The following is a 133046-nucleotide window of genomic DNA, read 5'->3' as shown; positions in this document are numbered from 1 at the left end:
AAGGGAAGCTTTCCACTATCATTATCTTCAAACCCTGTAAGTTTAATGTAAATCTATGGACATTTTGAAAAAGTACCCAAATCCTTTAACTGTTGTAGTCTAGAAGTATATAGCAAGATTTCAAATTTCCCACACTGCTATACAATCTTTGGTTTGAATATATCTTTGAATATATTTTTGGGTTTCCTATTTTGGCATTTTGCCTGCCATAACAAAGTAGTAGACATAATTGTTTAATTGGTTTTACTAAAAAAAGCATGATTAATTTAGAAGAAGAAATATCAGAACTTGTTTTGGTTATGAAACAAAGTTTCTCTTTTGGGGATTTCAGGGTTTTACATTTTTTTATTTATTTTGAGTTACAAAGGTTTTTCAATGACATTGGTGAAATAATGGAAATCTTAAATCAAATACAATTTAAGTTTATTTCTTTAGTAAACCTTCTGGCAATGTGTGTCGACTTAAAAAATAAATAAATAAATTAATCAAATAAATCGGTATAAAATATAATCTATAATGTGCATCGTTTAACTATAAAAAACTAAGAAGCTTTAAAGCATCAATAACTTATCCAAGTTTAATCAATGTCCATTATCTCTGTTAACATTGATGTATACTGTAGAGCTGTATGCATGATCACACCGTTGAAATAGAGGCTTAAATTTGAATACTTAGAGTCCAAGATCAAATGGTGTGCGTTTTGGTGACCCCAAACAGAAACATGTTTGAGCTTTGGTCATTGGTTAAGCGTTTTCGCGTCCAACCAAACAATAATTGAATTATATTTAGTTTTTTGTCTTACCCCTTCACCGATGTTTGGTAGCACTGTATACTCAGTACTTCCAGAACTCTGTAAGGAAAAATCACGTGCATATTACTCGGGTGGGATTCGAACCCGGGATTCTTGAGCAGTTCTAACCGACTTATTGGATCGGTGTGGCTGGGTTTCAGGATGATGGACTCGAAAAACGACCGGAAAATGTCAATGAAATTCTTTTAAAAGTGAAACACGCTGGAGCATAACAATTCAATGCTGTTGAAACTAGAAAGGCTAAGTTTCATTACTTGAAAACAAAATGAATGCTGTATATTTTAAGAACATGAATTTTCAAGAGATGTACCTACGCCATGAACTATTTCTTGTTACCGAATCGTTTTTTGCGCAGCTCTCAGAAATTGTTTCAGTCGGTGAATTTTACTTCAGAAACTTGTTTTCGGTCATGGACTCCAAAACACACCCCTGGTCAACTCTGATAGAAAATAATCAGTATTGGGTTGTTGTTATTACTCAAGCTAGATTTGAGCTCTTGGGAAACTTTTTAAAAGCTGTATTTAAACTGGTGTTTTGGGGAATTTAATTCACTTTTAATCATTTTTGGTCAGTGATTTGTGCAATACACAGAGATGTCAAGTAAAAGCTGAGACTAGGTTTCTACTTGTTGAGGTAAACAAGATTATTGAAGAATGTCTTTTTTTGGAAATCAAAAACATTAAAAAACAAAAATTACAAACTGTAAACCCATTTGGGTTCATTCTTCCGGTTAAAGTTTATCAAATGTTTTTTACGCTCTACAAATGGACCAGGCAGATTAAAAAAGGAACAATTGTTCAACCTCAAAATAAGGTGAAAGATTCTAATGGATTTAAAAGTGAAGTCAGCTCAAGTAAAATAAAATGTTAAACATTCCCATTCAGTGCAATATGAATGGGCAGAAACTTAACATTGTTATATTACATGAATAATTGTGCAAGCAAAAACATTGATATGGGCCCTTGTCACACCAGGGCCAAATTTTTTTCCTCGGGCACAAAGGTAGCTAAGCACATCAAGATTTTGCTCAGCAGAATAAGACTATCAACCAAAAATATATGTCGCATGTACCATCTGTGGCTGTATCCTGCTTATTTGTTGCCGAGCAGAAATGTTTGAGTGACATTTTCTGCTTATATGCAAAAAACTATGAACGGGCCGTGTGTTCAGAAATTGGGATACTATGTTAACATAATACATTGGAAAGTTTAATATCTGGACATGACCTTTGACCTCTTTGTGTGAATGGACGTAGGTCAAAACTTGTGGCCAATTACGGCCGCTATGGTACAAGCCTCTTTAGGTCGCTTTGGTCTCTAAAGGGTTAAAGGTACGTTACAGAATTGGTAAAACAAAACCGTGAAGATCACAGATTTACATAAAACTTACACCCTTAGTTGAAAACATCCCTTGAAATATTTCTGTCTGGAACGTTGTATTTGATGAGAAATAAATAATCTAATTTCGCGTTTGGAGTTTATCGCTCATTGAGCGTTTTATTCATTTTTGTTTTGGCATTAATGCAATGCAAAATTTGTAATTGGTTTTAATATTCTCTCGTGACCCAAATGGCCGATTGATCTCAAACTTCTACAGGTTTGTCAGTTAATGTGTATGGTGGATCACATAATGTGCTTACACTGACAGCAACCTTTTTACGAGCAAAAACAATTCTGTAATGTTCCTCTAAGAACCATCTCAGTATCACCAAGAAAACAATGTGAAGATTGCTTTGAACTGGTTGCATGGAAAGTGTGACAATGTGACATGGCCCTATGAGTGACAATCATAGAGTTATATATAAGAACTAGAGGGCGCACTGGCCTATATGCGCGCATGCGGCCATTTTCTAAGTTGACAAAACAGCATCTCACAGCGTGTGTTTGTGCGGCCATTTTGTAAGTTGACAAAACAGCATCGCGTAGCGTTAAACTCCAACGTGTACTTTTTCAACGCGCGTGCAAAATGGCGCGGGTGTCTCCTTGCGGTCCCGTCACGTTTGTGCAAGCAGCATCACCAGTGCGCCCTATAGTCCTTATACATAACTCTATGGTGACAATGCTGTATTTGATGTCTAAATAAAGTAGAAATGCTATTGCTGAGAAACTTATCTACTATTTGTTGATCATTTTATTTTCATGTAAATGATTGAGCTACTATTATATTGTAAGACACCCTCAGGTCGATATTTGCAAACGTAGGACATCCACAGTCGACTGACTTTTCAGGATGATGGTGCGCTTTCTAAGACCGTCAGGAACAAATCGGTAGGAATTGAAACTTTGCATGGTGGAAGCATAATTAGGTGAGGTTTGCGGCAGCCCCATGTGTAAACAAATCAGTCTCTGATACTGATTGTTTACAACCATTACTACCATGATGTTGAGACAGTCGGCATCAATCACCATTTCCCCCAAATAGTTAATGACCCGACTTTGCTGGGGTCAAAATGCCAGACCATTAACTATTTTTTTAATTTATACCATTATAGGTCCTAGTGGTCAGTAAACAGTTTGCAATAGCTAATTCTATTTTCCCAAAAAGATCAGGACACAAAATTTTAAAAGTTCCAATTTGGTGCAACATGGTCGCAACGGCGAGCATCAATCACAGCCTACCCGTGTGTGGTTGCGATATCATGTCTCATAATGGCCCCCAAATTTCTCAGTTGTCAATGGTTGTAGTGACCCGAGTGTCAATCTTTTCAGACGATTCCATCACATCTCAAGCAAATCACAATTTGACTGAAGGAATCCAGGATTGATCATAGAGGATGTATCAAGACCTTGTCTGAATTAGCGGCTATGACTTGATTGTCATGGTAACATGCATTGAAGCATAGGAGGCCCATAGCAACAGCCATAGACTCCAATAAATACAGCCTCAAGTATAAAAACATACATATGTACACATGTACAGATAGCCACGGAAAGAATTCAAAATGAGAACTTTGTAGAAACTTTTATTTAAACTGTAAATTCTGAAAAATACCTTAGAAACAATTACGAGTTTACTTTAGGAACAATTTACATTGAATATAATTTTTTTTTTACCCATACATGGATGTGTAACACTGCATACTTTAGCAAATCGCTCTGATTGCAATCGAACCCATGACCTTTGCATTGCCAGTGGCTAGAGGCAGTTAGCAGCGGGTCTGCTGCTTACACATAAGATCAAAGTGCTTCTAGCCACTGGGCTAGCTCAGTGGTCTAGTGGTAAGACACTGCTCGAGCAATGCAAAAGTCTAAGTTCGAATCCCACCAGAGTGATTTGCCTGTGTTTTTTTTTTACAGAGCTCGGAAAGTTCTGAGTAATCAGTACATATATACAGTGCTTAAAGACACTGGACACTATTGGTAATTGTCAAAGACCAGTTATTCTCACTTGCTGTATCTCAACATATGCATAAAATAACAAACTTGTGAAAATTTTTAGCTTGATTGGTCATCAAAGTTGCGAGATAACAATGAAAGAAAAAAACACCCTTGTCACACGAAGTTGTGTGCTTTCAGATGCTTGGTCCGAGACCTCAATACCTTATTCTGACGTCTAAAAATCAAATTCGTGGAAAAATACTTCTTACTCAAAAACTACGTCACTTCAGAGGGAGCCGTTTCTCACACTGTTTTATACTACCAACCTCCCCCATTACTCGTTACCAAGTGAGGTTTTATGCGAATAATTATTTTGAGTAATTACCAACAGTGTCCACTTACTTTAAAACAAATTATATTCTTTATCCTTGACGTTAAAATGATCATATATATTAAATGTACATGGAGGTAGAATGAAGAAGTCAATGTATTTTTAATGCAAAAAGAAACAAATACAGCCCTGAGTAACTCCAGAACATATGGATATTTGCAAAACTCGTGTTTTGTGTTCATCTATTGTCTACATTATCATAACACAACATATTATAGTACTAGCTTTATAAAACAAATGTTAACAGTTCATTAATAATTAATCTTTGGCTTTTTCACAGAAAAACAGCTGCAAATGTTTGTTGTCTCACTTAACATAATTATCACAAACAGCATTGGCAAATGCTACACAAATAAAAAAGGAATGTATTTGGCAGAATGAGGTAGGAATACAAAATAAATCTGGAAAGTGCAGAGTATAAAAAAATAACAAAATGTAAATTGGTTAACAACGTAGGATATTTTAAGCAAGTATGTGCGGTTTAGTTAACATAATAAATAATGAAAATAGACAATTACATGTAACGAAGAAACTTTAAACTACATAACATATAAAAGATAAACTTACTTAAATGGCAGCAACTTGGCGGAACATCTTTAAAAACAGTTTCACATAATCTACTTACTAGACGTATAAGCTAAACTACAAAGTAACCCAGCCATCATCTTTTTGGCCAAGATGACGCAAAGGAGCTCAAGAGAGTTGCTTAAAAAGGTACGATCGATGATGTTTTTTATGGTAATCTGACTCTTGGATTGTCATCATTTGTGATGCGATCAAGCAAAATTTGTCATTTGTCGACCTGGGTCAATTCAAACAAAATTATACACTTGAAAATATCATAATCTGTGCTTTACTGGTAATACTGGTTAAAACCCCCCATGTTGAGCTGATACCACCTTTGGTTTAAAAGTTGTGAAAGTAGAAACACCAACAAATGCGAGAGAATGAAACTGAGAAAATGGGGTTAAAGTCGAGCTGTTTATCAATGCTCATTTTGATGTTAGTTATCAGGAAGGAAGTTGCCAATATAAAATAAGATAATATTTTCATTGACTTTTAAATTTACAGAAATATTTGTTTTTGGAAATGACACTCCTGTTATTCTGTTCTAGCTTATTTCTCCATACTGATATCTGCGACTCATTTGCATGATCGCATCACATTTACTGGATGTATACTATGTATACACATTGAACTTGGAAACACTCTCTCCCACCCCCACCCCCCCCCCCTCTATCTCTCTCTCTCTCTCTATTTACTGGTATCTGAATGCGAGCCATCTCAACTCTTCCTCTCTTTCCCACGCCCTCCGCATCTTACGTCTCTCTTCCAAACCATACAAGGGTTGCTGATTCTGAACCTGCATTCCCCAATCCCCCCCTCCCTCATGCCAATCTTGTCTACACCCTCCCCCACCCCCGTAGGGATTGTATCGCCCTGCTTGTCTATTCTGATTAGATCGAACCGGACCATTGTAGGTTTGACTGGGATGTTGTGGGCCATTATTGCAAGACACTACTGTTTGGATCGGCATGGGTATGGAAGGACTCTTAATCATAGGAGAAGCCACTTTGTCAAAATCGATAAATTGAGGCGAGTCACCGCTGCTATTGCGTCTTGTTCGCGGTCCGTGAGCAGGAGCGCTGAGACTGATATCTTTATGAAAGTCACCCCGTGATTGGTCGGTTGGTCTGTCTGCTGGTACCTTCCACGCTTCTATTCTTCTCGGAACACACAGACCCCAGGCCTCAGTGATGTGACTTAGAATCATATTTGAAATGTGACGATGGGCGTGGTGGTTCCAATGGACACCGTCTGCGACTCTGCGATGAAGCTGATGGCGAAAGTAGAAGTGGAGATCTAAGACGTCAAAACCGTAAGCATTGGCCAGTTCCTTGGCGTAGAAGTTTCCTTCCATGACGTCTAAGCGAAGTGTCTCCGAGAGGAAATTGAGCTCTGGAAGGAGAAATCCACCACGGATTTTATTAGCAACTGGGAGCGCTGTATTCCAGATGAAGAGACACTCTGGAGGTAGGACGCTCTGCATCTTACAAAACGTCTTCTCAAGACTGGTCTTGTAGGAATTCATGCCATGGGATCCGTAGCGTGAGATATCCCATAAGCATGAATTCATCAGGACAACGTCGGGCTGAGGATCATTCTCGAAGTCGGCCAAGATCGTCTCCATGTATTTGTTATATGCCCTCGTGACAAAATAATACCTTGAAAGTAAATAAAAGTTCACAAAAAAGATTTACACAACTTCTCATCACAAACTTCCACAACTGATAGTTTTTATTTTGCTAAAACTACAATAGTTTGGATTAGGTTTGTATTTTTTGGCCAATTGTTTTTTGGTGGTGATTTTACAAGGGGCAAAGCAACTCACTTTGTAACCACAAGGAAAAGATGCTTTATTAAATACCATATTGATTGATTACTGATTAACAGCCTTGAACCAATTCCAAAGAAACTTAAGTATCTCATTGACCAGGCAAAGATTCAAAATGATGGTTTTTGTCTGTGACTTGCGTGTAGCTGTCTTCTTTTGAGACACATTGAATTCATATTTTACATTAATGTTGCATTTACTTTTTTACCAACAAAGTTAACCAGTAACATTGAAGCTGCTAAGCAAGTCACAGAGATAATTTGCACAACTACAATCACCGTCAAACTGTCTGGGCCACCCATCACCCATGCCTAACGTTATATAAAACCATTCCCTGTCCACTTCCCATTGACAATAAACATCGTCTCCCCCACCCCCAGTCCCCTCGCTCAATGTTGACTGTAACACAGAAGAAGACCGCCAATCGGAACCAACATTGAAAGGGGGCAGGGGGGCCCAACGAGATATGGCCGGGGCTATAGATGTTTCCAGAAGTCTTTTAAACTACCATTACCTGATGATGTGATAGTCCGTTTTGTACTGGCGGACTTCTCTATAGTTGATACCATTGTTCATTTCCTCTTTACGTCCTCCTTCAATCAGGATGTCGTCTTTGAAACTCATCTCTCCCTAAACCAATCAAAAACAGCCAGGTTAGTCAGATGGATCAAACATAGCAACAACTATTTCATCAGATGATCTGATGAAGTAGTTGCTACGAAAACTCATGTTCATTTTTTTGTCATTAGCTAGTATTTAGTGCTTATGAGAGAAATAAACCACGGAAGTGGTGCTCATGCAAAATTTTCCCATAGACTTTTATATTTTCCAAGGGAAGTGCCCTTTGCACAATGAAAACGGCCCTGCCCTATATGAAAGATGACGTTCTAGGCTTGTACCAGTCAATAAATTTGTTTTCTCCTACAACAAAAGCCTGAAGCAACACTTGGGAAAATCTGATAATCTCTTAGACTAATCTCACTTAATCCTCTTATCAATTGCTTATCTGCAGTCAACTTGTCCTGATTCTTGAGTGACCAATTGAGATTTTATGATGGATCATCAGGCCTGTATGCTTTGTTTTAGAAAAGGCCAGGACAAGGCATTTTCTCCTTTGTAAGGCCAAATAAATAAAAATACCAGTTGATTGTCCCCGCTCGCATCCTTTTTTGGGGCCGCATTTTTTTTTTGTTACTATGTATTATTTTTATATTTTTGTAAAAAAGCAAAAACTTGTAACCTTCTGTTTCAAAAACAATATTAGTGAATGTCTACCAGCAAATCTTTTTAGTGTTATCCGACCCTGTTTAAGTGTTAGTGTTAACACAGGTCCTCATGCAACTAATAAAGGCATAAAATAAGTTTTCGGTTGATTCAAACTGAAGAATTGGTGGCCTGTTTGATTTGAAATACTAAGCGGCCATCTTGAACAAAAATAGCAAATAGTAAATAATAAGGCCCTCATCCTCCTCTTTTTTGAAAAATCCGGACGATCAAGGGCACCAAGTCAATGACCAAGGGGAATGTAGGCAATCGCCTTGGTTGCCTACTGTGAAGTATCAGGCCTGGACCATTGGAACTCCACACTAACACACAGCTTTTCCTTGAACACATTTCTCTGCAATTGAAGATTTTAAATGAATTGTCATTACCTTTCTCTTGAGGTTGTTTTCTGTCAGGTAGACGTTTGTTTGCAACAAAGAAACTAAGTCTTTGTAAATGCCTCGCTGAACTGAACAAGAGAGGGAAAAAAACATATTTATAAAATCACCGAATGATGAGCTACTGGTAAGGATAAAAAACATTGTATAGTTTCAGTCTGAAAACTTACTGATTGTGAAGCTCGTTCAGAAAGCTCTATCTGAAAACCAGCTCATTTTGGTTGTTAAAACCATGGAGTGTATTGCTCCATGTTAAAACCAAATAATTATAAGAACATTCGGTTTACATGCTGAAAATTGTGCATGTTTTTTCACTACGAATTCCATGCAGAATATGGACTAAGTTAAGTATGGGTGAACCTCTTGCATTCAAATATAAACCAACATTTAACTTTTAAATATGGATAAAATACATCTGTTTCCTGACCTGACACCACTTTTGCATTCGTTATGAAATAAATTAGTATAGATACTAATTCACCGTTTCTTTGGAATAGTCTTCCTGTGCATATTCGCCAAGCTAATTCTTTACAATATTTTAAGTCCCTGTCGAAAACTCATTTGTTTAAAGCTGCTTTTTTTGTAATTTGCTTATTTGTATCTTGCATCTTTCTCTAATTATTGTTTATTTTATTGTTTATGCACTTAGAGGCTTTTGCATTAGGCGCTTTACAAATGTCTTATTATTATTATTATTATTAAATGAGATTCCTTTTGGTTGCCTTGGTGTGCTATACTTGGTAAAAATGAACTAAAAAGTGATGGCAGGATACAGCAATCTGTCCCTATAGGCTGTTTCAGACACATTGTGCACTTACTTGAATCCCCAATGATGACAACAAACTTGTTCCATAGTAGTTTAGTGATATCCTCATTAAGAAAGATCGCCATTGTTGATACGTACTGACACTAAACTCTACTGGACCTGAGATTCTTGGAATACACTCCCATCCAATCTGTACTGTTTATGTCCACTGTGTGCACAGAGACAAGAGGTCAATAAAGGTCAGCCATAATCACACACAAGGATGGTAAACTCTGTAACATTAAAAAAAAAAAAAAAATTCGGACTGGGACTTTTATGATAACTTTCATTACACAACTGGATGTCTTCTTGAGTGTTTTGAAGAGTTAATATCCACACTTTCAACCACAAATCTGGACTGTTTATGCGCACTATGTTTAGAAACAAGACAACATGGAGGTCAACAAAAGGTCAACAACTACTACTAACTAGGCCCTATCAAGAGGATCGTATTAAACTTTGCAACATTTAAAAAACCCAAAGAAATGTTAGGTTTGAAGTTTTCCATCATAATTTCGGACTGGGCACAACAGTGTTTTCTTTTAGTGTTTTGACGAGTTTATTCAACCACAGTAAATGACAACGTACGTTCAACTTTCCAATATCACTGTCATTATTTTGTGAAAGCGCTGCTGGCACTCTCATCACACCTAGCCTAGTCAAACTGTCCGAAAGAGAAGGGGAAAAAAGACGTGAAAGACAACAAGTTCACTGACAAGTCGAATAGTTTTTTCGTTCTATGATTTGAAAGCTCCTCAGTTTACATTATTTATAATGGACAATTTGAAGGTTACAAACTCTTTTATTCAATACTCACGATGTGGTGTGATGACACAGAGCTGAAAAGTAAAAGAAAGTCTTCAAGCCTCTGGTAAATTTCTTCAGCTGCACTCGGCCTGACTGCTGCACTGCTGTCACAGTGTGTAGCATGCTTCGTCGTGTGCAGCATGTGTATCATATCTGTCTGCAGAGGCTGCGTAGACTTGGTTCCAAGTCTGTGAACCGCAGTCTCAGACTTGAAATCAAGTCTACAGGCTAGGCTGCGCCGACTTGTTGCATCTTTTTTTTCTCACTACACGTGGGGGTGGGGTGGATGGGGCGGGGCGGGGCGGGGCAAGTTGATTGTCGAATAAAGGACGTGGTGCTGCCTCCGGCTTAAAAGGGCTAACTTTATTGTTTATCTTTAATCAAATCGTTTGTATATTTTGTATATAAGCACTGTGTAGGCCCTAATCAGGGGGGGGGGGGGGGGGGCAGGGGGGACATGTCCCCCCCCCCCACCTTTTGGAGGGTGGGGGACACAATATCAAATGTCCCCCCCCCCCACCTTTTTGACCACCTTTATCATGAAGCCCAAGTTTTGCACTGTGTAAGACGAAACCTGGTGTCCCTATATGGGCATTAATCCTGTTGGCAAAGGATGACACAATTTTTTGAAGGGTGGGGGACACTATATAAAAAATGTCCCCCTCAAAATTGGCCCAAGATTGCATCACAGAGCATCTAAAATGCAAAATTTCCCCGGGCCCTTAATCGGGCCCGCACCTCACGACGTACAGGCTTCCCACACGCATGGTCCATCGTTGACAGATTTGCACCTCCCCCTGAAAGAGTGGAAGGAACGTGAACCCCCACCCCATTTTCGAAGGGTGGGGGACACAGTATCAACTGTTCCCCGTGTCTTTTGACCACCTTTATCATGAAACTCATGTTTTGCACTCTGGAACTGTGGAGCACTGGAACACAATATTCCCACAGCTCATTGTTCTGTTTCGTTTGCCATTTGGCCGCTAAATGGCCTATAAAGATTGCACCATCTAAAAATACAAAAATTTTCCCGGGCCCTTAAGCGGGCCCGGACCCATGCCGTAAAGGTTTCATATTTGCGTGCTCACTCTTATTTGGCAGATTTGCCCCCAAAAATTTGTGTCATAGATCAACACCTGAACATGCTGTTAACCAAAAAGATTCTACTGCTGCTCACATTTTACAGATGTTCTGTCCATTCTGTAAGCCTCTTATTGGCCTAAAGATTGCACCACAGAGCATCTAGAATGCACAATTTTCCCGGGCCCTTAAGCGGGCCTGGACCCATGCCGTAAAGGTTTCACACTCGCGTGCTCACTCTCTCACAGATTTACCCCCTAAAACAAGGTTCATAGATCCGCACTTGAAGATGCTGTTAACTCAAAAGGTTCTACTGCTGCTCACATTTTACAGATGTTCTGTTCCATTCTGTATGCCACTTATTGGCCTAAGATTGCACCACAGAGCATCTAGAATGCAAAGATTTCCCGAGCCCTTAAGCGGGCCCGGACCCAAGGCCATAGAAGGCTTCGCGTTCCGCTTTGTAGCAGGCTCCATCTTTAATACCCACCAGGGATGAACTGCCGTCTGAGCATTAAATATTTCATAAAGCTGTTAGGCATGCAGAAAACACCTCTTGACAAATTTATTTGCTATGTTATTTTGGGTGGAAACCTGTTTCTGTTAAGCAATACTTTTCTGTGCTGAGCAAGTTGTTTTGCTTTTATGCTTTATTTAACTGGGCCCATATTCATATCATACATGTGGGCAATTCCACACTAATGGACCAAAGGGATAACTTTGTAAGACAGGCATCTTTTTTTGTTAACCACAATCCTCATCTGCTTCTGAATGTACACAGACCAAAATACATAACAAACTTAATTTTGTGACTATCCAACATTCCCTTTCCATGTCGCACGTTTTTGCCCATTAGTGTGGATATAATTGCCCATGTACATGTAACAAATAATGTCATAGTCCAAAGCGTTAAATCTAACAGCAATGTTTCTCTTGGAGAAGGTTTTGATGACAATGTGATCGAAATTTGAGATGTGATGAATTTTCAACAAGGTTTGATAATAAGTACTGAGCCTGACTTTTTAATGTTGAATTACCTCACATGCTTAAAGGGACATGTTGCATTTGGGTTTGGTGTTTTGTGCTATAGGAAGTTCTTGCTATGGAAAGAATAGGCCTACATGGTTGGAAAGATTTTTCGATTTTTGAAAAAAAATGACCCACACATAAATATACCTTAAAATTGTTTGGTTTTCTTGTTATACCTTTCTTGAGCTAACAGTACAGTCTGCCATTTTGTTGAAGATTATTCTGGACTCCTCAAATTAGCAGACATTTTAGTTCACAAAGTAAATGGAAAACTTTGCAGTTTTGAGGCAAATAGTGTGAATGATAATTTTAAAACATGTTTCCCAATTAGATTTATGTCCACAAACACTTCACAGTCCAAAGAGCCAAATATAAAAGCAATGTGTTTCTTAAAGGTTTTAATAAATAATATTATTGTTGAAAATTGAGATGTGATGAATTTTTACAAAGACAAATTTTGATTTGTGTACTGAGCCTGACCTTCTAATTGAATTGGGTACATTATACAGTTGTTGCAAGGTGTGATGGGTCCTGGCGTTTTGTACACCCGAGGGGGGAAATGGAATCCGAGGCGAAGCCAATCAAGTAAAGCAATACTTATAATGAGAAATATTTCATAAAAATTAAGAACCATAAAAATATGTTTGGGCTATCATTATATTTAAAAAAGAGGTATGATAAGATACAAGTAAAATTCCCCTATAATAAATAGTAGAAATTTTCTTACACAAACTGCAAAGGAAAGTTCATTTTCTAACATTTTGTTTCAGTTCACCTGAATTATGCTTTAGAAAGATGTCTTTTTTAAACGGTGATTATTATTAACTTCTGAGATAATGTCAAAAAATCATTCTCATTGTTATTTTAGTTTTGCACTTAGAAACTCATTATTAAGCTTTCCACCAAGTATCCACTATAGAAACAGTTAGTCTACGATTTGTTGTAAAATACTACATCTGTAATTCAGTAATTGCTATTTAGCCTATTAATATTATTTGTTAAAAAAACCAAAACAGATTAAGTATTTGTTTGGTGTTAAAATTTAAATTGAGCGACGTTAATAAAATCATTTACCAAAAATTTGAACTTTGTGCATGGAGTTTATTATTATTGATGACTTTTTTCCTCAAGCAGACTTTAACTTATATTCTTTCCAATACAATAATTAAGCCATTACCGAAAGAATATTTAATTTCCACAAAGTATCCACCATAGAAACAGTTAATTATTTTCTGGGGGCGACTTCGTAAGGGGGCGACATTGGCCGGGGGCGACATTGTCAGTAGGCTCTACTTTATATTCTTTCCAATACAATATTAATTGAATACACATTGTACTACCGCAAGAATCCTTACTTATTTTCTGGGGAGACTTTGCCAGGGGGCGACATTGTTTGGGGCGACATTGTCAGGGGCAACTTTGTAACGACCCGTGCGATGAGCCGGTTAGGGGGAGACTTTTCAGGGGGCGGTGGCGAGCTTGCTGGGTGGCGAGATGATGACCAGCATTCCTGAAGGTATACCTGCAGTCTACACAGTATCAAATCCATGACAAACCATAATACACCATTTTTTATTTGCTTTTGAATTAATTGTGGCCATGGATTTGATGAAGTTTTAATCAATAATGATGAATAAATACAATGTCAAAGATTTTATTTATGATGTGCTTATTCATAGAGCTGAGTCAGCAGAAAATAATATTGCTTCAAAATTTACTGCTTAGCAAAACTGAACAGGGTCAGTACTTGTCACAAATTGTACACGTCTTTGGCATACAATTTTAGCTGGTAACCTTGTCTAGTAAGCTTATTTGTTTGTGCTTGGCTACTTTTTGTGCTTATCAGCTGCTTCAAGAAATTGGGCCGGGGTCAAACCAACAGAAGCAAAGAGGCACCGCAGTCTACCCGCAGTACATTAATAAGTCTCCTTTGTGATTTATCTGGGCGAGTTGGCGTGATTTTTCATGCGTGACCTCGGTTTGAATACTAATTAGTCCAAAGGGCTTCTGAAATTCAGTCTTTTTCGGCCTTATCTGAAAAGTATTGACATAAATAATGTAGAAGTACACTGAAATGGAAAGCATATCTGTCGTGTTGTATGAACAAATATCTTGTTGCGTTTGAGTTGAACCGCTTGTTTTTATACATGACGACAGATATGCTCTTCGTTTCAATTTACTGGTACATTTAAATATTTTGGTTGAGACTTTTCAGAAAAGGCTGAAAATGACCGAATTCCACAAGCCCTTTTGACTAATTAGTATACACATGATAGAGGTCACGCATGAAAAAAACGATGCATATCCCTGCAGATAAATAACAAAGGAGATTAGTGTACTCCTGCGGGTAGACTGTACTGACCGACAAGACTTAATTCTTCGACGACCGACTTACTTGTTTGTCTCCCTCAACGTTCATTTACAAATAGCAATTTCGCGCCAATTCAAAGAGGCTGACCAAGCACTGAAGTAAAGGATTTATCGCTAGCGGTGGAGACGGAACTTTAACTCGTTGTAATTGATGAAAACAAGGTTTATACGGAAACGTTTCCATATCATACATGTATGTGGTAACCCTTCTTCTCAGGTAAGAAAACAATTCAGTGGTTTTGGAGTTAGTTAACGCTAGATAAATTGGTGGCGACATGCGGAAAATTATCATGAGGGTAAAATTTAATAAGTGCTGGCACAAGTTGTGGCAGTTGCACTGGCACTATACACAAAAGTTTCCGTATGGTGCCACCACTTTTTCATTCGATATGAAATATGCCGCAATGGAATGTGAATCTGTTGAAATAAATGGCTTGTTGCAGGTAAGATTTTTAGTTATGAAGCTTTGAAAATTTTCCGCCCCAGAAACGGGCCTTAATAATTAGGACTCTGTATTTGTGTACAGAGGAAGAGTCCTAATTAGGGCTATGGTGCCCTGTGCTTTTGTTGTGGTGCCCTCACTCTTCAAGGTTCCAATACAAAAGTACATTTTCCCCATAGAAGTGACCCTTACCAGACCAGGGCCCAATTTCATAGAGAGAGCTGCTTAAGCAGAAAATATTGCTGAACAATTTTTCTGCTAAGGGGCTAAGCAGAAATGAGCAGGAAACCAGTCACAATTTGTTCGTGTGACATGGTATTTTAGCTGGTAACCAGAGTCCAGTTAGCATAATAATTTGTGCTTAAAGACCATACAAAATACCCCCCTTCAGCCATCTACATTTAAAAGATCTGTATTTTAGTACCTTACCTTATTCCTAGATTTTTACACTCATCTTGTATTTGAGAAAAAAACAAAATTCGCAACATAAGGGCTTCCCCAAACACGAGCACCTTTCACCGATGGTGGCAGCAAACATATTGCCAAAAATAGTGACGTGTCTGGACGTGTGGTTTCTTCGGGTTTATTCGCTGCCGCCTGCACACGACCCGCTAGTGCACAGCAATGTTCTGGTTGCCAAGCAATGCCCCTTCATGTACTTAGTTCATCTCTCCATCTTTTGTTTTGTCTTGCTCTTTTTCGTAAAGGATTCCAAAGTACAGTGAACGGCAAAAGAGCGCCTTCCAGATGCGCAAGGAGGAAGGGGGGTCGGCCTTCATGGCCTCATTCCAAGAGAAACAACTGCTACTTGAGGAGAGGAAAAAAAACAGTAAGTAGAGACCTGCATCATACTGCCATCATATCGGTCATGTTCAATGTATCCAATAACAGTATTGAATGCTAATACTCATTGGTGACCCGCTCTAACGAAATGAGGATTGTCTAGTGAATTTCACATTTGCATATTTCATAATATTCCAAACAAGCAAATCTTAATATTTTAAATGAAATAAAAATCAAGATCATACGACCTTCCTGTCTGAACCAATGTGGAATTTTCGACGCCCTTGACGCTTAATTTTACGACCCGTTTTGGAAAACACAAACTCCATAAAAATTAATTTGAAAAAACGCGACGTCTCACACACTCATTAAAATAATATTAATATTTTTGTTTACGATAATGAAAACATCAATTTTTAACCCCCCGTAGTCAGGCAAACAAAATTACCAAAATGAACAAACAACTCAACGAGAAGTTAGATTATAATGTGTAGACAATTTCACCAATAAGTTTGACAATGTTTACCTGAAATTTTAGAGCAATTTGCGTTGATATTTCCAACTTGAAATGCGAGTTTTGTTCCGTCAAGTCAAAACATTGTAAAGACAGCTGTCACTCAGCGCATAGCATCAACCCCCACGGGTATACTCGGCTTGAAGACCCGGGAACATTCGCAATTTCCCCGTGCATGTTTCTCATGATTTTAGCGAAATTTCTTACCCAGCATGAAGTTTAACTGAAAGATTATTCCTTTAACATTCAGAATTATTTTGGTTTGGAACAATTCAACCTTGAAAAACCACAAAACAATGATGGAAATTAGACACTGTTTTCCCAACGTTCGATAAACATTCCACTGTTCCATACGTCGTACGTGTAGCAAAGTTTGTGCATGGTACCCGCGCAGTGTTCGTGTGTACATTGTCGTATTACCAGCGCTGCAACTAGCTATGGCAACAAGACCGGGTCGGGTGATCGGACTCTCACGCTGCATGGATAAACAACGCCTCGGTCTGTGAGCCATACTAAATCTCGCGACGCGGATTTATGAATGAGAGATGTCATCGCTGATAAAACAGGGTTTGCCTTTGGTGACCTTTGAACCCCTTTCAGTGTTGACACATGTTTTTGGTGGCTATATTTAGACACCTCTAATCTTTGGCTTTCCAATGGTACTCTTGGTGGCGCTATGCAAGTTGTGTGAAAAGTTTTGCGACGCTCGCCAAATTTGGTGTTTTCAATGAATGTTCGCTGTCTGTCCCGTGGGATTTGGAACATTTTTGGATAATTACGTCAAGAACATGGCTCAGAAATCGTCTGTTTTTACATCTTTAGTAATATTTTGACGAAAAGGTAAGACCATAGTAAGTTTAATCAAGATTTAGGCAACCTAAAAGTGTAGTAATAAAAAAATTAAAAAATTCAATAATTTTCATTAATTGTTTGTTATGATTATGTTCGGTGTCAAATTACACGAAATGAAACTTTACTAGACATTCCTCATTCCGTCAGAGCGGGTCACAAAGGAACCAGACCATACATCTTCCAGCCTTGGTTTGGTTACATTGATTTCCATGGAAGAAAATCAAGATGGCCACACCATAATAAAAGTCTGTTGTATCTTACAATTTCATTATTGGCCTGTGGAGATCCATTTCAATTTAAAACTGTGTGGAAATATTTGAGGTTTCTTATAAGTCTGTTCAATGAGAGGCGTCCTTGGGTCTCATATTTCAAACATAGCGCTCCAGGCATGCAACTCTTCCGCCGGTCCGCGGTTTACGCATTTTAGCGCTTTGCATCCTTTGGAAAAGGCGCTTTATAAATTCGGTTATTATTATTAATTATTATTATTATTATTAATTATTATTAATTATTATTATTTATTACAGCTGTTGCTGTTGCTGTTGCTGTTGCTGTTGTAGTATCAGTTGTGGCATCAGTTGTGGCATCAGTTGTGGCATCAGTTGTGGCATCAGTTGTGGCATCAGTTGTGGCATCAGTTGTGGCATCAGTTGTGGCATCAGTTGTGGCATCAGTTGTGGCATCAGTTGTGGCATCAGTTGTGGCATCAGTTGTGGCATCAGTTGTGGCATCAGTTGTGGCATCAGTTGTGGCATCAGTTGTGGCATCAGTTGTGGCATCAGTTGTGGCATCAGTTGTGGCATCAGTTGTGGCATCAGTTGTGGCAGCAGTTGTAGCAGCAGTTGTAGCAGCAGTTGTAGCATCAGTTGTAGCATCAGTTGTAGCATCAGTTGTAGCATCAGTTGTAGCATCAGTTGTAGCATCAGTTGTAGCATCAGTTGTAGCATCAGTTGTAGCATCAGTTGTAGCATCAGTTGTAGCATCAGTTGTAGCATCAGTTGTAGCATCAGTTGTAGCATCAGTTGTAGCATCAGTTGTAGCATCAGTTGTAGCATCAGTTGTAGCATCAGTTGTAGCATCAGTTGTAGCATCAGTTGTAGCATCAGTTGTAGCATCAGTTGTAGCATCAGTTGTAGCATCAGTTGTAGCATCAGTTGTAGCATCAGTTGTAGCATCAGTTGTAGCATCAGTTGTAGCACCAGTTGTAGCATCAGTTGTAGCATCAGTTGTAGCATCAGTTGTAGCATCAGTTGTAGCATCAGTTGTAGCATCAGTTGTAGCATCAGTTGTAGCATCAGTTGTAGCATCAGTTGTAGCATCAGTTGTAGCATCAGTTGTAGCATCAGTTGTAGTATCAGTTGTAGCATCAGTTGTAGCATCAGTTGTAGTATCAGTTGTAGCATCAGTTGTAGCATCAGTTGTAGCATCAGTTGTAGCATCAGTTGTAGCATCAGTTGTAGCATCAGTTGTAGCATCAGTTGTAGCATCAGTTGTAGCATCAGTTGTAGCATCAGTTGTAGCATCAGTTGTAGCATCAGTTGTAGTATCAGTTGTAGTATCAGTTGTAGTATCAGTTGTAGCATCAGTTGTAGCATCAGTTGTAGCATCAGTTGTAGCATCAGTTGTAGCATCAGTTGTAGTATCAGTTGTAGTATCAGTTGTAGTATCAGTTGTAGTATCAGTTGTAGTATCAGTTGTAGCATCAGTTGTAGCATCAGTTGTATCAGTTGTATCATCAGTTGCATCAGTTGTAGCATCAGTTGTAGCATCAGTTGTAGCATCAGTTTAGCATCAGTTGTAGCATCAGTTGTAGCATCAGTTGTAGCATCAGTTGTAGCATCAGTTGTAGCATCAGTTGTAGCATCAGTTGTAGCATCAGTTGTAGGATCAGTTGTAGCATCAGTTGTAGCATCAGTTGTAGGATCAGTTGTAGCATCAGTTGTAGCATCAGTTGTAGCATCAGTTGTAGCATCAGTTGTAGTATCAGTTGTAGTATCAGTTGTAGTATCAGTTGTAGTATCAGTTGTAGTATCAGTTGTAGTATCAGTTGTAGTACCAGTTGTAGTACCAGTTGTAGTATCAGTTGTAGCACCAGTTGTAGTACCAGTTGTAGTACCAATTGTAGCATCAGTTGTAGCATCAGTTGTAGCATCAGTTGTAGCATCAGTTGTAGCATCAGTTGTAGCATCAGTTGTAGCATCAGTTGTAGTATCAGTTGTAGCATCAGTTGTAGCATCAGTTGTAGCATCAGTTGTAGCATCAGTTGTAGTATCAGTTGTAGCATCAGTTGTAGTATCAGTTGTAGTATCAGTTGTAGCATCAGTTGTAGCATCAGTTGTAGCATCAGTTGTAGCATCAGTTGTAGTATCAGTTGTAGTATCAGTTGTAGTATCAGTTGTAGTATCAGTTGTAGTATCAGTTGTAGTATCAGTTGTAGCATCAGTTGTAGCATCAGTTGTAGCATCAGTTGTAGCATCAGTTGTAGCATCAGTTGTAGCATCAGTTGTAGCATCAGTTGTAGCATCAGTTGTAGTATCAGTTGTAGCATCAGTTGTAGCATCAGTTGTAGCATCAGTTGTAGCATCAGTTGTAGCATCAGTTGTAGCATCAGTTGTAGGATCAGTTGTAGGATCAGTTGTAGCATCAGTTTGTAGCATCAGTTGTAGCATCAGGTGTAGCATCAGTTGTAGCATCAGTTGTAGCATCAGTTGTAGTCACGTTGTAGCATCCAGTTTGTAGCATCAGTTGTAGCACCAGGTGTAGCACCAGTTGTAGCAACGTTGTAGCACTCAGTTGTAGCACCAGGTTGTAGCACCAGTTGTAGCATCAGTTGTAGCATCAGTTGTAGCCTCAGTTGTAGCATCAGTTGTAGCATCAGTTGTAGCATCAGTTGTAGATCAGTTGTAGCATCAGTTGTAGCATCAGTTGTAGCATCAGTTTGTAGCATCAGTTGTTAGCATCAGTTGTAGCATCAGTTGTAGCATCAGTTTGTAGCATCAGTTGTAGCATCAGTTGTAGCATCAGTTGTAGCATCAGTTGTAGCATCAGGTTGTAGCATCAGTTGTAGCATCCAGTTGTAGCATCAGTTGTAGCATCAGTTGTAGCATCAGTTGTAGCACCAGTTGTAGCACCAGTTGTAGCACCAGTTGTAGCATCAGTTGTAGCATCAGTTGTAGCATCAGTTGTAGCATCAGTTGTAGCATCAGTTGTAGCATCAGTTGTAGCATCAGTTGTAGCATCAGTTGTAGCATCAGTTGTAGCATCAGTTGTAGCATCAGTTGTAGCATCAGTTGTAGCATCAGTTGTAGCATCAGTTGTAGCATCAGTTGTAGCATCAGTTGTAGCATCAGTTGTAGCATCAGTTGTAGCATCAGTTGTAGCATCAGTTGTAGCATCAGTTGTAGCATCAGTTGTAGCATCAGTTGTAGCATCAGTTGTAGCATCAGTTGTAGCATCAGTTGTAGCATCAGTTGTAGCATCAGTTGTAGCATCAGTTGTAGCATCAGTTGTAGCATCAGTTGTAGCATCAGTTGTAGCATCAGTTGTAGCATCAGTTGTAGCATCAGTTGTAGCATCAGTTGTAGCATCAGTTGTAGCATCAGTTGTAGCATCAGTTGTAGCATCAGTTGTAGCATCAGTTGTAGCATCAGTTGTAGCATCAGTTGTAGCATCAGTTGTAGCATCAGTTGTAGCATCAGTTGTAGCATCAGTTGTAGCATCAGTTGTAGCATCAGTTGTAGCATCAGTTGTAGCATCAGTTGTAGCATCAGTTGTAGCATCAGTTGTAGCATCAGTTGTAGCATCAGTTGTAGCATCAGTTGTAGCATCAGTTGTAGCATCAGTTGTAGCATCAGTTGTAGCACCAGTTGTAGCATCAGTTGTAGCATCCAGTTGTAGCATCAGTTGTAGCATCAGTTGTAGCATCAGTTGTAGCATCAGTTGTAGCATCAGTTGTAGCATCAGTTGTAGCATCAGTTGTAGCATCAGTTGTAGCATCCAGTTGTAGTATCAGTTGTAGCATCAGTTGTAGCATCAGTTGTAGCATCAGTTGTAGCATCAGTTGTAGCATCAGTTGTAGCATCAGTTGTAGCATCAGTTGTAGCATCAGTTGTAGATCAGTTGTAGCATCAGTTGTAGCATCAGTTGTAGCATCAGTTGTAGCATCAGTTGTAGCATCAGTTGTAGCATCAGTTGTAGCATCAGTTGTAGCATCAGTTGTAGCATCAGTTGTAGCATCAGTTGTAGCATCAGTTGTAGTATCAGTTGTAGCATCAGTTGTAGCATCAGTTGTAGCTATCAGTTGTAGTATCAGTTGTAGTATCAGTTGTAGCATCAGTTGTAGCATCAGTTGTAGCATCAGTTGTAGCATCAGTTGTAGCATCAGTTGTAGCATCAGTTGTAGCATCAGTTGTAGCATCAGTTGTAGTATCAGTTGTAGCATCAGTTGTAGCATCAGTTGTAGCATCAGTTGTAGCATCAGTTGTAGTATCAGTTGTAGCATCAGTTGTAGCATCAGTTGTAGCATCAGTTGTAGCATCAGTTGTAGCATCAGTTGTAGTACAGTTGTAGTATCAGTTGTAGTATCAGTTGTAGCATCAGTTGTAGCATCAGTTGTAGCATCAGTTGTAGCATCAGTTGTAGCATCAGTTGTAGCATCAGTTGTAGCATCAGTTGTAGCATCAGTTGTAGCATCAGTTGTAGCATCAGTTGTAGCATCAGTTGTAGCATCAGTTGTAGCATCAGTTGTAGCATCAGTTGTAGCATCAGTTGTAGCATCAGTTGTAGCATCAGTTGTAGCATCAGTTGTAGCATCAGTTGTAGCATCAGTTGTAGTATCAGTTGTAGCATCAGTTGTAGCATCAGTTGTAGCATCAGTTGTAGCATCAGTTGTAGCATCAGTTGTAGCATCAGTTGTAGCATCAGTTGTAGCATCAGTTGTAGCATCAGTTGTAGCATCAGTTGTAGCATCAGTTGTAGCATCAGTTGTAGCATCAGTTGTAGCATCAGTTGTAGCATCAGTTGTAGTATCAGTTGTAGTATCAGTTGTAGCATCAGTTGTAGCATCAGTTGTAGCATCAGTTGTAGCATCAGTTGTAGCATCAGTTGTAGCATCAGTTGTAGCATCAGTTGTAGTATCAGTTGTAGCATCAGTTGTAGTATCAGTTGTAGTATCAGTTGTAGTATCAGTTGTAGCATCAGTTGTAGCATCAGTTGTAGTATCAGTTGTAGCATCAGTTGTAGCATCAGTTGTAGCATCAGTTGTAGCATCAGTTGTAGCATCAGTTGTAGCATCAGTTGTAGCATCAGTTGTAGCATCAGTTGTAGCATCAGTTGTAGTATCAGTTGTAGTATCAGTTGTAGTATCAGTTGTAGTATCAGTTGTAGTATCAGTTGTAGTATCAGTTGTAGTACCAGTTGTAGCATCAGTTGTAGTATCAGTTGTAGCATCAGTTGTAGCATCAGTTGTAGCATCAGTTGTAGCATCAGTTGTAGCATCAGTTGTAGCATCAGTTGTAGCATCAGTTGTAGTATCAGTTGTAGTATCAGTTGTAGTATCAGTTGTAGTATCAGTTGTAGTATCAGTTGTAGCATCAGTTGTAGCATCAGTTGTAGCATCAGTTGTAGCATCAGTTGTAGCATCAGTTGTAGCATCAGTTGTAGCATCAGTTGTAGCATCAGTTGTAGCATCAGTTGTAGTATCAGTTGTAGTATCAGTTGTAGTATCAGTTGTAGTATCAGTTGTAGCATCAGTTGTAGCATCAGTTGTAGCATCAGTTGTAGCATCAGTTGTAGCATCAGTTGTAGTATCAGTTGTAGTATCAGTTGTAGTATCAGTTGTAGTATCAGTTGTAGCATCAGTTCTAGCATCAGTTCTAGCATCAGTTCTAGCATCAGTTCTAGCATCAGTTTTAGTACCAGTTGTACCATCAGTTGTAGCATCAGTTGTAGCATCAGTTGTAGCATCAGTTGTAGCATCAGTTGTAGCATCAGTTGTAGCATCAGTTGTAGCATCAGTTGTAGCATCAGTTGTAGCATCAGTTGTAGTATCAGTTGTAGCATCAGTTGTAGCATCAGTTGTAGCATCAGTTGTAGCATCAGTTGTAGCATCAGTTGTAGTATCAGTTGTAGCATCAGTTGTAGCATCAGTTGTAGCATCAGTTGTAGTATCAGTTGTAGCATCAGTTGTAGCATCAGTTGTAGCATCAGTTGTAGCATCAGTTGTAGCATCAGTTGTAGCATCAGTTGTAGTATCAGTTGTAGTATCAGTTGTAGTACCAGTGGTAGCACCAGTTGTAGCACCAGTTGTAGCACCAGTTGTAGCACCAGTTGTAGCACCAGTTGTAGTACCAGTTGTAGTATCAGTTGTAGTATCAGTTGTAGTATCAGTTGTAGCATCAGTTGTAGCATCAGTTGTAGCATCAGTTGTAGCATCAGTTGTAGCATCAGTTGTAGCATCAGTTGTAGCATCAGTTGTAGCATCAGTTGTAGTATCAGTTGTAGTATCAGTTGTAGTATCAGTTGTAGCATCAGTTGTAGCATCAGTTGTAGCATCAGTTGTAGCATCAGTTGTAGCATCAGTTGTAGCATCAGTTGTAGCATCAGTTGTAGCATCAGTTGTAGCATCAGTTGTAGCATCAGTTGTAGCATCAGTTGTAGCATCAGTTGTAGCATCAGTTGTAGCATCAGTTGTAGCATCAGTTGTAGCATCAGTTGTAGTATCAGAGGGTGCCTGAATACAAGCCACATCCCAGAGGGTGCCTGACTACAAGCCACATCCCAGAGGGTGCCTGCCTAGAGGACATCATCCCATGTGATTGAAGCGCACCAAACATAGGTAAATTTCCAAATTCTGATCATAATTAATCAAAAGGGCTTATGTACAGACCCACTTAGAGACATGCAGTGTTACACTTGTTGATTTGACTCTATTTGCATATATTTCAGGAGTCTGCAGTTCTGCTGGGGATGGGTGCTACCTGCTGCTGACAACATCCCAGAGGGTGCCTGGCTACGAGCTACATCCCAGAGGGTGCCTGACTACAAGCCACATCCCATAGGGTGCCTGACTACAAGCCACATCCCAGAGGGTGCCTGCCTAGAGGACATCATCCCATGTGATTGAAGCGCACCAAACATAGGTAAATTTCCAAATTCTGATCATAATTAATCAAAAGGGCTTATGTACAGACCCACTTAGAGACATGCAGTGTTACACTTGTTGATTTGACTCGATTTGTATATATTTCAGGAGTCTGCAGTTCTGCTGGAGATGTGGTGCTACCTGCTGCTGACACTATCCCAGAGGGTGCCTGGCTACGAGCTACATCCCAGAGGGTGCATGACTACGAGCCACACCCCAGAGGGTGCCTGACTACAAGCCACATCCCAGAGGGTGCCTGACTACAAGCCACATCCCAGAGGGTGCCTGACTACAAGCCACATCCCAGAGGGTGCCTGACTACAAGCCACATCCCAGAGGGTGCCTGACTACAAGCCACATCCCAGAGGGTGCCTGCCTAGAGGACATCATCCCATGTGATTGAAGCGCACCAAACATAGGTAAATTTCCAAATTCTGATCATAATTAATCAAAAGGGCTTATGTACAGACCCACTTAGAGACATGCAGTGTTACACTTGTTGATTTGACTCGATTTGTATATATTTCAGGAGTCTGCAGTTCTGCTGGGGATGGGTGCTACCTGCTGCTGACAACATCCCAGAGGGTGCCTGGCTACGAGCTACATCCCAGAGGGTGCCTGACTACAAGCCACATCCCATAGGGTGCCTGACTACAAGCCACATCCCAGAGGGTGCCTGCCTAGAGGACATCATCCCATGTGATTGAAGCGCACCAAACATAGGTAAATTTCCAAATTCTGATCATAATTAATCAAAAGGGCTTATGTACAGACCCACATAGAGACATGCAGTGTTACACTTGTTGATTTGACTCGATTGGTAAATATTTCAGGAGTCTGCAGTTCTGCTGGGGATGTGGTGCTACCTGCTGCTGACAACATCCTAGAGGGTGCCTGGCTACGAGCTACATCCCAGAGGGTGCCTGACAACGAGCCACATCCCAGAGAGTGCCTGACTACAAGCTACATCCCAGAGGGTGCTTGACTACAAGCCACATCCCAGAGGGTGCCTGACTACAAGCCACATCCCAGAGGGTGCCTGACTACAAGCCACATCCCAGAGAGTGCCTGACTACAAGCCACATCCCAGAGGGTGCCTGACTACAAGCCACATCCCAGAGGGTGCCTGACTACAAGCTACATCCCAGAGAGTGCCTGACTAGAGGATATCATCCCATGTGATTGAAGCGCACCAAACATAGATAAATTTTAAAATTCTGATCATAATTAATCAAAAGGGCTTATTTACAGACCCACATAGAGACATGCAGTGTTACACTTGTTGATTTGACTCGATTGGTATATATTTCAGGAGTCTGCAGTTCTGCTGGGGATGGGTGCTACCTGCTGCTGACAACATCCCAGAGGGTGCCTCACTACAAGCCACATCCCAGAGGGTGCCTCACTACAAGCCACATCCCATAGGGTGCCTGCCTAGAGGACTTCATCCCATGTGATTGTAGCGCACCAAACATAGGTAAATTTCCAAATTCTGATCATAATTAATCAAAAGGGCTTATGTACAGACCCACATAGAGACATGCAGTGTTACACTTGTTGATTTGACTCGATTGGTAAATATTTCAGGAGTCTGCAGTTCTGCTGGGGATGTGGTGCTACCTGCTGCTGACAACATCCTAGAGGGCTGCTGGCTACGAGCTACATCCCAGAGGGTGCCTGACAACGAGCCACATCCCAGAGGGTGCCTGACTACAAGCTACATCCCAGAGGGTGCTTGACTACAAGCCACATCCCAGAGGGTGCCTGACTACAAGCCACATCCCAGAGGGTGCCTGACTACAAGCCACATCCCAGAGGGTGCCTGACTACAAGCCACATCCAAGAGGGTGCCTGACTACAAGCCACATCCCAGAGGGTGCCTGACTACAAGCTACATCCCAGAGAGTGCCTGACTAGCGGATATCATCCCATGTTATTGAAGCGCACCAAACATAGATAAATTTCCAAATTCTGATCATAATTAATCAAAAGGGCTTATGTACAGACCCACTTAGAGACATGCAGTGTTACACTTGTTGATTTGACTCGATTGGTATATATTTCAGGAGTCTGCAGTTCTGCTGGGGATGGGTGCTACCTGCTGCTGACAACATCCCAGAGGGTGCCTGGCTACCAGCTACATCCCACAGGGTGCCTGACTACAAGCCACATCCCATAGGGTGCCTGACTACAAGCCACATCCCAGAGGGTGCCTGCCTAGAGGACATCATCCCATGTGATTGAAGCGCACCAAACATAGGTAAATTTCCAAATTCTGATCATAATTAATCAAAAGGGCTTATGTACAGACCCACATAGAGACATGCAGTGTTACACTTGTTGATTTGACTCGATTGGTAAATATTTCAGGAGTCTGCAGTTCTGCTGGGGATGTGGTGCTACCTGCTGCTGACAACATCCTAGAGGGTGCCTGACTACAAGCCACATCCCAGAGGGTGCCTGACAACGAGCCACATCCAAGAGGGTGCCTGACTACAAGCCACATCCCAGAGGGTGCCTGACTACAAGCTACATCCCAGAGAGTGCCTGACTAGAGGATATCATCCCATGTGATTGAAGCGCACCAAACATAGATAAATTTCCAAATTCTGATCATAATTAATCAAAAGGGCTTATGTTCAGACCCACATAGATACATGCAGTGTTACACTTGTTGATTTGACTCGATTGGTATATATTTCAGGAGTCTGCAGTTCTGCTGGGGATGGGTGCTACCTGCTGCTGACAACATCCCAGAGGGTGCCTGGCTACGAGCTACATCCCAGAGGGTGCCTGCCTAGAGGACATCATCCCATGAGATTGAAGCGCACCAAACACGGGTAAATTTCAAAATTCTGATCATAATTAATCAATAGGGCTTATGTACAGACCCACATAGAGACATGCAGTGTTACACTTGTTGATTTGACTCGATTGGTATATATTTCAGGAGTCTGCAGTTCTGCTGGGGATGTGGTGCTACCTGCTGCTGACAACATCCTAGAGGGTGCCTGGCTACGAGCTACATACCAGAGGGTGCCTGACTACGAGCCACATCCCAGAGGTTGCCTGACTACGAGCCACATCCCAGAGGGTGCCTGACTACAAGCCACATCCCAGAGGGTGCCTGACTACAAGCCACATCCCAGAGGGTGCCTGACTACAAGCCACATCCCAGAGGGTGCCTGACTACAAGCCACATCCCAGAGGGTGCCTGACTACAAGCCACATCCCAGAGGGTGCCTGACTACAAGCCACATCCCAGAGGGTGCCTGCCTAGAGGACATCATCCCATGTGATTGAAGCGCACCAAACATAGGTAAATTTCCAAATTCTGATCATAATTAATCAAAAGGGCTTATGTACAGACCCACATAGAGACATGCAGTGTTACACTTGTTGATTTGACTCGATTGGTATAAATTTCAGGAGTCTGCAGTTCTGCTGGGGATGTGGTGCTACCTGCTCCTGGCAACATCCCAGAGGGTGCCTGGCTATGAGCTACATCCCAGAGGGTGCCTGACTACAAGCCACATCCCAGAGGGTGCCTGACTACAAGCCACATCGCAGAGGGTGCCTGACTACAAGCTACATCCCAGAGGGTGCCTGACTTCAAGCCACAACAAGATTTGTGAAGATTTCACATTTCGTTGGCCTGTTTAATTCATTCTTGGAAGTATATGTGCTTTTCGAATTGTTGTCAACGTACTTGAAATGAGGTACTTCATTACAAGTATGTAGACAGAATACATGTTAAACTTGTATCGAGGTACTATACAAGTTCATGTATTCACATACAAAAACTGTATGTTTGTAATGAGGTACTTCATTACAATCATGTAATTATAACATGCTTGCAATGAAGTACCTTATTGCAAGTATGTAAACGTTTCATGTGCGTAATGAAGTACCGCATTACAATCGTGAAACAAGTTAAGTTAATTTGTAATGCAGTTTGCTCATTACAAAATACGAAACAACATAAGTTTATTTGTAGTAAATTCATAACAAATAAAAAGAGAACAATATGTTTAAGGAGTGTGTTTAAGTGTTTATTAGACATTAAGTTTTGTATTGTTACTACTTAATTTGTCTTTCAATTATTTATTAGTCTAATTGTTTACATGGTATTTGTTCTGGGGTAGCTTACATGGTGGCCACCATGTTGTTTTGTTGGTAACTCTTAAAGCTTTTCTAGTAATGTGAAAGGTCATGACATTGTGTTGTGTGAATATGGAGGTTGTTTAAGAGTACTCATTACCGAGGTTATTTAATTACAAAGGTCATGACAATGTCATAGAGTCCTCATTAACGAGGTGATTTAATTACAAAGGTCATGACAATGTCATAGAGTACTCATTAACGAGGTGATGTAATTACAAAGGTCATGACAATGTCATAGAGTACTCATTAACGAGGTTATTTCAATTATAAAGGTCATGACAATGTCATAGAGTACTCATTAACGAGGTGATTTAATTACAAAGGTCTTGACATTGTCTTAGCTGTATAGAGTACTCATTAATAGGTTAATATAATTATAATTATAAAGGTCATGACATTGTCTTAGCTGTATAGAGTACTCATTAACAAGGTTTTATAATTACAAAGGTCATGACATTGTCTTAGCTGTATAGAGTACTCATTAACAAGGTTTTATCATTACAAAGGTCATGACATTGTCTTAGCTGTATAGAGTACTCATTAACAAGGTTTTATAATAACAAAGGTCATGTCATTGTCTTAGCTGTATAGAGTACTCATTAAAAGGTTTTATAATTACAAAGGTCATGACATTGTCTTAGCTGTATAGAGTACTCATTAACAAGGTTTTATAAATACAAGGCCATGACATTGTCTTAGCTGTAAAGAGTACTCATTAACAAGGTTTTATAATTACAAAGGTCATGACATTGTCTTAGCTGTAAAGAGTACTCATTAACAAGGTTTTATAATTACAAAGGTCATGACATTATCTTATCTGTATAGAGTACTCATTAACAAGGTTTTATAATTACAAAGGTCATGACATTGTCTTAGCTGTATAGAGTACTCATTAACAAGGTTTTATAATTACAAAGGTCATGACATTGTCTTAGCTGTATAGAGTACTCATTAAAAGGTTTTATAATTACAAAGGTCATGACATTGTCTTAGCTGTATAGAGTACTCATTAACAAGGTTTTATAATTACAAAGGTCATGACATTGTCTTAGCTGTATAGAGTACTCATTAACAAGGTTTTATAAATACAAGGCCATGACATTGTCTGAGCTGTAAAGAGTACTCATTAACAAGGTTTTATCATTACAAAGGTCATGACATTGTCTTAGCTGTAAAGAGTACTCATTAACAAGGTTTTATAATTACAAAGGTCATGACATTATCTTATCTGTATAGAGTACTCATTAACAAGGTTTTATAATTACAAAGGTCATGACATTGTCTTAGCTGTATAGAGTACTCATTAACAAGGTTTTATAATTACAAAGGTCATGACATTATCTTATCTGTATAGAGTACTCATTAACAAGGTTTTATAATTACAAAGGTCATGACATTGTGTTAGCTGTATAGAGTACTCATTAACAAGGTTTTATAATAACAAAGGTCATGACATTGTCTTAGCTGTATAGAGTACTCATTAACAAGGTTTTATTATTACAAAGGTCATGACATTGTCTTAGCTGTAAAGAGTACTCATTAACAAGGTTTTATTATTACAAAGGTCATGACATTGTCTTAGCTGTATAGAGTATTTTTCATTAACAAGGTTTTATAATTACAAAGGTCATGACATTGTCTTAGCTGTATAGAGTACTTATTAACAAGGTTTTATAATTACAAAGGTCATGACATTGTCTTAGCTGTATAGAGTACTCATTAAAAGGTTTTATAATTACAGAGGTCATGACATTGTCTTAGTTGTATAGAGTACTCATTAACAAGGTTTTATAATTACAAAGGTCATGACATTGTCTTAGCTGTATAGAGTACTCATTAACAAGGTTTTATAAATACAAGGCCATGACATTGTCTTAGCTGTAAAGAGTACTCATTAACAAGGTTTTATCATTACAAAGGTCATGACATTGTCTTAGCTGTAAAGAATACTCATTAACAAGGTTTTATAATTACAAAGGTCATGACATTAGCTTATCTGTATAGAGTACTCATGAACAAGGTTTTATAATATAATAATAACATAAAATAATATTAATAATAAATAATAATTAGAGGGGGTAACATTACAAAGAAGCAATTGTTGTAATGGTTACATACTCAGATGTATTACGATCCCTTTTGTGGGGTGGGAGATGACAACCTTCACGTGGTCCACCCTGTTGTTAACTAATTGTCATCAGCTGTATATACGTATGTATATATAGCTCTATGCATCTAACCAATCTACCCCATCAGGTAAGATGGAATTTGACTTGATGAACTTTCAAGAATGTTCATGATCAGTCCATGAACATGCCTTAAACTGTTCACAACATGTTCATTAGAGCAGTTCATGAACCAAGTTCAAGAACTGTTTATCTGTTCAATTGATGGACATTTGATAGGGGAACAAAAGGGAAGCGACGAGTTCTTTATTGGCCGTTTAAAACCAGCAGGGTCGTTGCCAGGTGATTAAGGCCCGAGCAGAAGGCAAGGGCCTATATCGCACGGCAACATACGTTTAAGAACAAGTCACTACTCTTTTATTCCCATTCATAAATGCCCTTTTGTTAAAAAGCGCGCTTAGAAATAGATATTCGCGCACGCTTAGAAATAGATTACGCCCTGTTACTAAAAGCTATGAATTGCGCGTTCGGCATGAGTATATTGGCGTACGTAGGCCTGACACGCGGAAGCCGGCCGGTTATAAACAGCTCCAGCTGGGCCCAATTTCATGGCTCTGCTTACCGTAAGCAAACAATCAGCGCTTACGGAAGCAGGGAATTCTGTGTATACGGCAAGCGTATTTCATGGGTTAGCGGCGAATTTTGGCTTTTGCGCGTGCCTACTCCACGTTTCTAGGCATTCTACGCTTAAAAGGCTAGCTCAGAAAGCCGGTTATAAACAGCTCCAGCAGGGCCCAATTTCATGGCACTGCTTACCGTGAGCAAAGAATCAGCCCTTGCGGAAGCAGGGAATTCTGTGTATACGGCAAGCGTATTTCATGGGTTAGCGGCGAATTTTGGCTTTTGTGCGTGCCTATACTGCACGTTTCTAGGCATTCTACGCTTGAAAGGCTAGCACAGAAAGCCGGTTATAAACAGCTCCAGCTGGGCCCAATTTCATGGCACTGCTTACCGTGAGCAAAGAATCAGCGCTTACGGAAGCAGTGAATTCTGTGTATAGGGCAAGCGTATTGGGAATAGTGTCATCAGTGGTCATTTCAAAAATTACCAAGTTAGGATACTCTGGATGAGCAAAAAGGAGTATTTAATTGTGTTTAGTAAAGTTCTTCCGTCCTGATTTGGGGTAATTTTGTTGGGCGATCTTGTTTATTGTTCCAATCCATTGTTTTTTTTGTCACATATAATGCGCGGTTGTTTGGGGTTTTTTGCGGGTTGATTTCAAGAAAGACCTGGGTTCTAGAATGCAATCATGTGTTAAACAAAGGCGCAGCTGTTTTTGCTGCTTTTAAAAATGTTTTTTGAATGAACATTTTGTTCACAAAACAGACGCCGGCACCGACCATTCCATACACATAATTGAAAAAAAATACTGTCTAACTAGTATGCTTCATCATGGATGTTGCAACTTTTTTGATGTTTACTTTTTGTTGGGGGTTTTTCTGGACGAAAGTGGGAAGATTTTGGGAACTTCGGTACGATGTATTATGTTTATGAATTATTATTAAAACTACAATAATAGGCAATGTTTATACATGATAAAATAACTCGAGCGATCGCACGTAACCCTCCCCCACAGTAGATTTGAAGGCAGTACATAAAAAGTTAATGATATTTTAACAGTCGGTTTTAAAGTGTTTTATAGTAAAAACACTATTTTTTTTTCTTCATAAAAAAAGTTCTTCTTACTTAGGAATACTTTTATGTCGAGTGCTTACAATAAACTGTGGACTAAAAAAAACCATGTTTGCAAACAGTGAAATAAAGTGAGCCTTTCCAGCTATTTTGCCGTGTCTGCCCAACGACCAATATTGATCATAAACTGCCGTTATGCTGGATCACTAGTAGGCCTATGGATTGGAGATATTACCAGCCTCTTCGTATGCAAAATTAATGTTGTCTCTGTGGGCTCTAACAGTGTAATTAACTTATATATATAATAAGGGCTAACGACAATGATTCTTTGTTTATTCGTTTTTAAGGGTTGTATTGTTTATTGTTACGTTTTAAATTCTGCAGTATAGAGGTAGAAATATTCAAACAAACAAACAATAAAATAACTGCATCAAATATTCCAACATATCCCGCTATAACAAACAATAAAATGTGTGAAACAACGAAACCTTGATGATGTTGTGCATAATTAAATAGTTTGTTTTTCTTTTCATCACATTTATTTACAGTTATTTAAAAGGTCTTAATGGAAGTAATACAGTCATTTTTGTTTTTGTAGAAGCAAGTGTATGGAAGGCTGACTTTTACGACGTTTGATTGCTTATTAATATTACATGCAGCCGATTTCACAAAACCATATAGGGTTAATCCATGATCTCGAGTAAGGACGAGTAACCCGTTGTGGCGGTTTCAACTTTCCGCCGTGTTCAGTTTCCCGAATGACCAAATAATACGGTAACATTACGTCATGCGACGCCTGGCATGCGCACAGCAAGCGAAAGTAGTCAATATTGTTAGTGCCGTATACTGAGTCCCGGAAAACTGAACACGGCGGAAGACTGAAACCGCCTCACCGTCCTTACATCGGATGGGTTCAGTGCGTCCTAACGTCTTCGGATAGGGGAACTGAACTCGTCCTAAAGATTAATCCTGAGTTAGGAAGAGTTTGGTGAGATCGACGGCTTTATTTTGGTGCAGCTAAAATCAGTGGTGTATGGAAATAAACCTATTTCATAAAGACACACATATCCTTGGCAGTTAATTGGTTAAACACGCGTCACGTGAACGTCATCCATTATTTTGCCATAACTGCCGCGGCAATCCAAACTTAATATTGGACATGTGCCCATCCAGTATTTATCATTTTTATTGGACAAAATAAATGTTTCCGACCGCTTGGCTAAATGTTGCAAAGTCTTGTCAATGCGGACATGGGTAAATGTTTGGTGTAAATCGGGTGTTCTTAGAGTGAGTGTGGGAGAGTTTCCGGGTTTTTGCTGCTTGGAGAAAAATTTGAATCTACATTGACTGTGCGCGATAAAACAATTTAATGCATTTCTTTCTCGTGCATTTTCCGCAAAACAACCACTCGGTGAACATGGACTATTCCATTTCAATCGTCGCCGAGTAAAATTGAATAGTCCAGATTTCACCTCTTGATTCTGTCTGTGACTATTAATTATGCTTTCAATATTTGTATAATATTATAATCAAGAGAAAAATAGTAACAAATTGCATGTAGATTGTTACGAAACGAAAATGAATTCCTTCCACCCGTTTAATATAAATATATATTACTATCAAAAATTATAAATTATTATAAATAAGGCCTGTATGAAGCCTATAAACATTTTATTAAGATTATTGCATTTTTTTTAAAAAGATATTTATGACAAGTTTTACAGACTCGATATGGGGCAGGGTGTATTAGGCTTCTCCTTGTGCGTTCATCGTGTGCTTGGAGTTTTTGGATTTCATATTCACATTACCTTCTGGAGACAGAAAATGGAAAACAAGGGTCTTCATAGGGGGAATTCTGAAGATTGGGTTACTCCACCGCAAGGAATTTTGTGTTGATGTCTATAATGGGCGGTCCCTTATGACAAAGACAGTAACAAAAGGTGTCTCCACAGGGATGCAAAATTAGCACTGCGAGGCCTAGGCTAGTGTGTGAACGTGGGGAACATTATGTGGGGGATACCACCCTCTCGCCCCATATCGGGTAGGTGTATTGTACAAATAATACTGGAGGTTAAAAAAATGTTTTTATTTGAACATTGTTTCTCTAGACTAAGGAGACCGGGAGTGGACCATTGCCAGTTACAAAGTACGGGGTATCTTCAGGCCCATCTCCTGGTACCCACATCTGAGTTTCTGGGTAATGTGGTTGATCCATCATGTCGGTATTGGTGTAAGACGAACGTGATCCTATTGGTGGATCGCTGTCGACGTCAGGAGCATACGTCACACGTATAGCAGGGGGTGCTTGCTGGGGCCTGTTCATGTTGACGTCCAATGGCAGTTCGTTTCCCAATAAATTCGAATGCTCTGTTTGTTGATGAGAGGAAGTTAACAAAAGTAAGATATTAATCAAATGTAATCACTTTTGGGATGTTCATAAGCATTGAGAAGAGACTAGCAACCATCTATTAATGGATTGCACATGACGTCATTGACCACCATCTTTGGGTGCGTTCGTTTAGCTTCCCTGGGTCGACCCCGGTCTGCTCCCGGTGCGTTCGAATAGCTTTGACGTCATTCCAGGGGCTCACCCGGGTCAGCCGCCAGTGCCCTGCTTGTGGGGTGGGTCAATTGGGGGTGACCTGAGGTGCATGCCGTCACCACGAGAGGGCGAGTGTGATCGTTCGATTAGCTCTTGTCAGGGGCTCACCCGAGTGAGCACCGCGGGGTAGACCCAGGGAAGCTAAACGAATGCACCCTATTAATGGATTGCACGAGACGTCACTGACCGCCATCTTTGATGTAAAACAATGGGAAAAGTGCATTGTGCCTATGCGCGCTGTGCTGCCTCATCAGTGCGCACGACGCCAATAGCCTTTCACGTGTGCACGTTTCATCAAAGATGGCGGCCAATTCAAATGAAGGGTAGTGCAGGTTGCAATTTCAAATATGTATTTCTGTCTACGGTTTTGTCTTCGGCCGACATTTACCTTTCATCTTAATGGAAGAAATGCTGACGTTCCGCTGATGGTTGGGCTTTGGTTTTGTCACTTCCGGTCTGTAAATTTAAGACACAAATCAAGATTTGAAAATTGTAGCATTCAAGATGGATGAGTCAGTGGTTGGTGATATTACTCAACATAATTGTTAGCATACAAACTTTCTTGGTAACGAGCAATGGAGAGCTGTTGATAGTGTAAAACATTGTGAGAAACGGCTCCCTCTGAAATAACGTGGTTTTGAGAAAGAAGTCATTTCTCACTCAAATAATAAAAGGACTTACAGCTAAAGCCTTATTATTCTGTAAGCACACAAAGTAAAGAATCACGGGTGGTTTTTCATTCTTGCACATTCGATGACCAATCGGAGCCCACATGTTCACAGGGTTGTTATTTTATGCAATATATGTTGGGATACACCATTATCGAATACAATCATGTCCAGTATGCTTAAAGGAAGTGGACACTATTGGTAATTTCTCAAAATAATTATTAGCATAAAACCTTTCTTGGTGACGATTAATGGGAAGAGGTTGATGGTATAAAACATTGTGAGAAACGGCTCCCTCTGAAGTGCCGTAGTTTCCGAGAAAGAAGTAATTTTCCACGAATTTGATTTCGAGACCTCAGATTTAGAACTTGAGGTCTCGAAACCAACCATCTAAACGCACGGGTACCGGACACTTCGGCACCTTGCAAACTCGGCACCAGCAAACTCGGCACTTCGCAAACTCGGCACCTCGCAAACTCGGCACCCACTCGGCACCAAGAATGTCGGCACCAAACAAACTCGGCACCGGCCTGTTTTGGTCCAACAAACTCGGCACCAAACAAACTCGGCACCGGCCTATTTTGGTCCACCAAACCAAACTCGGCACCAACAGCAAATACCAACCGAAGAGTAGTATTAACACCATACAAACTGGTTTGAATTTAGTTTAAATAATTAGTAGTTATGCTAGCTTATATGACCATAACCGCTTCCGAACTTTCGAAAGATCGGCATCGGAGATTTTTTTTTCCCCGGAAACTTTACGTCCGCACGTTCAGTTTTTTTATTTTGTTTTATGCAATCATGTTGGTATGGTGAACGTGCATCGCTATGTGTTGATGTAATGGGCTTTGAAAATGACTTTTTGATTTTGAAGAGAGTGTGATTTGGGAGCGTGTTTTGCCTACATGGCGGCCGTGGGGGGCTTTTGCCCCACCACACGGCGGCCTCAGCGACAGTTCAGCGTGCTCACCCGGTGTTTAGTGGAATCATGGAGGTAGAATTGCCCCACCACACGGCGGCCTCCGCGACAGTTCAGCGTGCTCACCCGGTGTTTAGTGGAATCATGGAGGTAGAATTGCCCCACCACACGGCGGCCTCCGCGACAGTTCAGCGTGCTCACCCGGTGTTTAGTGGAATCATGGAGGTAGAATTGCCCCACCACACGGCGGCCTCCGCGACAGTTCAGCGTGCTCACCCGGTGTTTAGTGGAATCATGGAGGTAGAACTACCTCCATGGTGGAATCGTGAAATGTCTCAGCAGCCTTAAAGTGGGTTACGATCATCTTGTAATAAAACACAGTGCACGGCAGTCTGTAACGGAAATTATTTACACGTACTTTGAATGAGTGTTTTACTAGATCAAAGTTTCGTGTAAATGTTCCGAAAAAATACTTGGACATCGAAATTACGTATTTTCGACTCAAAAACGTGAAAAATACATAATAATTATTAGGTACGACGTCGAACCCGTCGATACACACGACGAGGATCGGGATTTATTTCAATTTCCAACTAGGTGCCGAGTTTGTAACCGTGGCAGATTGAGCGTTTTCAACCAGGTGCCGAGTTTGTAGTTGTGCATGTGCTGAGTTTGTGGGTGCCGAGTTTGCAAGGTGCCGAGGTTGTGGGTGCCGAGTTTGAGAGGTGCCGAGTTTGCGGGCGCCGAGTTTGCAAGGTGCCGAAGTGTCCGGTATTCAAACGCACACACCTTCGTGTGACAAGGGTGTTTTTTTCTTTCATTTATATCTCGCAAGTTCGATGACCGATTGAGCTCAAATTTTAACAGGTTTGTTATTTGATGCATAATATGTTGAGATACACACCAACTGTGAAGGCTATTCTTTGACAATTACCAATAGTGTCCACTGCCTTTTATGTCCAGTGCCTTTATCATTATGATATCTACTCACGTTTTGTTGTTAAGATCCGTTTTATTGTTTTGTGTCAATGTCTCCTTGTCATCTTTCTTGGCTATCTGACCAAAATTAACTTGAGATTTCCTTTTCATCCGGCAATGAATAAAAATGGCGGCTGGTATGAGAACGATCAACCCAAAGACAACAACAAGTATGATTGTAGTTTTAAAATCTGATGACGCATCATTTGGCAACTTTGGATTTGGTGTTACTGTAGTTGAGGTGTGAATGTTTTTCGCCGGTCTTGTTGTTAGTTTAGGAGGCGGCTGAGGATGAACTGGGAGTGTAGTTTTCGCTTCGGTTTTAGAAGAAACTTCCGTTGAATTCGGAGCTATTGTTGTTTGTGAAGATGTTGTTGTGTTGTTGCTCTCTTCGGTTTTATTAGATACTTCTGTGGGAGCTATTGTTGTTTGTGAAGATGTTGTTGTGTTGCTCTCTTCGGTTGTGTAAGATACGTCTGTTGGAGCTATTGTTGTTTGTGAAGATGCTGTTGTCATGATAGAGGACTGTGATGTGGTGCTTAGCTCATCAGTTTGTTGCTTTTGAGGTAGAGTTTGACTGCTTGTCACTGGCGATGAGTCAATGCTCGAAAGGGTGCTGAGTTCTGTTTGTAACAATGTTGATTCCGTTTGTTGTAATGTACTTATTTGGCTAGTAATCCCTTCAGGTGTCGAGCCAGCAACAGTTGGCGTTCCTTCTACGGCTGTTGAAGTATAAACTGATGACTCAGTCGTAGGAGATGAAACAGTCGTCGAAATGTCCGCACACTCTGCACCGGTGAATGGAGCAATGCAGTCGCACTCGTGATGAGGAAGTCTGGTTGCAGACCCAACGATAGACCGACATGTTCCACCGTTCAGGCAGACTGGTTCGGGGTGATCATCGCAAGCTAATTCTGGTTGGCAGATAAAGATTACATAATGCTCAATAAAAACTCGTAATAATCAAAAAGCCAGTTATAATAATATGGCTGATCTAAACAGGTGCCCCCAGCTAAGCCAACATGTTTAAGCCCCCTCCTTCCCCAAGTCTCCGCCCGAACCCAGGCCTCTTCTATTCTACCTTCACGGTTCAACTTTTGTACAAACCATGGCCCAATTTAATAGAGCTGCAAGCACAAAATAGCAGCTAAGCACAAAATAAATTATGCTTATTACAGATTAATTTTTGCTAAGCAGAGTTTTTTAAGCAGTATTTTCTGAGTAATAATTATGACTGTGATTTTATTCACTCAGGGCTCATGAAAGTCTTAGTAATGGTATACAGTGCTTACACACATCGGTGTAAGGGTAAAACTAAAACTATAGGCCTACAGTTCTGCTTACGCTGCAGCTCAGGAAACACTGAGCCCAATTTCATAGAGCTGCTAAGCACAAACATCTTCTTAGCATGAAATGTCTTTCTTAATAAAAACAGGATTACCAACCAAATTTCCACGTGATTTTCAGGATAAGCAAACAACAGCTGAATACCAGTAACAAGAAATATGAAACACTGGAAATTTTGTTGGTAATCCTGTTTTTATCAAGGAAGAAATTTCATGCTAAGCAGTTTTTTGTGCTAAGCAGCACTATGAAATTGGCCCCTGGGCCGCAGACTCTTACCAAGGTTGCATGTAGCATTACTCTCATCCGACCCATCATTACAGTCTATGTAACCATCGCATACCGATTTCTCTACAATGCAACTATTCGGGTTGTAGCCACATTGCATCAGCGTTGAATTCCCAGTTGTCGGTTTTCTGCAGCTATCTGATGACAATAAATAAATAAATAAACAAATAAATAAATAAATAGATAAAAAATAAAATAAGCAAATAAATAAAACTCCTGACGATGACTACTCAAAACATAGAGACTATTAAGAACTCACTCTGCTGCGGTAGTGAAGTTACGATCCACTAAAAGCTAAAGTAGAAGCCCCGGCCGACTTCCTCCGCCCAGGTATAGTTATTAAAAGGATGGCAGTTCTTTTCAAAACTGAAAAGTCTACCGAATTCCGAAAATCTACTCGGCGGTAGTAGGTTTATATAAAGCAAGGCAAGTTCTTAAATAAAACATGATCTACCTGGCAAGCACGCATGGTGTTACCGCAAACCAAACAATTATTGAATACTCACCATACAGTGCCCCAAGTCTCATACAAATAATTAAATGAAAACAAAACCAAAATCTTGAATTCAACCCTGAACTTGGTTAAAAATTACTCACCTGATCTTGGCAGCCTTACTCCGGATGAAAAGTAAGCCAATAATATCACAGAAAATATCAAGAAATAATAATATGTAATTTGAAAGCAATATCTACGGTACTGGCAGTCAAAATGGTAGTTTTTCCGAATCATTTTGGAACAATTCGTACATCATTGCATTGGAAACACTGACCGTGAACTGTAAATGTCAGAACACTAAATGCACGTATTAATAAATACCACTGGCGGCAGAGCGTGTGAAATGATGACAGCATTAGAAGAAGAAAAAAACACTGTCCGTATTTTGCGCTTTTGTTTTACGAAGGTTGTGCAGGGGTTTCAGTTCGAAGAATATAATAGCTTTCTTTTGTTCGAATTCAATTAATTGATTTTCATATTAAATGTAAACACTGGACAGCCGTTGTAATGTTATTATTTTGGATTGAATTATATCGATTTGCTTGAGGTATTAACAAGGTCGTTCAATGTTTTTCCAGTGGATTATATTTAGCCCTATACTAGGCCTATAGGTGGATTCAAACTTCGATGTGTGGGTGGACGGAATGTTTGTACAACGTATAGACAACCCTAAATCCACTAACTGTTGCTCTGTACTCATTTTTAAAAAAAATTACATTTGCAAAAATGATGTCATTAATTTTACTTTTTAGTTGCTAGGTCTAATACAAACCTTTTCCCGACTTCACGCATCATTCATGACTTCAGGCACGCATTAGAATTTCATTCCACCCCCTTTTGTGCATGGTCAAAATAACAAAGTATTCAAAAACCATTATTTAAAAACCATACCAAAATGTATTATCAACGATTTATTCCCCCCCCCCTGCCCCCGCCCCCCTGAGCTAGCAGGTGTTTCATCTAATTGGACGTTGGTGGCGCCCTCCGAAAAAAAAAGTTACAGTAGTCCGGTTCCGGAAGATATGTTTCCACAACATGTAAATGGTTAGACCGTAGCCAGACTATTACCTCGGCAACATACGCGGCGTGCAATGTGCATTGAACAACATCAAAACAACACACATACAGAGAGCAATATCCATCGAACATTGAACATTATGCGCACATTGTTAAGAAAGTTGATGGGTGTTTATTTGGACAATCACAACAATTTATTCACTTTCGGTAAACAAAATCTTGTCTACAAGCTAACTATATGATGTGGAGATAAAAAGTATATAAGAGCTTTCTGACTCCGACCTGAGGCGAGCAGTTGTTTGGGATTGAATTGAACTTCGTTCTCGACTCGATCTTGGAACTTTTTTGAGTGTGACAACAAACTAAACTTACTCTTCTTTCTTGGGTGTGTCTTCTTGCTTGGTTATGCCGAAGTCAAGGCAGTGTGCCCCGTCAGCAAGTAATGATGGAATATGGGTAAGTTTGTGTTTTTGTTTCTTTAAAGTTTAAATAACTTCTCAAAATAAAAATTATTTTTATCAAAATAGGCCTAATAATAGGCTATTATTATTTTAAAAAGTACGACTGATTAAAAATATAAACAAATTGAATAGGCATAAATATTATTTGAAATATTGTTTCAAATAGCACAAGACTTGAGTTCTGTGTCAATATTGTCAACGTTAGTTGAGGTAACGTAATCCTCCCGGAGTCCTGTCGTCGTCGGCAGGAGGGTTACGTTATTGCAACTACGACATGTATTGTTATTTTTTTTTGTGAAATGGCCAAATAAATAATAACAATAATAATAATAATATCAGCTCAATTGTTGATCATAAACTATCAGACATAATTAGCATTTATAACTGAGGGTTTGTAATTCTTGTTTATATTTTATTTTTATTTTTTTTTTTAAAGGAGTATTTTCTCAATTTGTAAACTATTTAAATGGGGTGCTTTCATAACACGTATTACAAATATGTTTTTTCTTTTCAGTTCCGCACCAGAGGCTGGTCTGATCCTCCATTGATGAGAGACACAATGACTAGTACTGGAAATATGCTGAACACGACACTACGGGAGACACAACCCCAGCGCCCTAAACCCCCTCCAGAACAGTTCAATACAAAGATGGAGGTATGTTACAATACACTTTGGATGCAGTTTCAACGTCATCAGGGAGGTTTAGCCACACGTTCTGCGAGCAAAAACATGAACGTGAATGTCAGAAAATTTTGTTGTAAAAATCTCACGTTTTAAGCATACGTGAAAATACCATTTCCTTACGTCAGGTACGTGTGTGCAGACATCATACATGGGCATGAAATAAGCCCAAAGTGGTGACGTCACCTAGAAACGACACCATTTTCTGACGTTCAGGTTCACGTTTTTTGCTCGCGTAATGTGCAGCTAAACCTCCCTCCCTTTCACTAGAAATCTTCTCTCCTTTACCTTGCAATGAAACATGTAGTGTTGGTCATCAGAGGTGTGTCTGTGTGTCTTTTGGACAACCTGTTTTATCTGTAATTATTATAAGTGAATGATTTGCACAGACAGTTTTGAAATTTCCAGCAAATTTCAACTCCCTTATCAAATTCGTGCTAAAACCTTGCTTAACATTTTCAAGTATTCGTAGAACCACCACCAAACATGTTTTGCACAAACTACTTTTTATCACTGAATTCCACACCATTTTGATTGATGCCCTTGGTACTTGAGGCTTAACTTTAACACATGACCAATGTTCAACAAGAACAAACAAAAACATTTGAGGGGGTCAAAGTATCATTTCTGAATGACACTCCTGATAAAATTCCTGTCAATAAAATACAGTGACAGATGACATACTGTTTATATTGTAGGTTAAACGCAGTGGACACTATTGGTAATTACTCAAAATAATTATTAGCATAAAACCTTACTTGGTAACGAGTAATGGGGAGCTGTTGATAGTATAAAACATTGTGAGAAACAACTCCCTCTGGAGTAACATAGTTTTCAAGAAAGAAGTAATTTTCCACAAATTTGTTTTCCAAACCTCAGAATTAGATTTTGAGGTCTCAAAATCAAGCACTGAAAGCTCACAACTTCATGTGACAAGGGTGTTTTTTCTTCATTATTATCTTGCAACTTCGATGACCGATTGAGCTCAAATTTTCACAGGTTTGTTATTTTATGCATTTGTTGAAATACAGCAAGTGAGAAGACTGGTCTTTGACAATTACCAATAGTGTCCAGTGTCTTTCAAAACAGTGTTTATCAAAACAAATGTGATGCAAAAAAACACTTTTTCGCAGTTTGTTTTCTTCTGTTACATCTCTTGGTGTATTCACAACGTTTCAACCAAAGGTGGTATCAACTAGAAATGTTAACAGCATTCAATCAATGCTCTTTACAAATGTATAAAAAATATCAAATTTTATCTTTTGTTCCAGTGATGTGAGTGATATGAATAAATGATGTTATAATTCTTGTATTTTTTCAGATGACCTATGACATGGAAAACTCCTTCTCTGTGCACGACAATAGACATTCATTTCAAGATCATGGCGTTTACTTTGGACATGTAAGAACATAAAACAACCGTGCAGGGCACAATTTCATAAAGCTTGTACTGTAAGCACACAAAACTCAATCGCTAAACACAGAATAGTATTGCTTAGCAGATTCATGTTACCAGCCGAAACTATAATGCATTTTGGTGTTGTGGCTGGTGCGTGACTTAATTATTGCTTAGCAAAGAATTTGTCTAGCAGTATTTTCTGCTTAACAGCTTTATGAAATTGGACCCAGATAACTAAGAGGTGCTCAGTAAGAACTAATTTTGCACCCTATTTTTTATTTTATATGTTATATTTTTGCTTGGGGGGATAAAGAATATAATTTGTTTTGACCCTTACACTGATGTGTAGTTAAGCACTGCATACACTACCAGTTACTAAAACATAGAATTCAAATTGGCTCTAGCCATCGTGCTAGCTCGCTGGTCTAATGGTAAGACATCTGCTCTAGCAATGCAAAGGTTGTGGGTTTGAATCCCATCCAAGTGTTTTTTTTTTCTTCCCAAAACTTGGGAAAGTACTGAGTCAGTTCTTAATATACATCGGTGTGAGGGTAGAAGAAAACAAATTATATTTAGCTTCTTTGAATTAAATTTATCTTTTAACAACTGTTTTCTGTCCACCCTTTTAGAGTCTCGGAAAGCGTCTTTTCCATGGCGATGAAAGACAACATGAATCTAAAAACTTCTACACATGGGACTTGCCAAATCAGGATTTAAGCTCCACAAATTATGGAGATGCGTTCACTGGTAGACAATGCAGGGAACCACCCACAAGACGTCGGTTCCCTCGCCAGCATGCTGAGCCAAGAGAAGGAAAACAGAAACTGGATTCGACGACAACGGACTGGTTTCGATCCCCCGATGTGCCTTACAGGACGGAAACACAAACTCTAGTCTCGAGTAAGGAACCTCACTTGAAACCCAACCCGTGGAAGTATTCTTACAAAGCGTATTAAATTGATGAATAGAGTCTGGAACTTTGGGATGTTGGAGCACCATTTTGTGAGTGTCAAACAATGGTATTGTTGTTCTTAAACAAAAGGTATCGCGGGGGACATTCTGGTGGGAAATGGGGTTACTACTTTGTGTTTGATGGTCAAAGCACAATTCCTAGTGAACATTTAACGATAAGCAAAGGATTTCAATCTATGCTTAATCATAGTGTTAGCCAGAGGGGTGTCTGGGTGCTTTTTGGACACCCTGTTTTAAATTTGGACACGCTGTTTTATCATTTACATAAAAGTGTATTGTAAGCGACTAATTTGGCCACCCAGTTTTTACTTCCAGAAAACGTTGACACACATTTACCAAATCCTGGCCAAAACCTTGATGCCAGTGGTTAATTTGTAGTCTTGTCGTCTCAACTTGTTATAACAAAAACGTTAGTTTCTGTTCTGTTTTCCCTCTATGCAAGACTAGAAGTTGGATTTACCCAACAATCCAACTCGGGGTACAGATACTTGTACAAATATAAGTTCTTTTGAGCTTAAGTTAGTTTGGAACTTTAGTAAATCTGCAAATCAGCTTCCTTGTAACCAGTTACAGCCCAACGTTTGTTCTTCCGTAACAATTTGTATTCATTAACCTCACTGAAAAGGGCTTCCCTAATTGCATTTTATTTACAAAGGATTATTTATGTAGGGTTTATTTCTAATACAAATCTTTTCAATTAGTTTTCAATTCATTGTATGCTATCTATGATCAAGCATGAAGAATATTATTTCAAAACATAAAATATCTGTAAAAATATAGAACTGCTATGCAAACTAAACTGCGAATTTACAGACCTTTTCAGCAAAAACTATTTACTTTGCAGGTCACAATATAAGTTTTTTTTCCACAGATTCTTCCAAGAATTCAGATTTTTTCTATCTTTAATACAAATATTTAATAGAAACTAACATGAAGTCATAACTCAACAAACTATAGACATAAAAGGAACACATTCTTGCTCATGGCGTGGCTAGCACTTTTTATTTTCATAACTTATACTTTTGGTAGGTTAAAGAAAGTGAAACAACTTATTTCATTTGACGCACTAAGATTCATCTTAAGATGTGTTGTCAATATCACCATAGTGATGTGTCTTGTGACATCACACTTTGCTTAGCAATTAAACTTGATACACGGCTTAAGATCAATCTTAGCGTTTTGTGAAATTTCTGCTAAGTAGATTTCTTGGATACCAAGTATTATCTTCAATATGTCTTCCTTAGATCTCCAATGCAGTACATCATTGAATAATACGTGCAAGAACACGTCTTATTTCTTATGGAGAACACAATCGTTCATCCAAATGCATGATTTTTCTTAGTAGCTTTCTTATGTAGCTTTATTAAAGACACTGGACACTATTGGTAATTGTCTAAGACTAGTCTTCACAGTGGGTGTATCTCAACATATGCATATAATAACAAGCCTGTGAAAACTTGATCTCAATCGGTCGATGAAGTTGCGAGATATTAATGAAAGAAAAAAACACCCTTGCCGCACCATGGTCTAACGAAGTTGTGTGCTTTCAGATGCTTAATTTCAAGACCTCAAATGCTAAATCTGAGGTCTCAAAATCAAATTTGTGGAAAATTACTTCTGTCTCGAAATCACTTCAGAGGGAGCTGTTTCTCACAATGTTTTATACTATCAACCTCTCCCCATTACTCATAACCAAGAAAGGTTTTATGATAATAATTATTTTGAGTAATTACCAATAGTGTCCACTGCCTTTAAGATGTTGTATCCATGACTTTTGGTTTTTAATCCTCATCAGAGGCTGAACAAATTCAAACCCTTTTGTTTAAGAGTCTGCCTGCTTTCAGCATTTCTAAGAACGCATTATTTAATTGTAAATTATACTTCCATTCTTTGAAATATTTTATTTGTACATACAAAAATGATTTGAGTGAAATTTAATAAACAGTTGTATTTAAACAAAACACTGAGCTATATCTTTGTTTTTTCTTATGACCTGAAACAGACCTTGATCCCGGTGCGGCCATCTTAATTTTCCCCCATTCAAATCAATGTAACCGAATCAAGGCTGGAAGGAGAAATAGTCTATTTCTTTTCTGTTCAACGTATAGTAGCAATCATTACGGTTGTTGGATACGAGGAACACGACCAAGATGGAGGCATAATGGTAATGGCCTAAACATGTATTGGGCCCAATTATTTGGCTCTGCTTACCGTAAGCAAATAATCGATGCATACGGACGCAGAAAATTCCACACTTACGACAAACGTATTTCACGGGTTAGTGCATACCTCATGTTTACTAGGCATTCTTTGCTTGCACAGCTAGTGCAGAAATTCGATGCTTGCACAGTAAGTAGGGAATGGTGATTATAAGTGCAGTTTCTAATTCAGCAGTAATGGGAGACTTTGGGACGCTTGGTGGCAGCAGACTTACCAGGTAAAATCCATTGTTCTCGTAATGTGCGCAAGCTCAGAACTACGTAAACAATGGAAATGTACCTGGTAAGTCCGCTGCCACCTAGCACTTTCAAGTCTCCCATTGACTGATCAGTAGGTACTAGGGAAGAAGACTTTGCATGAATCGATGCATGTTTTTAGCAGGTCTTGGTGAAGTGGGTCAATCTTAAAGCTAAAGGTCTATTGTAATGTATAAGAGTAATATGTCATATTACTGGATCAAGCAGCAGACTTGTCACACAAGGGGGGGGGGGATTGAGCAGATTTTTGAAATGTCCTTCGCAACTTTTGAAAATGGCTCTATCAATTAATTTATTGTGAGCATGTTGTGTAGTTAGGCTATGCAGTTAGGAATCCATCAAACTCTGGAAACATTAAGGTACGGATTTGGTGGGTTTTAAGATTAATTAAATCAGGATATAGTTTTTAAATTGATACAATGGTTATCTGTGGAAAGGTTGTGAACACGTTTTCATCTATAGGGCCTACCTAAGGAACAAAATATCAGAGTCGAGCAAGATTAAATTTCAACACCATTCTCAACTTCCATTATACATCTAACGACATCTTATTTAAGAAATTAAACCATAAAAATACATAGAATACATTTATTGCAAATAATTAGCTTAAAATATTGGTTTTTAATTAACAAGTTAATATGTATGAAAATTAACAAGTTAATATGTATGAAAATTAAAAAGTATGTTAGGCCTGTGAAGCCGGGTTCATACTTCCTGCGAATACAAATGTGAAGCAAAGTTTTAACATGTGAATAAACGTAAACGTATCTATCTATCTACATTGCAGTGTTTTGCAGCAAATGTTTCACAGGAGCTAACTGTTCAGAATTATTTGTTGCGAAATTGTGACGTCAAAGTTTGTATCGCATTCACAGTAAGTATGAACCGAGCTTAATGCTTAATCAAAAGGGCAAGTAGTCTTTCACATAATTACGTTCAGGCATAAGTTCAGACACTATTGGTTGGCAAACAACATACGGGTATGACCAAGGCAGACGCACAAATATTTATGTATATCGCCACCATCCGCCCCATTTTGCCAACCAGAAGTATTAGTGCAAGTTAAATAGTTAAATGGGAAAAGGGCCTTTTAAGTTAAGTTGTCACAAGAAGGTCAAAACATTGAAGCCCAATTTGACAAACATCACCTGTACTCTAGGCAGAGGGATAGACAGTGCACAGTTCAAGTTTGAGGTGTTTGGATGCACAAAATAACTCGGCCAAAGCATGACAATGTGTTGTTGTTAGTCACTGGTTAGTGTTGACAGGAACGAAAAGCAATTAAGTGAACATGTTTCATTTGTAGAAATTAATTACAAATAAAATGCATAAAATCTGCATACAAACAATGTTGGACAATTTATGACTGTTCTGTTGAATAGTATTTCAGCAAAAGAAATGTTGACGGTTTTAATTTGAACATCAGAAACAAGGAACTAAAAATCAACACTTTTCTCAAATGGGGGTTTAACAAAGAAACTGTTATAAACAAACCACAAATTAGTCATGTAAATATATTCTAACATTAATCATTTCTTTCTAAGTCTTGAGCTGCCTTTATCTTGAAATGACACCCAGGCCACGGAGGCCATGGCCTTCCTTGCCCCTGGTCTTGGCCTTGGTGCCCCTTCCAAAGTTTCCCATAGACTTTTCAGATTTTGTAAACAAAATGAAAATGGCCTTGCCCTCTTCAAGATGAAATTCAATGCCTCATCTGATTATTGGGTTAGTGCTGAATTTTTACACAAAGCTGTTACAGAATAAATATAAATATCGTCTGCTCTTTAAGCTGCAATCTCTCACTATAACCAGTTTTTAATAGCCTTCTTCGAGTGAGGACTTGAAGAAGAAAAAAATTGTTTTCTTTTAATTTGTTTAGTATGTTAATTTTCCTATATACCTTGAACCCCAAGTATACATTATTTACTGATAGTTAGCCATCATGAAAAGGGTTTGGTAAAATATTTTACTTGTTCACAACGGTCCTGTAAATAGCAATAATTGAGTAAGTTTTCAAGTTAGGACTTTATTTCCTTCATGAAGGCTCCTTGTCAGGCAATCTGGATTTATTTGGATTGGCTTAGAATACAGAAGCATATCGTCTAACAATGGGAGACTTTCTGGGACGATAGAGGGCAGCAGACTTACCGGGTAAATCCATTGTTCTCAGAATTATGCGCATGTTCAGAACTACGTAAACAATGGAAATTTACCCGGTATGTCTGCTGCCGCCTAGCGTGGAAAGTCTCCTATTGTATGCCTTGCCACAAAACTTTTATCAAATGGTTTGTAAGAGCTTGACTGTCCATTTCACATGTTTAAAGGGAAGTTATACATGTTGGTGATCAATCTATGGGAATTTTGATTGTTCCGCATACAGCCAGCCCTCTCTATAAAGACGTTCTACTTAAAAGGGGACATTCTTAAGACCTGAATCTCATTTCTGCTTTGTGTTTCTTTGTTTTGCTGTCCTCTTATCACAACCTTCTTGTTACAAAGAGGTAATTTGACCAGTCCCAGCGACCTTGTTTTAACAAAAGTGGACTTCAATATGCCTCTTGACCACACTAAGATTGTTGATTTTAATCGCGCTAAACTAAAGGTGATTTCAGATTGGTGTCATACAGTTTATCGTTCTCAACTAAACAAAGTGACTTTGTAACCAGTTAGGATACTTTTCAACAGCTAGATATAGTTTCTGCAAAGTATATCGGCACTTTTCACCAGTCAGCAAATGCGCATGATGTAACATTTGTACAATATATTTACTATCAATTTGCAATGTCTTGTCTTCCTTCATAATACACAAACTAGTCCCACCAAATGAAACATTCCATTTCCATATTTTGAAAAGAAAAACACTGATTAATGAGCATTGCCAGCATACTAGGTAGGGTTCGAATCCCTCCTAAGTCAGCAGATATTCTATTTGTTACCAATATTTGAAAACACTGTATAGTGTGCAAAGCAGAGCAGTTCTTTTTGTTTTGAACATTTGTGCAGCAATATTGTGACATTTGATATTTGAGATACATCCCACGATAATAGCTCCTGGGCTCAAGTTTCTATTTAGACACAAAAATACTAGGCAGAAACAAAACTGTTTGCATAACCACATTACCAGCAAAGCCTTAGGGTGATGTCACACTAGGGGTGTATTTCACAAAACCCTTCTTTTTCTTTACTTAGGTATAAGCAATGCGTGGGGACAGGACTAGTCCTAAGTTAAGACCAGTTACTGGTCCTAACTCCAGATAAGACAAGTCTTATCTCTTCAGGAAATCGACCCCAGGCAATTTACAGGCAACCAGTTTAAGGCAATATCTTCAAATTTTGTTCTGGGGGGATCGTAAGACATTGTTTGCAACCTGTATCAGAGCATACTGATGGAAACGTCAAGTTGAAACCTACGGTTCTTTTCAGAACCACCCCAACTCAATAAGTGATTATCATTACATGGTGTTACCGCGAACCTTTCTATATCACTGTAACATGGTTGCCTCCAAGTTGCCTGTAAAAGTTGCCCAAGTGACAAGGCATGTGACTGGTTGGGTGTTTTGCTAAGTGGCGTTTATTTTTCCTAGTAGGTGGAATGTAAAGCGGGATTCAGGTTTGACGACAGCTCTTTGTTTGCATCTCATTCTTGCCTTTGATGTCTCACATAATAAATACCTTCTCTATCTGGTCCACGGTGAATTTGTCTCTTGTCTTTGGGCAGATGACAATGCCATTGTTTTCAATCGCCATGCTTTTTAGGGACTGTAAACAACAACAACAGTAATGTCTTGAGTCATTACTGATTGTAACAATAGTTGAAGGAAACAATTTGGTCAAAGGAATTTGGAAAGTAAGACAGTTATTATGAGTACAATTGTCATTATCTTGACCTAATATTTGTGTCAGTTTGGTGTTTCATGCTTTTTTCAAATTAATCTAGTGTTCTGTACTACAATATGTTATCATCTCTACTTTGATTATTCATAATTTTATTTTATTTATTTGGAAATACATGTATGCCATTTGATGGCGGGGTCTGGGAGGGCACATCGAGTTAAGTCCGAATATTTAAAATAAAATATAATGTTTGTGGTACTTACACATTCACCATACACATAGCCGTTCGGAAGCATCATGGGTGGATTGTGCTCATTCATTATGTTGCCTTGACAAGGAAGAAAACACAAAAACAAAATAAATATCTAGATGTTAGTTTCGCATCGGGAATAAGGAATATAGCGTGCTTTTAGGCCACATAAAAAAAAAATTGTTGATCCTCCCCACCCGACCATTCAAAACCCCCCCAAACCCCATTTTGGTTCTCTTCTTTTTTTTCCCCCATGTCTGGATATCTCTTTATACTTTAACCTGCCCAGATTTTTCAGCTGATATTTTTTTCAAAATGTACAGGTTTGAAAAGATGTTTAAAGAAGGTTTTTATTCATGTTGGCAAAGCAAGAACAATTCTTCAAATATTTACTTGGGCTACACTGTGCTTAGTTGTTTGAAAAGTTTACAGAAAATGTCATCTAGGAGTTAAATTTGTTTGACAAAACTATTGAAAACATCAAAAACACACAAACCCTCTGTTTTATAGTGATTGTGATGATTTCTTTATCATTGATTTCATATTTGGCATGTCAACAAAACTTTATACAAAATAATAAAAAAAATATTTAAAAAACCTCCATTCCTCCCCCATCCGCAAAAAAAAAGGACGATCAACAATTTTTTTTTTTATGTGGCCTTATCCTTACACCAATGTGTGTACACTCAGTATTTTTCCAAACTCTGTGAACAAAATCTTTGGCAAGTCTCTCATGTGGGTTTAAATGGGCGAGTCACTCGGGTGGGAATCCAAACCACGATCTTCGCATTGGTAGAGCAGTGTCTAACCACAATACCACTGAGCAAGCCCGGTGGCTGGAGGCAGTTCAAATCATATGTGTTAGCAGCGATAATAATAACCGTAATTATAAAGCGCCTTTTTTAAAAAGGATAAAAAGTGCCAAGTATTTACTGCAAGGTGAGTGGGACGGAGTTTGAGTTATGAGACCTAATCCTTAGCACCATGTAATGGTCCACAAGGTGATGTGGCGCGATATGCTGCCAATCCCGCCAGAAACACTGGGGCGAACCCCTTCTCTTTTAGGTGTCTTACACAACACGCGGGACCAAAGGTTGTACGACCCATGCAAAGGCGAAGCAATGGTTTATTAAGTGTCTTGGTTAGGGACACACGTGTCACGACTGGGGCTCGAACCCACACTCTGCTGATCAGAAACACCAGAGTATAAATTTGGTGTTTTTAACTGCTTGGCCACGACACTTCCACCTATATGTATATGTCTGAATTTCTACAGCAAGCTCCATTACCTGATATCGTGCAAACCAGTCTTGATTGAGCACAGTGTGCATAAGGAAGATTCTTTGCCAACTCATTCAAATTCTGACTACATACAGGACAGTCGGCGTTCTTGTTACTTTCACTATAGCATTGCCTGGAAGAAGGAAATCACTGTTAAGGAAATTAACTGACTGAAAATGTTTCCATATAGGTTTTCACGAGACATGATTTTGGTTAAATAAATCAAATATCGAACCCACAATCTGCTGCTGGCAACACCAGATTAGGGCTGATATTTCACGGAGGCAGTGAAGGCGATTGCCTCCATGTCCCCTAGCCATTGCCTTGGTGCCCTTGAAATGCTCCAGTAGAAATTTACAATTTCCTCATAGGGTGCCCTTTACAAAGGACAAAATGCCTTGGTGCCCTTGCCCTTTCAAAAACGAAGGATACAGGCCTGACAGTGGATGAAGTCTGATGGCCAGACAGTAGGAGGGTTGACGTTTTACCGTGTGGATGCATTCACTTTATGATATCATATTACATTTTCCTCATAGGGTGCCCTTTACAAAGGTCAAAATGCCTTGGTGCCTTTGCCCTTTCAAAAAACAAACATACAGGCCTGTCGGAGCTTGGGTCCATTGAACTAGACTGCTCGGCCATAAAGGCCTGTTGAACTTATGAGTTATAAGTTTGAAACAAAAGGATACGGTGTTTTCATAGCTGCTAGTCCTGCCTCTAGTGATACAGTTAGGACGGGTGTGTTATTTAGTTGATATAACTTGTAGTTCTCCTCTCGGAATTGATCAACAATCTGCTGCCAGCGATGACCGTCCAATAATTCCTTCAAGAAACAAAATGGATACTTTAAGATTTAGCTACGACCATCCAATAATTTTAGCCAAGTCCGCCCCACTCAGGCATCATTTGCATAAGGTTTATTGTGAATACTAAACTATTTGTGGGTGAACATATCATTAGTCTTTACAGGAATGAGTTATAGCTGACCAAAAACACTGAAACTGAGATCCAGATCTTAGGAGGAGCTTTTGGGAACAGTATCCGCAGTGATAGAGAAGTAGATCAAAGAGTATGACTTTTTTTTACTTTGAGAAAAATACAGCATCTTAATGACCAAGAGATTTGACCGAGAACATTGACTATTGTTATAGGACGTTTGTAATTTCCTACAGCATTCTTAAATTGTTCGGTATTTTTCTTAACTTGATTGAGTTGTTAACCTCTGTGAAGCGCCTCGGGACGCTTTTGGGGTTAAGGGCGCTATATAAAAGCAGTTTTATTATCATTATAAGAAAATCTGAATCCAGATAAAAGTCTGTAACTATCTCCTCCCTTGTCTTACCTTGTAATGTGAGACATCAGTATCAGCAGGAAACGCTAACAGACCCATGACCCTTTGAACCTCAGATAGCTGCTCTCCTTCTAGCGAGCTGAAGAACTTACGAGCATGGCGTACTGCTTCTAGACGCTTGTTTAGTAAGATCATCTCAATGAATTCTTGTGTTCGTAGGTTGAACTCTAGCGTGCTCTGTAATCAACACATGTGGCATTTTTGTTTTTAAAGACTGTGCTCATTTGAGTTGAGGTATTCTTTGGTTTAAGGTAGGATTATAGATTAGTTTATGTCATCGTTAGTTTATGTCAAGGCACTTTTGTTTTGAAAGACTTTGCTCATTTAGTTAAGGTATTCTTTGTTTAAAGGTAGGGTTATAGATTGGTTTTTGAGTCAGCGTAAATGCTGATTTTCTAGGCAATATAAAAAGAATGATACAATTAAAGTCACATGTGAAAGCTTCAGTTGGGTACAGTGTCTTCTTGCTGAGAAATAAATAAAAAAACTGTCTTATTATTTTCACAGTCCCTGGTTTTTCCCCTGATTTGGTTTCCCTCCGAAATCAAAAACTCAACATTTCTTCTTGTTTCCTATTCAACCTGTTGTTGACCCTAATTCTGCTTTTGGCTGGTCATACAACAAAAATTAGTAAATCATTTTGTTTTATTATCTTACCTTGATTTTCCTAAGTTTTGATTTGTTGTCATGACACCAATTGAGGCATGCTGAGGTTTCACGTCTTAATAAGGACTCCTCTACCTCTTTTGCTACTAGAAATAGCTCTATATTGGTGAGATCCTGAGGAAGAAAATTTAAAACACAATCATCAGGACTTAATTTTCTGTTGGTCAGAGGACTGTCCAGATATCTTATTATGCTTTATGTGAGATAAGGAATACCACCATAATCAGAGTCAAACCTCAGAAATAGCTCTATATTGGAAACGTGAAACACCCATCGAACACTGTTGGACTGAGGACTGCCCAGAAAACATGGGATTGGGTTTGCCACCATAATCGGAGTCCAACCTCCTTAGCTACTGGAAATAGCTCTATATTAGGAAGAAAATGTGAAACACAATCCCCAGGACTTAAAGGCAGTGGACACTATTGGTAATTACTCAAAATAATTATTAGCATAAAAACTTCCTTGGTAACGAGTAATGGGGAGCTGTTGATAGTATAAAACATTGTGAGAAACGGCTCCCCCTGAAGTAACGTGGTTTTCGAGAAAGAAGTAATTTCCACGAATTTGATTTCGATACCTCAGATTTAGAATTTGAGGTCTCGAAATCAAGAATCTGAAAGCACATAACTTCGTGTGACAAGGCGGGTTTTTTCTTTCATTATTATCTCGCAACTTCGACGACCAATTGAGCTCAAATTTTCACAGGTTTGTTATTTTATGCATATGTGGAGATACACCTGGTCTTTGACACATAAGTGAGAACACTGGTCTTTGACAATTACCAATGGTGTCCATGCCTTTAAAGTAACCCTGACCACCCGTAACCCATCAAACACCAACATCAAGTTTTATTTAATTCTTTTGGACTGAGGATTGCCCCAAAATCTGGGCAACACAGTGTATTCAGAATTCAAAACTTCAATATCCAATGTTTCTGTATACTAAGCGCACTTGTTAGTTTTTGGCAGGCCCGCCCACCACCGCCCAACGTGGCTACAACAACAGGGTCTGCAGGTCTCACCTCTATATTAGAATGCCTCGCACACTTGACTGCAGTTTCATAGTAACCCGCTCGTAGGAAATATTCCACCAGCATACGGTCGACTCGTTTCTTCTTCCACTGGGCCAGGGCGGCTCCTGTTGCTCCTTCATATTCCTTTAGATGTTCCAGACGACGTTTTACAACTCGAGCACTGTCCTCTTCTTGGGTTATTGCCTCATTTGCCTAAAATTACAAATTGTTTACATGTTCTATTCTCAGTGATTTTTATTATTATTGTGATTTTACCAACATGCAAGTTTCTCAAGTCCTGTGGGAAAAAAATCCACAGATATACTCAGGCCTGTATGCTTCGTTTTTGAAAGGGCAAGGGCACCAAGGTATTTTCTCCTTGGTAAAGGGCACCCTATGAAGAAATTGTAAATTTCTACTGGAGCATTTCAAGGGCACCAAGGCAATGACCAGGAGGCATGGAGGCCATCGTTGCCTCTGTGAAGTATCAGGCCTGTATACTACTCGAGTGGGATTTAACCCCACCACCCCAATGTCTTACCACTAGACCACCAGGGCTGTATGCTACATTTTTGAAAGGGCATGGGCACCAAGGCATTTGTCCTTTGTAAAGGGCACCCTATGAGGAAATTGTAAATTTCTACTGGAGCACCAAGGCAATGACTAAGGGCACCAAGGCAATGACCATGGGGCATGGAGGCAATTGCCTTTGTTGCCTCCGTGAAGCATCAGGTCTGGACCACTCTTAGTTGGTATGATAACAATTTGTGACATCAACCCACACAAATAACTAATCTTTAACAAAACTAAGGCCGTGTCCGAAACGACGACTTCGGCCACAGCTACGTCTAGATCAGCGCGTCTACCAGTGTTGAAGAATAGGCAGACGCGCGCGATCTAGCCGTAGCTGTAGCCGAAGTCGTCGTTTCGGACACGGCCTAAGATTGTACCTTTCTTTTTAGAGCACTCAATTTATCCACCATTGAATCAAGAATATTGACGACCGTCCCGACGGTAGTTGAAGAACTGTCCAGACATTTTTCCAACTCATTGTGTACCTAGAACAACAACAAATATAGATACATCTCTGAATTCACTGCCATTGGCTTTTAGCTCATTTTACCTAATTTTTGTGTCAATCAGGGAACATATTTTAATCACATTTTACTCTCTTAAAGACGTTGGACACTATTGGTAATTGTCCAAGACCAGTCTTCTCACTTGATGTATCTCAACATATGCATAAAATAACAAACCTGTGAAAATTTGAGCTCAATTGGTCATCGAAGTTGTCACACGAAGTTGTGTGCTTTCTGATGCTTGATTTTGAGACCTCAAATTCTATATCTTATGTCTCAAAATCAAATTTGTTGAAAATTACTTCTTTCTCGAAAACTAAGTTACTTCAGAGGGAGCCGTTTCTCACAATGTTTTATACTATCAACAGCTCCCCATTACTTGTTACCAAGTAAGGTTTTATGCTATTAAATAATTATTTTATTTGTTCAAATGAATTCACTTACGCATGCGACTTGCATTTAAGGTCAGTCAATAAGTTTGTCATTTCACTACCATTTACCCAAGGAAGGTAGCACTTAAAGACCAACTAATTACATAAAAAACTGCATTAGCTTTTGTAGAAACTTATGTCATTGACCCATCATGATTTGTTGATCATTTGCTTTATCCCACAGACACTTTTATTTTCAAACTGAATACACATACCTGCATAACATGGGAAACTTCTCTGTCAATGGTCTTCTGGCAATTCCGGAACTTTTTATTCAAAGTTTCGTACGGCACCTGAAACAAACACAAAAACAAAGAATTATGAACATCCAAGGTCTTAAAGTTCAGAACTGCCATAAATTTAAATTTATAAGAAAAGTGTTTGATTTTATTCGGTATTTAAAAAAATAGATAAAACATTTTATTTCTAAGCTGGTGCACTGGTACTCGTCGAAGGCCTGAAGCAATTTAGCGAGGTTGGGATGAACGTACTCCTAGATGATGTTCGTTCCGCTATCGTCTCTCATGGCGACAATACCAGAATGAACCTCAAAGTTCTAGGAGTGGGGTGAAAATTATCTGGGATGCACTAAGAAGCCCTTTGAAACATTTAAATACAAATCTCCCGTTTCCTCATCATTCATTGATTTCTAGTAGAGCTAGAGGTGCCCTCACATGAGTTTTAAACAAAAAATGCCTTATTTGGTGCATGCCCCAACTTCTTGCCCTAACTCATACAAAAACGAACTATAGCCATCGGGCCATGATAAATTGAAAACGAAAGAATGCTTAAAAAATAGTTTTTGTGTGAAAATGTCTGACTCTGAAGGAAGCAGGAAGGATAAAAAATATCAAATCTTTTGTTGATACTCATTGTATATATTAATTATTTATGTTATTTTAAAGTATTTTTTATGCGATTGGGTCATGCATGACCCCCCCCCCCCCTGCATACATACACACCCACATTCATCATGCCCCAAAAAATGTAAACAACAACAAAATAATGCAGCAGATTAAATCTCAAGTTTAATGACTTTCTATTGACGAGTTTACAAATTGATGACTCTACGATTTTGCTGCCTACTAAATACTAGGTTGGGGTTCTGAGTATGCGCGGCTACAAATTACATAGCAGCCGGCCTGTGTAATTGTAAAAGAGCATAGTCAGAGAATTGCTTGCTTGTCCAATTTGCGATCAGCTGTTTGCAACGACGAAGTGACATCCGAATTGATGTGCGTAGGCGACGAAATTGCGTCCACGTTTAGCCCGACTTCGTGTACAAATTAACACTGAGAAATATCGTATACATGGTCAATAACAACTCTTTTAATGATTTCACACAAGATATTCTTAAAAACTACAGTCGTTTTTGTATAAACCTGTGAAATACCTTCAGTGTTGCGTGTTCCAGTGCCTTCAAATCCGCCATTTTAGTTAATGTCTGTCTGGTCCACACTCTCGGCGACTCTCTCGAGATCTCGCTCGGCGGCCGGCCTGCTGCGTGCGCGCGCTGCTGCTATAGAGAGAGCGTTGTGTGTGGACACTTTTTAATCCGTTTGGACAGGTGCGGGTCAATTTTTTAAGATGAAAAGTGCCACAAAATAAATAACTCGTTCAAAGACAATCACTTTCCGATCAAAATAAAATACTGACAAAACAGTTTGAAAAGTTACGAAAACGCGCAAAAACACGTGGTAGCCCTGTCGGTCTTTTATGTGACCCCCAACTAAGCCCACCCTCATTTTATTATCAAGCTCTGGGGAGGCATATAAGATTTCTATCATGTTATAAAGACGTCTGAAATAAAATTTATTATTCAAATAATTAAACGGCCAATGGAAGGTCATGCAATGTTTGTTGTCTGGCCTGGGTGCAGATAGCCGGCTCCGAGCTCCGCCAACAAAATGGTTGATATTGGTTTTACCCGTCTAACACTTTCCGAGTTCTGTGGGGGTGTGGAGGATATCACATAATCTATAAAATTATTCGGGTGGGATAAGAACCAATGACCTTTGCCATTCTAGATCAGATGTCTTACCAACTAGACCACATTAATTTTGTTCCACCCCCACAGAACTCAGCGGAGAAGATAGGCTCTGCGCAGTATGCTAAGGGTAAAAACCCGATGCAAATAATTGTACGATTGCTTACTTTAATGAGTCTGTACGGACGTATTCTTATGGCAGAAGAATTGTCTATCGTCCCCAACTACTTGGCCGCTCTACTCTCTAAATGTAAATGAGTGAAAAACACCACTCTTTACATTTCGAGCTGTCCCTCATTTTTTATGGCTCTTCAAAAAGAGTGGTGGTTATTTCACTCTTTTAGAGGGGTTTCACTCCAGGACAGAGTGAAAAATCACTCAAAAAGATGCAAACTTCAATCTAAAAGAGTGGAAGACCACTCGCCGAAAAAGAGTTGTCCTTCATATGGCTCTTCAAAGAGTGCTTTTTCACTCTTTTACATTAAGAGATTATGCGCAGCCACCACTAAACATTTATCTTAGTGTAAAACTCAAATTGAAATGTCGGGTCCAATCGCAAAATTCTTTGGGACACCAACCTTTTTTCCCCTGTATCTTATCTTCCGTATAGATTCAAGTCGACATCCATCCATTTGCCCACCCATCTCAATGCTGCATTTATTATAGCCCATCATTTCACGTTTTTAACTTGCAAAAGTTTTCACCTTAGAAAAAGGCATCAATAATATTACATTAATTTCATTACTTGCCCATATTTTCGGAGTTATTTTGGTTCCAAATAAGGAACTCTGCACGCGAAAGGCGACATATAAATATTATTTTGAATTATGTTGGGTATGCTGGAATTATGTTCGGTTATGCAGGTTCAGTCCCGCTCTATTCAAATTTGGGTCTTTGTTCTAACCCAACATAGTCAGATTTCATTGTGGTTTATTACTTGGTATTAGAATGAGGTATACAAAAGCTGAAATTCCACCTTGACAAAGAGTACTCCAGAAACAGTCAGTAGATTCATCCGATGATCCAGTGCCTCGATCGAATAGAAGTAAACTTTGTTTCAGAAAATTGGTTCTTCGTATCTTTCTTTCTATTCTCTGCCGTGCGCGGCGCTTTTCACCTTGCCATTAAAATCCTTTGCGTGTCAGTTTATCTTTGGGCGGAGTGCCCAGACATTGGGAGTAGAATTCATAACAGAATATATTCCTCCAATGCTTCGAGAAGAAGTTAACTTTGTTTTAATTTTTGCAAAAATGAGTTAATCCTGAAAAATATATACTTATTCTCTGCCGTGTGCGGCGCTTTTTCCCTTGCCATTAAAATTCTTTGCGCGGCAGTTAGTCTTTGGGGCCAAGTGCCGACAATATGGGGGGTGGTAGAGTTAGAAATATGAAATTAATGCGGGATGCTGGCTGCGTTTAGTAGTGACTTGATAGTTTAATTCAAATACACCAATGCCATCCATCAATCACGGCCACGCCCCCTCTGACCGCCAAGTTCTAAACTGACTAGCGGGGCAAGCACGAGTTCAATTTAGCGGCGCACCACAAAGTAAACGGGAATATTTTGATATGCCTCGTTAAACACAAAATACGCGTAAATTATAGTTTAATGATCGAATTTGACAATTATACTGCGAAAACAAACAAGCAAACAAACAAACATAAAGCCAATTGCCCTATAAGGAGAAGCTGTTAATATGTTTGGCTTGCAAATAAAAATTATACCAACTCACAATGTGACATAAATGTGATAAAAGGGGAAATTAAAAATTATTTATAGCAAAACATCTGCTCTAATTTTTTTTTTTAAATAAACTCCTATTTAATAATCAGGTGTATTTCAGTAACCTTCTACCACCAACTTTTTAGCTCTCTGAATCTGATTGTGGATACTTTTATGATATGGCTGGGCAAATTCTATATCCTACCACCACTTCTTTATTCCTAATGAAATAAAAAAAGTATATAATTTTCTCAAAATGAGACTGTCCTTTCGGTAAAAATGGCTGAAAAAAATAATAATATATTTCCCAATAATGTCCCCTCGCGAACTCCGTAGTAAAGTGTAACCCCTCAACACGTACAGTGCATGCATAATACACACATCCCACCACAGCACCTTTTCCACACACTATGTGATTGGAATAAAAAATGAGTTAGTAGCAGTACCAGCGGATTTGTACGTGACGTTAATAATTCTATTCCACCGGCCTCCTGTTTTTCTTGCTTTTTCTTGGCCACCACTCTGTGGCTTTGACCCACTTGAATGCGTGGGACCGTGGAGGAATATTCATGACCGTGCCTCAGCGGAACGATAGTCAGTTTCGACCGTCGTCGTCCAGCAAATCGACGGAAGCAGAGAGGGAGTTCGGTGGTAGTTGTTGGCGAGGATTGTTGGTGTGGTATATAGAACCCATAACGTGGTGCTCTCTTGCTGCCTGTGTGTCCCCCCCGAAATAAACCCCACACCACACTCTGTGTGGCCGTTGGCGTTCGACAACGGTGTTTCTTTGTTCGGCTCCATTGATCAAGGTATGTTCTCCTATTTACAGTCCCCTCTCAGGCCGTTGTCTTTTGCCATTTTGTAGGTACTTAGTAAGCAAGGAAGCACAATTGGTTTATTGCTTTATGACCCCACCAAAAGTTAATGATAATTATGGTTGTTTGTGCAGAATGTTGAGTGATGTTGTGCGGTCGTAAACTTGAGGGTGGTGCTTTTGCGTTAAGTGCGTTAAACATGGCGAGAGTGATTGCGCTATGTAGAAACTTAAATTTGATTTTATTACCGTGACCTTGGGTGGATTTGGTGTATACTTATTAATATTCAAGCATTTTGAAATATTTCAATATAAATTGAGATAAAATACCAAATATTTACAGACTGTTTTAAGATGAAATAAAAGCAAAGACGTGAGTAAATCACGTCGTCATTGGTTTATTTATCGGCAGGATTTACACTTGTGACCCCAAATGTGAGTTGTGTTATTGAAATAAGTGCACATGTGATTTTATTTTCGTGGCAGACAGTCCAAGTTGTTGAAACCTTATCTGTTTTTATCAGCTGTAAAAAGACGAAATGTCTTGAGTTTTATTCTTACACGGTGACATGGGCATGATGGGAATAATAATGTCAAATTTATTATATAAAAATTGGGTAATCATTGGGTTACTTAATTCTACTGAAACTGTTTAAAATTATTTAAGTTACAAGTGAAAGCAGTTATTTTCATTCGTAACATGAAATAAATGTCAAATTTTTGAAAATAATTTTGTGTAATAATTGGGCTGCTTAATTCTATTTATATTGAGATGGTTAGGCCCATGTTTTGGCGGTGTAGGCGAGTGTTTTTTTATATTAAATATAATTATTAATTGATTTAATTGGAAAAATTCCCATATCTGACCACCACTTTTAAAGGGATTTTTCGGATCCAGCATGACTCTGATATTTTTTATAACAAGTGATCATCTTATTTTCTCTTTCCATCCCCAGTTTGGTTGTCTGAAAAAGTGGCTGTGGCTAGCTTCGGATGACCATAAAGCATAGGATGCACATTGCAACATTCTGAGAAACAGCTGTAGCCGCAGCCATAGCCGCAGACACCAATTTGGAAACTGCCTTTCATTGGTTGGAATGGAAACAAGACAAAATTGATTGCACATAAATCACATACCACTTGGTTATCCCTGGTCCGGTGTCCCCCCCCCCCCCCCAACTCGAAAAAAAAACCCAAGCACCACCCACAAAATAATTGAATGCAAACAAGTGAGACAGTAAACTTAAAATAACTAATGTTCCCAGTCATTACTGCGATTTTCATTTCCCCAGGATGTCAACAGTTTGTCGAGTTTGAGATTGATATTATTTTAACCAACCATTTATGAGTATTTTCCTGTATTCTTCTACAGTGAGACTACGTGTAAAGCATTTTGCACTCCATTAATTTTACTCATTTTAAATTGAGCCAAACAAAACCATTATTAACTTTGCCGTGAAATGTGAAATCAAGTTTTACTTTTAGAAGTGAGCTACCAGCCAGAATTAACAATGTTCACCTATTTTGTTGTTCATGATTTCAATGTTATGTTGTTTCAACACCAACAACTTGCTTCTTATTTGAAGTGTTACATATCTGATACTAAAGAGACTGCTTCTTGCCCTCCGGATCACTGTCTTTGAAATGCTCTGCTAGAAAATTTTATAATTACCAAGGAAAAAATGCCTTGGTGCCCTTTCCCTTTCTAAAACGAAGCATACAGGTCTAATATTGTTGAGAACATTGTTATTCTGGGAAAGAGAAACATGGAAATGTTTCATATTGGTTTATGCCTGTTTATGGAAATTTATGCCGGTCAGTCTTTTTTTCCTCCATGGTCAGTGTGACATAATTATATAGAGAAGAACTGAAATTCTCCCCAAACCAGTGGAATTGTTGTCGTGTTGGTTGAGCATCGATCATCCAGAGGCCAATCCACCGGTGGGATTTGTGATCATACATCAGACAAACTAGCCTCTTCATTCATTATCATCCATCGTTACTCACAATAAAACAGAGAAAGGCGGGGGGGGGGGGGAGAGTCCAAGAAATAATTGGCATTTTACAATGATTCAATATGTCAGTCATTCATTGAGCAGAGGGTCTTTTTCTGTACTGGTGGTAATATTAACGATGGGTGGAAGTTAGATACACACTACCATACATGCAAGGAGTCTCTACACACACACACACTGCAGTCTAATCAGTGGACTGGCCCAATCAATAAAACAACTTGTTTGTTGTAACTATGTAGTATGAATGAGCACATCTTATTTAAACAAATTTAAGGGGAGGTAGCTAGGATTAAAGTGAATTTAAAATAATTGAATCTGTAAAAACGTACCTTTCATGAGTTGTAATTTTGAAGTTTGAAAATAGACTAGACACGCAAATTTGAAAATCTCCCTGGTTGTAAAACTTGTTCCCAATTATGTTAAAATGTAATTTGAAATATCTCCCTGATTGCAAGACGCAAAATATTGGCAGCTCTGAAATTCTGAAAACAATCATAATGCACTCATTGCACAACAGGGTCTCCACCTAGCCCAAAGCGATTTCACAATCAAGTAAAATTACTTCAAAATGACTTCAAACACACTAATCAACGCACCAGGCTCACAGCAACACCTGTGATTCTACAATGTATTTAGAACCAGAAAGGTTTCATCTTAATTCTTGTGAAAGGGTGAGATTCTTAGGCCTTGAAAATAACGGGCTGGACATCTTAAAGAAAAACATGTTGCATCGTTGAATTTTTAAGCAGTGCACCAAAACATGTATGCAGGCCTGTTACTTCACAGAGGCAACAAAGACAATTGCTTTTATGCCCCCTGGTCTTTGCCTTGGTGCCCTAGAGATGCTCGAGGAGAAATTTACTATTTCCTCATAGAAAATAGAGAATATGCTTTGGTGCCCTTGCCCTTTCAAAAAGCATACAGGCCTGTAAATGTTTGTATACGTACAAAATTTAATGTCCTTATTTGGAAAATCTGTATGATTTTAATTCCCAAAACCTTCAAATCCCTTCCCCCTGTATGCCTCCTTCAGAGTTTGATTGGTCGGTGTATGCAGCCAAGCATACAAAGCTTGTCATTGGGATATCAAATCAGATTCTAGACTACCACAGTGGATAGCTGGCAGTGGATTTTGATAGACGGATTCTGGTAACTGTATGTATTGATGTAATGTACAGGCCTGGAATTGTCAGAGGCCTTGGCCTCCATTTCCCTCTTGGCCTTGGTGCCCCCTTCATAATGTCCCCTCCATAGACTTAAAGATTTTTTAATTGAAGTGCCCTTTGCGAAATGAAAACTACGGCCTTGCCCTCTTACAGGTGAAATTCTATATTGACGATATCCTGTCTGATTTCTGTAGATTTATGCTTGCTTTTTAATTAGTTTGTTTGCTCATAAAAAGCCTGATACCAGGCAAACCATTGGTGTATGGTTAATTCTTTTTAAAATTCACCCAAAGTATGTACACTGCTTTGTATGGGACATTGATATTCGACTGATTTAGGCGGCCTCTGCTCTCGAGAGCAAAGATTCCAAAATATGTAACTGATTTGATTTATGTCAGAGTTAGGACCTCGCTAGACATTTTACCCATTGGAACGAACTTCTTTTCTGTCATAAATTACTTGTCGATGGCACATTTAACAAATCGCCAGGAGTAGTTTGGAAACAAATTATAATCAAAAGGGAATCTTAAAAAAAAAAGGCAGTCTACGATGATTGAGGTTTGAATGGCTTGGGTTTTAGCCAGAGGTTACAGAGACTCGTGTGTACTGCACATACGCTGTTCATTCAGTAATCAGTACATGTGATTCTGATACTGTTTACGCTACCAACAGCCTATCAGTCCATACATGTACTCCTTTACTGCAGGGGAAAATCCCTCTGGATTAGGGATTTGGTTTTAATGAGCATTTTACGATGCTCTACTAAATGGATGTCAGACACCAAGGAAAGGAATAGTTTCTACCAGCATTACTCTGTGATTGAATGTGAAAATTTTACACATGTAGATATGACCGTGTAACAGATCGTATAAAACTGCTTGTAGCAACTCATTGATTTCAATCTGTGGCATTTAACAGAAGGATTACCTACTGGGGTAAAAAACTAAGAATTCCTCTCAGATTTTCCAAGATTTATCTTCCTGCGTAATGTACTGTCTTTGAAACAGTTCATCCGTATCTTCAAAGACAATCTTGAGTTGGCCTGGATTATTCTAGTGTGACTAAAAACAAAGTTAATAGAAAATATCTGTTAGAATTTTGTCGTATAGGCCTTAGAGAGGAAAATAGTTTGAATGGAAACGAACAAATGGATGCTGGCAGTTTAAATATTTCAACATGAGTTAAGCAGTTCTATAGAATTAGGCCCCGCTCATGATCTATAAGCAGTTCCTACTCTGGATATTTCTTTCCATGTGATATGAGCTTTTGCTAAGCAATTTCTTTTAAATGCTTAGCTGCGTTGTTTATTGGTTGATGGGTGTATGCTCTGTGCATGACTAGGCATCTGAAAGGATTATGAGTGGCTAAAATTGCATTTTCATGGAATCAGAGATATTGACATCTGAGCTGATTTTCTGCATCCGTTTGACGTCCGAGTTACTTGGTTCACATGTTATGCCATGTGTCCCATCATCTATAAATGGTAGCATTATACATGTGGTGTAAGCTTGACCAAGCATGAGTAATTCATATGCTACACAGGATGTGGATCAATCACATTCATTTGGCCATTTAGGGACCAGGACAATTGCATTGGAAATGAAGAAGGGAAAAAGGAGTCAACTGTTGGCTTGAAGCTTGGAACTGCTTTGTGTCTAAAGTCTGGTTTATACTTCCTGCGAATGCGAAGCAAATTTTGACATCACAAATTCTAAACGAATAATTTGCAACAGTTGGGTTGTGGACAACTACTGGGAAATTCGCTGCAAAACATTCGCTGTGAAAACGGCCAAGTTTACTTCGTCAAATTTACTTCGCTTCTAAATATTTGAAATATCAAGATTTAAATCTTCTTAAAGGCAGTGGACACTATTGGTAATTGTCAAGGACTAGCCTTCACAGTTGGTGTATCTCAACATATGCATAAAATAACAAACCTGTGAAAATTTGAGCTCAATCGGTCATCGAAGTTGCGAGATAATAATGAAAGAAAAAAACACCCTTGTCACACGAAGTTGTTTGCGTTTAGATGGTTGATTTTGAGACCTCAAATTCTAAACTTGAGGTCTTGAAATCAAATTCGTGGAAAATTACTTCTTTCTCAAAACTTTCTCACTTCAGAGGGAGCTGTTTCTCACAATGTTTAATACCATCAACCTCTCCCCATTACTCGTCAACAAGAAAGGTTTTATGCTAATAATTATTTTGAGTAATTACCAATAGTGTCCACTGCCTTTAAAGTGTGTAGCCTGTAATAGAATCCTTGTTAATCTGGTGATATTTTAACCATGTGATTGGACTTGCCATAAATGGTCATGAATTATAGCATGTTTAAGGTTTGACCATTCGGTGGTCCATGCTTTGACCCAGACCGTGTAGTCTTGAACCTATTCAACCCCCATGGAGTGTGATGCCTAGACTCAAGCAAGGGGTCTCTTATTTCCTCGGGAATACGTGGTTGTACAACACTCATGTACATATTAGGTTATTGGAATATTATTATAGAGAATTATTATCCCTCCCCCCCCAAAAAAAAAAGGGGGAAAGAAGAAAGAAAATCCTACCACATCCATTGGAAATATTTAGAAGATGAATTAAGAACAAATATGGGCTCCCTAAAAGGATAGGAACAGTCTTTTTAAAGCTTGGTTCATACTTCCTGCGAATGCGAGCCGAATACGAGTCGAGTGTGAGCCGATTACGAGCCGTATGCAAGCCGAGCTGAATGCAATGCAAATTTTGACGTCACAAATTTGCAATAAATAATTTGCAACAGTTGAAATGTGTTAAACTCTTGCAGCGAAAAACAGGGCTGTGACGTCAAAATTTGCATTCTCATTCGCAGGCGTATGAACCGGGCTTTAGCCAGTTAGCCAGAGGAGTGTCTTGGTGTCTTTTAGACACCCTGTTTTTTCTGTAATATACATGTAAAAACTGTAAGTGCGCAATTTGGACACCCAGTGACACCTTTTAACCTTGGATAGGAAAGAAGAAGAAGGAAAAAAGGAAAAAACAACCTTGTCAACAAAATTAAACCTTTTTCCTTGCAAGCTTGAGTAGACTTTGCAGAATTAGTTAAATTTGTGTTGCGGACTTGTTGGAGACGGTGTTTTCACTATGCATGTATTCAAAGGAGCTAGGTGAAGATGTTTACTAAGTGTGTTTGAGGAATTGCCAATCAGGTTTGATTAGTGGAAGGAGAAATTGGATTGTATTGATCAACCTTGGGTGTCCAAGAAGGAAATGAGAATGGAGTTAGCTGTTGTGATGTATGTGGACATCACTTAGCTGCCGTACATTTTGTTCTTATTAAGATACAGACAGCTTTGATTCTTGAAATTGACCTCAGCTCAGTATTCGTCAGATGAGAATAAGTGAATTTGAAATTAAAGGGGTTGGGAACTTTTTCAGATGATACAATCCTGATACTTCATGGAGGCAGCGAAGGCGTTTGCCTCAATGCTCCCTGGTCATTGCCTTGGTGTCCTCGAAATGTTCCAGTGCTGTAGAAATTTACAATTTCCTTTTAGGGTGCCCTTTACTGAGGAGGAAATGCCTTGATGCCCTTGCCCTTTCAAAAACGAAGCATGCAGGCCTGCTTTTTGTATGATACAAAACCCAATATCCACAGATTTACATTAAATTTACATTCTAAAGATAATGATGGTAGACATCTTCCCTTGAAATATTACTTGCTGAGGTGCTGAGTTTTTTTGAGAAATTGGCAAAACAATGTCACAAAATAATTATTGTCTCAGGAGACGAAAATTATTTTAGCATTTAATCTGAACATATTTATTACAATTACTGGTACAAATACAATACCAATAACTGGTAATAAAAAAATAATACCATATTTTAAGTGTACGCGACTCTCCTGAAAACATCACTCTGTGACTTTCACTTTTTTTCCTCTCAAAAACTTGACAACTAAAGTACCTGAAACTATAGATTATGTTACATACATCTTCATTCACACTGAGTAGGGATTCATGTCATTGCCAAAAACAAAAGGTATCAAACCCATTAAGAAGGAGATAACAGTAAGTGGCAACTTAGCCTAACGTCTGGCCTTGAAAATACCGGATGCTATCAGATGATGCCATTTAAGGAGCAGGCAAAGGAAATGATAATTATCCTGCCCAAAACAAACAAATTTTACACAGGAACTAGCCCTATAAATACTCCCAAAAAAAGATGGTGATTGGACTTGCTGGGACATTTGAAAAGGTCAGTTTTTCCCTGTTGTTGATAAATTGTTTATTTTTAAGTTGTATCGTGAAGTCTCTCTTAAATATATAATCCCTCTTGAAAATGCCAGTTGTTTATGAACAATGGCACCGTAAAAATTATAGTAATTTAACTCCACACATCTCTGAAATAAAATTGTCACTTCAAATGGATAGTGTGCCACTTGTGTTTAGTTTTTCCCCATGATGATTGAAAATAATAGAAGGACTACCTGCAACTCTACTTACCCTCAGAAGATTACACACTGTCTGTATTATTATTCTATGTATCTAACAGTATTGACCAAATCTTGCTTCAAGGTTAACTTTTTAGCCTGTAAACGCTGTGTATCAAATACATAGCATTGGTTCTTCCAGCTCCTCAACTCTTATGCACCTGTACTGTACATAGGTTTGTAAACATGCACATGTTGTGCTGGTTCATGTGGTAAGGTGCTGGGGCACTGTTTAGTGTTTAGGAATAATCCATCAACATGTGTTGACCTCAGGAGGTCATACCCATTGTCTTCTTATCTACTTTATGCTGTGCAGCAATCTGGAACGCTGATTCTCTAAAAAGGGACTGGTCGAATTTGTCACATGGGGCCTTTCTCAAACCTTGGCCAGGGCTCTCTGGCTCAGGCTTAGGCTCCGCGCGCTGCGTATGTAGCGTGGCCTTTAACCTGCATTTTGGAGCAGCGCTAATCGCAGGAACATCAGTACGAGGAGCCTGGAGCCGGATCCTAAGCTGAGGTTTGAGAAAGGCCCCCAGCCTCGATTTGAGTAGCATTGATTTGAGTGGGATTTGAGTACAACATGGCGGTTCATGTAGATGATTTAAACAGCAAACATGTAATAGAAGTTCGGTGGTACAATGATTTACATTCTACCTAGTAACTGACAAAGCTTAACAAATGCTTTCAAGGTGTTCACCATGCAGTAACTAGGCACCTCAACCTTTTCCAGAGTTGCTTAATTGTGTTTGTTTCCGAGTCCAGTGTTATAATTTAACAATTGATGTACAACCATTTACCGGTTTCTGAAGATAATTTAACAATGACAGAGTACATGTACTGCATTAAAGGGTTAAGGTACTTTTTGTACGACTCAAAACACAATGTCCACAGATTTACATTAAACTTACACTGTTCAAAGATAATGATGATACTATAAGTAGAAAGCTTCTCTTAAAACGTTACTTGCTGGGGCGTTAGGCCTGTATCGTTTGAGAAATGAGTAAACCACTGTCACAAAAAATAGTTTTTGTATCAGTAGACGAACATTATTTTAGCATGTGCAACGTAATAAGCAACTCTTCTTAAAACAATGATCTATGACTTTTGCTCTTTTTTTCTCAAAAACTTGACGACTAATAATGAAGCTGAAACTTATTGCATACATCTTCATTCACTGTAGGGATTCATTTCATGGCCAAAAACTTACAAAAGGTATCAAAATCTCATGGTCTGTTTAGCAAAGAGGAATGGATAGTCATGGCTCATGGGAGATGTTGGTGAACACTAAACATACTTTTACAATTGGTTTGTCGTTTATCAGACTTTATGTAAACCTCAAGGTTGCTGAAGAAAACATCTTCAAAATATAATATTGTAAATGTTGGCAGCTTCTTATGAGTTTAAAATATACTTGTAACAAATTTAAAGTGATAATTCTTTTTTTTTGGGGGGGGGGGTGGTTGAACAAAGAAAAATTGACTTGAGTGGGACTTGAGCTTCTGACTTCTGGATCAAAATGCCAGAGCTCAGCCAACTGAGCTATCTAGACCGCCGGGGTGCCAGATTTTCAAAGTTAAATGGATTTTTTGTGTGTTTTAAAATCACTTGTTTCTTACACGATACAGTCCTTCATGTATATTTTGAGGATGTTATTATGAACCATGTCCCAGATTGGGATTAAAATGTTCTAGTCATACTTTAGAACACTTACAATTTTTGCAGATGAAATGGTTTAAAGAAATAAAATAGTAAACCATGTTGAAGAAACGATGTCCGTTGTTTGTTTCGTTTCTCTGTGGCTGGTGTGGACCTACTACGTGTATGTACACTTGTCAACAAGAGGTGTGGATGTCATGGTGACTGCATGCCTACCATACCTAGGTGTAGCTATCTTGGAATATTATTATCAAGAAAGATTAAACACTGCAAGGCGTAGTTCATGTTCATGGAGGGTAGCAAGCAGATGCAGTGGGTTTTTTTTTTTCAACGTGTTCTTCAACTTGAGGACAAGTATTTAAGAAAAACCTCTTTATGTGCATTATTTTCACAGGAATGACATTGTGTATGGTTAGCCTAAATGCTAAAACCAAACATTGTTGGTTGTAATTTATCTTACTTGTGTATGCCTTTCAATAACCTAATTGCATCAATTCAAAGCTAAGACCATTGCTGTTTATAAAATGTTGATTGTTAGGACTGTTAACATCAATAATTTTACAAATCTGTCTTCTGTTAATTATGATGAAAAGGTTAATGCTTCTGCAAAAACAGTTCGCTGTATGGCTGGGTACATTTTAATGTCCTTAAAAAAATATAAAACAACTATTTTTTTTTTTTTTTTTTTTTATTTAATCCCAGGGATTGAAACAACTTTTTATACAATTTTCATAATCTGTAAACATGCTGGCTATGTTGGTTTCTTACCATGCAAAGTTTATTAATGAACATTCTCATTATTAATGTTTACTGTATTATGTGTTGGTCCTACTGATCACAGTTTGTACAACATTTCCCCCTTAATATAAACAATCTTAGTTTCTCTGATTTTTTTTTTCACTTTCATTGCCAGATTATTTTGTTTGGCTGCATTTATTCATGGAGACAATTCCTTGTGTACAACAAAACCTTGACATAATGTCACGGATTGAACTGGATTCCTATTACCACTGTACAAAGTACAGTGTTGAGACCGTGCTCAGACCTAGATAACAAGCGAACCACCACACACACAGTCTGCACTACTCAAATTCCACGGCACAGTACACGGTCTAACGGTACACTCCAGTGAACAGCCACACCCTGTTTGCTGGGGGTCCTTTAATATGCAGTGTGTGTGTGTGTGTGTGTACATGTCTTCCAGTGGAAGGCTAGTCACATGTGTCAGGTTGACAATTTTCTGTTGTATGGAGGGCTGGGGTCACAAGCAAGGGTAGCATACAGTGTGTCAATGATGTGGCTATATTTGCACAACCAAATCCTGTAAACAGGTATTTAAGCAGCATCATATGCAGAGTGTGATTATCACCGGTAACCCTTGGTTTTTTGGAGCTTGAATTAACCAGTATGACTGTTGGGATGACGCTGCAACAACTCAATTAAGCTGGTAATGGAAACCTTGCATGTGTACCAATAAATTCGCATGAGTTGCCTAACAATGTATCAGGACCAAGCATTGAAATGGAGCAGGAAATGTTACTTAATCAATTTATCTGTTCTTACAGAAAATAATTTAGTACCAGTCTAAAACAATATACCCAAATTGCATGTTACATTGGTCCGGTATCTGTTCTCTGTTTAGAAAATCTGTTAGCTTAGCAGAGTTGGTGATGTTTGCCCAAGTCCTGCCTGACAAATTTTTTTTAGTATGGATAATAAACAGCTGTGTCAAAGAACTGTTGAGGCAGGACGACACACAAGTATGACATGACAATGAACAAGTACAATGTCTGTTTAGACTTTGTGCAAAATTATGTATTTTACGATTTAGGCTGGCTGAGTTGGTGCCTACAGCTGTGGCTGTTGCTAAGGTTATTGCTATAGTGCTTCTATGCTTCAAGACCATGAGAATCAAGCCGTAGCCACATTGGAGCGGCTAATTTAGACACAGTGTTACTATGTATTTATCATACCAAGTATTTTATCAGGGTTTGAAAGGGTAAGGGCACCAAGGCATTTTCTCCTTTGTAAAGGGCACCCTATGACATGAGGAAATTGTACATTCTTACTGGGGCATTTCAAGGGCACCAAGGCAATATCAGGTCAGCTCTATAATTTCATGCCCATCTCGTGATTATTTTTTAGGAATGTTTTATTTTTAGTAAACTGATAGATGGAGGTGGATAACTGACCTTCATGTACATTTTATGTTAATGTATATAGTTGTTTTGTTTTCTTATCTCAAGTACTACTTGCATAATCTAGGAGATTAAATTTGCACCCCCCCCCCCCCAAAAAACAAAAAAAAAAACACACAGTTTACTGCACAATGTAGGTGTGTGTATTACAGCATTGAAAAACAGGAAAAGAGAGACAGAGAAAAAACAAGGTTCATAGCCAGGCCCAACAGTGTCGTGCATTGTATTAAGTGGCGTTGTCGTCAAATTATGATTTATTGTTAATTGCAGAAAGCTTTGCTTTTTATATTTCTCTGGTTTATGTCATTTTGATTATTAACATTTTTATGAAGGAAATCAAAATCACCTGTGTGGAGGTGTATGTTAATGTTGCTAAATTTATATTGGAACATTTTAAGGGGCACCAAGGTGTTGACCAGGGGCACCAAGGTATTGGCCAGGGGCACCAAGGTATTGGCCAGGGGCAATTGAGGCAGTGAGTTACATGTATCAGGCATGTATTATGTGGAGGACATAAATAATAATAATAATAATAATAATAATAAGACTTGTAATGCGCACATATCCACCCTGCTGGGTGTTCAAGGCGCAGACATGCCTTTAATTTAATTTTTGGGAGGGCAAGGCCAGGAGGGGGAAGTTACAATGTAGTTGAGCAGTATGGTAGAGTGTTGTTGGGGCAGTGTTGTTGGGGCAGTGTTGTTGGGGCAGTGTTGTTGGGGCAGTTCTGTTGGGGCAGTGTTGGTGGCCCAGTAATGTAGAGGCTGGACAGTGGGCCCAGATAGGGAAAATATGTAGCAGGGTTTGAGTACAACGTAGTAGGGAGGGTTGAGGTGATTAGACAGTGTTGGGCCATGAATGGTGTGGCTTGATAGTGGGTCCAGATAGGGCAAGAGTGTGGCATAGTTTGAGTACAATGTAGTAGGGTAGGTGATTGGGCAGTGGTGTTGGGGCAGTGTTGGTGGGGCAGGAATGGTGGGGCTGGTCAGTGAGTCCAGATAGGGCAATAGGGTTTGAGTACAATGTAGTAGGGTAGAGGTTATTGGGCAGTGTCGTTGGGGCAGTGTTGGTGGGGCAGTGTTGGTGGGGCAGTGTTGGTGGGGCAGGAATGGTGGGGCAGGAATGGTGGGGCTCAATAGTGGGTCCGGGACCAGTGTCAGGACAATGTACAATGTGCGTACAATGTACATGTGTATGTAGTTTGCTGGCAGAACTTTAAGCAGATCCACTCGATCATGATTTAGTTCGCACTTGGTAATCCAACAAGGGGGCGGAGGTTACTGTCAGCAAGTTTTACTTTGTCATTGTGTCTTGTGTAATCATTGTATCATTTTAAAATGTTTGTATTTTCCAATGTTTCTTAGTTCCTGTACCCTGTGGAACAATAGATGGAAAGAAATAATGACTATGTTTTCCAGCAGGATACCCCCACTTGACACAGTGGAATGTTATTATGATAACTTAACCAGTAATAAATATTGTGATCAAATTTAGTATAGAAAGGGTATGAAGGTGGAGGATATCTGGGCATTCCATAATAATATGTAAAGTCTCATGACTAGTTATTAATCTTAATCATAACATTCATAGAATGTTGTGTCAGGCCTGCCCCCGATTTCACGAAACTCATTGCAAGTAGCGACGCATCGTAGGGTTTACGATGCGTCGCAGACCTAAGACACGATTTCATACGCATCGCAACTTACGACGTGTAACCGGTCGCAACTTGCACTTGCGACGCGTCGCAGCGCTTCGTGAAATCGGGGGCTGGTCTTACAAATAACAATCATAGAATGTTGTGTCAGGCATGGAATTACAAATAACAATCATAGAATGTTGTGTCAGGCATGGAATTACAAAGAGGCCTCGGCCTTCCTTGCCCTTGGCTTGGCCTTGGTGCCCCTTCAAAAATTTCCCATACTTGAAGTTTTTCCAATGGAAGTGCCCTTTGCAAATTGAAACTGGCCTTGCCCTCTCAAATATCAAATTACAGGCAAGTTGCGTGTAGCATGAGGTTAAATAATACTTAAATACCAATTCCCAAACCTTCCACATTCCAAATCCAGATGTAAAAAGACAACAACTAACTCGATCCTGGGTGTATAAATTTCAGAAATGTCACTGCGAGGTGTGGTCTCCATAAATGTCAGTACTTTGGTTTTAGAAAGTGTTTTCACTCGAAGCCCCCCACCATCCCAGGCCTAGAACCCCAGTGGAAGTGGCCTATTTGCCAGGAAGGAAACCGGGGAAGTTGAAAACTCCCCACAGGAAATACTGACCTCTCTGCCCTAAGCACATCATGATAATTGGATGCCACTGGTACCCTTGCCTGTCATGTGCTGTTTTTAGAAGCATAGCTCATGGAAGGATTGGTAGTCCGGGTCCGCAAAGTTCATGTAATCTTGTCGCTGTGCTCTTTTTTGTAGCTTTTCGTGGAAAGTGGATACATCGGTCTGGTTCTGCTGGGCGTTTTGAATTGTGCGTGAATTTGACCAACAATCTGCAGACATTATATACAATCATTCACTTCAAAGGCACTGGACACCTTTGTTAATTGTCAAAGACCAGTATTCTCACTTGGTGTATCTCAACACATGCATAAAGTAAACATTTGAACTCAGTGGGTCATCGAAGTTGCAAGAGAATAACGACAGAAAAAACACCCTTTAGACTTCAGGTTGTTTAGGCCATAAAAGGCTACACTCTTTCATACTTTGAAAACTGTCAATTGTGTTACTATGGATGGACAGATTAACTGTACTCTAAAATTTGTTGGCCCATGAGGTATTACAATAATCCAGCAAATGCATGCCAACATTGATGTTAATCAACAACTTAATAGTGTACCTCCATGTTTTACTGTAACTGTACTCTTGTCTAAAATCTGTAGACTCATGAGGTATACAGAAACTACTAGGACATCCTTGCCCAACAATAAGTATCAGTTTGTGAGACTTTGAAAACGTTAGGTGGCAGCAGACTTACCAGGTGAATTTCCATTGTTTACGCATCTCTTAGTGTGCGCATTTTACCGAGAACAATGGATTTACTTTGTTAAGTTGGCTGCCACCTAGCGACCCAAAAAGCCCCCACTGAAATCTGTTGTAGACATGCAAGCTATACAGAATAATATAAGAACTGCTTGCCTAACAATATGTATACATTACTCTAGTAACCTCTTTCAGGTGAAAAAGGAGAACACCAATTTACAAATTCATAAGAACCAATTCTTCCAGAGGAACTGGTTCATTCATTCAAGGTATTCCATTATGCATTTTTATATTGAGAGTCCAACTTTAGCCATGGAAACTTCTGCGCTTCATTACCATCATTGTGAATGTGTTTAATCCAGTGTCAAATACATATTTGGGTCAGTGATTACCCATTCATTTGCTTGTTAGACGAGTCCTTTTCAGAAGCTAAGCACAATATTAGTGTTGACCACCTTTCTACGTTGGTGGTGTTCCAATTTGAACTGGATTCATGCATGGTTGTTATTGGAAGGAATACATTGTAGTTAGGGCTTTACATTCTGTCACGTGCCTCCAAGCTATGCACTCACCAAAGAGTCAAACATGTTTGGTCTTTTACACTTTTCGAAAGAAAACCATTTTAAAAATTAGGTCTAATATAAACTTTCACTGGAAAGTTTTTTCGTTCTCACACTCAACAGCCAAGTTGTTTGGTGGTAAAACCATTTTTTTGTTTTATTTATTTATTTTTATGTAACGAATGTTTACTGGTGATGTAACAAAGAGAAAATGCTACTAGAGATTTTGTTCACAAGTTAGCGTTGTAATCTTTATGTAAGGCCTTAAAGGGAAGGCACACAATTGGTAATTGTCAAAGACCAGTCTTCTCACTTGGTGTATCCAAACATGAGCATAAAATAACAAACCTGTGAAAATTGGGGCTCAATCAGTCATCAAAGTTACGAGAAAATGTCGAAACAAAAGACACCCTTGTTAGACGAATTTGTGTGTTTCAGATGGGTATAAAAGACTTCTAGCTAGAAGTCTTTTATTATTTTAGTGAGAAAATACCTCTTTCTCAAAAACTACGTTACTTCAGAGGGAGTTGTTTTCCACAATGTTTTATACTATCAACTGCTCTCCAATGCTCGTTACCAAGTCAGTTTTTTAAGTTAATATTTGTTTTGAGTAGTTACCAAACGTGTACCTTCCCTTTAAAGTACCTTGTGTACAACTGTTAAAAGATGAATAAAATCGTCTTGTCATTCAAAAAATGTGATCTCCTAGGATAGCACCCAAGTTATACGTAAGTTTGAAATTTTCAAAATGTATTTGCTCAAAATAGCCTGGATATATACACAAAACAACTTCAGTGTACTTAGGTAGTGTTCAATTGAATTATTGTGCTAAAATTGAATCTGACAAAAAAATATTTTTTGGGTATAAAGTCCAGAGATTTTTTAAGCAGTTAAAGTAAGTCTCAAATTCAACTTAATTTCCAAAGTATGATTCAAACTTGATTGTCTTCCCATTTTTTCGGACAAAATTTGAAAAAGATTCGGAAAAAAAAAGCCCTCAAATGAGGGGCAATATTACATTATTCATTGGTGATTATACCATGCAAACTCCCAAGGGAAAAGTGAATTCCCCCTTGGCCTGCAGAATTATTCCAACTACCACTACCCTGGGATACTCTCTCTACACCCTTAACATCAGATCATCCAGGAAGAATCCTAGCAACCCAGGCTAGCATAGTATCCACTCTCCCTTACTCTAATAAAATTTCTATAGATTTTTGTCCTTGGAGCCGGTGGCTTTGTAACAGTCTGGCCTGAAGTAAAGAGGCAAAAACGTGTGGCCATCAAAAGAGGATACATACCTTGTCCTCGCTGTACGAACCCATAAACAATTGAAAAATAGTGCTGTCACCTGAATGTGAAACAGTCACTGGAATACTATCTTTTTATAAGTTTTATATATCCATGGTTACTTGGTATCGTACTACCCCAGGTATCATTTTTCTAAAGCTATTTTGCCGTACTGCGATCTCCTTTTGAGTTTGAATCTTTAGCCCGCGGTGTGCCACAGTTTATAATGTTGATCTTGGAATAGGGTTCTGCAATGGCCATACTTGGTCGATGAAGTTTGATACACTGAAACAGACCAATGAACTCTCGTGGCTTGTTTGTGGGGCTGTGTCCCCCACTCGTATTATTTATCATTTTTGTTGCGATGGTATCATTTTTCCTAATTTAGTCTCCTTATTGATATTCATTGAGACCCTTTTTGGAGTCTCATTGGTAATCAATATTTATGAAAAGGATTGTATTTGGTAGGAGACTTGATATTTTAGGTGTGGTGTATCGAGTAGAGAGGACGCGGGGTGGTAGGGGGTAGGGGAAATTGTCTCTCAGGCACACCTTTTGTAGATGTTTTGTTGGGGAAAATTGCCACTTCCTGAACCTTAAGTTGAAATTAAATTTGAGGTAAAATACCCCAACGGTTAATAAATAAAATGGCTGTTTACTTAAAGATGTCTTGCTTGTTAACTATGTACATGTATTACGGACATACAGTGCACAGATAAAGGGTAAAATAATCTGCTAGAGGGTAATTTTTAATGACAAATTTTGATCCTGGAGACTTAATATCTGTTTTCTTTTCTGTCTTTTTCTTGTGTTTACAGGTAGGACTGTCCTCAAGTCATGCCGACAACATGCGGTTTTCCTAATTGCAAGTTTCGTTCGCGCTACAAAGGAACCGAGGACCCGCGCCATTTTTATCGCGTGCCCAAGCGGCCCACCGTCCTGCGGGAGCGGTGGCTCGAGGCGATTGGTCGAACTGAAGAAACTATAGTTGGTCAGGTATCGTATTGTGTCTGAGCATGCCCAGAGACCACTGCACTTTTGAGTGGTGTTTAGGGCTTTTGATTGGTCGATGTTGGCTCGATGGACTTTGGCTGAGTAGGCACGATGTCTTGATTTCGTTTTTGTTGTTGCCACTGTATTCTTGATCCACATTTTTTTGCCTCATTTTGTTTTGTATACGGCGGGGAGGGAAAAAGTCTTCATTTATCGATGTTGACCAAGTTGTGACGATGTACCCATTGAGTCTGTTGAATGGTTTGATTGGCATGGTTTTGTTTCGTTGGATATCGTGTATGCATGACCCCCCCCCCCCCACCCCCACATCCATTGTCATCCTAACAACCATCACTCATTTGCATAAACCTCGTTATAACCCCAGCAATTCCTTGTTCGGATTATTGGTTCCGCATTGTTCCTGTACTGCACTTTGTTTACAGATTAATTGGTTATTACTTATGTACTTTCTCTTTGAGATACACAATACTTTGTATCAGTCGACGGTATTTAAATCTAAAGAATGATAAGATCAAGTTTCCTTTTTTTTTTATTTTTTTTTTTTATATCATTCAATCGACTCTGTGGTCGGTATATACCGTGTTAATTTCCCTGTTGGTTAATTTTATTATACAAAGCGAAACAAAGGAAAGTTGTTTTTACAAATGAAGTGTTTTACCGGTACCATGATGTATTTAGGAGTAGCGTCGACATACATGTAGCAGCCTTTTATTGATAACATTAGGAACATGTTTGAGTCCTTGCTGTTCTCAAGATTCAAATCCTCACACTTGTTTCTCCAAATAATAGAAGCTTTAAAAGTTGTTTTGACATTGTTAAACATTTTGGGGTGTTATGATCTGTTTATATATGTGGGCCATTATTAGGGCTGGTTATGGTAAAAAAAAAAAACTCTGGAAAAAATAATCTGAAAGCCTGATATGAAATTAATACTTGAACCATTTTGTTTCTGTGTGATATTTCCGTCTGAAATATTGTCATATTGGAGAAAACTTTAACTGAAAACATAAAAAAGTGCACCAGTTGATCTTAATTATTACAACCAAAATTAAGGACAACGTGTTAAGGGTACCATGCTGAAAATGTGCATGGTTTTCACTATTCTCTCCCGACTCACACACAATGGATTAAGCCCAAGATTTCACAGGTTTTGTTATCTCATGTATTGGTTGCCACCAATTCTGTAAAATAATTTTTTTTAAAATAAAAAATGTATATTTGTAGAGGACTGATGCTGTTATCGAGAGGGGAGCAAGTCATTTTTTTCTGAACTTTTTCATATCTATGAAACAATGTGAGAAAACAACCTTGAACAATGGGCCATGTTCTAATACAAGTCAACAGATGGCTACGACATCCGACAAAGGAAAGTTGCGTTTCAGAAAAAGGAAACACTGCAATTAAAAAGACCTTTCTGATGTCACCACACTTTCGCACATGAAGGCTTTGGTTTAAAAGCACATTGACTTTATTGCCACTCTTCTCTGTCAGCAACACTTCAGTAAACAAAGGGTGTATAATTTTTTACTCTCAACATATTTCCTTCCACAACTTTATGAGGGAGGATTGAACCAACTGTTTGCCCAAATCGGTTTCCCGTATTGTTGAAACTTTTGCGCAACTTTATAGACCAAGCAAGGAAACAAGTAATAAACCGCTGTACATGTGTTGGAAAACAGGAAACGTTCTATGCTGGGTCCATTATTATAATAGAAAGAATTGAACATCAAAACAAAATGGAAGGGAAGTGTAAAAATTAGACAACATATTTTAGGATGAGCGGGGATGGAAATAGCGTGTGAACTGTAATATAAGCGTCTCTCGTATTTGAAGGTAAGTACACTGCATATTCACAGTGTACTCTGAGTACATACCATACCAGTACTGGTATGTATTAGATGCACATTCAATCCACACATACCAAAGCCTAATTTTGTCGTGAACATTGCTTGCTGCTTTACTCTATCAGTGCCAAGGTCGTACATGTATGATCTATTTTACGTAGTCTGAAAACGCCATTATCATACATACAATGTATATAGGAAAAATTGGTTACCAAACTCAGCATTTTGAGGTTTTCAAAATTCTCTACAACAAATAAGTCTTCCTACCCAAACAAAAATGTATCGTGTGGGTTTGTGTTGCATTGGTACATCCCAAAGTCAATACTTCTTGAGTGCTAATGCCCTCTTGTGATAACATGTATGGGTTTTAAGGTTCAAAATGCAAACAAAAAGCGGCACTGAACCAGTTAAAGGCACTGGACACTATTGGTAATTACTCAAGGTAATTTTTAGCTTAAAAACTTACTTGGTAACGAGCAACAGGGAGCTGTTGATAGTATACAATTTGTTAGAAGCGGCTCCCTTTGAAAGTAACATAGTTTTTGAGAAAGAGGTTATTTCTCACTCAAATATTAAAATACTTCAGGCATGAAACCTTTTATTATGCATGTGAACACACATTTGTGCAACAAGGGTCTCTTTCATTATTTGCAAAAAAATTACAAACTCATGTCTACACCTGCATCTTTGAAATGCATCTTTGAAATAATAAAATGTAGTAGGTTTACAAAGCTAGGAATTTTCAGCAACTTAAGGCACTTGATGTTTGCTGGGCAACAATGAATACCATGCCTTTGCGCTCTGTTTGCTAGCATTCACATCGCTTTACAATGAAACCAAAATGTTCATGAATGAGGAACCAACTTTCCAAAGACTATCCAATTGTCTTTTCATTCAGTGATGTTTCAATTTCATATCTGGTATCGTTCGTACCTGAAAGTTTAGCTTCAAGGTGTCACAGTGTTGTTCCCAGTGAACTTCAGATTTAAATTTAAACAATGAAGTTTAGTATACATGTAGTTAACTTTTATTTGGCTTAGTTTTGGGCTGGTGTTTAGATTTTTAAAAAAATTGTTCATTTTAATTTACTTTTTTTGTATTTTCCCTAAATTTGTTGGATTGGGTAGTCTTTCTGAATGTTTGATGTAATTGGCTCTCCTCATGTAACAAGTTTTGGCTGTTTGAGCGAAAATTACAAAACGTTGGCTATCTTTAACACCTACACCTGGCAAGTAGATACACACATGGTGTTACCACAAACCAAAAACATATTGATACCTCAAATCATACCATACATGTACTCTCATACATAATGTTAAGATCATGTATTTGATACACTTACCAGCAGCCTTCTTTCAAGTAACTCAATTTAGTGAGGCAATATTCTTAGGTTTTGACATGTACGCGTGTAACAGGTCTTGAATTACATTCTTGAAGGTGTACAGCAATTTTCCTCATGTCGAGGGGCACTTCTGTATGAGGAAAATTTAAATTTGCATATGAAGTATTGCAAAGGGCGCCACAGTAAAAGCACTAGACTTGTGGACAAGTCGTTAAATCGGTTCCACGCTCTGAGATAGAACTCTATGAGGAGTCGAAATCGGGGAGCCATCAGTTCGCGCGAGAGTAGTGATCTCGCGAGAGCACTATCTCAGCGCGTGGGGCCGATTTAACGACTTGTCCACAAGTCTACAAAAGCACGGGCACCATGGCAATTGCTGTGGGTGAAGTGGGTTATGTGGAGGGCAGGGCCCAATTTCCTAGATCTGCTTGGCTTAAGCATACAAAGTTGCTAAGCACAACGTGCTTACCAGAATAAGGTTACCAGCTAAAATACCATTTTACATTATACAAAATGTAACTGGTACCTTGCTTAGTCGTGCTTAGCAGAAACAATGTTAAGCAATATTTTTTGCACAAAATTTGGCCCTGTACTTCAACCATGAGAAACCAAACGAATGAACTATAAATGAATGAACCAAATGAATGTGGTAACATCTCATCATTCATGGTTAACAGGCAGAAAGCTTGTCATGTTGTCAGACCTAATTGGCAGGTCAGCCAGCAGGTGGCATATCATGTCTTCTAGGACCTTCTCTCTCATGTTTTATCTAGCAAGCATCAGCTTTGCAGTTGTTAATTACCCAGCTTGTTAAAGCTGCCCAAGCATGATATGATAATGACATGAACTTGAAAAGTTAAAGACACAGGTTGGCTCATTGGTTTCTTTCTGTACCTTTCATCTCTGTGGACCCCGGTTCGAATCCCGATCAGACCGGAGCCTTGCATGTGGAACAGGATTGGGTTTTCACAGTCCCTACTTGATTGCGTGTTTTTTTGCCCATTTCAGATTTTCCTCCCACATCTAAACGATTATTCTTGCTTTCTATGCATCCTGTTATTGGCGCGTATTGTGCTGTCGAGTGTGTGCGCAACAACAAAATAATTGTTTTTAAAGCACAAAGTGTATAGTGCTGAAAAATGTCTGCTAACCAAAAATGATCAGGATACCAGTCACAAATGCTAAATGGTATTTTGGCTGATAGCCTAGCCTAATTCTGGTAAGCATAACTTTGTTGTGCTAAGCTACTTTGTTGTGCCAAGTAGCTATCTGTGATTGGACCATGGTGTATTTTGGGCGTTAACATGGTGTTTGCTGTTGGTTTTTGCTGTATACAGTTAGTTCTGTACACAGTTGTGCCACCAAACACAACCAGTATAGTAGTGTGGTTCAAATGGTCGGTCAACTCACTGGTAAATGTTAAAAAGTGTAGGATTTAAGGATGGACCCTGTTACCCCTCATCTTGGCCTACTGTAGGTGCCCCTTCAAAAGTTTCTAATTGGCTTTAAGATTTTCCAATTGAAGTCCTTTTCGCAAAATTACAATGGCCTTGCCTTTACAAAGATGAAATTCCTGCCTGACACTTTTAAAGACAGTGGACACTATTGGTAATTGTCAAAAACCAGTCTTCTCACTTGCTGTATCTCAACAAATGCATTAAATATCAAACCTGTAAAAAATTTGGGCTCAATTGGTCGTCAAAGTTGCGAGATAATAATGAAAAAAAAAAAACCTTGTCACACGCAGTTGTGTGCTTTCAGATGCTTGATTTTGAGACCTCAAATTCTAAATCTGAGGTCTTGAAATCAAATTTGTGGAAAATTACTTCTTTCTCGAAAACTACGTTACTTCAGAGAGAGCCGTTTCTCACAAGGTTTTATACTAACAATCTCTCCCCATTACTCGTAACCAAGTAAGGTTTTATGCAAATAATTATTTTGAGTAATTACCAATAGTGTCGGACACTGCCTTTAAGTGTCAGGCTCTTAAAGGAGTTAATAGGTAGCAGTTGATGCTTTAAGAAGCTCAATACAGCTCTTGTAAAAGACACTGTACACCTTTGGTAATTGTCAAAGACCACTATTCTCACATGGTATATCTCAACATATGCATAAAATAACAAACCTGTGAAATTTGAGCTCAATTGGTCATCGAAGTTGCGAGATAATAATGGAAGAAAAAACAACATTGTCACACGAAGTTGTGTGTTTTCAAATGATTTCGGGACCTCAAAATCAAATTCTGAGGTCTTGAAATCAAATTCGTGGGAAATTACTTCTTTCTCGAAAACTACATTGCTTCGAAGGGAGCCGTTTCTCACAATGTTTTGTACTATCAACAGCTCTCCATTGCTTGTTACCAAGTAAGTTTTTATGCTAATAATTATTTTGAGTAATTACCAATGGTGTCCAGTGCCTTGAAGAAGCTCAATACAGCTCTTGTTAAAAGTTCATACTTTCCTGTTAATTAACAAAGTGCCCAGCATCTTCGGAAGTATTTCTGTTTCCATTTTCAAATTTAAGAAAATAAAATAAAATCTATTATCGGTTGAAACATGACACTAGCTGGTGATCTATTACTTAAGCAGGAAAACTTAAATACTTGATAGGATGTCTTCAGGAAAACGCTATAGGGAAAATTGAGCTTCACATGCAACATGGATGTGCAGATATATATAGTTGCAGAATTTGTCTCTAAAATTATTTAGCCTTTATTACACAGGAGACAACTATCAAATTGCACCAGACGGAAGCAAAAACAAAACAAAATCTCGTAAAAACATATTTATAAATTGAATGTGGGCGTCAACACCCAGAGAGTGCAGAGAGATGCACCTTGAAGGCCTTGCAAACTGGGGTCCAGTGGGTGGTAAGAGTCCTCAAAATGGGTACTCCACCCACGTTTTAATACAGCCTGTGGTAACGATCAATCCGCCCCAGACTAACCGTAGAGACCTCATTCCCTCGTCTCAAGTCTGAGTTCATCATGTCCTCTGCTGATCACAAGAATCCAGGTTTGAAACCAGTCCAGTCAATATTCCCAAAGTGGTCAATAACTGGTCAACAAACTACAACAGAAATAGGTCATGTTTAATATAGATTGGCTAACGTCCAAAACGTTCTCCTCAAATACTTCCCCACTGAACTTTCAAGATGTTTTTTTCCCCGCCAATTTCTCCTGGTACCACAGGGAATAAAGTTCAATGATCAGTCTGCACTTTTTCAGACTAAACTAGCTTTCATCTCATGTCCACTGTGTGAATAAGGTCCAAATTACTCTTTTTCTTTTTGCCCAGAACTCGAAGACAGTGCTTTAATACACACATCAGTATAAGGGTAAAAACACTCTTTGTCCCGGTGGAAATTTAACATCTATTTAAAGGTTGACGTACCCGCTGCTAAAGCATAGGATTTGAACTGCCTCTAGCTACCGAATAATCTTGAAGGCCAAGTTGGTAAGACACTGCTCTATAATTGCAAAGGTCTTGAGTTTGAATCCAACTCGAGAAATATGCTTAAGATTTGTTCACAGAAATTGAAAAAAACCCGAGTATACATACAGTGCTTACACACATATTAGTGTCAGGGTAAAACCAAAATAATACATACAGTTACAAGCAAGCTTTAGGCAATGGTTAAAATGTTTGAAAAGATTTCCTCAAAGAATCTCAATTTTAAACAGTTACAGTTTGGTCCATGTTCTTTTTCACCTGCTGAGCAGGCCTGATAGTTGTAAGGGCAAAGTAGTTTGTCATTGATATAGGAAACATTTCCCAGGGCACCAAGGCAATGCCCAAGGGCATGAGGCAATTTTCTCCGTTGCCTAACCATGCCTTACAAGATATTGTCCATTTTACTTTTTTCCCCTTCAATTATTTCACTTGAAACCCTTAATGATGTTAAGTCCAGTAAATGGGCTTAACTTCTTTACATCATACAAGCCACCCTCTAGCCAAATAGACAATGATTAGAAATACATCACTCTGTTTCCGAGAATCCTATTTCTATATGTAGAACAATGATTCAGGTTATTCAGATACCGGACTGGCATCAATCCAGAAATAAGTACTAATAATAAAGCTTTGGTAAATATTATCAGCTACACATAGATAGAAATAGAAAACAATTCCTATATAGCAAAGAGCCAACATTAATTTTCAAAAATATGAAAGCAAGAAAGGATATTTTCTTCCTTGCGAGTAAAAAAAAAGTTTAAAAAAACAACCATAAGCTAAAACTTCCTCGTATACTACAGGCATGTAAGGGCCTAAGACGAGAGCAAAAGAAAAATAATTTTCAGAGGTTTTTTTTCCCGCTGAAGAGTTGCAAGCCTGAGACGAGTTGTTTGGAAAAGGTTCCCAGTTTTTGATTTTTACCGGTCATTAAATTAATGTCATTCCGCTTAAAGGCAGTGGACACTAACTGGTAATTACTCAAATAATTATTAGCATACAACCTTACTTGGTAATGAGTTAACAGAGAGCTGTTGGTATTATAAAACATTGTGATGTAACATAGTTTTTGAGAAAGAAGTTTGTTTCCATGAATTTGATTTTGAGACCTCAGAACTAGAAGCATCTGAAAGCACACAACTTTGTGTGACAAGGATGTTTTTTCTTTCATTATTATCTCGCAACTTCGACGACCAATTGAGCTCAAATTTTCACAGGTTTGTTATTTTATTCATATGTTGAGATACACCAAGTGAGAAGACTGGTCTTTGACAATTACCAATAGTGTCCAGTGTATTTAAACCTTTTTCAAACATGTATTAAAAGCTCAAAACAAAAACATTTAATCAGTTGGTATAAATAATAATCTTCTTCAGAGAGAAGAATTCCCAGCCAAGTGACATATTTCTTGGAACTTAAGGAGTTCAAGAACCGTTACTAAATAGCATTGTTGGAAACCCCTTTTGATAAAAAAGTCCCCACACCAATGATACTGTGTGTTTTTTTTTGGTCGCTGGACAACTCTATAGAAAGTACATTTTTAATCAATATTTGCCAGGGGCCACGACTTTTCTCAAATTGACTCACCCTTTGTGCCAACACTGATAAAGAAGCAAATATCATCACAATGAAAAATTGATACCATAGTTCCTTAGCAAGACTCGACGGTTCTAGGGCTCACGGTAGAAGCTTGATTGTAAGAGTCCGATCATTCGATACTCAAAGCTGGGTCATGCCTCCAAAATAAAAGGCTCCGTTCGTTTTTATACGTCGCTGATAGACTGACAAATAAAAATGTCATTAAATTATCCACTGGGAAAGTTGTTTCAGTACTGAAATAGGAAAATTTACTGCAAAGTTTATTTTGACTGTCGGAAGTATTTTCAGTCTCCCCCCTCAGCACAAATATTGCTGTCACTAAAATTAGTCTTTTGTCTAAATAGAGTAGAAGTTTTGATACGTTTAGAAGAATCTTGTAGAACATAATCTACCCAGCAAGTAGATATTTACTCGTGGTGTTACCCACTCAAATAAATACATTGATACCTCAAACCCCATTAGAGAACCTTATAATTAAGATGTTGTTATAACATAAGGAAGCCATTTATATGTGAAGGTTTCACATGATGTCCAACTAGTTTCAATTTTACAGTAATTTATCTTTGGGCCCTACTAGGTATCTCAACGAGGTCTTTTAACTTTTGATTTGTGTTGATTAACATAATTGTGTGTGTTTAACATAATACTTTAACAGTGTGATTAACCATAGTAACTTAGGATTGACGTGTAGACTATAGACTGGAATTTTGAATCAGTGTCATGTCCAAGGAAAAGGTCCTGAACAGTTTTGTTTGAATAATCAAACAACAAATTTCATTGCTTTAAAAAGGCAGCCATTTTGTTGCTAACTACCCTAAGAAAAGGCCTTGAGCTTTTTTTTTGCAAAAACTCTTTTTTTGAAATTTTTGTTTTGAATAATCAGTTGAAAATTGTCATTGTTTCAAAAAGGCGGTCATTTTTGTTAACGACCTCATATTGGAATAAAACATTGGTCTTTGCGTGCTTGGTAGACGAACAGGTCTTGTAAGGCCCCTAATACAGGGGCCGATTTCACAAAGAGTTAGGACTCGTCTTATCTCGAGTTGGACGAGTAACTCGTCTTAACTTAGGATTAATCTTAAGGGCCGCATGCTACAGTGCAGGGTTCGGACTCGTCCTAAATCCTAAGATTAGTCTTAAGTTAGGAAGAGTTAGGACGGCAGGGCATTTAACTATTTATCTCATGGTATTGTGCAGGAAAAATGTATATTTATTTACAATTGAGAAGTTCGTTAATTTTTAACATTTATTTCTAAGAAAACCAAAAGGATGAGCCAGCATTTTGAACTATATTTATTCCGTTCTGAGTCAGAACTTCAATAGGTTAATTTGTTCTTGCCATGCCTGTTTGCTGTGTGATAATAATAATAATAATAATAATAATAATAATAATGTGTGATGATAACACGTGTGTAACCCTAACACCAACTAGCCATGTCACCATAATAGGGCCACGCCCTTTTCCCCTCCAATCCAGGCTCAGCCATACCATTGCCCATGTCTAACTAACCAAATCATTTTCATAGTGGTGTATATCCCACTGTCTAACGACGTTAACCTCTCACTCAATGGGTCATCAAATCCACTTGCTTCTTCCAAGATGGATAGTTGTCTTTTGTAGAGGCTGGGATCATCAACCAGGGCCTTGCGAGGAGGCCTCAAAGGAACCCAGGAAACATAGAAGTATAATTATTTATAGTCACTTGGTGATTGTGACTCAGTACATGAAGGCGAGGAAGCATGTCTGATTGGTCGACGGCCTTGACCGCTCGCTGGAATAAAAAAAAAGCCAGTCAGCCTCTTAATTTTTCTCAACATTGTTTGCTTGTACTGGTCCTAGCCAAGGATGCGATGTTGAGGATTGGTTATTAATATCGTGTATCCTTCTTTGGTGGATGATGACGCTGCTGTATTAAGGTTGGGAGGATCTGGTCTCTGATCTGTAAATTAGCCATTGTGTTGTTTCCTGCTGTCTGGAACCATGGGCTTGATGCATTTTTTCATTGGACTTTTTCCCCCCTTTTTTTCTTCTTCTTCATAATTCAAGGATTGGATGTTGACGCTAATTAGTGATCATGGTTGTTTTCTAGAATGGAAAATGGTTTCTATGGATTCAATGCTACTCATTATTTCTCATCGTCTTTTTTTATGTCTTCCAAGGATTTGGTGGATTAATGAGAAGTCTTGTGGTGATTATTTTAACGAATAGATGCCATACTGGTTTCCTGTTTCTTGTTGACTGAACCAACGTCCATGGTTGGCGTGAGGCCGTTACTGGTGGCAACAATTGTATGGGGTTGTATCAAAACCTTGGGTTGTGCTCCGTCACGGCTATGGGCTTCGTTTGATATTTAGAACACATTGTGCAAAAATTTACACTGCTCTAAAAATGATGGCGGAGCCCAACCCGGAGCTGGAGTCTTGGGCGATTCTCCTGGTTTCTTGCGTTTCAATCCAAAACAATTGATTTGTGTTGAGCTCAAGATGGTTCCTCTGTTTTTGTTGTGGTCTACTGAAGCATGTACCACACTTGTTCATCCATGGTTAGGCCTTTGTTGTGGTATATTGAAGCATGTTCCACACTTCTTCCTCCATGATTAGGCCTTTATTGTGGTCTATTGAAGGAAGTGGGCCGCTTTGGTCCTAAAGTTACTCTTGCAGATTAGTCAATGTTTCTTCATGACGGCCATGCTTAAATTACTCTCGCTCACAAGCAGAGAGTTTGGTAGACGAAAGTATTTTGGCTGATTGCGATTTAAATTTGCGCTCCTCGGTTCCAACTTTGGTATTGGTTTTTCTGTTAAATTTTTATTCATTATTTGTAGGTAGTGTGAGAATAGCTTTAAAAGATAATGACTTATTGTTATGCAAATTTAGTTTTACATGGCCTCATTAGTATTTTGCATATTGCAACCTTCTACAGCCAAGTAGATATGGTTGTGTACTGTTTATTTAACAGGCGAAGTGGTTGAACACATTTATCATTGAACCTTTTGAATTGTTACAAAACAAACTAGAGCGTCTGCCCAGAATTAATGGAATTTGGCAAGCAGCTGCCAATTGACTTCAAAATGTTAAGCAGCAAGTGTTAGAATACCCAACACTTCCTATAAGGCAGTGGACACTATTGGTAATTACTCAAAATAATTGTTAGCGTAAGACCTCACTAGGTAACGAGTAATGGGGAGAGGTTGGTAGTATAAAACATTGTGAGAAATGGCTCCCTCTGAAGTGACATACTTTTCAAGAAAGAAGTAATTTTCCAGGAAATTGATTTCAAGATCTCAGATTTAGAATTTGAGGTCTCGAAATCAACCATCTAAAAGCACACAACTTCGTGTGACAAGGGTGTTTTTATCTTTCATTATTATCTCCCAACTTCGATGACCGATTGAGCTCAGATTTTCACAGGTTTATTATTTTATGTTAATGTTGAGATACACAAAGTGAGAAGACTGGTTTTTGACGATTACCAATAGTGTCCAGTGTCTTTAATGTGTTAATGAGTCTGGTGGTCGGAACTACTGTGTAGAGATTGCGCAGAGACCAGGCGAAACCTCAGCTACATGGTACGTGAAAAATCAACGGCTTGCTAAGATTAAAACCCAGTGGGCGACATCATGCATTCTTGAAAAAATTATGACCCACTTTTTTAAGACCACACAAGAAAAAATATTCACAATGTTTCTGTACTCACTTGAAAGAATCTTCGTTTTTTTTAATTTCTGTGTAAACAATTTTGTATAAAGACTTGTTTTTGAAGTTTATATATTAATCACAAATTTCAGGTTGAAAAAAGATGCTTTTTCTAACATGGGTGTACGTACATGTCCTCTTATGATTAAAATCAAAACATGTACTGTACATGATTCAAAAAGAAAAAGAAAATCCAGCTCTAGACATGACACCCTGTATGAGACGAGAAACAGTGGATTATTTTCTTATGGCCTAGGTTTTTTTTGCCCACCAGTGGTCTGATGAACAGGCTGGGACCAGACCCTGAAATATCTTCACCATTGACGACGTTAACTCAACCGTGACAGATTTACCAGTATACATGTATGACATCGAAGATAACTCCGTAATAATATGCCAATCGCAATATAATCATTTTTAAGTTTGATATTTTTTAAAGTGATCACACTGGTGTTACTTAACCAGTGGGTAATGTCTTCCATGATTTCATATTTGGTTCTTTTTAATGTACTTCAATTTTGAGTAATATGTCTGGAAAGTACTGAGTATACAGTGCTTAACACACATTGGTGTATGGGTGGTTCAATTTGTAAAAAAAAAAAGAAAAAAAAAAACAGCACAAAAAAGCAATGATTAAAAACAAAAAAAGTAGATATTTCGGAAGAATCTCTTTTATTAGTGTTTTATGAAATGTATGGACAATAGCTGACGTTACTTACATTTTACCAAACCATAGACCAAACTATCTAATCTATTTTTTTGATAACTTGAAGAAAAGATCAAACAAATCTTCCCAGAAGCTGAATTTTTGGAAAACAATTCTGAAATTGATTATATAATATATGGAAAACTCTTACGAAGGATTTTGTGATACACCACATTGTTTGTGACCAAGCCAAATGATGTATTTTATAATTTCAATCAATCATTCCTACTTTATTCATTTTGTTGTTCTTTTCCTTTCATTTTGATGTTTTTTTTGCTTGATTGTTTTCATTATTTCCCCTCGTGTCCTTGCATGTGTTTTGGTTTTGTAGGGCCTTCACTTGCTCCATAGCCGAGCAGAGAGAAGTGAGAACGCCACGCCCAACTGGTATTCAGCTACGCCCACAAACACAGACACGCCCTCCTCAAACACACCCATCTAGGCGTTGGCCGCACATTGCATCCACTGTTACACGCACTCTGTTCCACCTCAGGTACAGAACCATTTTTTTGATTAATTTTGACATCATTTCATTGTTTTTAGTTTATTTGTAGTAAACCTGTGCTTTTTATGCTGTTGTTATTTGTGTTCTTATATGACCTTTGACCTGCCTTATGTAGACGCTGTGTTGAATTTGTTGTGTGTTGTGAGAATCAAGAGGTTGTGACTGATATAAACAAATGAGTAAATACAAACAAATAAATAATTAGGTTGAACTTAAACTGCAGGCTGTTGACTTGACATATTTCCTCTGATTTAGAAAAAATAAATTAAAACAATCTTAAATCCTGTGAAATCCTTCTCCTTGATATAATAAGATTGGAACTATCCGAACACCAGCACTTAGTATCAATCTAGATGTCAAATTTAAAAGGTTGAGTATGTCAATGTCTGGTAAAGAGTTCATATGAATGTAGAAAAGTCTTGTGTTAAATACGGAAGAAATTAAAGCTGATTGATGTCTACATTTACTCACATATCGCGGTCTTTACCTCAAGTCAATTATTTCATCAAAGCCATCAAATTGTCTCAAGACATTAACATGGAATAAATGTCCTAAATCCCCCACCTAGAAATTGGAGGTTAAAACGCTTTAGAAATGTCAGACTTTGCTATTCAAAGTTTGAAGAATTGAATCGTTGTTGATTATGCTAAACACATGATTGGTTGTGGGTTATATTTTATCGAGAAACCACCCACATTTACTTGAAGAGAAGTCCTTGGGGAGTGTACCTAAATTCAACAGCCAAAATGCTTTGGAATGATGATGGTATCTGGGTGAATCATCGAGTAGTCGAAGCATCGGACAGTTCACCCTATCTGTTTATTCGGATGTTACCATCAATAAAGATGCCCGGTATCATGTTTGACGGTGACCACCCTCCCCATCTGCAGTCAGCCGGTGCGTCGTGTTATTTCTCCCCAGGTCATCTTTGCTTCTCTCTCCCATCTCCTTTTACAAAGAAATAAAATTAGCGATGCGCAACAAGATCTAGCTTGGTGCTCTCCTATGACAGGAACCTAGGCCAGTGATGGCCGCCGCATTATCTTTGCTTCGGGGCCCTCATATAAAGTTCATAATTTATGGCTCACATATTGCAAACAGAATTGCTACAGTACCCATTTCTTTCCCCCTTTGCAAATCGCTTCGTGGGGAAAATATCTGTTTTCAAATTTTGGTTGCTAATTTTTTTATTATTAAAGGGGGTTAGGCGTAAACGAACTTATGCGGATGATTTTAGTGTTAGATTGGCGTGAAGCGCTGGATATGACATGGAATGGTCTGAAGGCACAATTTTACAACAATATGCTGAGAGATATTTGATGACAGTTGTTATAAAATACCGAGGGACTCATTGTTAACCCTTGGGCACCGCAGAGAATTTGTATTACTTGGTGCCGTATTCCTATATTGCAATACTACATTTTGTAACAAGTTGAGCTGGTTGCCTGAAACCAATAATGTATTGTGTTCCATACGATATGTAAGCTTTGTGTAATGTTTTACCAACATTTTGTGCAGTGTCTGTTTTTTTTTGCGTTGTTTTTGTCCGTCCTGCGTAGTCATGGACGGATATATTCTCCAATCCGCTCTCGTCTTGATTCTTAAATGATACATTTCAGTGGTTTGTTGAAATTTCTATTCAAATCTGATTTTGCATTTCGGAAGGCAATGTAGCTCCTGATAAATTAGTTTCTTTTAGAAACGGATTTCGTAAAGTGAATTTTCTTTTCTTGTTCGTTGTTTGGTATTAAGAATACTTGTGGACCAATAAATCAATCTAGTATAATCAAATGTAAATACAACAAAGATTTTTGGAAATGTGAAATCGTTCAAGTGGATTATATGGCGCAAGATGGTTAGAACACTATACTGGATATAAGGTTATTCTGCCCCAGGCCTGGTAATTCTTGGAGGCAACAGAGGTAATTGCCTCCATGCCCCCTGATCATTACCTAGATGCCCTTGGAATGCTCCTGTAGAAATTTACACTTTAATCATAGGGTGCCCTTCATCAAGGAGAAACTGCCTTGTACCCTTGCCCTACTCAAAAAATGAAGCGTACAAGCCTGCTGTCCACTAGAATGATTTTGTTGTGTAAAAGTGTGTTACATCTCCGATTTTCTTATACATAAGTTCTGCTTTTGAATACCAAGAATACATTTTCAAATCGAGCTGTCAACCTTTATTCTAGACTGGGCCTCTGTCTTTATCTGCAAGGATAAAGACAGGTCCCTGGCGCTAGATCCAGTAATTCCATTGGATACAATGACCATTTGATAAACGTGCAGTGACATGAGCTAGCTGCCCAAACAGTACACTGCTGTCAAGTCCACAATAGAATTTGACTGCGTATCTCTATGTAAAATGAATGAGGTCAAAGGTGAATCTACACGCCGGTTTGGATGCCGGTCTCTGGCGTTTTCACAAGCCTCGAAGTGTGACCTTTTATTCTAGCATTTTGAACTGATGATGATGTTTTAGAATACCACTCAAAGCGGCCTGAGGGGGACAATAACGTGAAAAGGGGAAAATATTCATTTGTCAAATATGGCAATAGAAGTGTGTATAGTACATGTATGCATTCAGCATGGGTTATGCATTATGGTGTTTGGTATACAGCTCAACACATTGTTACCATCAAATAGGCTGATATTGGAATGACTGGAGACCTAGTCACGGACCCAATTAATTTACACATTCAAGCAGTGTTTTGTGCCTGGAGACCAAGCTATTGAATCGGGGGGTTCGTTACGTATGCTGCGCACCTACAAATCGTTATTAGTGGTTCAGTGTTGTTTGGAATAACACTGATTGTACATTTGCATTTACCACTGCTGTGCAACAAACCGATTCTATACTAAATCTACGAGGCTTTAGTCAAGGTTTTTTTCTGGTTTCAATGTCCCAAATATAAATCAAAATGAATGACAACCAGTTTTAAATTTTTGTTCATGTTCATTTAGAAATATATTTACCACTGCTGTGTAACAAACCACTTCTGTACTAAATCTACTAGGCCTAAAGCCCGGTTCATACTTCCTGCGAATGCGAATGCGACGTGAGTTTGACGTGAATTTGACGCCACAACCCTCCTTTCGCAGCGATATTCGCAAGTGAGTCGAGCAGAGTTCAACTGCTGCGAATTATTTGTGCGAATTTGTGACATCATATTCGCTTCGCATTCGCAGGAAGTATGAACCGGGCTTTAGTGAAGTTTTTCTTCTTCTGGTTTCTATGTCCCAAATATAAATCAAAATGAATGACAGCAAATTTTAAGTTTTTGTTCATGTTCATTAAAAAATATATTTTGTCTATATCATTTATGATTGCTAAATGATTGCGTTATATGAACCTGTATACATGTGCCTCTTTTGGCTGAGAGATGGCCCGGAACAAATGCACAGTACAGATTGGCATTTCATCAAATTAGAAAGGGACAAATGAAAACAAATTGTTTGTTAGTTTCACATCATTTCATTTGTGGTTTTACAAGCATTTGATAGGAGTGGTACAACATTTTTGTCCATGTTTTGTCCATAAGTAAGAATTGTTTGAAATGTTCGCTGAAACAGTTTCAAATTTTTCTCCAATAATAATAATAATACAAAGTTCTTATAAAGCACACATATCCTAGACACTAGATCAAGGCGCAGAACAAATAAAGATGAAACAATAAACAAATAAATGAGCTCTGAACAGTTCAGTCTTTAAAGCCACTGGACACTTTCTGAACAGAACAAAAATTGAAAGTTCACAGATTTACAAATAACAGGGTTTACAGAAGGTAATGGTGAAAGACTTCCCTTGAAATATTATTTCATGAAATGCTTTACTTTTTGAGAAAACATTAAAACAATTTTCAATTCTCGATATCAAGAATAACAGATTTATTTTAAACACATGTCATGACACGGCGTAACGTGCGGAAACAAGGGTGGGTTTTCCGGTTATTTTCTCACGACTCCGATGACCGATTGAGCCTAAATTTTCACAGGTTTGTTATTTTATATATAAGTTGTGATACACAAAGTGTGGGCCTTTGGACAATACTGTTTACCGATGTTGTGCGATTGTTTTTAACAGTTTTTTTAAATTCATCATTGAGTCAGACTGGCGGTCTTCTGGAAAGAGTTTGTTCCATGTGGGGACGCCAGTGCGCAGGTGGAGAGACTCTGATGCTAAATGTGATCAGAGAATGTTTACAATTTCCGAGATAAAGACATTCCATTTTGACTCACAATATCTCTTTCTTGCAACTCATGAGAACCATCTTAAAGGAACCTGTTGCCTTGGATCGGTCGAGTTGGTCTTTGAAAGGCGTTTGTAACCATTTTTAATAAAATGCATATGGGTAGAAAGATGTTGTAAAAGTAGAATACAATGATCCACACAAACACGCCTCGAAATTGCACGGTTTTCCTTTTACCTCGTCGACTACCACGGGCGGCCATTTATGGGAGTCAAATTTTTGACTCCCGTATAAGTTTGACTCCCATAAATGGCCGACCGTGTTAGTTCGCAAAGTAAAAGGAAAACCACGCAATTTCGAGGCAAATTTGTGTGGATCATTGTATTCTACTTTTAAAACATCTTTCCAACCATATGCATTTTATAACAAACGGTTATAAACGCTTTTTATAGACCAACTCGTCCGATCCAAGGCAACGTGTTCCTTTAATAAATAATAGCAATAAAGACTTTTAATGGACACATATCCACCCTGCTGGTTGTTCAATGCGCAGTAAAACCATAAAACAAAACGAAAGAAAACAGACACACAAAAATGACTCCTTGAAAAAGCTTTGACATAATAAAAGTTTTGAGAAGAGATTTGAATCTTGTCTTATTTATGTTTTTTTGTGTTCACAATATGCTAAATATCTTGTTGCGTTGCGTGACAAGAAAATGAAAATAAATGAAGACAGGATTTCCTCATCATGGTGTGTGCCAGAAATTATTCTGACTGATTGTCCAAACCACCAGTAGACATTCCAGTTTGTATAGACCATGTCACATTTCTTATTCAAATCAAACTTGTCTGTTATTTATGCTTCAAAGGTTTGATCATAGAATAATAAAACTAATGACCATAAACAAAATACTTGAATAGAATAACTGCAGCTGTTGAAAGTATTTAACTATTTTGAGAAAGGCTTCCCTTTCCACGTTAACTATTTTGAGAAAGGCTTCCCTTTCCACGAAGTAGTGGTTAAGATATTTTCACTCCAAAACATTTGAATCAGAGAAATGATTTATGCGTATGAATCATTTCTCATATTGCAAGAGTCCTGCTGTGGATTTCACAAAGAGTTTAAGACTAGTCTTATTTCAAGGTTAACTCGTCCTAACTTACATGTAGGATTTAAGCCTTAAGTTATAATAACTCGTTAAGAGTCCTGCTGTGGATTTCACAAAGAGTTAAGACTAGTCTTATCTCAAGTTAGGACTAGCCATACGTTTTAATATCTCCTAGGACTAGTCCTAACTCTTTGTGAAATCGACCCCTGTTATAGGGCTACATGTATCTCTGAGAAATCGACCTCAGTCTCTTCTGAAGAAAAACACTGAGAATTGATTCAATGGAGCAGTCTTCCTGTTCACCCTGGAGTTCATTATTCTCTGAACCATGGTGAACATGGCGTCATGTTCACTGCTTTATAACCCCAGTGGTCAACAACATGTACATGTTCAGTGTACATGTAGTTTGATTCTTGGCTTTAAAAGGGAAGGTACACTATTGGTAATTGTCAAAGACCAGTGTTCTCACTTGGTATCTCCCATTATATGCATAAAATAACAAACCTGTGTAAATTTGAGCTCAATTGATCATCGGAGTCGGGAGAAAATGATGAAAGAAAAACACCCTTGTTGGACGAATTTGTGTGCTTTCAGATAGGAATAAAAGACTTCTAGCTAGAAGTCTTTTATTATTTTAGTGAGAAATTAACTCTATTTCAAAATCTATGCTACTTCAGAGGGAGCCGTTTCTCACAATGTTTTATACTATCAACAGCTCTCCAATGCTCGTTTCCAAGGCAGTTTTTAAGTGAATATTTGTTTTGAGTAATAACCAAACGTGTACCTTCCCTTTAAAAGGTATAGACTTCACACATGCAGGAATGATTCCAAACCAATCACAGTCAACCAATGTTACACCCCTTGGAAAAAAAGCCAAGAGCCAATCCGTGGAAATTTAGAACATACTCTCCCCAACGATACAGCCTTCGACTGTTACTAAAAATACTCCTTTCCTGATTTTGTTAGAAGCAACAACATAGCGTGCGGGGGAGGATTGGGGTTTAGAAGGAACTGAAGTGAATATCAGTGATAAATGAGACTCGTTTACTAGAAGGAAAAGGACGAGTTATTCGAGCTGACAGTACAGGGAAAGTAGAAACAGAGGCAATGTACTCCCCGAATGAAATGGCGATGGTCAAATGCTACCTCAGAATCCACTCCCTGAATGAAATGGCGATGGTCAAATGCTACCTCAGAATCCACTCCCTGAATGAAATGGCGATGGTCAAATGCTACCTCAGAATCCACTCCCCGAATGAAATGGCGATGGTCAAATGCTACCTCAGAATCCACTCCCTGAATGAAATGGCGATGGTCAAATGCTACCTCAGAATCCACTCCCTGAATGAAATGGCGATGGTCAAATGCTACCTCAGAATCCACTCCCTGAATGAAATGGCGATGGTCAAATGCTACCTCAGAATCCACTCCCTGAATGAAATGGCGATGGTCAAATGCTACCTCAGAATCCACTCCCTGAATGAAATGGCGATGGTCAAATGCTACCTCAGAATCCACTCCCTGAATGAAATGGCGATGGTCAAATGCTACCTCAGAATCCACTCCCTGAATGAAATGGCGATGGTCAAATGCTACCTCAGAATCCACTCCCTGAATGAAATGGCGATGATCAAATGCTACCTCAGAATCCACTCCCTGAATGAAATGGCGATGGTCAAATGCTACCTCAGAATCCACTCCCTGAATGAAATGGCGATGGTCAAATGCTACCTCAGAATCCACTCCCTGAATGAAATGGCGATGGTCAAATGCTACCTCAGAATCCACTCCCTGAATGAAATGGCGATGGTCAAATGCTACCTCAGAATCCACTCCCTGAATGAAATGGCGATGGTCAAATGCTACCTCAGAATCCACTCCCTGAATGAAATGGCGATGGTCAAATGCTACCTCAGAATCCACTCCCTGAATGAAATGGCGATGGTCAAATGCTACCTCAGAATCCACTCCCCGAATGAAATGGAGATGGTCAAATGCTACCTCAGAATCCACTCCCTGAATGAAATGGCGATGGTCAAATGCTACCTCAGAATCCACTCCCTGAATGAAATGGCGATGGTCAAATGCTACCTCAGAATCCACTCCCTGAATGAAATGGCGATGGTCAAATGCTACCTCAGAATCCACTCCCTGAATGAAATGGCGATGATCAAATGCTACCTCAGAATCCACTCCCTGAATGAAATGGCGATGGTCAAATGCTACCTCAGAATCCACTCCCTGAATGAAATGGCGATGGTCAAATGCTACCTCAGAATCCACTCCCTGAATGAAATGGCGATGATCAAATGCTATCTCAGAATCCACTCCCTGAATGAAATGGCGATGGTCAAATGCTACCTCAGAATCCACTCCCTGAATGAAATGGCGATGATCAAATGCTACCTCAGAATCCACTCCCTGAATGAAATGGCGATGATCAAATGCTACCTCAGAATCCATAGGATCACTACTTTCAGAGATTCAGATACACATTTGTTTCTTTTTATTATATTTTATAGCTGGTTTATTAAAATTGAATTTGTAGCCAATGGCCAAATTGTGACAATATAAATTATATTCAATACAATATTTAAAAGCAATAAACATTTGGGCAATGAACAATAACAAGGAATTGTTTCCATACTTTTATGAAAAATAATGACAAGTTGTGCATGTGGAGTAAGCAATAAAGTAGTAGTATAAATAACTGCAATAGGGTATGGGGCTGTTTTGATAAGCAGAAGCTTGTAGAAAACATCCAAACAAACAGTCAAACCGACAAACACCCCGATAAACAAACAAATAAACAAACAAACAAACAAACTAAGACAAAAAACCCACAACAGACAGACACACAAACAACAGGACAGACAGATAGCCAAGTATTGACTATGAAAAAAAAGCAATACGTAGCAATATGGATTAATGTGTGAGGGTATGGGACTGGACTGTTTGGTAAGTAAAGCTTGAAGAAAAACTCCAAACAAACTAAAAAACAACAACAGACTCACAAACAACAGGACCGACAAACATTGGGTACGACAGGAAGCTACACTGGCACAAGACTCTTGATACAGAAGACAAGACATTACATTCAACGTGTGAGCCAAAAAGTAGTCTGGGTGTCTGGTCATCCTTAAGACACCATTTTCAATCTCGGACTTTCTATTTAATTGACCATCCATAGAAAGTATAGATGTACCTCAATTACTTTGAACACTGGTTTTCCAGTTCATTTCTTACACCTCATCTGAGTCATTAGAAGAAACGTCATCAAATGCATAGTTAATGACCCGTTGGTACAATTCTGATCACCATAAAAACTTCTAGCATAAAGATCAAGGGTTTTATGGAATGAAAAGTTCATGTTATTGAACCATACTAATCAAACAATCACACACTATAAAGGAGAGTACATGAACTCCAAGTACATCGTTTTCTTAAAGTGCATAAACATTTTCAAAGATCATGCTCGGGGAATCTTTACTCCCAGTCACTCTTTCGTGGCTCTAAGTGAATTGTTCATTAGTTTACTTCCAGAAATTAGTGTCAGTGTATTTCCTTTATACCCATCATGCGAAACAAAACCACAAATGGTTAATTTACTCTTGTGCATCAAAGCATCCCCTCCATATCTCATAAATGTTTAAAGATCTGACTAAATATCGTTGGAAGTCACGAAGAAGTAGAAGGTTTTACTTCTTCTTCCAGGGTTTAATCAGAAGGAAATCAAGCCTAATCCGTATTCACACACCCACTGTCTGACAGTCTTAAGACAGTCTAAAAGATGTTAGCATAGGAGCGGCCCCAACAGTTCAAGGTCATCTTCTACAGCGTGCATGATAACTTAACAGCCACAGTACAGAGTCGCCACTCAGCTAGGGAAGCTCTTTTGTGGTATGCTGCTAATATATTGTCAGTGGGGGAAATTTTCCCTTGCTTTTATACTCGGAGTCTTTTGTTAAAAATTACTATCAGTAAAACCTTGCCACGGGTAAAATCCTTAAACCAGGCTTTCAATTTCCAGTGGAATAAAATTAATTTATGTGAACGTGTTCTCTTTGCCCGTTTAATTTTGAGATGTGGGGAGAAGTCTGTTCTGCTAGTTGGTTAGCAGAATTCAATGAAGGAACATTCTTCACTATGTTGTATGAGTGAAGAAGGAAAAAACATCCAAACCAACAAAAACCTAGATGATTTTAAAATGAATTTTCACATGAATTGAGGGACATGTTGACTTATTTGATGAAGCTAATGTCTGGTGCTCAGTTGATAAGGACATTCACGTAGAACTAACATCTAAAGAGGAATGCAAACTATCTATTTTAATATGAAAAAAGGGTACTTCACCAAATTATTTAGAAAAATATAATTTCTTTGTTGGTAAACTTAGTTTATTTTAGACACACAATGAACAGGAAAGGAAATGTGCTTACTTGTTCACTCTGTGCAGACAGGATACAAGTAAGATTTAAACAAGATCTTTTCTAAGATCTGAAGTGCTTTTGCTTTCATTTTTTAAATTTGAAAAAAGTCATGATGTTTCTAACTTGAATGATATTTGTCATATATAATCTTCTTGATAAATTGCATGAATTTTGAAAATATGGAGTCTTAAAGCCATTGGACCCTTTCGGTACAGAAAAAAAAAATAAAAGTTCACAGATTTACAAATAACTTACAGGGTTTGGTGAAAGACTTCTCTTGAAATATTATTCCATGAAATGCTTTACTTAAAAAAAAAAACAGTAAAACAATATCAATTCTCGATATCGAGAATTACAAATTTATTTTAAACCCATGTCATGACACGGCAAAACGTGCAGATACAAAGGTGGGTTTTCCTATTATTTTCTCCCGACTCCGATGACCGATTGCATTAAATTTGCACAGGTTTGTTATTTTATATATAAGTTGTGATACACAAAGTGTGGGCCTTGGACAATACTGTTTACCGAAAGGGTCCAATGGCTTTAATGTTTGTAAGTCGCTAGAAACATGAGAAATGAAAACCTATAAACAAAACTCGATACACGAGTTTATAGTCAAGGGAGAACCAGGCATGTATGCTTCATTATTGGAAGGGCAAGCAAGGGCACCAAGGCACTTTCTCTTTTGTAAATGGCACCCTATGTTGAATGTATGAAGGATACTTCATTCTCATTTGGCCATCTTGTACTTCTCATTTGGGTGCATAGAATAACCATGGTAAAGTGGTCTCCTGCACTTGTCTAGGTTTAAAATCTTCCCATGTCAGAATTCTGCCCAATCAAGTATCGTGGTATTTGAAATGGCTAACTGGGCAAGTTCACTGCTTGGCCTGTAGACGAGGCCTCACTCCTTGGCCCTTTACAGCCAATTACTCTTACATGTCTGTCCGACGTCCCTGCTATTACGCTGTGTAATAGTGTCAATAAGTATCAATAAATTATGATGGTGGCCAAAAGAGATCATAACAGCGTATTTTGTAAGCCTACTAGACATGTATTCTCTTTCTCTTAATACAATGATGTGAACTCAGTGAATAAAATCGAATAATTTACTTTGTTTAATCTTTAAATGTTGTTTCTTAATATTCAGTGCTCATAAAACTCAGGAACTTTGCTCCAGTAAGGGGCACTTCTATGAGGCAAAGGGTACCACAGCAAAAGCACAGAGCATCATGGCAATCAATGTGGGTGTGCCATGGGTTAATTTGAGGCCTGTAAAATGATGTACGTATGATAAGATAAATAGGCTGTTAGATGAAGTACAAGACATGAGTACAAACCAGAACCTTTCAAGGCTTGTTGTCTTGTTTGATCAATTGAGAAGTCTAGATACTAGACAGTCTACTACTACTCCCACCTAGGGGTAAACTCTACAGATGTTTTTCTGCTTGATTTGCCATTTTCATGGAAACATGAAATGTTAAAATTAACATGTGGGATGTCTGGGGGATCAATTTCCAGTTTCGGAAAAATATTTTTTGTAATACTATTCATTTTTATTTTAGTGTTTTGCTTGACAACAGAGTGTTGCAGAAAATTAAGGTAAAATTTTACAGATTTCTATCTCTGTAAAAAAAAAATTGTGATAGATTGTGAAGTTTTCTGCAATGGAAACGAATCAGTCAATGCTGTGTTGATAGTTTAGGTTTAATCTACTTGACCATGCTGACGACGGAAAAACCAAGTCTGAGAATTTATACAATTCTCTAAAACAGGCCTGTAATTACACAGAGTCCAAGGAGGCCATGTCCTCTGTTGCTTGCCTCTGGTCCTTGCCTCTGGTCTTGGCATTGGTGCGACTTTCAAGATTGTCTAATGGAAGTGCTCTTTGCATTTTGCATTTGTTTAACATCCAAAAGGTCGAGAGTTTGAATCCCACCCAAGTAGCATGCCCTGTGATTTTTTTAGAGAGACCAGGAAAGAACTGAGTATACAGTGCTAACACACATTAATGTATTATGGCTGACAAAAACAAATCTAATGTTCTTTATCCCTGATGTAAATTTCCATCTATCAAAAGGTTCTTGTTATTTTTTTTGCAAAAAATAGTTGCAATACATTGCAATACATGTACCATGGAGGTTTGAAATTTCCATGCAACAACTGTACATCCTTTTCATTCTGTTTTACATTTTTAATAAAATGGGGATATTATTTTTGTCGACTCACTAAATCTGTTTAACCAACAGATGTGCTCAACAGTTGTTTGAAATGATCAACAGTTTCGATTAATCTCACTCAGGCTTTATCTTGACTCACAAACTCCTCAAGAAGAAATCCTACCTTTTCTCTCTCAAGTCACCATGCATTGAACCGAAACCACGTTCTGTCCATTTGTTGATGTCCCCTCGAGGCCACCTTACCCTGGAGCTATCCTCCACTCCAGTGGTGTGTGCCCAGCTAGAAAGGCAGTGTCAATGAACCAATCAGAACCAACCATTGCAAAACAGGGGTGGTTTTTCTGTAGACAATTTTTCTCCCAAAAAATATATATTCTCATGAGAAACTATATAATCCCAAATGTTGTACCTTTGCCTCTTGTTATGCAGGGTGTACTTTTTCAGCATGTTTAAGTACATGAACACTCAACTATTTCTTGATTTCATCATGATTTCATCAACCAAAAAATTGTAGAAGATGGGACAATGCATCGTAAAAATGCAAGGTATTTTTGGTTACTTTGTTGAGTCAGTGACCAACGGGCTATGAGCTCAATGTCTGGACATTGATGTTTCCTAGTATTCAGTTAAACCTACCCTGGATGTGCTATCATAAATTTGCATTCGGACTAGAGGCAGACAAATAATGTAATGATTTTTTTGGGGGATACAATCATTTTAACAGATTTGTTCAGTGGTGTAGTGTGAACATGTACTTGTGTATCCTGGACACAGTTGGTAGAGTGTATATAATGTGTCAGTAATATCGTTATTAACACACACAAATAAAAAAAAAAGCTTATAAAATAATATGTCATTTACAACGAGAGACATGCCTAAAGAGAGAGTGTAGTGTCACCACATCCACCCTGTCTGACATCTTAATGTAGATTTTGCTGTTAAATTTTTGCTCATTTTAGGGGTTCACAAAATTTTCGCATCAGCACTGACTGATTTTTATTATGATCCCATATTCCATCCAGGTCGCATTTTGTTCAATCTAATTTCCAGACATTACATCTTCACCTGTTCCTTTTTTTTGTAAAACAGCCATCACTGTAATAATCCTACATTGTGGTTGGTTGGCTTTACAGAGCCTGGAGGGCCTCTCTCTCTTTCTGTATGGTCTCGTCCAGAAGGGATTGTTGGTCAGCGGACTTGGGCTCTGACTCATGCTATGGTCTTAGCGTGGCTAAATTACAAATGGACCTTTCACTGTGGTGGAAACTTAATGTTAATGCCACTTAATGGTGAAATTAACCCGGGCAGCCGCTGGTGGCTGGCTCTCTGGAGCTATACGAGTACAGGTGTATGGTATTGGACCATGGAAAGCTTGGTCCATTATCACCTGTGTATGGACTTACATGACTTAGGGGTAAATAATCACTGGTTGTTTGGCTCTCTGGAGTTTTAGGGCCAAATGGTGTGATACTGGACCTTTTAAGAAGGCTTGGTCCATTATCACCTGTGTACGGACTTACATGACTTAGGGGTAAATAATCACTGGTTTTTTTGCTCTCTAGAGTTATGGGGCCAAATGGTGTGATACTGGACCTAAGAAGGCTTGGTCCATTATCACCTGTGTACAGGACCTACATGTAGGGGTAAAAAATCATTGGTGGTTGGCTCTCTGGAGCGATAGAGTGTGGTATTGGACCTTATTATCACCAATGTACGGACTTCGGGGGTAAATTATTAATGGTGGTTCGCTGTGTTGAGCTATACTAGTGTGATATTGGACCATAGAAACCTTGGTCCATTATCACCTATGTAGGGACTTACATGTAGGGGTGTATAATCACTGGTGGTTGGCTCTATACAACAATACGAATGTGGTGATGGACCTTGATGGTGTCATCTTCTGCTTTTATATGATAATAAATTTTATGAAGATGCGTGCCCTAATTCTTGCTGTAAATGATTGATTGAAAATAAAGGTAAATTTGATTTACAAATTTTGTCTTAGACTGTTCACTCAATCAAAATGAAGCTTTAAGAATGTGATGTTGGTATACAATGGTTATTGCACCAATTACTTCTAAAAAATGTAAACATGAAACACTTAGGCAAATGTTGAAATCTGATTAAAATTGTCAAGACATTGTAATGATTTTAAAAGACATGGGGAAAAGGTGTATTTATAAAAGGCTACAGTCAAATGTAGTTTACATGTACTATCAACACATACTGGAAGATTATTTTACCAATGAGTTTTAATCAAATGTGAGTGAGGCTTTAAAGGCAGTGGACACTATTGGTTATTATTGCTCAAAATAATTATGTTAGCATAAAACCTTACTTGGTAACAAGTAATGGGGAGAGGTTGATAGTATTAAACATTGTGAGAAACGGTTCCCTCTGAAGTGAGGTAGTTCTCGAGGAAGAAGTAATTTTCCACGAAATTTGATTTCGAGACCTCAGATTTAGAATTTGAGGTCTCAAAATCAAGCATCTGAAAGCACACAACTTGGTGTGACAAGGGTGTTTTTGTTTCATTATTATCTTGCAACTTCAACAACCAAATGAGCTCAAATTTTCACAGGTTTGTTATTTTATGCATAAATGTTGAGATACACCAAGTGAGAAGACTGGTCTTTGATTACGAATAGTGTCCAGTGTTTTAAAAAAAAATTCTAGTAAAATCAACCAAAAATAATTTCTTCAGTGTTCTTGATGAACATAATATGTAATCATGTTTTATAACTGATACATTTGTTTTTACTGAGGGCCTCCCTGGAAAGCAGGGCCAGTCGCCGATCAGAGTTTACCCTCATTAAAGATGACGACGACGTAAATATATAAAATAAAACTACAAGCATGTTGTCTTTAAGTTTTTGAAATAATTTGATGAAGCTATCTCAGTAAGAGCTTATATGAAGAAGTGACTTTGTTTTGATAATACCTTAAAGACACTTGGCTTGTCTGGTGTTATGAAAACTACTAATATTTAATATCTTAAATGAACCCACACACCAAGATATTCAGCTGGCATGCAATTTGATATCCCCCATCCCCAGGTAGCTAGCTATGGTAGTCCTACGCCACCGCGCTAGCTCTAGCCTCTCCTGAATTCACCACCAGCAACAAGAAAAATCTGTCAATCGGACCGTGAGTACGGGGCTTAATGCGAGTATGATTGAGCGTCCGCAGGGTTGGGCCTCTTTGCTTTTATGCAAATGTCACCTGGTAGGATACAAAGTAAATCAGATAAGGTGGAGAAACATCTGACGCATTAGCATTGCTGAAGAGCCATGGGCTCCTCCATTCTTCCACTCAGCTCCCCTGCACCTGGATGCGGCCAGGGCCAATTTTTTTTCTTCTTCTCTCTCTTTCATCTCGTTCGTTGCTTCAATTCTTACTTGAGCGTTTCAAACTGCATAATTTTTCTCTCTACCTATCATGTCCCCCTGGTCTTCCCCTGGATTGGACGGCCCACTCCTTCGTTCACCCTACAGTCCAGGTTGACTCGGCAACTATACCTTCACCTTGCTGTGCATATTGTGTGGTGGCCGGATGAATATCGGTCACTCACCTTAAGTAGATTTACATTTACGCTAGTGCTTGGTGTGTTTTTTTCTTCGCCATTATTAGTAGACACCAGATAAGAGACCAGGTTTCCTTGAGGGTACTGCAACCAATCTCTGTGGTGGTTTATTTTTTTTTAACGTCCTCAATTATTTGTTGCGTAGCATTATATCCAAATTATAAAGTGTACAATGGGTTTGCTCGGAGCAATAAAACAAACATGGCGTGATAATCAAGGTTCTCATTCAGAACTCTGGCTATTACCATGTCAATATGTGTCTTATTACATCTTTATATTTTTAGCTTCAATTCGATTTTGTTGAAGAGTTTTTATTTTTTTAAATTTTTAATCGTTACATTTACCACTAGACAAGCTGAGAGTAAGAGGAAGGTGTTTTTCATGTACTCTGATATTTTATAATGTTTATTTTTAATTTGTATCAGAAATGTTTATAAAACATTAAAATAACAAATTGTTATAAACATTTCTGAATAATGCAAATCAGGATAAAGTGACTGAAACATCTTCACAATCAATCCATAGACATTTACAATGTATCATACAATGTATCTGAACATGATATCATTTTCCATGCATCATGTCAATTTATTAAATTCGTAAGTTTTAACAAAGAAATCAGGAAAAGATAAATCAGTTGTTAGTTCTATGCTTAACAAAATTAATTTTTTTAATTGAGTGAAAAAATGGGAGGAGCTAGAGTAGCAAAACATCATTTTAATCTGTTTTCATCTTCAAGACCTATTGTAATAATGACCCCCTTCCTTCAATACGGTGGTGTAATGAACACCCACAAGCCACTATGAAGACTTATTTGCATCAATAAGGAATTTATAAAAACACAACGTAGGGTTTTGTGAACGCCTAGTGTCTGCATCCTTCTTAAAGAGCCAAGGATGAGATTTCCTTGCTCCTTTTCCCGTCCGTCTTACTGTTGCTAGAAACCATTATCTGCAGATCACAAAGAAGAAGAAGAAGACTTGGATCAGTTATAGCCACTGCAAGGGTTTACCTTGAGTTATAGTGATTGGCAGTGGTGTTTGAGCCTGGCCACCTACAAATAAAATCATGTTTTCTTTTCTTAGGATTTATCTTAAATGGACAAAAAATCAGTGAAGTAGAAAACAATTATAACAAGTTAATGTAACATTGATTGGTTCTGGTGTATGAACTCGGCCTGTTGGATATAAATTTATGTTCATAATTTTAGAGATATCTGACGGATTGCAAGGCAAAATAGATGTAAGATTTATTGGTTCTGGTGTATGAACTTGGCCTGTTAGATATAAATTTATGTTTGTCGTTTTAGAGATATCTGATTGATGCAAAATAGGTGTAAGATTTAATGCTACATTGAGTGTGTCAGTGGTGGTTTGGCCAGCTGGATATAAAATAAGGTTTGTCTGCTTATAAAGCCGGACATAAGAAAAACGAAACAAGGTCTTAAAACGATTTATGCACTTAAAGGCTCTACATGTATGTAATTTTTTCTAAACCAAAACACAATGTCCACAGATTTACATTAAACGTAAACAGTTTGAAGATAATGATAGTAGAAAGCATCCCTGAAAATATTATTTACTGAGGTGCTTTTGTTTTTGAGAAATGATTAAAACAATGTCACAAAAATAATTGTTGTCTCAGTTTTAGCATGTAAAAACGTACACGTATTACAATGGTATGTTATGGTAATATACACTAACTGGTTCATATGTTTTTACATGCTAAAATAATTTTCGTCTCAGTGAGACAAAAATTATTGTGCGACTTGTTTTACTAATTTTTCAAAAACTACAGCACCTCGGTAGTTAATATTTGAAGGGAAGCTTTCTACTATCATTATCTTCAAAATGTTAATCTGTGGACATTTTGAAAAAGTGCCCGAATCCTTTAATGATATATATTGCAGGAACTTCACTGGCTACCCATTCGACAACGAATTCAATTCAAAATTCTACTTATTGCATTTAAATCTCAGTTTGGCTTGACTCCGTCTTATATTGCAAATCTCCTTGTACCTTATGCCCCCTCTCGCACTCTTCGTTCTTCTGCTAAGTCCCTTTTAACTATTCCTAGAACATCCTCATCATATGGCGATCGTTCCTTTTCCGCTTGTGCTCCTAAACTTTGGAACGCTTTAACTAATAACATCAGGCGCTGTAGTTCTCTTCCATTGTTTAAAAACTTGCTTAAAACTCATTTATTTAAATCCTCTTACACTTAGCTCGTTACATGTCTTGACAGTAGATTATTCATTGTATAATTTTGTATTATGTTCTACATTTCTTTTTTGTTGTATGTATTGTTTTTTTGTTCTGCGCCTCGGAATAGGGTCTTGTACACTAGATAGATGGCGCATTATAAATGCATTATTATTATTACTATGAGGAACATGTATTTATTCTAGGGAACCAAGAGATCATGGAGTCACCTTTTATCCTGTGAAAGTACAGACACTATTTCATTAAATACGTTTTAGAGTTGAAGGATCAGTCATTGTATCTTTCCCATAGATGGATACCTTATATTCTAACATGTAGAAAATACAATTATGCGCACTGCATTGACGTTAGTTGATCACACAATCTTTGAGTACACAATTAGACACACTAGCAGTTGTCATTGTCAAAGATTTACCAGAGTAATCGGGGTGAGTACAGACTTCAGTGTGAACCCAGGTATATTATGACGAGGGTCACTTGTTATATTCTCCTCTCTCCATTGTGTTATTTCTGTTTTTTTGATGTTGCAATTTGTTTAAGCATGAACTGCACATTGTGATCTTGAGTTGAGTAAGTCTCGTGATAAAAACTTGCAAAGTGTTCTCTAGGTGTTCATATATGGTAGGTGGAAAAGGCTTTGGTCATCAGCATTTATAAATTATGAAAAGTTGTAAAACTGAAACTAAGTATCAAATCTATGATTCTTATAAAAAAAATCATATCAGAGACGTTTTAACCATCTAAAGACTACTACAAAAATTTTTAAATGAAAATATACATTTTTTTGTTATAATTAGAATTCAATCAAGGGTCTACCAAGGATTTGGTAAAAGAGTGTCAAATTTTGCTGGAAATTATAAAACTGGGTGTTCATATTTTTCACTTACAATACATAAATGTAAATGACAGATAAAAACAGGGTGTCCAAAAGACACTCCTCTGGTTAACACTATGGTTTCAATCAGATACCAAAAAACAAAGAGAATGCCACTAAGATTGTCTTGAATGTTAAAAGTAGAATAAGATAATCTAAATCATAAAAATGACTTTATGTTTTTTGTTTTACCTTTTCCCTCTACCACTCTCTCTTCTCTACTTGAACTACTATTTTACTCTCTCCCTCCTTCCATACCCTCCCCACCCCATCTCCCACTCTATCTGTCGGTTTCTTCTAACTCTAGTTGCGGATCTGCAGCTGTCACTTTCCAGGAGGAGAGAAGAAAGAAGGAGACGTCCCCGTTCCTGATCCAGAGCTCGACGCACCAGTCACTGTGGATATCAGCACGCTCAACAACTCGCGGCCACGCTCTCCTATGGACAAACAGAAGAAGCCAAAACGTCCTAGAATGTCTGTCGATAGGATTGTAGAAGGTCAGTTCAAAGTTCGAGGTTCAAGGTTTATTCTGTATAGACCTTTTCGCAAATACCCAATGCGCGAGCGCTAACTATTAAACAAGGTATACCAGCGATGAGGTCTAGCTATGTCAAAAAATAGGTCTGCTTTTTCGTATTTTTTTTCAATTCTTTTTTTCCAAAGCTTGTCCGGGATTGGATATCAATTGCGGACTTTCAGGAACATTTTTTTGTTCACAGATACATTCTATTTCTCAGAATGATGCATGTCGGGCCTCCAATTAATCTACGTCATCCCAACTTAATCACAACTTGAACTTTCACAAAGGTCAGCGCCATGTGGTGTGCAACCAATCAATGTAGGGGTGTTAACCGTTTGACACAACATCAATTTAAATCTGACTCCATGTTACCAAAACCCCTTTACCAACAATTAAAGCCATTGGACCCTTTCGGTACAGAAAGAAGAAAAAAAAGTTCACAGATTTACAAATAATTTACAGGGTTTACAGAAGGTAAAGGTGAAAGACTTCTCTTGAAATATTAGTCCATGAAATGCTTTACTTTTTGAGAAAACGGTAAAACAATATAAATTCTCGTTAGCGAGAATTACGGATTTGTTATAAACACATGTCATGACACGGCGAAATGCGCGAAAACAGGAGTGGGTTTTCCCGTTATTTTCTCCCGACTCCGATGTCTGATTGAGCCTAAATTTCCACAGGATTGTTGTTTTATATATAAGTTGTGATACATGAAGTGTGGGACTTGGCCAATACTGTTTACCGAAAGGGTCCAATGGCTTTAATACAAAAATTTCATTTTATTTACGTTTACATGACACCTATGGCTCCTACCGATTCACAGTTTCCTTCCTCGATGAAACCGCCTCAAAAATCTCACCAAGACTTAATGACCCCTGAGCTCTTCCACCAATTCACAATGACCTTTCCCCTACACCCAGACTCATTGCCCAATCCCAATCCATGAACTAACCATACTCATTTAACCCACATTCTACAACCCACTAACCCCACACCCCCTTTAAAGACACTGGACACTATTGGTAATTGTCAAAGACCAGTCTTCTCACTAGCTGTGTCTCAACATATGCATAAAATAACAAACCTGTGAAAATCTGAGCTCAATCGGTCGTCAAAGTTGCGAGATACTAATGAAAGAAATAAACACCCTTGTCACACAAAGTTGTGTGCTTTCAGTTGCTTGATTTCGCGACCTTAAGTTCTAAACTTGAGGTCTCGAAATCAAACTCGTGGGAAATTACTTCTTTCTCGAAAACTACGTTACTTCAGAAGGAGTCGTTTCTCACAATGTTTTATATTATCAACATCTCCCCATTACTTGTAATCAAGAAAGGTTTTATGATAATAATTATTTTGAGTAATTACCAATAGTGTCCACTGCCTTTAAACCTCTCCAGAACCCCCTAAACCTTACCCTCATCACTCCCCAATCCCCAAGGGCAAACAGAAGAAGCTGAAATTTCCCCCCAATATCCATAAATAAGATTGCGAAACGTGCACTGGTCCTGACAAAATTGCAAGCAGTGAGGATCTATTCAATTAGAGAATGGGAAGTAAGGTATTACTCCAGTGTTCAATCCCTAACTAGGAACTGGGTCTCGTATTAGTGTTACACAATGTCAGGACATCAAATAGTAACTAGCTTTCCGGGGAAAAAGGGGGAAAAATCTATCAAGGGAATATTACATCAATGAAAACTTGATTTGAATATTTTTGATCTAGAGTACACATTTTCTGTTACTCACAGTTTAAAAAACAATTTCTTTAAACTGAAGTCCAAGCAAGGAAAACATGGGAAGCCAGGGTCCAATTTCAAAGAGCTGCTTAAGCAGAAAACAATGCTTAGAACTGTCTGCTAAGCAAAAACAAGAAGGATACCAGTTTGTAACTGGCATGGTATTTTGGCTGGTAACCTTATTCTGATTAGTGTAATGTTATTGCGCAGCTCTATGAAGTTGGGCCATGGCGACCAAAACTAAAGGAATTTGAAACAGAAAGTGGTGAGAATAAACTATAAATAATAGTAACTTGCGGGTACAACCATGTGAAATTATGGAAACAAAGACAAAATTTGAATTCAAAACTGAGATGACTGAAATACCAAGGCATACATTGCATCAATTTTAGATTTCCGTAACATCTACAGACGAGAATGTCAACCGCTTCAGATCTCTGCAACTACAGACAAGAATGTGTGAACAGATCGCCTTTCTTTACTTAAGATTAACTGTGGTATGGAATAGTCATTGTGTCTCTCCTAAGGTCAAAGGTCATTGACTCTAGTGACTCTCTTTAGTTGTAACTGCATGGTGATAAATGACATGTTACTGGTACAAGACTCGCTTTAAAATCACTGGAATTCTTGTCAAATCTTCGGTAGGAAAGCATTTTTTGTTTAGCTGACGGCTGTCACAATAAAATATTTGTAATTCACTGGGCAAATCAGATTTTATCTAGTCTGTTGTGAAGAATCTTTTAAGGTAGGAATAAACTATAAATAATAGTAAGTCCGCGGGTACAACCATGTAATAATTCTCTCTTTAGGGAGTTTTGGCTGTGAAAAGACCTGGTTTGATATGAACATTTCAGTATACTCTGCTCGTCTTTTTTTCTTTCTTTTTTTCTCTCCTGAAGATGAGTAGAGTATACTGTTTGAACTATAGAGACCAAACCAGCTCTTTTCACAGCCAACACTCCTCAAAAGAGATTTATTACATGGTTGTGATATTAACCGAGGTCTTAGAGTAGAACTCATTGTATTCTACCCAAGAGCTCTAACCAAAGTATTTATAAAGCAAACAATAAATGAGCAATTTATTCCGAATGTTATCCTTCCCCGTGTAGGTATTCGCCACCCAACAGCCGCTGTCACTGGAAATAACCCGCAGCCTCTCCCTGCCCGACCGTTAGTGGCGCTGCTTGATGGGCGGGACTGTAGCGTTGAGATGCCCATCCTTAAAGATGTTGCCACGGTAGCATTCTGCGATGCTCAATCTACAAATGAAATACATGAAAAGGTGAGACAGGGCCTGGGCCATGGTAAAGGACGAATCCTGCGAATGCGATACAAATTTTGACGTCACAGGGCCGTTTTCATTGCAAATTTTTCGTAGGAGTTGAGCACAGGTCATTTGTGGCGAAAAATGTTGTATCGCATTCGCATTCGCCAGGAAGTATGGGAATTAGGCTAGGCTTTGTAAGTATGGTAGTGTGTTTTTTTTTCTTTTTTCTTTATAATCTTGTTACAATGTTTTGTGTCATTGACCTAAACATTTGAATTGTTAAAGGATCATTCTTTGATGCCTACCCATCAGAGACCTATCATAATTTCTCTCAGTTCTTTTTGATCTTAAGCTTGTCAAGATTTCATCAAGTTTAACATTTCCGAATCCTATTTTTTCATGACAATGTTTCTGTGTCATTTTTTCCTGAATATTTGAATTGTTTAAGGACCATTCTTTGATGCCTACCCAATCCTTGTATCTCTATCTAGAGCCCCTCATCATTTCCTCAAAACTCCAAATCATGTCTGTTCTCCACCCTCACCATGACCTTCTTGGCAAGGGATTTCCAATTTCCCAAGTTGTTGTTGTTATTGGACCAAGTTGTCTTCCTTATCTAAAAAAAGGGTTCCTTCTTCCGCCAGCAAAGGGGGTCCCCCTGGGATGGAGGACCCAGGCACGATGCCGGATTCCCAGCAATTATAGACATCCTTGTTTACACCCCCCCTTCTACCTCCAATCTCTAAACACTGGTGGGTAAAAAACTCTCTGATTCACCGATGAGATTCCACTTGTTCATCGATCCGTCGTCTTCCTGTCTCAAGATTTCTTTACAAAGCACGGGATCATGTGAGAGGATATTCAAAACCCTAAAGCTACCTAAAGCCATCTTATCCCATTTCTTAATCCCTTTCGCCTTAATCCCATACTCATCATTGTTTGGTATGGTGTTTCTTGTACAACTCTTGTGCAAACCTTCGTGCAATTGTTTTATTTCTCTTTGATCAAACATTCGTTTCGTATTCCTGTCGCTTCATGTGAAAATTACTTTACAAAGCACTTGTGTATTCCTGTCTCTTAAAGATGCTATGTCAGATTTTTGGCCGATTTAACCCAAAAATGTTGTTATAAAATTCAATAGGTATTTTGATGGGGGTCGAGAAAGTTACAAGCTTTCATTTGAGCCATTGCTCGAAAAAGTCCGCCAATTATTAGTAGCAGTGAAATCAAGTGCTCAAAATTATTTTTTTGTCGGGACAATATATCACGTGACCAATTCTTATGTGTTTTATAAGAAATGTTTTAAATATTTGTCATGGTTCTTGACCATTAAAAGTAAAAGTTTAACTTTTTTTCGTTAGAGCGGGTGATACTCTTTGAAATACCATTCACTCAAAAAAATCTATTTTTTAATGTTTGGGGCCAAAAATCTGACATAAACTCTTTAATGTGAAAATTACTTTACAAAGCACTTGTTACGGGAACATGTGAGACGATATTCAAACCTCCTTATCCTATTTTCTTAATCTCTTATGCCTAATCCCATACACTTAATTTTGTTAAGGATCATTCTTGTAAAACTGAGCATTAACAGTCCATCAAGCAATGTTTGTTGTATATTCGTTTTTAAGACAGTGGACACTATTGGTAATTTTCAAAGACCAGTCTTCTCATCATCATCATCATTCGGCATAGACTTGCGTTCGTGGCCGCCTCGTCCTCAGGTTGTAATGGTGGCGCACTCCTGGAGTTGCCGCCATCACCTGGTGTCTTTCAATCGCTTCTCATCTCAGTTCTTTGACGCTTCTTCTCACTTGGTGTATCTCATTATATACATAAAATAACAAACCTGTGAAAATTTGAGCTCAATCGGTCGTCGAAGTTGCGAGATAATAATGAAAGAAAAAACACCATTGTCACACGGAGTTGTTTGCTTTCAGATGCTTGATTTCGAGACCTCAAGTTCTAAATCTGAGGTCTCGAAATCAAAGTCATGGAAAACTACTTCTTTCTTGAAAACTACTCCACTTCAGATAGAGCCGTTTCTCACAATGTTTTATACTACCAACCTCACCCCATTACTCGTTACCAACTAAGGTTTAGTGCTAATCATTATTTTGAGTAATTACCAATAGTGTCCACTGCCTTTAAATCCAGTCACAATTTGAGAATCCACATAGGCTTTAAAACTCTGGTTCACTTCACTAAAGTAGTAATAATAAAAGTTTTGCTGAATAAAGCCCGGTTCATACTTCCTGTGATTGTGAATGTGATACGGATTTTGCCATTACAAGTTCGCAATGAATAATTAGCAACAGTTGAGCTGTTTTCAACTCCTGCGCAACATTCGCTGAGAAATTTGACGTCAAAATTTGCTTCGTATTCGCATTCGTAGGAAGTATAAACTGGCTTTGTTATAATCACTTCTCCGGCACATACAAAAAATCAACAACAAGGGTTGTGCTCGATACAAGCGAAAAGAGAAACTAACAAGTGGGACTAAATAGCTTTAGCGGATACAAAGGTCAAGACTGTTGAACTTTCACAAGTTAAAGTACCTGGGAATTCTCAGATAGAAATATTCTGCACAAGTTTCCTGCTGTCCACTTGTTTGGTATTTCCTTGCCTCTAGAATTAAAAAAAATAGTGCTTTGTTTTGATTTCCCTCTGGTGAAGTTGATTAGTTGATTAGACTGTTGTTCTTCCCGATGAGACACTTGGGAATTGGAACGAGACTGAGATATTGTGTGGTCGTTGTACTGTAAACTTGGAACACTTTCCAGCTAAACCCCATGTTATAATTTTAAAGGGTACTACTGGAAATTTCTCAAAATAATTGTTATTATAAAAACTTACTTGGTAATGAGCAACGGAGAGTTGTTGATAGTAGAACACATTGTGACAGTGGACAATATTTTTGATTTATTCTAGGGGAAATTTGTGCTGGGCAGTATGCACAATGTACTTTGCTCAGAGTGCTGGGGAAAAATTGTGGGTTCTTTGCAGGCCCGCCCAGCACCGCCCAGCACCGCCCAGCACTGCCCAGCACCGCCCAGCACCGCCCACCGTGGCTACAACAGTGACTACCACCCATACAACGCCCCTCACCTCACCCCAGCTTTCATCCCCACCCTCATCCCCATTCCCCATTCCCCATCCCCACCGGCCATTTCCTCATTACCTAATTCCTAATAGACTAGTTGGGGCTATGATCACGCTACGAATGTCCAGCCAGTAGGATGTGAGACATAGGAAATAACTGATCATGGTCCAACCACCTTGCATGTGGTAGCAACCCCTCTGGTCTGATCGTCGGTTGGTTGATGGGGGGGGGGGATCCAATTCGGCCAATTAGCGAAAATGAGCTTCTATTCTGGTTTTTAATGTCTCATCCTGTATCCCTGCTCCCTGCAGTGTCTTCGTGTGTAGCTTTTGTTACCCTGGAGTTGACAATTGGCATCAAGAATTATAGACAACCTGGTCAGGAATTAACGAACCAATAATGACCAAAAACTACACAGACATTGTTATCACAGCTTGCTGTTGTTTAATCATAGAATACTAGTCCTAAGTTTGAGCAAGTAATTGTACTTAGTAAAAAATGTTTTGTGTAGATCCAATAATTCCTAACCATGGTTTCCTTGTGATGCAAGGTCGCTGAGTTCTAACAAGGGTTGTAGAAGTAATTGGGCCTTCCATCCGATTTCATACCTTCAACAGTTAATAAGCAGGACAGTTCTTTTCCCAACTGAGAAGTCTCCCAACCTCCGAAAGAAACCTATTCCATTACGCTTAGCAAGGTATTATACTTAGCAAGACAAGTTATCAAAACAATATAATCTACCCAGCAAGTAGATATACACATGCAGGCCTGTAAGCTTCGATTTTGAAAGGGCATGGGCATCAAGGCATTTCTCCTCGGTAAAGGGCACCCTTTGAGGAAATTGTAAATTTCTACTGGAGCATTTCAGGGGCACCAGGGGGGCAAAGGAGGTAATCACCTCTGTTGCCTCTGTGAACTATCAGGCCTACACGTGGTGTTACCGCAAACCAAATATACCTTGCTACCTCCCCATGCAATGCCTCAAATCCCAATAGTGTTTACCCTCGTACCACGATCTATAATCAAGAAAGTTGATTATTCATCGCTCTCTTTCCCCCTAAACGAGGGTCCCCCCTACAGCTCCAATGAGTCCACTAAATCCCTGGTAGTGATTTGAGAAAACCAGGAAGTGATCAATATAAACCTGAAGCCTTTGACATCGTTGGGAGGATGGGTGTAAAATGACAGGGCAGAAAGGTTACTATATCGCCCCTACTGCTTCTATCACTCAACTCAGGGGTTGATCAAGGTAGATAAAACCACTATGCTGAATGGATAAGACTAAATGAGGATTTCCTTGGAAGCTGGTCGACTGCTGGCAGATGGCCAGAGACTTTTGTGATTGGCTGTGGGTAGAGAAAGGACCACGGAAGTCGGAGAGACTGGTCTCCACTCGAATATTCAGTTGCTTAAACTATGATTGAAGATGGGAACAGTTTTGGTGAATCATCATAATTAGAGTGAAATTCATTGCACAGTCATTTCGTGGTGTTTGTTTTTGACGTGTGAAGAATTGAATATAAGCTGATTGCGGTCAAACTTATTACATGTTTTCAAATTTGGGAATTCCTCCCCCGTTTGTCTCCTTATTCTATTATTACGCCTTAGTTTTTTTCTGTGTGCTTATTTCTGACTCTCTCTCTCTATTCGTGTATTTCCACTTCTCTGCTTATGTTACACTTCCTGTTCATGTTTGTTGCGTTGTGATTTAGCCTTCGAGAAAGACTCTGCTAGAGTTGAAACGTCAGGCCATTACCTATTTTGGGCATTTACACCGTAGGTTCTTTTGGCTCGTAAGCAGTTTGCAATCAGCTTATTCTATTTTCTCTTTCCTAATTCTTGATAAAGCAATGAATGAAGTTTACCTGCAGTTCCATATCATGGTTACCAGTTATGCTATCTTTTGCCCTTAATTTCCCGTTTTCCTCCACAAAAAGTGCCGTTTCACCGCAAGCCCTTGCATGAAGATACCAACCCAACCCTATGGAGACACCCTTTTCCTTCCCTTCAACCCTTCTTCTTGAAACTAGCCAATGTCCCGTTGAGATAAAAACATGCACCCTGAGACGAATGTATGAATCACACTGGTTCACCCATTGGTGTCTTAGAGATGCCAAATTTAGACCGATGGAGAAAGGAGTGTTCTAGATTTGGAAGTATCTAGGGATGGAAGTATTTTAAGGAAATCTACAAAAAGATTTGTTTTCAAGACTTACGTGTAGTCATTGAATTAGAGTTTGGTTTCTCGTGGGTCTTTAAAGGCACTGGACACTATTGGTAATTACTCAAAATACCTGTTAGCATAAAAAACTTGTAATGAACAATGGAGAGATGTTGAAAGTATAAAACATTGTGAGAATTGCCTTCATGTGAAGTAACATAGTTTTTGAGTAAAAGGTAATTTCACACAAAGGTGTTTTTCTTTCATTATTCTCTTGCAACTTCGATGACCAAATGAGTCCATTTGTTATTTTATACATATGTTGGGAATACTTTTCTTTGAAAATTACCAAAGGTGTCCAGTACCTTTATTAATCTATGTCCAAATAGTTGTGGCTATGGCTAGATGACTCAGATTAGCCACTAGCCATAGGAGAAACAATGGTTTCTTCTGACTGACTGACTGACTGACTGACTGACTGTCAGACTGTAGTTTAAGCTCAAGTTGCAGCTCAAGCACCTCAAGCTTCTTCAGACGTTGAATGGAAGTCTCCTTGAGATATTCCGAATAAATTTGAATAAATTGAATACATTTGAATATATTTGTTCCAGGTGCTGAATGAAGCCATTGAGGCGCTGTTGTATCATTCCATCAGAATGAAAGTCTCCTTGAGATATTCCGAATAAATTTGAATACATTTGCATATATTTGTCTAGGTGCTGAATGAAGCTGTGGGGGCGCTGTTGTATCACTCCATCACATTGACCAAAGAAGACTTGGAAAAGTTCAAAGCATTACGGATCATTGTACGTATTGGATCTGGATATGATAATATAGACATCAAAGCCGCTGGCGATTTAGGTACGTTGGTCCACCTTCCTCATCCATGGTTAATTCTCTTTTAGTGCAACTGTAATTTCCCTTTTGTCTACCTGTCTTTTGTCCCACATTTTTTTAATGGATGTTATTTTTGCAGCGGGGATTAAGAGTATAATTTGTTTTTCACCCTTGCACCGATGTGTATTGAGCACTAGATACTTCAAACTTTCCAGAGTTTTGTGGGGGAAAAAAACCACAGGCACATCACTCGGCTGGGATTGGAACCCGCGACCTTTGCATTGCTAGAGCAGAAGTCTTTCCGCTTGACCACCGAACTAGTCGGTGGCTAGAGGCAGTTCGAATCCACTGTTTTCACTGAACTCAGGAAAGAGTATACATTGCCTTAAACACTTCAGTGTAATTGTAAAAACAAATTGTACACATTTTTATGAATGATGAATTATTTTGAATTTTTAATCATATCAAAATTACCAGTATATATTTTATCTTCGGTACACATTTTATTGTATGTTTTGAGGATTTTTTTTTTAATTACAAGCCTGAGGCAGTTCCACCCAAGTAATATGCCCGTTATTTTTTTCTATACAGAATTCGGGGGAAAGTACTGAGTATACAGTGCTAACACACATTGGTGTAAGGGTGAAAAACAAATTATATTCTTTATCCCCAATGCAAATTCAACATCTATACAGTTTGAAGTGATGTTTAAAGCTTTACATCGGTGTGAAGGTAATAATATGGGAATCATTTGTGAATCACACCCCTCCAGCTGTGATATGGTAAAGCCCTCCGTAGCCCTCGGGTAAACACCTCCTTATAAGAGAATGCTGTGCGCATCGCGCGTATCGGGTGATGTGGTACAACTGTTTCAGCCGTTGCTCTCAACCAATAGGAATGAAGAAACTGTCTTATAAGAACAGGTGCAAACTCGCGTGTCACGCCCATGTTTCAACACTTTTGACTGGTCATAAACAAAGGTCATACACACCCACGTGACGCGCTCTCCACCAATCTCTCCAGGAATAGCGAAACTGTCTGAGGTATTAATGAATAAACTATAAAGAATAGTAAATAAAATATAAATGTTGTTGTTGTCATTATTGTTATTCTAGGTATGGCTGTGTGTAACGTACCTGGTTATGGCGTGGAGGAAGTAGCAGACTCAACGCTGTGTCTGATCTTGAATCTATACCGTCGGACTCATTGGATGGCGGAGATGGTTAAAGAAGGAAAGAAACTCCTCGGAGCTGAACAGATCAGAGAAGCTGCTGTAGGAGCAACAAGGATCAGAGGAGAAACACTGGGAATCATTGGGCTAGGTTGGTGGACTGGGGGTCAATTTCACAAAGAGTTTTTCAGAAGCCGAGTCACACTGCAGCGATAACGAAAAGGATAACGATCATGACGCAAAGAGAACGCATTCTATGGGTTGAATTGCTCCCTGCAGAATACGCACAAGCTCATTCAACCAATAGAATGCCTTCTGTTTGCGTCGTTATCGTTATCGTTCTCGTTATCGCTGCAGTGGGACCGGGCCTTTAGGCCTAGTCTTAACTTAGGACTTGTCCTAGGAGATATTAAAAACTGAAGGCTAGTCCTAAGTAGAACGAGTTACTGGTCCTAACTCGAGATAAGACTAGTCTTGACTCTTTGTGAAATTCACCCCTGGTTATCTTATCAGAACAAGGTTTACCCTTGGGGTTTAAGGATTGGGGTACTTTTTGTTTAACACAAACCACAAACGTCCACAGATTTAACTCACACAGCTTGAAGATAATGATGGTAGAAAGCTTCCCTTAAAATATCACTTGCTGAGGTGCTGTAGTTTTTGAGAAATGATTAAAACAATTTTACAAAAATGATTTTAGTCTCAGTGAAATGAATTTTTTAAGCATATACAACAGATTAACGCGACTCTCCTGAAAACATTGCTCTTTGATTTTACTTTTTTTCTCTCAAAAACTAATGACTAATGAAGCTGAACAGACCGTTACAAGTTGCTACTACACCCACTCTGTTTGCACACAGTTTAAGCCTGGACGGCTACATGTTTTTCAGAACGTAATGAGAACGAGTTCAGTGTGATGGGGGCATAAGGAGTTGACAATAATAAGATGTTATTTATTTTGTAGGTCGTTGTGGTACAGCGGTAGCGCAAAGAGCCAAGGCATTTGGGTTCAGCATCCTCTTCTATGACCCATACCTCGCTGATGGTATAGAAAAATCACTGGGGCTTACTCGTGTCTACACATTACAGGTAAATACAACAAGGGCTCAATTTCATAGAGCTGCTTAGCGGCTGATTTTGTGCTTAGTGGATGACTTCCATTTCATAGCGCTGCTAACTGCAAGCACATAAAAAGGCGTGCTGACCTTTCGGGGCTTACTGCACGAAAATGAATGGCGTAACAATCCAACTGAATGGTGACACGCAATATGGTCGCCAAGTTTTCTTGCTAACTAATTTTCTTGTTAGCACGAACATTTGGTTACCGTTAATCAGTGCTTAAAATTCTAATAAACAAGAAGGAATCCTTCCTTAGATTAATTCGGTGAGGTTTGCGGTAATACCATGTACAAATCTCTCTTTAGTAGTGTTGGTTCTGAACAGAACCCGTTGTTTACAAGCTCAACGTTTTCAATCAGTTTACTCCGATCGTCTTCTTTCCCCTTAAGACGATCAGGCCATCAGATCAAACGCTGAGTTGTCAACAATCGGTTCTTTTCAGAACCAACACTACCCAAGAGAGATTTTCACATGGTGTTACCGCTAACCTCACCTAGTTTCAAATCCCTGTTCCTGAGGTTTTCAAATCTTCACGTCTCTCGTAACCTCTCTTTGCTTAATTCTTATGCTAAATCTTTGATTCTCTTTCTTTCAAATTTGAATGAAACTATGTTGATTCATTTTAATTATTAGTTTTGCTACAATGTTAATGTGTTCATACATGAAATGAGTTTGTTTATTCATTTTTTTTCCTTCTAGAGGCACTCCAACATAAGCTTTGGCTTATTAGTGTTGTGCCCCCACAAAATAATTTTTGGGAAAAGTCCATATTGCACTTGTGATTGTATAGACCTTTATCGTGTTTCCTCCATCTCGGTCATGTTCCTCGTATCAAATAACAATAATGCATGCTAATAATCATTTTGCAATTAGGAACCAGACTAGTTGGTTCTTCAAGCCTTGGTTTGGTAACATTGATATCAATGGGAGAAATTCAAGATGGTTGCAACGTGATACAGGTCTATTGTGCAACAATGAATTCAAATGCATCTGATATTTCTATTAAAAATTGTAACTGTATTGTCTCATCATCTTTGTGTATAAAGTTTTAAAGGGTGTATGTAACTTTTGTTGGACAAAAAACACAATGTCCACAGATTTACACTAAACTTACACAGTTTGAAGATAATGATAGTAGAAAGCTTCCCTGAAAATGTTACGTGCTGAGGTGCTGTAGTTTTGGGGAAATGAGTAAAACATTGTCATGAAAATAGTTTTCGTCTCATGAGACCAAAATTATTTTAATAATTTACAAACAAATTTCCATGACATTGTTTTACTCATTTCTCAAAAACTAAAGCACCCTAGTAAGTAATATTTGAAGGGAAGCTTTCCACTATCATTCGTTTCAAACCCTGTAAGTTGAATGTAAATCTATGGACATTTTGAAAAAATCCTTTAAACTAGGTTTTATATGAAGTGCATTGAAATTGTATTTTTTCTTGTTGCTATATGTCTTTTTAGAGATCTAATTGTGTAATTTTCTCTTTATTTCAATTGCTTGTTATATATTTCATGCCCATTCTGCTTTTAGAAATTTATACCAGTTGCTTTTCCGTTGTTTTGTGTGAATCTTATTCTCTCTCAATGTTTTAAAATGTGTACAGCTAAATCCTTGGCTTTGTACACGCAGTTTTTAAAGCAATTTTTACTTTGTATTCAAGTGTATTTAATCCAACTGTTTTTGTATTAAGGTTGCAAATAAAACTGCTATTCTATTCTATTCTATTCTATTCTATTATATTCTTTTTAAGGGGTTATATAAACACTTTGTAAGTACTTTTTATAATTTGGAATTTCTTACTCTGCCGAAAAGGTTGTAGATTCCTTAAACTCCCACTCAATTTTATAGGCTTACTATAGGAACATACTGCATGACGAAATAAGCATACTGCTTAATTAGGGTCTTGATTTATTTGCTATTATTTATTAGATTAATTACTATAGCGTTCTAATTTGATACTTTTGTTTCTTTGGAATGATTTCTATAGCGTTCTAATTTTATACTATTGTTGCTTTACAGGATCTGTTGTTTCAGAGTGACTGCGTATCGCTTCACTGTTCACTCAACGAACATAATCACCATCTCATTAATGAATTCACCATCAAACAGATGCGCCAGGGAGCGTTCCTCATCAATACCTCACGAGGAGGCTTGATCGATGAGAGCGCCCTCGCTCAGGCTCTGAAAGAAGGCCGTATCCGTGCTGCCGCATTGGACGTCCACGAAAACGAGCCGTTCACGTTCAGCGGGCCATTGAAGGAAGCTCCAAATTTAATCTGTACACCGCATTGTGCGTGGTATAGCGAGCAAAGCAGCACTGAAGTGCGTGAGAGTGCGGCTGGTGAGATTCGCCGTGCTGTGACCGGACGGGTCCCCCACAATCTACGTAATTGTGTCAACAAGGAATACCTCATACCAAGTAATCAGTGGACGGAAGTAGCACATCCACCTGAACTCAATGGCTCGGCCACGTACCGATATGCACCAACTGCACAAGTAGTGGTCCCACAACCTACCGGTACAGCACATAGTCTTGAGAATCACAGCGTGTCGGCACTTATGCTTACATCAAATCTACACGCTGATTCTACATTGACCCCAACACCACAACCAGAAGGGGACCAATGAAAGCAGGGAATACGGGCAATTACCAGTTAATATATAACCACGCCACACTTGCTAAAGAAACACCCACATTTCTCCCCCATCTTCCAAAACAGCAGTGTATATTGAAAACAAAAAAAGAAGGAATTTTTCAAAGGTAACTTTTGCTTCCTGTTTACCTACTCCCCCCGTCCGTTGGTGTGCAGTTGCTGTTGATTTGCCAGAGGCAAAAATCGCTGTCGCCAATGTACCCACCAACTTGTACTGCATCCTATTTGTATTCATCCATCCAATTAATCGTTGTTTTTTAAGAAGTCGTGCATGTGATGTTTTTATCTACTTCAAAGAAATGGAGGAGGAAGAAAAAAAATAATAACTTAAAAAAAAAAAAAAAAAAAAAAAGTGAATAAATTCTTAAATATTTGTATGTACCACCACTGATGTTCGTTAGTGTGCATAATCGTTTGCACCCACTGTCAAGATATTGTGATGTTAAGTGATCAAACCGTTTCCTTGTTACTTGTTAAAAATCGCTGGACCAAGCCTTATACTGGTTATTCTTTGCACAGTGTTTTATAGTCTAATGGGTTTGTTTTTCCCTTGTTTATTCCTTGGGCGCCAGTCTGTGCCGTGTTTGTACCAAATGGGAGGCCTTCCTATTAAAGTAACTGCTGGATGATGCTACTTATCCACAATTTTTGCATATCAGTTTTTGTATTTTTAATTACAATTGGACACAAAAATAAACTAGGGTGAAGCAGTAACAGTAATGCATGCTGTATATTGTAGTTTTATATGAAGACGAAAAATTCCCTACTTGCTTCACATGTTTAACTCTATAGACGAGGTGTCGATATTATTTTGAATTTTTTTGTGTAAATGCATTCATGCTTAAATAATGAGATATTGAAAGTTTCAACTTGGTCAAGTGGTTTGACTGCAGGACTTGCAATCACAAGGTTGTGGGTTCGAATTCCCCAGCTAACCGCTGATTTCACAATGACTAGAATAAATATTGTCGTCTAGTTGTGAATCACAATTTCTTGATTTTTGTTATTCATAATCATAGACGTTAAACCAATGTTTTTATGAGAGAGATTGGTTGTTGCCAGCTTGGTGTTTTTGCTGAGTTCCCTTGATGGGAAGACCATTCAAACAAACAAAAAAACAAACAAACAAACAAACTTAATGGGAGTCTATTCGGGGGCACAAGATTGCAGCAGACTTACCAGGTGTATCAGCTTACCGGAGATATGCGCATGCTGAGAACTGCGAAATCACTGGGAGTTTACGTGGGGTGTCTGCTGCCACCTAGTGTTCCAAAGTTTCTCATTCAAGACATGAATGAGAATAATTCCCCTTTCTTGGTGGCATCTCATTAAGATTCTTGAAGTCAGAAACACAGCTTGTTCTAGACAATGACAGTTTGCTATCAAAACAGATAATTAAGTTATTTTGGCTTTGTGTATTTTTACGAACTTGACAGCAATGTTACAAGTCCATTGGTATTCTCAAAGGTAAACGTCAAGGTTCATCGGCACTAAACAAATACAAACAGCAAGCTACATTTCGATATAACCACAACTTTGTTTTCACATGAGGTGGGTTTATTCCAGCCTCGCTGCCGGGGTCGATAGCTCTCGTCACTCAACCCTGGGAGGGATGTACTGAGAGACAACGTTGATTGGCTCCCAAGTGTGACTACTTTGTGTACTCACTTGTTAAAAACTTTGGAGCACTTGTACGGTGCTTGTAGGACACTTAGTACGGGAGTGCGAAAATGCAAGTATTTTGATGCGATTCCTTTTCAAATGAATCATGTTTTTACACGGCCATGTTAGACATGTTGTATCACATGATCAAAGAAGAATGAGAGAACCCGACTTGATGCCTTTTTACACGTTCAAATTTAAGTGTGGATCGGACACATGCCTAAATGAAGGTGCTAGATTCCAGCACGTTTTAGTGAGTCAATTTCAGGGGATATGAGCGAGCAAGGCATGCTTGGAAAAAAATGGCGCAGCGAGATTGATCACCCCTGGGAACGAGGTTGAGTTGTAGATCAATCTTTATTGAGCAAATCAATATATACAATACATCAATAGGCAGAGGATCAAGAAAGTACATGTACACTTAAGACCAGGTCATTTATCATGACCAGGTCATTTATCATGACCAGGTCATTTATCATGACCAACAAAGTTGGCCATGGTATAGTGCAGGGCAAACAAAACAAAAATAAACGCAAGACATAACACCGAGAGAAAAGCAAATTAATGAGCAACAAAAATAACTTAACTTCTAAGAACAAAAACTACAGTTGCAGGTGAGGTTGGTCAGTAGCACCAACTTTGCAATACCTTCATTCAAACCAATAGAAATATGGTGGTTTTTAACTGTTTGTTACCAGGGTTTGAATGCACTAAACCATCATGTGAGTTACAAGGGCAGTTTAAGCTAAACATCCTGTGATAGTTAAATGACCAGGTTAAACAAACCATTATGTGGTAGTTACATGACCAGGTTTAAACTAACCATCATGTGGTAGTTACATGAACAGGTTAAACAAACCATCATGTGATAGTTACATGACCAGGTTTAAACAAACCATCATGTGGTAGTTACATGACCAGGTTTAAACTAAACACCAAGTGGTAATTACATGACCAGGTTTAAACTAAACGTGATAGTTACATGACCAGGTTTAAACAAACCATCATGTGGTAGTTACATGACCAGGTTTAAACTAACCATCATGTGGTAGTTACATGAGCAGGTTAAACAAACCATCATGTGATAGTTACATGACCAGGTTTAACAAACCATCCGGTGATAGTTACATGACCAGGTTTAACAAACCACCCTGTGATAGTAAGTTGAGCAGGTTAACTAAACCATCATGTGCTAGTTACATGACCAGTTTAAATTAACCATCATGTGGTAGTTAAGTTACATGACCAGGCTTAAACAAACCATCATGCAGTAGTTAGTTGACTCTTTACCATCAAGAGTATAAATCATGAAAACCATAATCATTTTAAAGAGGGAAACAAAATCAACTTAAAGTTCGATTTTACTTTCCTAAACATGTATCAGATATTTTTGTTTTGTTGTTTTTGTTTTGTAAAGTGGCAGCGAATTGTTGCTATGCCAACCAGTTGTTGACAGGTAAATCAGGCTTTGAAAGTATGCAACGTCATATCACTTGTGATTGGTTAATATCTGAAATGTGGTATATTTGAAATTAAAATGATGGTTTTCAAGTTAAATTGTTTCCATATAATGGATAAATTTATTGTCTTTGTTATTTAAACATTCAGGTATCAAGTTTGATTAAGTAAAGAGAAAAAGCAAATGGTAAACTTGTTAAAATTTGTGAACAGCTAACAATCTAAATTTTTGAGAAAGTGAAACAGTTTGAACTTAATTTACATGTAGGAAAGGCGTTTTTTGAAAATGTTTGCTTTGGTTATAACAAGAAAAAGTATTATGGAACATTGTCTGATCTCATAAAATGGTAGGATGTTTTGTTTTGCACGCAAGGTATTCATTTCACAAAGAAGCTCTTCAACCTCTCAAATTCCTGAATACATCAACTCAACACTTCAACTCTCAATATTGAATTCCTATGAAGCATCCATTAATCCTTAACCACTTCTAAGTTCGCTCGTAGACAATAGACCGATCAATTAAGCTCTGCCCTATTGCGTATTGACCAATCACAACCCAATGTGCCACCAAAAGTCTGTCAAAATAAAGTCTGACATGCGTGCGCGTATGCTTGACGCGCGGCAGAGTTGTGCAGAATTTGCATGGAGAGGCTCACGTGTTCTTGCTCACACGTGCGACGTTGGCAGGATGGGTCTATTCAATGAAATTGCATTGTAAACAAGAAATTCCTAATCCATAAAAAGTTGGTTTTAATCTGACATCATAAGTAGGTTTCTTTCTGACATTTTCATGCAAAGTTGTTTTGTTTCTTCTGCTGACTCTTGTGTAATTAATAACTCTTGACAGAGTTGAACTCTTCAAATACAAAGTAGCTCTTTATTCTTACTAACTTAGCTTGTATCAAAGCCTCGTACATTTAGATCAGAAAATACTAGTTGAGCACAATATTGTAGATGGGTTTGAATCATAGAAATAGAACTCGGGAAAACGCTGAGCTCGGCTGCCTCTGTGTCGTCTGTGGACACGGCGTATCGATACCAAGCGATACGTGTGTATGGCAAAATGATCATCGCGTGACACGCCTGTATTGCAAAATGAGCATCATGTGACACGCCTTTATGGCAAGATGCATCGCACATAAACCGTTTCTAGTGTTTTCATTGGTCAATGTGACGTCTACTGTATGGCAAATATTGTGCCACACACGCGTAAAAAAATGCAGTGACGCACGCATCCAAAAAATGGTCTCACAACGAAAGCGCACGCACAATGACACCATCAGTGTTCCCTGGGTTCTATTTCTATGGTTTGAAAATGGGTTTGAAAATGGGCTAACCGTCCTAGTTCATAAAGGAAGATAATTATGTTTCAGTTTGTGGGACTGCGCTCTTTTTTAAGAGTTGTACATAAGTTACATTTGATGAAACTGGTTGTCTGACAATGAAGATCTCATTTCATTATACAGGGTTTCCCTATCTTTAAAGGCACTGGACACTATATTGGTAATTATGCAAAATAATTTTTAGCAGAAAAACTTACAAGCTGTCGATAGTATAAATCATTGTGAAAAACAGCTCCCTCTGCAGTAACATAGTTTTTGAGAAAGAAGTGATTTCCCACTTAAATATTAATAGACTTCAGGTCTGGAGCCCTTTTTTATGCATCTGTAAGCACACAAATTTGTGCAGCAGTGGTGTTTTTTTTTTACTATTCTCTTACAATTTCGATGACCAATCAAGTCAAAATTTTCACAAGTTTGTTATTTTATGCACAAGTTGGGAGATACACCAAGTGAGAATACTGGTCTTTGACAATTACCAAAGGTGTCCAGTGCCATCTAAGCAGGATTTGAAACTTTGCATGGTGGAAGTATGTTTAGGTGAGGTTTACAATAACTACATGTGAGAATCTCTTTTGAGTAGTGTTGGTTCTGTAAAGCGTTAGCGTAGTTGGGGGCCAATCACAAGCAATGTGTGTTACATTCTATTCTGAGTGGTGAGGTGCTCTGGCTTAGCAAGGGTTTTCTGTGCTAAGCAAATTTGTCAAAGGAAAAGGAGTTGGTAACCAGTCAATAAAGTACAACACATGGTATTTTAGCTGGTACCCTTTTTTCTTGTAAGCAAAATTGCTTTGTGCTAAGCAATTTGTGTGCTTAATTGGCTGTATAAAACTTCCAGATCATGCAGCCAGCTTTTAATACAGCATTCGGGTTGAAAATGTTATGAATTCTTGGTGAACAAGGAAACCCAGTTCTAGATCTGACTACATTGGGATATCTTCTTGAATAAATGATTTACCAAAAGTTGGGCTCAATTTCATGGCTCTGCTTACCGTAAGCAAAGAATCTGCACTTGCGGAAGCAGGGAATTCTGTGCTGACGTCAAGCGTATTGCACAGGTTAGCGGGGAATTTTGGCTTTTGCGCAGTCCACGTTACTAGGCATTCCACGCTTACACAGCTAGCGCAGAAACTCGGCCCTTGCACGTGAGCTGTGAATGATGATCTTGAGCGCAGAATTCAGTAGATGTACATAATATTGTTTTATTACAACACTGAATCTCACTGGTTGGAGTGGTTGTCTTGTCGTTCCCTGTCTGGGAAATACAAATTAATACTATCCTTCAGTTTAGAAAAAAAGAAACCAGACTATTCTTCATTCCAGCCTCGGGGGGTCTCAAACATCAGCTTGGGCTCCAACTTCAAGCACCGTATGATGTTCAAAACTACTTCCACGTGCAAAGAAAATACACACCGCTCCAAAAAGGAACATGCCTGGAATTGCATTTCCACTTTGTAAGCAGCGCAGGCCCAAGCCAGAAACAGCCAAAACCGGGGTTTGAGAAAGCCTGTTTAAGGGTGATGTCGGGCTATGGCTTGATCGTTGAGAACGCCTTTTCTTCTTAGTGTTTTGTTTACAATAAGCAGAGCCATGAAATTGGTTTGAGTTCAATCTGGATGCAGCTATTTTGGATTCTATTTAATAAACAGGACGGGTCCAAATTGGCGGCTATAGCTATGGCTTGATTTTCTTATCATCATGCATTGAAGTATAGGATGTCCTAAGCCATACCCTTAGCATGAGCCATAGCCGGAGCTGTAGCCACCAATTCAGAAACAGCCATCACCCCAAATCTTCCAGCTTGGAGCAAGTTCGGGTGAGCGGCTAGACTTGACCAGAGCCGTATATTGGGTTCGTTCGTTTAGCCATGGAGTGGTTTAGCTTCCCTGGGTCGACCCCAGTCTGCCGCGGTACTTTCGAATAGCTTTGACGGGGCTCACCTGGTCAGCCCACAGTGCCCTGCTTGTGGAGTAGGTCACTGACCTGAGGTGCATGCTGTCACCACGAGAGGGCGAATGTGATCGTTTGTTTAGCTCTTGTCAGGGGTTCACCCGAGTAAGCATTGCGGGGTACCAAAAACTGTGGCGTAAATCTCGAATTGACCATAGTCGATCATGCTCCAGTGCATGGTTCGAAATTGTCAATCTCCCTGTGCTCTATGGTTTCTGGTTAGTCAAGTCAAGTCGAGTCGAGTCTAGTCTAGTCTAGTCGTACCCGAACTTGATCTAGGCTGAAAGGAAAATAAGCTGGCACCATTTCCTTACTGAGAATCAGTGTTAATATTACACTTAAGTATCAGGGCATCAGACCATACTGGGTTTAAGGTTTGTGTTATGTGGCTTGCAAGTCAAGACGTAAAAACCGATCAGTGATTTAATCAACATTATTTCCAAGATGTCTGACAAATTTGTTATTTTTGAAGGAGCTTTTTTCTTATGTCAGTGACTTGCAAGATGCTGCGGGTATGTTTGTGTATAGATATTGCTTTTTGCACAGATGGAACATCTGTATGTACTGTGTAAACGGAGTTACATGTACTAAGGGTTTACATGTTCCTGTGAATTATGAACACAAAAACATTGAAATCACATTATAATCACTTTGTACAAAACTGATCATGTCTTCAATTGTTGAAACTGTGTTTACTTTTTTATTGTTTGTTACAGAAACAAAAAAAAGGCTTGAGATATTTACAGCATCAAATGTGTTGATGTTACTAGAGAGGATTTGAAAAGAATTATAAAAGCCAATGATTATTGTTGATATGTGCTTCTGAAACTGTTATTAAACCAGGTATAATGCCATATATAACCATGTTCACGCTTCCTTTCATTCTTAAACGACAGTTGTCAAAGACTAGCCTTCACAGTCGGTGTATCTTAACATATGCATAAAATAACAAACCTGTGAAAATTTGAGCTCATTTGGTCATCGAACTTGCGAGATAATAATGAAAGAAAAAAACACCCTTGTCACACGAAGTTGTGTGCTTTCTGATGCTTGATTTCGAGACCTAAAGTTCTAAATCTGAGGTCTCGAAATCAAATTCGTGGAAAATTACTTCTTTCTCGAAAAATATGGCACTTTAGAGGAAGCCGTTTCTCACGATGTTTTATACCATAAACCTCTCCCCATTACTCGTCACCAAGAAAGGTTTAATGCTAATAGTTATTTTAAGTAATTACCAATAGTGTCCCCTGTCTTTAAAAACCCTCACCAGGGGTGCTTTTTCGCAGGTGTAACCAATACCCGTTTCGGTTGACCTTACCATGGGTTAACCACTAGACCTTACCATGGGTTAACCACTAGACCTTACCATGGGTTAACCACTAGACCTTACCATGGGTTAACCACTAGACCTTACCATGGGTTAACCACTAGACCTTACCATGGGTTAACCACTAGACCTTACCATGGGTTAACCACTAGATGTTAAATTTGCAGCTGGGATAAAGAATATTCATGTTGGTTTTTACCCATACACTGATGTGTGTTAGCACTGTATACTCGGTACCCGAGTCCTGTGAAAAAATATCACTGGCATGTTACTCGGGTGGGATTCGAACCCATGACCCTTACCGCAACGATATGACTGGCACTGGCACCTATGACTGACTGAAATAGGTATTGGTTACGACAGCGAAAAACACACGCCTAGTTGTACCTGACTATTAGATGGATTTATGGGACTTAATAAATCAGTCTGATCAACACCATTGAATGTTTGTGGATATCAGTTTTTTTTTCCTTTTTTTTTTTTCCACTCAATCATTTCAGATGACAAGATATAACATAGAGTAGTAAAGAT

General features: G+C 38.6%; 5 protein-coding genes across 6 annotated transcripts; 2 read left to right on the top strand and 3 right to left on the bottom strand.

The window, feature by feature from the left end:
* Positions 1 to 5777: 5777 nt before the first annotated feature.
* LOC117294837 (PC-esterase domain-containing protein 1A-like) lies at positions 5778 to 10153 on the bottom strand. Its single transcript, XM_033777374.1, has 4 exons — positions 9394 to 10153; positions 8567 to 8646; positions 7429 to 7544; positions 5778 to 6744 (listed from the first exon to the last, which is right to left on the bottom strand). Exons 1-4 carry the CDS (start codon positions 9464 to 9466, stop codon positions 5778 to 5780), a joined length of 1236 nt encoding a protein of 411 aa, XP_033633265.1. The 5' UTR covers positions 9467 to 10153.
* Positions 10154 to 33181: 23028 nt separating this feature from the next.
* On the bottom strand, positions 33182 to 39912 carry LOC117294657. Its single transcript, XM_033777161.1, has 5 exons — positions 39876 to 39912; positions 39174 to 39320; positions 37564 to 38464; positions 35371 to 35438; positions 33182 to 34747 (listed from the first exon to the last, which is right to left on the bottom strand). Exons 1-5 carry the CDS (start codon positions 39910 to 39912, stop codon positions 34485 to 34487), a joined length of 1416 nt encoding a protein of 471 aa, XP_033633052.1. The 3' UTR covers positions 33182 to 34484.
* An 855-nt stretch (positions 39913 to 40767) lies between these two features.
* LOC117295088 (testis-expressed protein 36-like) lies at positions 40768 to 45646 on the top strand. The gene is made up of 4 exons (XM_033777657.1): positions 40768 to 41151; positions 41671 to 41811; positions 43160 to 43240; positions 43867 to 45646. The coding sequence occupies exons 1-4, from the start codon at positions 41101 to 41103 to the stop codon at positions 44191 to 44193; spliced, it is 600 nt and encodes a 199-aa protein (XP_033633548.1). The 5' UTR covers positions 40768 to 41100; the 3' UTR covers positions 44194 to 45646.
* A 3222-nt stretch (positions 45647 to 48868) lies between these two features.
* Positions 48869 to 58059, bottom strand: LOC117294592 (E3 ubiquitin-protein transferase MAEA-like). The gene is made up of 10 exons (XM_033777076.1): positions 57987 to 58059; positions 56809 to 56886; positions 56034 to 56141; positions 55093 to 55296; positions 54060 to 54182; positions 53394 to 53579; positions 52741 to 52874; positions 52060 to 52184; positions 50784 to 50848; positions 48869 to 50445 (listed from the first exon to the last, which is right to left on the bottom strand). The coding sequence occupies exons 1-10, from the start codon at positions 58023 to 58025 to the stop codon at positions 50344 to 50346; spliced, it is 1164 nt and encodes a 387-aa protein (XP_033632967.1). The 5' UTR covers positions 58026 to 58059; the 3' UTR covers positions 48869 to 50343.
* A 2673-nt stretch (positions 58060 to 60732) lies between these two features.
* LOC117294483 (C-terminal-binding protein 1-like) lies at positions 60733 to 125130 on the top strand. Of its 2 annotated transcripts, none has more exons than XM_033776909.1 (8): positions 60733 to 61111; positions 91441 to 91602; positions 110512 to 110701; positions 113572 to 113744; positions 119710 to 119854; positions 120946 to 121152; positions 121966 to 122090; positions 124144 to 125130. In XM_033776909.1, exons 3-8 carry the CDS (start codon positions 110644 to 110646, stop codon positions 124750 to 124752), a joined length of 1317 nt encoding a protein of 438 aa, XP_033632800.1. In that variant the 5' UTR covers positions 60733 to 61111; positions 91441 to 91602; positions 110512 to 110643; the 3' UTR covers positions 124753 to 125130. The 2 variants fall into 2 exon arrangements, with proteins under 2 accessions (XP_033632800.1, XP_033632801.1); XM_033776910.1 differs by lacking the exon at positions 60733 to 61111 and adding an exon at positions 71628 to 71865.
* Positions 125131 to 133046: the final 7916 nt, after the last annotated feature.

This window comes from Asterias rubens, chromosome 9, assembly GCF_902459465.1.
Source record: "Asterias rubens chromosome 9, eAstRub1.3, whole genome shotgun sequence".
In the NCBI taxonomy this organism is placed as follows: Eukaryota; Metazoa; Echinodermata; class Asteroidea; order Forcipulatida; family Asteriidae; genus Asterias; species Asterias rubens.
This window is presented reverse-complemented; position numbering and strand designations above follow the sequence as displayed.

Coding starts and splice junctions, on each gene's coding strand:
- LOC117294657 (XM_033777161.1), bottom strand. CDS start 39,912: ATGATTCGGAAAAACTACCATTTTGACTGCCAGTACC. Junction 38,465..39,173: donor TAATGCTACATGCAACCTTG/GTAAGAGTCTGC, acceptor TCTGCCAACCAG/AATTAGCTTGCGATGATCAC. Junction 34,748..35,370: donor TTCTTCCATTAAGATGAAAG/GTAAATGTCGGC, acceptor ATCAACAAACAG/AGCATTCGAATTTATTGGGA.
- LOC117294837 (XM_033777374.1), bottom strand. CDS start 9,466: ATGGCGATCTTTCTTAATGAGGATATCACTAAACTACTATGGAACAAG. Junction 8,647..9,393: donor TGTCATCATTGGGGATTCAA/GTAAGTGCACAA, acceptor TCTCTTGTTCAG/TTCAGCGAGGCATTTACAAA. Junction 6,745..7,428: donor ACGGACTATCACATCATCAG/GTAATGGTAGTT, acceptor TTTACTTTCAAG/GTATTATTTTGTCACGAGGG.
- LOC117295088 (XM_033777657.1), top strand. CDS start 41,101: ATGCCGAAGTCAAGGCAGTGTGCCCCGTCAGCAAGTAATGATGGAATA. Junction 41,812..43,159: donor AGTTCAATACAAAGATGGAG/GTATGTTACAAT, acceptor GTATTTTTTCAG/ATGACCTATGACATGGAAAA. Junction 43,241..43,866: donor ATGGCGTTTACTTTGGACAT/GTAAGAACATAA, acceptor CCACCCTTTTAG/AGTCTCGGAAAGCGTCTTTT.
- LOC117294483 (XM_033776909.1), top strand. CDS start 110,644: ATGGACAAACAGAAGAAGCCAAAACGTCCTAGAATGTCTGTCGATAGG. Junction 110,702..113,571: donor TGTCGATAGGATTGTAGAAG/GTCAGTTCAAAG, acceptor TTCCCCGTGTAG/GTATTCGCCACCCAACAGCC. Junction 122,091..124,143: donor CTCGTGTCTACACATTACAG/GTAAATACAACA, acceptor GTTGCTTTACAG/GATCTGTTGTTTCAGAGTGA.
- LOC117294592 (XM_033777076.1), bottom strand. CDS start 58,025: ATGGCGGATTTGAAGGCACTGGAACACGCAACACTGAAG. Junction 54,183..55,092: donor CGAGGCATTCTAATATAGAG/GTGAGACCTGCA, acceptor TTTCTTCCTCAG/GATCTCACCAATATAGAGCT. Junction 50,446..50,783: donor GCTATGTGTATGGTGAATGT/GTAAGTACCACA, acceptor TGTTGTTTACAG/TCCCTAAAAAGCATGGCGAT.